Source organism: Cupressus sempervirens, chromosome 10 (assembly GCF_028749045.1).
Source record: "Cupressus sempervirens isolate cs-2001-9-10 chromosome 10, ASM2874904v1, whole genome shotgun sequence".
NCBI lineage: Eukaryota > Viridiplantae > Streptophyta > Pinopsida > Cupressales > Cupressaceae > Cupressus > Cupressus sempervirens.
In genome coordinates, this window is record NC_143127.1 from 345,585,100 (window position 1) to 345,729,278 (window position 144,179).

Genomic DNA, 144,179 nt, shown 5'->3' on the forward strand with positions numbered 1-144,179 from the left:
GCTTAATTTTCTATTCTAGCACTTACTCATATGGACAATAGTTTCGGTTCCTTCTGTTTAGCTCTTAAACTAGTTTTGCATAGTGGCATGAGATGTAAATGGGAACCCTTTAATCCTTCTACATTTTCATGTGTGAGGATAATTCTTAGACTAAGTTGTGATGAAGTGTCAAGCTATCTTTTGAATGGTTTCTAGCGATGCCAATGGTGATAGGATTTAGCTCTGTGAAGTCAGGTGATGAAAAGATGTGTGTGTCCTTTCATGTTTGACTTGATGTATGAGGTTGGAGTGCTAATGTTTTCTGGAAAAAAATCCCTAGGTAGGGTCATTTAAATGACTTGGATGATAGAAATTTCTTTCTTGATCTTAAAGATATTGGTCATTTTCAGAGTTCTTCAGATTTGCAGAATATTAATGGGAGAAAAGGGTATTCGGATATGCTCTCTATTTTGTGACATTCGGCATGGAAGTAGCCACTCTTTTACTAAATTCCTTCAAATGCACTATAGAAATTTTATATGTGCTATTTCATTACTCATATGTGTTATTTCTTTCTATACCAGCTATCTCTCTGTGGTGTGGAAGCATTGTTTTAAATGTAGATGTTCTATTTTAGTGCTCAAATGCATTTTTTTCTTGTTCAAATGTGTTATTTCAGTTGGTAAATATGTTGCTTAAGTTGGTAAATGCATTACAAAAGTGAACAGATGCATTATTTCAGGTTTTAAATGTGTTTTTTCAAGGTATTTGGCAGTGTCTACATCTAATTCAGGGTTAGTTTGCAGTCATGTCTAAATTTGCTTGAAAGTCTTCTAATATTAAGTTCTTTACCTTGCCTTAAAACAAGCACATTCAATCACAACAATAGTAAAAAAATGACATATTCCACGCACAAACCTAGAATGCAAAAAAATGGCTTCTTGACAATGGCTTGCTAAAGTTGGTGACTATGAGGTTTTAGTGTTTATCCAATTATGTTCAAATTTACCTCTCTGTGAATGAGAGCTTCCTACCAATGCGAGGGAGGTTTGGCACAATCTCTTTCGAGACTACTAGAGGAAGGCTATGTTTCGAACACAATCATCTTGCATTCAATTAAGAACACAACTTGGAAGGCTTTTCCTCTCACCGTCCCTACTAAGGCAAATCTTGGGAGGTATGCATTTCTACGGTTGAGTAAACTATCTATGGAAAAGTATGAGAGACAGAAATTGAAAGCAAGTTTGGGAGTTTGATCATTCTAAAAGGGTGAGAGCAAATCCCTACTACTCCAACTTCTCAAACACAACAAGTAAGATGTTTAATTACGAGTTGTTAAACTACGAGAACAAGAGGCTCCTATTTAATCTATGTATTTGTTCATTACTAAATTGGTTCCGACCCTTTTGAAAGGTTTGGCATTCTAATCACCTCAAAGCGGTGAAAGCATAGGCCCAGTTCCAAGTAGGTTAAAGAAATAAATTTCTTACTTAAACTAGGTTGTGAACCTTGAAAAGCCGTAGTTTAATTGATAAAAGTTTTAGGCCTCCCTAATTCGATGCTAGCAAATGTTAGGCATGTTTTTAATTGTCTTCACTCCCTTCCTACAACTTCAATGACTTGGGAGCTCCTGTTTGGTTCAGAAGAGACCTGTAAACATCTAGAAACCAAATCTTCAAGTTAAATATAACAAGTTTTAGGTCTGATCAAACGTATTACAAAAATGCACATATGTGCTACATGATTACTCAGATGTGTTATAGAATCTTATAAAAGTGCTAGAGAATCTTGTAAATGTGCTATCAAATATTGCATATGTGCTAGAAAATCTTTCAAATGTGTTATTAGATTTTTCAAATGCATTACAAAACACTTCAAATGCATAATAAAATTGTTCAAAAGCATTCAAATAGTGTTCAAAAGTGCTAGAACATCGAAAAAACCTCAAATATGATATTTGTGAGTTCGGGAGCATCTTTGAAAGGTTGTTGTGCCTGTTATGAGTCTTCCTAAACATTGTTAAGCCCACAATAAGTTATATCTACACAAGGTTAAGAATAACACATAGATCTACAAAGAGATTCAAAGATTAGAATGAAACATCAAATAAGAATAAGGCTTTAAAACGAACCCCTCTAGTGGGTGCCAATTTGTACACAGTGATTGATTTGCATATTCATGAGACCTTGGTGTAGAGTGCAATCAGAATAACAATGAACTAAGCTACACCCAAGAAATGACTGCTAAATAAAGCCTCTACAAATATCTCATGTTTCCCTAACTACAACTACTAAAATCTCTCTTAGACTAGCATCTTAGTGATAGTTCTAGAATGAGATTATGTTATTAGTACAGATCTATGAAAGTCTATATGATATCTATATGAAGGGGAAATTATATGAAGATAAGCACATGAAAATGCTAAGATATGTGTATGCATGAGACTAAATAATGCTAAATAATTCTAAGTAACACTAAAATTATACTAAAATGATGTTAAAATCTCTATAACAATGATGCTAAATGATCAAAAGGATAGCTCTAATATGCCTATAGTAAGGATGCATAAAACACAAGTCCCTTTGCTCTTGATTCTCTCTTCTATTTATAGGATTTCAGAAGGGGGTTGGAGTAAAGATCTGAGATTTACCATTTGTTGGGGGTAAAGGGGAAATTGAAAATATCTCATAAAACCCCAAGAGGAACAGTCCAACAAACTTGGTTTGTGAGGATAAATAGGAATTTTCAATTTTTTTAAATTCGAAAAAGACTGGATCTCACTTTTGAGAGGATAAATGATTTTAGTTTATTTATTAATTGTTGCATTTCTTTTCAACTTTTTGTCTTTATCATTTTCCTTTTAATTTACATTATTTTTTATTTATGAATTGAATTTCCTCTTTGAAAGTTATTTTGGTCTTTTTGAATTTAAATCAAGGGCTTAGGTAATTAATTAATTAACCACTCAAAATGACTTGACATTGTAATTGATTAGAAATTCTATTATTTTCCTCATTTTTATGATTTTGTCCTTAATTTTTTTTGTTTTATCAAAATTCATGTTTATTTTATGTCTTTGCCAATTTTAGGGTGTCTATGCACCTACACTTAAATAAATCATTACTCTTGTGGGTTAGTAGCAATAAATGGATCAAATAATAACAATAAAACCCAAGAAGAAGCCATTTATTGCTTTCTAGTTAAGGAAAGTATGGTCTTTTTTACTTTTCTCTAAGATTAGCATGCAAGACCAATGACTAGACAACCTTAAGATGAAAGATTCAATAGAGGTGGGATGTCATTATTTCATACTCTACTCAATGATTTTTTCAATTAATATATTCTAAGCTAAAATGATAAGAAAACTAGTTAATATTCTATGAAATAAGTAGAAGTAGATAGAAGTAATGCTGACAATTAGATTTGAAACTAACATATGTGAGAGATGTCAATGCAAAACTACCAAATGATTCTAAGTACAAATAAACATTATTAGTTTACTAAAATGATGTGTATGAAGTGCTAGGGTACATGTGCTTTTATAAAGATTCTCATGGGATTCATGCGTCTAAAATGCAAAGTACATGAAAGTTTCATAATCTCCCCTTGTTGATCCATGTGAGTGCACTTTATAGGTCAAAACAGTTTCTTTGTCTTATTGTAGGTCAAAATGATGTGTATGAAGTGCTAGGGTACATGTGCTTTTATAAAGATTCTCATGGGATTCATGCGTCTAAAATGCAAAGTACATGAAAGTTTCATAATCTTCCCTTGTTGATCCATGTGAGTGCACTTTATAGGTCAAAACAGTTTCTTTTTTTCGTATAAATTTATTTTTAAAATAGAAGTGGGTGCATATGAATGGGTTCTTTGAATTAAAAGTGATGGGAATTTCAATTGAATAACCTAGTTGATATTTGCAAATAAGCTTGATGCTTAGGTTTTGATGCTTGATTATTTCATTCAATGTTTGATTAATTATGTAATTCAAATGATTCATTTACTTGCATAATTGGGCCTAGTGGTATGTTTGCATTAATATTTTTAGATCAAGGGCTCTCAGTTTACTAGACCATTTTTAGGTGATTATATTTGCCCCTATTTTAGTCAACATGTGATCAATGCTTTGATTCAATAAAATTTTGATGTTGAACAATTTCATATGAAGCAATGACCTATTATTTGATTATAAATTTGTTTGAACTTGAATGAACGAGTACTAAATTAGGTTTTGCAATAACCAATTCTAAACTTAAATGAATGCAAACTGTTTATCAACTTCAAGCTTGATTGAATTAATATAAATGTACAGACCTAAATATTCATCTTGATGTAAAGTGATGAAACTAAACATCTATCTAATGAGTTTGATTTTTAATGACCAATTAGTTTAATGAAATATAGTGAAACTAATTATTGTTAAGAGATTAGTCTAAGAAATTAACTCTATATGAGTTCTGGTGAAGGTTGTTGATCTCTAAGCCTAAGTTGTCTATTAGTGTCTAACACTTAGTCATTTTCTAGGTAGCATTGGTCAGTCATCACTATGACCGAGCCATCCAAAGACAGTTGAGCTACAAGGACTTGTTTATATATCACTACATAATGAACAAGTCAAAGGTTGACAAGCACCCCAATATAGATCGAGCCAATATACATGCCGAGTAATACAATGGAGACTGAGAAATGTAAAGATTAACTTATGTTGAGTGAGTCATTTTATGTCAAGCCTATAGAAGCCTAAAGACAACATGAATGTTAGTTATGACTGAGTGACAGAACTTTCAATTACCAAGTAAACCATTTTTGGAATATGTGTTTGTAATGGCACAAACACTTATGTAAACCATTTTAGCTGACTTCTATACATCATTATGCATTTTTTCAAAAGGAATGAATCCCAAGGAAGACAAATTCACCAATCAAAAAATTAAAAGGGATAAATGGAAAAAGGAAAATGTATGGATCATTGACTATAATCTAGAACTTTTCACAATTATCTATTTAAGAAGGGATCTAACCCTAAAATCATTGTAGGAGTGAGATGAAAGCATGAAGGAGTGAACAAACTAAGGATAGAGCAAGGAAGGCTAAGTTTGACAAGGAGATCAAATAGAGAAACCTAGAAAAGAAGGGAAGAACATAGTAGATCAAATAAGATATCACATTAGACATTGAAGAGAGAAGATTCGTAAACAACTTTTAGAGAAAACTGAAGGATTAGCTACTGAGACATTCTAACAAGTGTATCAAGGAAAGTATCTTAATAGAGTGGTTTTAACAAACCTTTTTTAAATCTCCTAAGTGTGCTTACTTTATTGTGACTTTAAATCCTTTAGTCAAGGTAGACTTAATAGTCTTATATTTCTTTTAACTGAGGAGACCCCTCATAGGGTAGATCATCAAAAGTGTGTATACGTGAAAACCTAATATGTCAAGAGCATGCATAAACAAGAAAATTTTAGTAGCATGTGCATATATAAAGATTGAAATCAAAAGAACTACTAACTAACTTGAGTTTCACTATACTAATGTAACCAATAGAAAAGAGTCCCACGCAACCTTAGAGCATATCAACAAGGGCACCCAAATGAGACCTTTTTAGTGTGTTTAAGATTGAGGGATGTGGATGTGCTCTCCTCATACACAACTATGATGAATCCCAAGATGATAAAAATATGAAAATGAGTATGAACCTATGCTAAATGAGTGAAGAACACTTCAAGAAATGGCTATGGAAGCAACCATTTTTGAAAGCATTAAAGGAGAATGGAGATGGATGCAACAAAACAAACTAAGTTACCAATGCAAAGAAATGAATCTAAATCAACTACCAAAGTTATCTCAATGCATGAAAGTCTCTAAAAAGCTCTACCACTATACTAGCATGATAACAATTCAATGGAAGGAGATGAATAATGCTTGAGACAAGGGTTTTATTTATAGACTTGAGGGAGACCTTGAGGAGGTGGAATTTATGTGGCATCCACAATGGTGCCACAAGGGAGACACGTGGGCTAAAGGACAAGCCATGCAAACGTCAAAAAGAGCCTTTATGATTTGAGTGGCTCAAGATTTTCTCACATGTGTGTGAGAAACCTTGGGGAAAGAAGTGGGGGACAAGGATGTAAGAGTCTTTTTGGAGAAATTAATGAAAGGGGGCTCCTTGGACTTTGAGTTTCTCACACATGTGAGCAACCACTTAGGGGCTAAAAGGTGTTTAAGGGGGTATTTAGGATAATAAACTGGGATTAGCTAGTGGATAAGCTTAGGAGGATGAGATTCATGGGTGGTAGGCTAAGTTTTAGGTGGGATTGGACTAAATTAGATGGGGTTTAATTTAATCATAGGATTAGAAAATTTAATAAAGTGGAGGGATTTAAATAAATTGGAATTTATTTAAAAGGAGATTTATGGAGCACTATGCATTAAATAAATTTAACACATTAGAGGGATGTATTTAAATTAAATTTAAATACATTAGGAAAGTGAACCTATTTAATTAAATAAGTAGAAGAATATGATCAATACAATTAATTAATGAATAATCAATTATAGTGTCAAGAGAGTTATTAAAATTAATTAATATAGTTTGGGACAATTTTAAGCATCTACAAAGTGATCAAATTGTAGCCCTAAAAGGCAAACTTTATTGTTGTAGCAATAAAGATCTCTGGGTTTCATCCCCACCCTAGTTTTACCTTCACCTTAAAGGGTTTTTGGGTTAAAAAAATCTTTTTTTTATGTGTTTATATTTTCATGAATGTTATGCTTGGATAGATTTCATTTTCTAGTATTACAGTTTATGATTATATGGAATGAGATCTAAGATATGAGATGGATTAAGAGTGAATGGAGTTAATCTATTATATTGTTTGAGTAGTGAAAAGGTTTATAGATCCTAATTCACTGCCCCCCGCCCCCCTCTAAGTATCTTGTTTTCTAATAAAGCTTCCAACAATTGGTATCAGAGAAGTGTTTTCTTGAAAGAAGTCTAACAACTTGCAAGTTCAGATCTTCGAGATGGAGGCTTACAAATTGGGAAAGATCGATGAGAATCAAATGATTGAAATCATGGTCATACTACATTAACTTGAAGTAGCAAAAGAAGAGTTGAGGAAGTCCTTGAAGAAAAGGAAAGACGTGGCTAATCAACAAAATGACACTCTATATAAGGAAGTTGACACCAAGGAATTGCTTAATAGTGGGAATATCACTGATAGTGATACATAAATAGCAGATCTATTGGAGAAGAACGACATTCTGAATGAAGAAGTCAAAGAACTAAAGAGAGAACATGAAATTTAATGAGGAAGACTATGTGAAGTGATTGAACAAGAGAAGAAAAAATCATGGTTGAAGAAGAAAAAAGACAAATAGCTCCCAAACTTGAAGAAAGGTCATTTTATGTTGAAAATCTTACAAACACTCAATTGGACATGATGAATCAATTGTTACTTACAAATTAGGAGTTGAATAGAAAGGACATGGAGATTACAAATCTAGGATCATAGAGTGACCAGCTAAGGAATGAGTTGAGATCTAGAAAAGAACTTTTGGAAAGAATGAACAAACCAAGTGAAGCTATAAGATACTTTGAAGAAGTAATGGGATCACCAAGGTCATCAAGTGATACTTCTGATCTAGGACATATCAAGCACTCTTCATCTACTTAAAAAGGAGAGTCATCAAAGAGTGGAGAGAAAATAATTGCAAAGCCTAAAGGTAAACCTACATGTCATCATTGTGGCAAAGTAGGACATACAACAAACATTTGCAGAACCAAAAATGGTATGCAAAATCCTAAACTAAGTTTACTAGTAATTGTTTTAGTTTTAAGAAATGGGGACATCAAGCACATGAATGTAGGTCAAAGACAAGTGATGCACCTACCACATCGATATTTGTTGGAAATTATTATATCTATTAGAAATATGGACATAGAGCTCAAGAATGCATATCCAAAGAAAAATCCAACTGGACATCTAAAAGGATAATGCATGTACCCATGCAAGGTAACTCTTACAATCAAAATTACAAGACATGGTATAATTGTTATTTTTGTGGAGAGTATGGACACATTTTAGAAGTAACTACAAGAAATGGTTGAATGGAAACCTAGTTTGTTTTAGTTGTCTCAAGGTTGGACATGTTAGTAAGAACTGTAGGTTCCAAGAACCAACAACAAACAATGAAAGCAATAAAGGAAAAGGAAAGGTTGAGATGAATCAATGCTAGAAAAAGATAGTAGAAGTTTGAGGTAGTGGATCAAGTGGAGTTGAGATCACCCAATTCAATGGATCAGGTGATCACACCACATCCAACTAAGAAAAGAGGTATGTAGGGAACTATACACTTGAATGATATATTATACACTAGTTCCTAACAAGAAATGTGATTAAAAGTCCATATGAACATGAATCAAGATGCACTAGGATAGATTTGAGAGAAGAACTGGGCAATGGAATCAATCACACTATCAAGTGTCGAGCATCAGTCATATTGTTTATATTGATTGAGCATTGCAATATAGAGTAAGAGCTTGCATCGACCAAGCTAATGTATTGGCCAAAGCAAATGGTATTGATCGAGTCAAGTGATAGTGACCTTGAATTTGAATGAAGAGAAGTGCAAACGCAACTTGTTAAGGTTGAGATAGTTGTTATGCACCTACCAAAGTACAACACATTTATTGTAGACCTAAATGAATAGATTAAAGGTATATATCAAATTTTGGTACTCATTTTTATTTTACCAAGTGATTTAGTGCACAGGTGATTCAAAGGCAATTAAGGTGACTTTAGCGATATAACAAGCGAATCATAGCATGCATTTGGCAAAACTTGAGGAATTTAGTAAGTGAAGTTTTTAGTGCCAAGTTAAATTGATTTTGAAGTTTTTGAAGCAATTTTTTAAAACCCTAGCTTTAAAATGTCATCCTCTGCATCCGCATCCAACAAGGAAATATTGAACAAAAATAATGCACAAATTGTAAGGAACGATCATTGTCCTCCAAAAAAATTCAAGGAGTGCCCTAACATTGCGATGATTGGAGACACATCTAGTGACTTGTTGTCAATTTTGCCAAAGGTGTTAATGGTTTATAATGAGCGATCTTGTTAGATGTGTAAGAGTTTAGAAAGTGGAGTATACGAATTGTGAGCAACATATGATAAGTTATGTGATAATGGAGTTTCAAAAGATGAAAACAAGGTTGTTTCCGAGAAAGGGCTTATCTGTATCCTAGTGTTTCCAAAGGTAGTCAAGGTAGAATGGATCAATATTGTGTTAAGTTGAGTCCATGACATGAAAATATGGTTAGAAGGTGGACCAATGAAGATAAACAAGGCAATCATTCACCGAGTTACTGGTTATCCTACCTTGGACAGACCAAAGACAATGAGGTGTGCCACAAAAGATATCATTGAGCAATAGACAAAGGCTAAGTGGAATGGTCATGCTATGTTAATTGATGGGATTGAAGATCTAGTTATTGAGTTTGTAGTGCATAAAATTGCACGCAAATTCTATCAGACAAGCCAACTGAATAATGTTCTCTGCATTGCCGTCAACATAGGTTAAAAGTTAGTGAAGAATGATAATAGTTATGATTTGGCCAAGCTATAATTACAATAATTATCAGAAAATATTGGAGTGATAAGGAAGGAAAATAACCCTTCTTCTAAGTTTGAATCATTACTTGTTTGTATATTTTTCTATCTACAAAATTCATTCCCTATTGTCAACACAGTTGCATGGGATAGGAGTAAACTAGATATTAAGTAGATAAATGATCTTATCAAATAGTTTTGAGAAAATTTTGAGGCTATTATGGATTTTTTTATGAATAATTCAAATATAAGATGAAGAATAGGATGAGAATACCAAAATAAGTGGTAGATCGTAATTTTGATGATATATATTTCATGGTGGACACTGGTTTCACCTATGCTGAGGCAATACTACCAAGGGTTGCATGGTTAAGGCTAATGCAATAAAGATGATACACCATAGGAGACAATAAAAATAGGTATTACATGATATTAAAGACATTTTTGTTGATCCTTTTGAGCTTCATGATGTTAATTAGCAACATCAAATTTTGGATCAACTCGTGTATATAGTTGATAAAGTACAAATAGAGGATATAGAGACTACCGATAAAATGTTTAGATGGTCTGAGAAGAGATTTGAGCACAATTTTTTGGGGAAAGTCTCAACTAAACTTGCAATCAGGAAGGTTGAGCTTTCTACCCTTATCTCTAGTTTGGAAGGAATTTTGAAACTAATTCATTCTTTGTATATGAAAATTTCTGATGTTGATTTCTTCACATTAGAGAATCAACGCTCTATTGAGCTAATATAGGCATATATGAAGGCTTGTACTATTTATTTGAGCAAGAACACAAGTTCAAGCTTACCTTCATACAATAAATTGACATTTGATCAGGGCAGATTAGCCAAATTGATGGCTAGAGATAGTAGCATCAAAAATAAATTAATTTCAATTCAATTCATGCTATATCCCCATTTATAGATAATTTGGAAGGAATTATCTATGGCTCAGAATCTAACAAGGATATATCCACATCTTTCAATAGAAGAGAGCCTAATTGATCTAGCTGCTTCACTTGAAATTAACATTCAAGTCATGGAATCTGTAAGAGATAGATGGCATCAAGAACTTGAAGAGATTTTGGCTAGTCACAAAATATTTTTGGATAAATACCAACTAACCCCTGCAAACCCCAATCCATAAGTGTCAAAAATAAGGGGGAAAGGATATCATGACATTAATTATTAGAAAGGGGAAATCTACTCATGCCAAAATAAGGGAGAAACTATTAACATGATAGTATAAGAAAGGAAAAATAGAGAAGTCAAAAGATCAGATCAGAAATAGAGTTATTAGACGAACCAACATCAGAGTTCATAGAAATGTATATATTGTATAGTAGAGTTAAGTCTTTGAAGATCAAATCAAAGTCTCAGAGGGAGTGCTATTTTTTATATCTATTTTTGATATTTTGTAATTTTGAATGGATTTCTAAGTCATGACAAAGTGTTTTTGCCACGAAGATTTTTGATCTCTAAGCCTAAGTTTCCTATTAGTGTCCAACACTTAGTCATTTTCTAGGTAGCGTTGGTTGGTCATCACTACAATCGAGCCATCTAGAGAAGGTTGAGATACAAAAACTTGTTTATATATCACTACATGTTGAACAATTCAAAGGTTATCGAGCACCCCAATAGAGACTGAGCTAGTATACATATCGAGTAATACAATGAAGACCAAGAAATGTAAAGATTAATTTATGTCAAGTGAGTCAATTTATGCCGAGTCTATAGAAGCCAAGAGACAACATGAATGTTAGTTATGACCAAGTGTCAGAACATTCAATTGCCAAGTAAACTAGTTTTGGCATATGTGTTTGTAATGGCACAAATATTTATGTAAACCATTTTAATCGACTTTTAAATGATATTTAAGGATCGTAGAGACAATCAAGGAGAAAATTATGCATTTTTTCAAAAGGCATGAATCCCAAGGAAGAAAAATTAACCAATCAAAAAATCAAAATGGATAAATAGAAAAGGATGAAATACAAATCGTTGACTAAAATTATGCATTTTTTCAAAAGGCATGAATCCCAAGGAAGAAAAATTAACCAATCAAAAAATCAAAATGGATAAATAGAAAAGGATGAAATAAAAATTGTTGACTATAATCTAGAACTTTCCATGATTATCTATTTAAGAAGGGATCTAACCCTAAAATCATTATGGGAGTGAGATGAAAGTGTGAAGGAGTGAACAAGCTAAGGATAGAGCAAGGAAGGCTAAGTTTGACAAGGATATCAAATAGAGAAACCCAGTAGTGAATGGAAGAATAGAGAAGATAAAATAAGGAGATCAGATTAGACATTGAAGAGAGGAGATCCATAAACAGTTTTTAGAGAAAATTTAAGAATCGGGTATTAAGACATTCTAACAAGTGTATCAAAGAAAATCTCTTAACAGAGTGGTTTTAATAGACCTTTTCTAAATATCGTAATAGAGTGATTACTTTACTGTGAGTTTAAATCCTTTAGTCAAGGTAGACTTAACAACATTATATTTCTTTTAACCAAGTAGGCCCCTCACAGTGTAGATCATCAGAAGTGATCAAATTGTAGCCCTAACAGGCAAACTTTTTTGTTACAACAGTAACAATCTATGGGTTTCATCCCCACCCTAGTTTTCCCTTCATCTTGGAGGGTTTATGGGTCACCAAAATCTTTGTGTTATGTATTTATACTTTCATAGATTTTATGCTTAGATAGATTTCATTTTCAGCATTTTAGTTTATGATTATATGAAATGAGATCTAAGATATGAGATGGATTAAGAGTGAATGCAGTTAATCTACTATATTATTTAAGCAGTGAAATTTTTTATAGATGATTCAACCCCCCCTCTTGGTATCTTGTTTCCCAATAAATCTTCCAATAAAGGAAATTAGTGTATTGAGAAGGCATTACCAAATTGTAGATTGATGTGATGTGATGTAATTGAAATGCCCCTAATTTGAAATAGATTAGATATATGCCTTGAGTAATTTTATCTGAAGTGATGAAATCACTCATGTAGATTGACCAAAGAATCATATCTTTAAATTGGCCCTAATGAATTTGAGATATGCCTAGCGGTGAGGTCTTATTTGCTTTTTGATATTTTAAACTTTGATGATGTAGCATTCTTGCACCCTCGAGATATATAACAAGCATGAATTACATCAAGATGGTTTGGTTCAACTTTGATTGATAGTATATATGATTAAGAATGATTTCAACTAATTAGAAGCTCATTTTGACCAAGTTTCCCCATTTGGTGACTAGATTTTAACCCAATTTATCCTAGTTTAACCCAATTTGACCAAGTGCTACTAGTCATGTTTGGAAGAAATTCAAACTAATTTAATAAAATTTGACTGATTTTACATCAATAAGTGTGATTTTGTTAAAATCCAAGTGCATCTGACTAGATCATTTGGTAAAAAAATTTACCCTAGATTTTGATTTTGATCCCAATAATGGATTCATGATTCTATTATTAGCTAAGGGGGTAAATTTTTCACCAATTAGAGGACTTTGAAAATTAGGACAACCAAGTATAAAAAGGAGTCAAAGGAGTCATTTTTAAATCATTTGAAAATTTGGCTTTAAGATTTTTGAGTCCTTTTAAAGCCAAAAAACTAATTCATGTGCAAAACCAGAATTTTGAGTGTTAGAGGAGGCACAATGGATCATGGAACTATGGTCCACCAGTAAGTATCTGATGACCTTAATATTATTTTTTTAAATTTCATGCTAGCATAGTGCATTTTTCAATATTTTTAGGACTTCCTTCATAGCTTATCGTGAGGTGAAAGTCACCTATCACATGACTTAGTTGATTTTATCGTACGTAAATTGTGTCAACTATTTTATGAAATAATAAATTATAGTAATTCTTTTATCTTGTGCCCTCTATAAGATTATCATTTCATGCCTACCCTTTAATTATATGATTCAGAATGTCTTATCAGTGTAAATTATTATATTGCATGCCTTATAAAGTTTCATCATACAATAATATGGTAAATGTTATTTTATCATGCATGCCAAAACACTTGTTTTCCTAATATTTTGTGATGGATTATAAATGTGGACTTATTTTTAGCAATATTAATTATATTTTTAACACTCTCATATGTCCCATTACTATTTTTTTATGGTCTTGATGGGATGGTAATATGTTATCTCATTTTTTTGATGCAAGAGTGACTAGATGCCCTACGGTTCTAATGTGCCTATCCTCAAGCATTGAGATTGGTCTACTTTTTTCTAATCAAGACCATGAAGTTATTAGTCAGTATAGGCAAGGGAAGCTCCTTACAACTCCTAATATATGTGGGAACTACAAATTTCTAACAACTCTTGTAGAGAGATTTCATAGTGAGTATAACACGTTCCACTTATTGATCAGGGATATCATAGTGACTCCCAAGGATGTCTATAAGATCTTACATCTATCTTTTACTTGTGATCATGTATATTTAATAGTATTGCCAAAATCTGATATAGGGGATAATGACAGTGAGGAAGAAATTCATTGAGGATACTATCTTGTATCAACATATTACTTGGGACTAAAAGGTACATTAGTAAGGGCATGATTATGCCTTGGCATGTGTCCTTTCTAGTTTGCTTGGTTATGTAGTAGCGTCAAATAGGAGATTATAGGGCTTCTCATGTGGATGGAGCCAAATGCTACTTAAAATGATGACTATTCCTAGAATGTTTTCTTAGGGGGCATGGTTTTGTATCACATGTATTAGGAGCTACATGAGGTAGCATACCAAAATGGAAAGAGTATGGTCTCAAAAGTGATTGTTCTAGAAATCTGGATATGGGAGCATATCTTGATAGTGTGTCTAGTAATATATATTTCCAAAGGTTTGGCATGGTATATATTTTTAGATATACAATTTACATTCATTATCCCAATTTGGGAAAGATATCTTATTGGAAGAGATGATTAGGTGATCTCATGGTAGTGGTTTGGAGGCCATACTTATAGCTAGATAGATGGTCAAATTTATAGATGGAGTTGGCATATATATTCACCAATATTTAACTATTAGGCATATATTATCCTATCATGGAGAGATTTTTCATTATCCATGTGTGGATATAGTTTGACCATCTTCTAAACATTAGTATGGAGTTCACATAATATGCTCATGTTTTGGATGAGGAAAGTTTGAAGTGGGTCCCAAGACCATCTTGTGAGTTTCCATAGTAGGGGATGTAAGGATTATAAGGATTATAGTGGGACTAGTTCCTTGATGTGGTATATGTTGGGATCACTCTAGTGCACAGGCGATGCTTGATTACACACCCTTTCTATCAGTTTACAATCCATCAGAGATGGTACCACACCCAGATGAGGATGAGGAGCTTGCACCATGAGAACTAGGTGGGGAATAGGGCATATGATAGAGAGATATTACCTCTAAAGCTTAGGATTGAGGAGATGCAAGTAGTGGTCAAACATTAGTATTTTATCATATGTACAAGTGGGGAGAGATGGGTACCCTAGGTGTCATTAGGGTTGTGGTCGATGAGGAGATGGTAGCCATAGATGTTTTTCCTAAAGAGGAGCAGGAGGAGGAGGAGGAGGAGGAGGAGGAGGTAGATTGATTAGTCTGAAACCTTGTGTATCGAGGACACTTGGTACATAGAGATAGACACATTCATCCTTTAGATGAGGATGATCTTGCAAAGGAGGCATTGATAAAGGAGACACCAGCAAAGGTGGTATCTATGAACCAAGACTAGAGTAACTAGAATAGGGCCCACTAGCACCAAATATGGTGTAGTCTCTTAGAGTATAGATTAAAAATCTATGGGAATAGTTGGTTGATCATGACATATCCATAGTTGATTATGATAGGGAAGTAGTGGAGTGTGATTAGTGTATAGTGTATTTGATAGCAGATAGGGATTAGAGGACCCAAGAATGTGATCGAGCACAACATATCATATCTTATCAATTTTATAGGGTCATATATTATTATTCCCTCTATATTTTGGCAATTTTTACAGATCAAAGAGCACCTACTTATTCAATATTTGTTGCTCATTCACAGGGTTTCATTCCTCCACCAGTTACTAGGGTTGATGATCCACCTTCTTCACCTCTTTTTGAGCATTAGGGTGGGAGTAAGTCTTGACTTATTCTTCTTCCTTCTAATTTTGAGACTCACATAATGTATACACAATGTATTAGGTGTATATGGAATTAAAAATTATGATATATATGTTAAGAAGTAAAATCCACACATAAGTGACATTGGGGATGAATTAATTTTGATGAATTAAAATTCAAACCAAACTTATAAAATTTCAACTCCAACAATTAAAACAAATATGCATTATGATAGAAAACCATACACCATAACACAATGATTTTTTGACTAGGGGAACTCAGGGAACTCTTGACCAGAGAGAAAATCATGATGGGATGGTACCCACAAGATAGTGTTGGAAATATGGCTAGGTAGATGTGGTAGTGTTTTCATTTATGCCAACATACATATTTTGGTATTTCATTATGTAAATCAGTGTTAGAAAATTGTCTAAGTACTAGATAGTTTGCAACAGTATAGAGATACTTTTTGTATGTACAGATGAAAAAGTCTAAGTTAGCTCTTACACAATTGAGGAATGATTGATGAAAGTGTCATGATGACATATGTTAGTACACAAGTCTATATGGACAATACAACATCAGTTATAAAGGAATTACCATTACATGTAATTAACAGAGCATAATAGAGCACGTCAGTAAATTGAATTATACAACTTAAGGAATCATTTTGGTAACAAAACAATTACTTAACCATGATGAGCCGACATCCTAAATGTTAACCTCGAAGTCATTTTATAATTATCCAAGCATGTGGAAGTTTTAAGGCTGATTGATCAAGAGTTTTGTTAGATTGCAGGGCATAAGTAAGATCATATATTGCACAAATAAAGTGATGCGAACTATTGTGAAGAAAGTTTATATGATATGTGAGCTTTGTATGATGCGAGATCTAGTGTATGATCAGAGGATTCATAAAGTACAGCAGTGAGACAATATTTTGTAGAATAATGATTCAACGCCCGCACCCCCCCCCTCCCATCACTATCTATTTCTAATAGATAGTGTACTAATATATATGTTCTATGAAAGGATGTGACCTTGACCCTGTTAAGAGTCAATTATAGTGAAGTTAGTACAATAGTCATTTTTAGAGGATAGATCCATGTTAGGAGACCTTGAACCCTTATTAGAAGGTTTTGACCTTGTTAAAAGGTTGATAAATAAACAAATAGATCCACTACCTACATGCTTCAACAACTACGAAGATCAAAATTTAAGATAACATGTCAAAATCAATGAACTGATTAATCTATAACTTACTTGCCAATATAGTTCCTTTGAAGCTCACCACAATCAACGTACTCAATATATTCTCTACTTTTATCATCTAGCATTCAAGCTAGCATCAATTGACCATATACATTACACATGATGATCTCCAACCAAGGAAAATAACTTTCCTTTATGCCCTCACAAATAAATAATTAGGTCATCTTGTTAAAGCTTCCCCAATATAAAACTAATTACATTGGACCATACTAAGGAATATAATCCTTCATAAGAATCATTACAAATATTGCATTATGATTCACACACATTACAATACAATTATTACATTTTATAATGTTATACAATATGTTTCCTCAACATAGTTGGTTGGTAGTAAAACATATTGCATGTTTCACAACAATAACCATTCCAAAATAATCACAAAGCCTTACTATCATGAGCGTAGTTGCATGAACTAGTCCTCTACCATGACCTAGGCTCTCTAACATTAATTACACTTCACTAATAAGATACATCAAATATACTACCACCTATCTCTGAAATTAATTTTTGTACATAGGTTTGTTGCTAGTCTTTGCCAAACATACTATGACTTATCCAAAATTCTATATAAGATCCAAAGAAAATAGATGTGATATCTATACTCATTATTATACATAAATCTAAGCTCACATATCTTAACCTATCATATGCTAACTTCTTTGTTCCGACAATCACCTTACAATATACATAATATGTGTCTATCATCATCACATAAATAAATATTACTGTTAAAGAAAAAACTTGTCATTAATACAACACATAAATAGTACATCTGAGTGCCAGCCAAACCTCTATTTCTAGCAATCTCTCCCTTTGGCATTAATGGAAACATATGATGAAAAACCATCAAACCAAAAGTAATATGTGTAATATTCTAAATATCCTCAATATGTAAAGCCTTCATTACTATTGTTACTCCTTCCTTTTCATTTTTTATTCACCCTTTTTGTTCTTTTGTTTTTCCATTGAATTTATCCCCCTTTGATATCAATGGCAAAATTTTCCACCATAGGTGTTTTCCCTTATCTTGTTTAAGAAAAAGACAAGAAAACCTATTACTGGACAAACTTGCTAGATTAGATTTTGGATATCTCTACTGCAAATGTATGTATTCATGATGGATCTCCTAGCAACATGGAAGATTTTTATAATCAATATGTTGAATCAAAGATGTGATTCCCAATTAAATATCAATAGAATATAACAAGGGATTCCTTAAATCAACTTCAATATAGATACAGTCATGAGTAATTATCTTTTTATCTATAGTTTGTTGTGAAAAGTCCACGTATTATCCTAACAACAACACAATGGAGAAAAAATTATCATTACTTTGAAATTATTAGAAGACTTGATGAAATATATTTCATAGAGTTAAATCTAGTATACCATGACAAAATAAAAATATCAACTTGAGTATAGAAATAAATTCCACATCAAAATCCTTATTTCAATATGAAATGCATAAAAAAAACACATTTCTTTTACTGACAACCAATATTACCTCTATTTTCACCGTTGATTATATCTTTGATAAGTCCAGAATTCCAAAAAAGTTACTAAAACTCGTATCTCTATGAACTTTCAATTCAACGCATGATTTCTCAAATGATTGATATTCTCTTCCATGTTAGGTTGAATCACAAACACAAGCCTATGTTTATTCCTTTAAAACTCTATTTTCTGAAGAACTTTCAATAAGAGAAGAGATTCTCCTTCACTACATCTCTAAAAGGAAGATTTTGTATCTAATAACCTTTAGGAAAGGAAATTAACAAACCTAAAAAGATAAAATTAAAATTGGAAACAACTCAACACATAAACCCTAATGAAAAATAAGACCCACCACCAATGGCCACCCAAGATTTTAAAAATCAATGCCAAAAATAAGCACCACCATAATCACCTCTATGATACCAACTCACCAAAATCCCAAGTCAAATCCACCTTTAATGCCACCCTCTCACACATGCATGCACAAAAAAGAATACCTCCAATATAATAAACCCCCAAAATTTTCAAAAAATGATTACCAATCACACCAACATTGTGAACAGGCCCATGCAAAACCTAGCCCCAAAGAAAAATTTCCTTATAGAAAAGCATTGTCATTTAAGAAAAAGACAACACAACTAGGGCTTGTAGGATCTAGTTTGCATGGTGCTTCCTCCTACTTTCACTACCATCATCTGGATTATTTATATCTTATTTAAAATTTGTCTTTTTAATACTTAAGAGCATGCAAACAATGATTATCATCTTGAATTTATTTTTTTGATGGGTGAGGGTCTCTTTATTTCTTTGATGGGGCTAAACAAAAGAAATGTATTTCTCGGTGATCCACAGGTTTTCTATCCACACTAATCTCTAACCCTTTCAGAATCCTTCAGCTCAACTTGGCTGCCAATACTCAAGTTCCTCCTATCGAGTTCTTCATTCTGCAAAGGAATTAGGGAATCCACTCATCTCAATAGTAATCACATTCTTGACATAATCATGCATATCCTTCCAATTATATTGCCAAGGTCTACCAAGCAATATGTGACAACTAATCATGTCCACAATATCACACAAAAATTGATCCTTATATTGCCTAGTCTAAATTCAATGAGACATTCCTCCCTCACTTCTAAAGCATGTTCATCTTGCAACCATCCAATCTTATAAGGGCAAGGATGTATTACTCTTCTAAAACCAAGTTTTTGAACCATCTCCTTAGTAACAAGGTTTTCAGTACTACCACTATCCACAATCACATTGCATACTTTACCACCAAACTTATAATGAGTCCTAAACAAATTACTCCTCTGAAAAGATTCTAGTGTCCTCTAATCAACCAGTACTCACCAAGCCACTAAATTCTCTCCTTTCTCAGGTTCGATGATATGGTTTTTAGCCTCATTCAGAACAACAACTCTTCTGTCACCAACCTTAGGACATTCATAAGCTCTATATCCTTCTTCATGACATCAAAAAAAAATGCCCTTAAACTCGCCTCTACCTATCCTTCTATTTTGATCAAAAGGTTTTGGTTCATCTTCTGCACTTAGTTTAGCCTTTGTCAAGTAGTCCTACTTCTCCTTCCCTTGCGAACTACCTTGATTCTTCCTCTTCAACTTGTCTTCTGCCTTCAAGGCATACTTATAAGCATCCTCAACCAAAGAAATATTTAGCATACTTACCTCATCGTAAATATTGAATCTCAAGCCATTAATATATCTAGCCACCTTCTCCTTAGATAGTTCTCTATGTCTAGACCGAATAGTCAACTTGTAGAACTCCTCTGTATAATCTTTCATAGTCATATCTTTTTGCTTCAGATTCTACAACTTCTTAAACAACTCAAGTTCATAATCTCTAGGAATAAATGTAGCCTTTAGTTTAGTTATCATCAATCTCCATCTCATGATCTTCATTTCACCTTTCTCTTCTCTCTCCTGTTGTAATTCCTTCCACCAAAGAGCAGCATGTCCTTTTAGCTTAGTATGTGCCAACCTCACTCTGAGCGGATCCCCAATATCCTCTAGCTCAAAGTAGTCTTCCAATTTACCAATCCAATCAATTGGGTCTTTAGGATTCAAAGTACCTAAAAATTTTAGAAACCTCCATTGTATGCTTTAGCTTTAATAGAGATCTAGGTCTATCAAACTGACCAACCCTGTTTCTCATTAGTCTCTCCACATGATCAGTTATGTCCTCACCACTTGATCCAACAATGTCAAAGTCTTCAACAACTTCCTCATAACCATCTTCAGTACCTACATGTTGAGGTACACCACCTATAGCAATTAAGATCTCAGTGATCATATCACTCTTCATTAGCATCATCTCAGATCTAAATTCTCCTTCAATCTTCTCTAAGATCCTTGCTTCCACAACATCACATAGATCTGCAATCGCCCTAAAGTCCAATTTTCTCAAAGGGATCTTACAAGATCTTCACAAATCCTCCACAACAAATCAACCAGATCCAACCTTTGATCAAATAATCTTCACCCTATAACCTAGTGCAAACTACCTTAGTTTCGATAGTCTATCTACACGCTCAAGAAAACCTTTTCTCTGATGCCATCTGATGCAGTGCAAGGAAGGAGAATCCCCAAAGGAGATGTCCTAAAACTCAAGAAAATGACAACATAGTGGAAAAAACACAAAAAAGTAAGATATGATACCAATTCACAACACTTAATTCGTAAAATAATCGTTTACATGCAATGTGCCTAGCTATAAGGCCTTTTTGGTTTTGGCCAAATACAATAGCAATTACAAAAATAGTTCTTTAAGATCCCTCAAGATCCAACCCAAAACCTAGCTAGTCAAGATCTACACTCTGGTAGAAACCTTCAAGGAAGATCTAAACTTGTGCTCGCAAGCCCACCAAGCAATCTCCTTGTTTCCCAAGCCTCAACAACCAACCCTTCTCAAAGTTCATTCCTCTACGTCATCCTCTTCTCCAAGCTTCTTGATTCTTCCTAAAGACTCCACAAGACCCCTTACTTATACCCAACTAAGCCACATGTCATCCTAGTATATTACAAATTAAATAAACCCTTGCATTAAATACACATTTAAGCCACAAGTTAGCTTATAATAGAAATTAAATACAACCAAATTAATTGCCAAGGTCGGCTCACACTAGAAACTGAACATAGACATGGCCAAGCATCTGAAAGCCACTTCCAAGTATCAAAAACTATTAGGTTCACTTGGCACATGAAGGAACACTCGGTTAACACTACGAACTCAGTTAACACTACTAGTTAATTCTAGACTCAGTTAACATAGCAGGTTAATACTTAGTTAAGATGGCATGTTAATACTCAGTTAACACTGCAACCCAATTAACATGACAGGTTAATACTCGATTAACACTACAACTCATTTAGCATTGCTAGAATGAACAAAAAAGAGCAGGATTATAAGGCAACCCAAGATGCTCCTGCATCAGATACCCTAGGTACGAAAAGATGTTCTCAATAGCTAGAAGAAAATCTTCTGGGATTCACCACACAAATCCCAAACTAGTTCTTCACATACATATTCTCTAAGTCTTCAACTTGCACACTCTTTCGCTTCTTCCACTTTTTCTTCTTCACATTCATCCTCGGTGTTCCATAGGTTTGTTGTCCACACTGATCTCTAATCCTTTAGATCAAGTTGGCTACCAACACTTAGGTTCCTCCTACTGAGTTCTTTATTCTACAAAGGAATTAGGAAATGTTTCATGCCACCCTTCTCAATAGTAATCACATTCTTGACACAATCATGCATAGCCTTGCAATTATATTTCCAAGGTCTACCAAGAATTATGTGACAACTAATCAGTCCATAATATCACACAACACTTGATCCTTATATTGCCCAATCTGAAAATCAACAAGACATTTATCCCTCACTTCTAAAGCATGTTCATCTTGCAACCATCCAATCTTATAAGGACAAAGATGTCTTACAGTTCTCAAACCAAGTTTTTGAATTGTCTCCTTAGCAACAAGGTTGTGACTACTACCACTATCCACAATCACATCATAGACTTTACCACCAAACTTACAATGAGCTGTGAAAAAATTATTCCTTTGACAAGATTTCAGTGTCCTCTAACCAACTAGTACTCATTGAGCCAGTAAATTCTCTCCTTTCTCAATTTCACTGATATGGTTTTTAGCCTCATTCACAATAGTAGCTCCTTCTATCACTAGGCTTAGGACATTCATAAGCTCTATGTCCTTTTTCATGACATCTAAAACAAATACCCTTAAACTAACCTCTACCTGTCCTTCTCTTCTAATCAATAGGTTTTGGTTCATCTTCTGCATGTGGTTTAGCCTTTTTTGAGTAGTCCTACTTCTCCTTCCCTTAGGAACTACCTTGATTCTTCATCTTTAACTTTTTTTCTTCCTTTAGGGAATACTGATAAGCATCCCCAACTAAAACAATGTTCATCATACCAACCTCATCCTGAATATTGATCTCAAACCATTAATATATCTAGCCACCTTCTCCTTAGACAGTTCTCTAGGTCCAGACTGAATAGTCAACTTGTAGAACTCCTCTATATAATATTTCATACTCATATATTTCTGCTTCAAATTCTGCAACTTCTTAAACAACTCAAGTTCATAATCGATAGGAATGAACTTAGCATTTAGTTTAGTTATAATAAATCTCCATCTCGTGATCTTTATTTCACCTTCCTCTTCTCTCTCCCACTATATTTCCTTCCACCAAAGAGCAGCATGTCCCTTCAACTTAGTCTATGGAAACCTCACTCTAAGTAGATCTCCAATATCCTCTAGCTCAAAGTAGTCTTCCAATTTTCCAATCCAATCAATCAGGTCTTCAAGATTTAATATACCTAAAAAAATTAGAAACCTCCATCTTATGCTTCAGCTTTAATAGAGATCCAGGTCTATCAAACTAACTAGCCCTATTTCTCATTAGTCTCTCTACATGATCAATTATGTCCTCACCACTTGATCCACAACCTCAAATTCTTTAGCAAATTCCTCATAACCATCTTTAGTACCTACATGTTGAGGTACACCACCTATAGCATTGATGATCTTAGTGATCATATCACTCTTCATCAGCGTCATCTCAGATCTAAATTTTCCTTTAATCTTCTATGAGATCCTTGCTTCCACAACATCACATAGATCTTCAATCATCCTAGGGTCCAATTTTCTCAAAGGCATCATCCAAGATCTTCACAAATCCTCCACAACAAATCAATCAGATCCAACCTTCAATCAGACAATCTTCACCCCAGAGCCTGGTGCAAACTGCCTCAGCTTCAACAATATGTCTACACACACAAGAAAACATTCTCTATAATACCATCTAATGTAGTCTAAGGTAGGAGAATCCCCAAAGGTGATGTCCTAGACCCTAAAAAATAACCACATAGTGAAAACAACACAACAATGCAAGATATGATACTAATTCACAACACTTGAATCATAAAATAAGCATTTACATGCAATGTACCCAATTGTAAGGCCTTCTGAGTTTTGTCCAAATACAATAGCAATTACAAAAATAGTTTTGCAAGATCCCTCAAGATTCAACCCAAAACCTGGCTAGTCCAGGTCTACACTCTAGTAGAAACCTCCAATGATGATCTAAACTTGTGCTCGCAAGCTCACCATGCAATCTCCTTGTTTCCTAAGCCTTAGCTACTAGCCCTTCTTAAAGTTCACTCCTCTTCTTCATCCTCTTCTCCAAGCTTCATGATTCTTCCTAAAGACTCTACAAGACCCCTTACTTATACCCAATTAAGCCACATGTCGGCCGAGTATGTTACGAATTAAATAAACCCTTGTATCAAATGAACATTTAAACCACAAGTTGGCTTATAACATAAATTAAATATAACCAAAGTAATTTCCAAGGTTGGCTTACACTAGAAACTGAACATAGACAACTCAAGAAAAGCTAGAACCAAGACATGGCCGAGCATCGGAAAACCACTTCCAAGTATCAACAACTATCAAGTTCACTCGACACATGAAGGAATACACGGTTAACACTACGAACTTGGTTGACACTACAAACTCAGTTAACACTGAACTCAGTTAACACGACATGTTAATACTCGGTTAACACTGCAACTTGGTTAGCACGACATGTTAATACTTAGTTAACACTGTAACTCGGTTAACACAATAGGTTAATACTCAGTTAACATTGCCATAATGAACAAAAAGGAGCAAGATTACAAGGAAACCCAAGATGCTCTTGCATCAAGCAATTAGTTTGAGAAAAGGTTTTTTAATATTTTATTAAAATAAAGTTCAAGATATCTTTTTACATTTCAAATATTATGCTTTGTGCAACTAATATTTAGTTTTCAGTTTATATTTGTAAAAGTTAAAGTCTAAAATTTGAATTTTAAAGTTTTGATTTTAAAAATTTGTATCATATATATATATATAAAATTTTGTCTCTTTAAATTTCTAAATCAAAATGATAATAATGCAATCTTTAGGTTTTTTTTGTTTGATGCATTATTTTGAAATCTTTTTTTCCTTAGAACATGGATGAAAATATAATCACTAAAATTATACACCTCTAAACTTAGTTTTCTTGGTTAGATATTGGGGGAGATTATTGAGATTTTTGAGGTTTTTTCATGCAAATTTTGTTAAGAATTGAAGCCTCTGTTGGCACTTTGATAAGTTGTTGAGATGTTGTATTGATGACTAGTTTTGACATTAATGACAACATATGTTTGTATGTTCATGAAAAACATATATTATGTATATTGTAGGTTGATTATTAGTACTGCAGGATTAGTTGGTGACAATATTGTTGGAAACTAAAGTTCACCAAGATGAGAGTGGGGGGGGTTGAACCAATTATTAGATCAATACAACTTTAATCAACCTTATTAAACCTTAAACATGTGATCAATAACAATAGTAACCATAAGAAGATACACATACATAATTACACAAGATATGTTAACTAGGGAAACCCTTGATTAGAGGGAAAACCTTGATGGGGATGGTACCCACAAAATGATGCACTAATGTAGAAGTTCCTTGTAAGATGATGGACTCTATTAGGAACCAGTGAAATGCATTCAGTACATATAAGTCTGATGGGGAGTTTCTCACACTTAAAGATTTTATTGCTCTATCCAAGGCCTTCTCTTAGCCTTCTTAGGGTTCCTTCTAATACCCTAATCTAGAGGATATTTTCATGACCCTCTCCAACCTAGAAAATCACCTTTTAATTTCAAATCACCATCCTAACTCCTCAAACCCCAGCTAAGCACTAAGGTGCTCTCCAAGAAGACAGACACCCTAGAGCTCCCAACTTGGCCAACACATTCTTTTTTCATCCCTTCAATGTTCTTGGTCCTTTACCAACCATTCTACACCAACTTTTCAAGTCCAAGTCTTCAAAATCATAAAATTGCTCTATTTGGCCTTCTAGCCCTAAGAGCCCCAATTAGGCCTCCTAAAAACAAGGAAGTTGCAATAACTTCAAAAACTTCTTAACAAGCCCTATTTATGTCTTCTAGAATTTTTTTCATAATCACCTAGACTCAAGGATTTTCTAGGTTTCTGAATTCCATGGCATTCATACAGTACCTTTGTTGAAAAACTTATTTTTGAGGGTTTATATGACAACGATAGAAAATGCTTCACCATATACTAATTTTTATTTCTCAATCCTCCTCTAGCCTATGGACCCTTGACTCTTCCTACTACATTTCCCCAACTAGCTTTTTCTCATCCCAATCAAGCAAACCCATTAAACGCTCCTTGTAAGCTTCTCGTTTCCTAGCCAAACACTCCAGGCTTGCCTAAGGCTCACTTAAAAAATTAACAAATGAACTCATTCTGACTTATTATTCCATATTTACACTATGTACAATGTTTTATTCTTTATTGCAAATGGCCATCAAGTTCCCATGGCTAGAATTCAAGTTGCAGGCATTTTCACACAAACTGCTATGTACAGGGCAGTGAAACAGTGAGAACTAAACTAATTTCAAAATACCAACAAATGGATTCAAAAATCCAAAATAACCATGCACAAATATTTCACAAGTTACACACTAACTAATCCACTGGTGATAATCAACCTTTAAATCCATTAAATTAAAAAATGAAGGTCAAAAACCCAAAACTGTCATCTTGCATCCAGTCCATACACAAAATGGTCTCTCTTCTAGTTTAGGGGTTGGATGAGCTTTTATATCCTTACTCCATCTATCTTAACCCTAAGTTTGAGCCTCAAACCTAATAAATGCATTTTCCAACTTTTTAGGAAAAGTTGTCATCAACAACTTTGACAGTTTTTGTACAAATGACCTTGTATCATTCCCAATTTGGAGAGTGTGACTCCAACCCATCCAACTTGACGCAAAAACACATAAAAACTACATTTCAATAAGGATCCCTCATTTTTTAGGCATGTATTTTTTGACTTCAACCATAGTTGACCCTATCAGGACCTACTAGGTCTTAACAATTAAAACATGACTCAAACTTGCACTTAACCTTCTAATACCTCCTCCTACAGACCTTGGTACTTCATTATTAGTCCTTATTTGGTCAATGGTTGGCTAATCCATTTACAAGCCAAAAATGACTATTAGGGTTTGTCTTTACCCTAAGGTGCTCCTGCACTATACTCCCCTATAAGGAAACGACTAAGTTACCTGTGGTGAGAGGAGCTCCATGTTGATCCCATACCTCTTGAAGTCACTCTCTGCAATCCATGTTTCTTCAGTTTTAGGGGTATTCTTACACTTGACTAGGTGCTCCTTATAGACCTTGTTCCTAGTACCCTTCTTAACTCTAGAGTCTAATATTCCTTCAACTTGAGGTTGCATCTTTTCTAGTACTTGTAGCTCTGCTACATCCTTGTTTAGCCCTATTTGATATTGTACCTCATTAATATATGGTCCCTTATAGGGTGTCAAGTCCTTAACATTGAAGATTGGTAAAATTGGCATGTCCTTTGGTAGGTCAATTTTGTAGGCATTGGCACCATACTTCTCCAACACCTTACATGGTCCAATCCTCCTCATTTGAAGCTTACTTGGTATGCCCTTCTTCAATCTAGACTTATTAAGAAACACCATGACTAAGTCTCCTATTTGAAACTACAACTCTTTCCTTCCTTCATCTTTCTTCTCTTTGAATTTTTGATTGGCTTCCATTAATGTCTACTTCACCTAGTCATGAATCTCCTTCATTGACTAAGCAAAGTCATCTGCATACCCATTGACCCTATCATATCCTAGTAGCTCTCTAAGTTCCATTATCCCTCTTGGATGTGCACCATATACAACTTGGAATGGACTCAGTCCTGTGGTCCTATTTTTACTGTCATTGTAGGAAAAAATTTCTTGAGGAATGACTTGCTCCCAACCTTGCCCATACTCCTTAGTCAAACATCTCAATAGGTTGCCTAGTACCATATTGATTACCTTTGTTTGCCCATCTATTTGGGGATAATAGGTAGAACTATGAGCTAAATTTTTGTTTAGTCTCTTCCAAAGTGTTTTCCAAAAATGCCCCATGAATTTGACATTTCTGTCTGAAATAATACTTAATGGAAAACATGGATCCTAACTATCTCCTTGAAGAAAAGGCGGGCTATATGACTAGTATCATGTGTAGTTTTGTAGGGTATAAAGTGGCCCATCTTGTTAGATTTGTCCACCACAATAAACACATTTTCCAACCATGTCTTTGTCCTAGGTAGGCCAACTATGAAGTCCATGCTAATACACTCCCAAGGCCTATTAGGAATGGGTAGTGGCTAGTGGAGTTTTGCATTCAATGAAGTGCCTTTAGCCTTTGAGATATGTCACATTGTTCAACATACCTCCTCACATCCCTTTGTATCTTAGGCCAGTAATAGAACCTTTCTACTAGGTCTAGGGTCTTATTAAGGTCAAAATGGCCACTCATACTCTCATTTTATTTTTCTTAAATGAGTTTTTTCCTCATAGACCCTTTTGGCACACACAATTGTTGCTCTTTGAAAAACAAACCATTCTACAAGGTAAACTCAACAAATTGACTATGGAAATGGTTTTAAAAATTACTACATACCTTGTATGCCTCTACAAAGTTAGTGTCTCCACCATACAGATCTTTGAACTCTTCAATCCCTGTGTTCTATAACTTGACCTCTTGGACAGTCAGCAACCTCCTACTTAAGGCATCAACCACCTTGTTATTGAGCCCCTTCTTGTGCTTTATGGTAAAGGTGTAGGATTGCAAGAATTACATCCACTTGATGTGCCTAAGGCTATGGTTCTCTTGTGTGTTGATGAAACTTAATGCACAATAATCAGTGTAAACCACAAACTCTTTGGGTAATAGATAATGCCTCCATTTCTTGAGGGCTTGAACCAATGCATATAGTTCCAAGTCATAAGTCGAATACCTTCTCTTTTCCTCATTGAGCCTCTCACTAAAAAATGCTATAGGCCTTCCATCTTGGCTCAATATTGCTCCAACTGCAATGTTACTTGCATCACACTCCACAATGAGTAATTTCTCAAAGCTTGGCAAAACCAATATTGGTTGAGTGGCTACCTCCTTCTTTAACCTTTCAAAACTCTCATCTATTTCCTTTATCCATACAAACTTGGTCCTCATACCTCCTTTTATGGTATCATTAATAGGATCACAAATTTCACTAAAACTTCTCACAAATTTCACTAAAACTTCTACAAATTTCCTATAGAATAGGGCTAACCCATGAAAAATTCTCACCTTATTAGTAGACCTAGGAGTAGGCCAACTTAGAATTTCCTCCACCTTGCTCTTGTCCATTTTCAAATTATCTTGTGAAACCACAAAGGCCAAATAAACAAGTTCCTCCTTCATGAATTCACTCTTCTCAAGATTGAGAGTCAACTTCTCCTCTTAAAGTCTCCTCAACACAATCTCCAAATGTTTTAGATGCTCTTCTTTTGTGCTCCTAAATATTAGGATGTCATCCAAATATACTACTACAAACACACCTATGTAGTCTTTTAGGACTTTATTCATTACCCTCATAAATGTACTTGGTGAATTGGTAAGACCAAATGTCATTACCAACCACTCATAGAGTCCCTCATTGGTTTTAAAAGTAGATTTCCACTCATCATCCTCTTTCATCCTAATTTGGTAATGTCCACTCTTAAGATCAATTTTTGAGAAATATCTAGCTCCACCAAGACAATCCATTAGGTCCTCTATCCTAGGAATAGGAAATCTATAGCTTATTGTTATCCTATTTATTTTCCTAGAATCAGTACACATTCTCCACTTACCTTCTTTTTAAGGATCCAAGACAACTAGAACAACACAAGAACTTATGCTTTTTTTGATCAATCCTAGGTCAAGAAGCTCATGGACTTGCCTTGTAATCTCCTTATTTTCCTCAAATGTCATCTTGTACACATCTTTATTTGGCAAAGAGGTACCTGGTATGAAGTATATTTGATGACTTATCTTTCTCTTTGTGGTAAATGTAGGTGGTGCTCCATCACATATGATGTCTTCAAACTTATCCAACAATTGTTGTACTTCTATAGGTATAGGTGTTTGCTTTGGTAACTCCTCCCTTGGCTTCACCATGATGGCATAACCAATTCCTTCTCCTTGTTTCAAGTCCTTTAGGAATTCTTTTCTACTCATTAAGAGTGCATTGGCTTCAACCTCTTCCACATTGTCCTCTTCCAATAGAGATTGTATCTTGTAAGTAACTCCATTTTTTTTAAATGAATAATTGTTCTCCTTACCATGATGGACTACCTCCTTTTCATACTACCATGGTCTCCCTAATAGCAGATGACATGCATCCATTGGTAGGACATCATAGAGTATCTTTTCCTGATACTTGCCTATGGTGAACTCAACCCATGCTTTCTCATTAACCAATATATTCTACCCTTTGTTCAAACAAGTGACCTTGTAAGGACACGCATGAGGTATCTTGGTAAGTTTTAGCTTTTGAACTGCCTCTTCTGAAATAACATTATCAATGAACCCTAAGTCAATAATGACTCTACATACCTTTCCTAATATCTTGCATTTGACTCTGAAAAGAGCCCTCCTCTGCTTATGTTCATCCTTGACAAGTTCCTTCATCATCACTCTCCTAAGCATCAAGTTCTCTCCTTTCTCTGAGTCCAAGATTACCTCTATATGTTTGCAGTCCTCCTCTTGAACATAATTGATTTTCTTCTCTCCTTGTGAAGATGATGTCTTGTCAAGACATCTTTAGGCAGGATGCCCCAATTAGCTACAGTTATAACACTTCATGGAAGAAAAATGTGATCTTCTTCCAAACCCTCCTAGTCTACCTCTTCCACCACTTGAAAATCCTCTGCCTCTATTGTAGCCTCCCCTATTATTGGAGTCATGGGATTTCTCAACTAGTTTGGTGTCCCCTTGGCTTCTATTTTCAAAGCCTCTTCCACTAGAACCACCTCTATGTTTGCCTCTTGAATCTCTACCTCTTCCTCTACCCTTGTTATTATCCTCTTGTTTCTTTTTTAGGTTTTCTTCCACCTTGAGGGCCATCTAATAACTACTATGTAATGTCGTAAGATAAAAGAGGTTCAACTCCTCTTGTATGTTCCACCTAAGGCCATTCCGATACCTATCCACCTTGACACTTTCCACTTCTTGTATCTTGGACCTAAGGCTTAATTTTTGAAACTCCCCTATATAGGTAGATACATCTAGGTCTCTTTGTATTAGGTTTTTCTTTTTCTTGTCTAACTGAATATCATAATCTTATGGTAGGTAAGTTTCCTTTATCTTAGCCACCATAGTTTTCCAATTGGTTATGAGCTTCTTGTTTTCCTTCTCCCTTTCTTCTTGCAATAACTTTCACCAAGTTAATTCTTGTCCTCTCAATCTTGATTTTCCTACCTTTACTCTTTGTGTCTCTAAAATATCATCACATTCAAATTTATTTTCTAGCCATCAATCCATTCCGTAACTACTTTAACATCCATTTTTCCAATGAAATAGGTATGTCTTCTAATACTTTACCACTCAATGCCTTCAATGCCTTGAGGAGAGCTTCCTCTGATAATGGAGGATCTGGTGTAGGTTCTACTTCCTCATCTTCATCCACTTTGTCTTTTCCCTTGTCTTTCTCACCCTCTAACTATTCTTTCACCTTATCTGCAGTCTTAGCGACTTACTCTAAATTTTGCTTCATCTCTTCCACAACTTCTTCAAGAAGTCTTCTTTTCTTGTTGCTCATTAAAATCCCTAGCCAACTCTACATTGGTGACCATGATGTTCTCACCTATGGATTCTCCTTCCACTGACATCCACTATTCACTTCCCAAGCCTTTCAATGGCTTTGATACCACTTTGATGGGGAGTTTCTCACACTTAGAGCTTTTCTTTCTCTATCTAAGTCCTTCTCTTAGCCTTCTTAGGGTTCCTTCTGATACCCTAATCTAGAGGATCTTTTCCTGACCCTCTCCAACCTAGAAACTCACCTTTCAATTTCAAATCACCATTCTAACTCCTTAAACCCCAGTTAAGCACTAAGGTACTCTCCAAGAAGACAGACAACCTAGAGCTCCCAACTTGGCCAACACATTATTTTTTCATACCTTAAATGTTCTTGGTCCTTTACCAACCATTGTACACCAAACTTTTAAGTCCAAGTCTTCAAAATCATCAAATTATTCTATTTTGCCTTGTAGCCCTAAGAGCCCCAATTAGGCCTCCTAAAAACAAGGAAGTTGCAAAAACTTCAAAAACTTTTTAACAAGACCTATTGATGTCTTCTTGACTTTGTTTCATAATCACCTAGACTTAAGGATTTTTTAGGTTTCTGACTCCTATGGCATCTTTACAGTACCTTTGTTGAAAACCCTATTTTTGAGGGTTTCTAGAGAACTGATAGTGAATGCTTCACCATATATTGAGTTTTCTTTCTCAAGCCTTCTCCTTTGGCCTATGGACCTGGTGTAGGAGCACCTAATCCTAGAGGTCACTATAATATATATAAGGTTTTTGAGTCATTTAAAGTCAATTATATGATGTATTGATTCATTTTGAATCCATTTGTAAAGGCATTGACAAGAAATGTAAGCATGTGCACAATATTGCTCAAGTTGTTAAATAGGTCATGTTTAGGTTTACATGGTCAAATTTGTGTAAAAGACCCATGGAAGAGTAAAAGAATTATAAAAGGTCTTAAATATTTCATTTTGATATGTATAGAGAGTTTTGACAAAGTTTTGAAGTCATTTTGTCAAAAATGTAAAAGTTGCATAAAAAGTTGTAAAATGCAACATTGAGAAAGTTGTTAACATTACAAAAATGATGTAAAAAGGTAGATGATTGGTTTTGGGGGTAGTTAGGAAGGTTTCTAAATGTAAAATGGATATAAATACCATTGTATGGTCAAACCAAATCAAATTAGAGAAGAGAAAATATTTTGATACATTTTTGGTGCATTCTATTGTTGTTATTTTAATTGCTTTCTTCAATTTTAGTGTTGGTTCCAGGTCTTGTATGGCCATGTATAGCCTGGAAACCATGTAAAATTTGTACATGTGGATATATTAGTGAACAAAATTCCTTTTGGCTTTGGTTTGGATTTATTTCATGTAGAAAATTAAGAAGTTATGCAAGTTTTGGCAAAGCTTGTAAATTACAAATTTGAGGAAATCCCAACTACAGTCAGATTGAAATGTTTAGTACAGACACATTTGGATCGAAAAAGAAACTCTATATATATTTATTGGAAATATATGTGAATTAGCTTTCATTTCCAATTTTTTTGAGTCATTTTCATTCAGATTTGTGTAAGTTATGAAGATTTGAGTGAAAATTGGTTTTTAAATGTTGCCAATGGTGTTGTGGGCAAAGATTTGTGCTTCTACAATGATTTATGTATTGGAAAATTAATGGCTTACATATTTTTAACCTAGACTCACAAATGGATAATTTGGAATTGGTTTGGGGTTATTTGAATTTGTTTTGTGAAAGATATTTGATGCCCTAGGCAGGGTTACATGTTTTACTTCTAGTTTATGACGAAGAAAATGGGTCTTGGTGCATGCAACATAATTTGTAATTGGTATATTATATTGTACTCAGACTTGGATATGTTTTAATAGGTATAATTTGGAACAATTCCACTATAGGGTTTTGCAAGAAGAGTTTTAGAACAGAAGTTATGATTAATGGAATCAGATATAGTAATCAAGATATGCAAATGGAGAAGAGTTGATGTTTTTGTGTTGGAAAATGCTTTGTTTTTCCTTGTGAGATGTCTCTATATAATAAAATTATTTCATAGATTTTGAAGGGATTAGAAAGTATCCCACTGATTGGTTTATTTCTAGGATGCTCTGCATCAAATTGGTATCAGAGCTTAAAGATCTTGAGTGTGTGGGTAGAGCGTTGAAGGAGGAAATACACACTAAGACCTTGGAGATTTGGTATTTATTTTGTTGATGAGTTTTTGCTACAGGTTCTCATCCATCTTGCTGCATGTGAAGGTTGGGTTGTGTGTACTGAAACTAGAAGTCTATCAAGGGCCAAGAGAAGGTCTAGGGCCAAGGAGTGGTCCATTTGATTGTTAAGAGACTAGGGAGAGAGGAAAAGAGGAGGACTCCTAGTTGAGGCACAAGGGTGAGTTGTTGTGGTGAGTTTGAAGCAGCATGGTAAAGGTGGATCTTTGACTGATAAGGCACCGTGGGAGTTACAACCATTAATGCTCCACTGGAGGAGTATTTGAGAAGATAATTTTGAGGACAGTCCTGTGTCCTTTAGGGAAGATATGATGGTCATAAAGGCATGAAGAGGAAAAGGAAAAGGTAGGTAAAGATGAAGATTTTTTTAATAATTTTTTTGCAGGTTATGGCACATCTTTCCAAGAGACTTGGAAAATTTTCAAGGTTAGTAGTATGGTGTAAGAGAACCTAATCCTAGAGATCACTATGAGATATATAAGTTTTTTGAGTCATTTAAAGTCAATTATATGATGTATTGATTCATTTTGAATCCATTTGTAAAGGTGTTGACAAGAAATGTAAGCATGTGCACAATATTGCTCAAGTTGTCAAATAGATCATGTTTAGGTTTACATGGTCAAATTTGTGTAAAAGACCCATGGAAGGGTAAAGAATTATAAAAGGTCTTAAATATACCATTTGGATATATATGGAGAGGTTTGACAAAGTTTTGAAGTCATTTTGTCAAAAATGTAAAAGTTGCATAAAAAGTTGTAAAATGCAACATTGAGAAAGTTGTTAACATTGCAAAAATGATATAAAAAGGTAGATGGTTGGTCTTGGGGGTAGTTAGGAAGGTTTATAACTGTCAAATGGATATAATTACCATTGTATGGTTGAAACAAATTAGATTAGAGAAGAGGAAATATTTTGATACATTTTTGGTGCATTCTATTATTGTTATTTTGATTGGTTTTTCAGTTTTAGTGTTAGTTCTAGGTCTTGTACGACCATGTATAGCCTAAAAACCATGTAAAATTTGTATATGTGGACAGAGTAGTGAAAATTGGCTTTGGTTTTGATTTATTTCATGCAGAAATGAAGAAGTTATGCAAGTTGTGGCAAAGCTTGTAAATTGCAGATTTGAGGATGCCCAACTATAGTCAGATTGCAATGTTTGGTAAAAACACATTTGGATGAAAAAAAGGAACTCTATTTATATTTATTGGAAAGATATGTGAACTAGATTTCATTTCCAATTGGTTTGATTCATTTTCATTTAGATTTGTGTAAGTTATGAAGATTTGAGTGAAAATTGGTTTTTAAATGTTGTCAATGGTGTTGTGGGAAAAGCTTTGTACTTCTACAATGATTAATGTGTTGGAAAAATAGATGGCTTATATATTTTTAAACTAGACTCACAAATGGATAATGTGGAATTGGTTTGGGGTTATCTAAATTTTTTTTGTGAAAGATATTTGATGCCCTAGGCAGGGTTACATGTTTTACTTCTGGCTTATGACAGAGAAAATGGGTCTTGGTGTAGACAACATAATTTGTAATTGGTACATTATATTGTGATCAGACTTGAATATATTTTAATAGGTATAAAATGGAACAATTCCACTAGAGGGTTTTGTAAGAAGAGTTTTAGAATAGAAGTTATGATTAATGGAATCATATATAGTAATCAGGATATGCAAATGGAGAAGGGTTGATGTTTTTGTGTTGGAAAATGTTTTTTTTTGCCTCATGAGATGCCTCTATACAATGAAACTATTTCATAGATTTTGAAGTGATCAAAATGTATCCCACTGATTGGTTTATTTCTAGGATGCTTCGCATAATTTTCTTTAATGGAGCCGATTCTTATTTATGAAAGAGAGTGAAAAATATACCTAGAGATCAATGTGATCTTGCAATGTCACAACACTATCCATCAATACAACAAGACCATTAGAGAAATCATAAAAAGCCAAATCAAAAATTGTTTAGAGAAATGAGATAATTAGAAAGATGACGCTTATAATGGCTCCAAAGGAAACTTATAGAATTCTTTGAAAAAGACCACCATATTTTCTTGTTCCTTGACTTTATATGCCCTCCTAAAGCACCTATGACAACCGTATATGAGCTCCACGAGGAACCCCACTCCTCTGACAGATGTAGAACATGAAAAAATGGCATTGCATGGTTAATAATAGATTTCAACACCATGTAGGATTTTTCAACAATTAATCAATTATCTCAAGGGCCCCAATGACCCTTGTATCCTTGCATAAAAGATAAGAAAACACTGCTCCACTTCATGCTACCTGTTGTCTTCAAATATTGCTTGGTTATAGGCATATGCAAATGCCACATGGAGAGAAATGGAGAACATGTCAACCATGTGAAGTGTTGAGAAAATAAAACTTTCCTAGTCTTGAATTGTCCATCCATATTTTCGGTTGAATATTTCAATAAAGAAATAGAATTGACTACAAAGAAAAATGCTAAGAGCCAATGAAAAAAAAGAAATAAATGTGTTTTTTTTAGTTGAATCAAATAATTTCTCAAGACCACAGGACAAAAGAGTTGTGCATAGTTTCCAAGAGATAAACTAATTGACAAAAGTTAGATGAAAACATAAGTCTATGCCTTAACGTTAGGGACTAAAAAATAAAGAATAGATAATGTAAATGTACATTATATATATATATATATATATATGACATTTTGACTTTCATTTTTTACTTTAAAATTTAGTTACTTGAAATTATGAAAAAGTAAAACCTACTATCTCTATTTTTAAGTCAAAAGGCTTTTTATTGTGGAACACAATGACCATAAAATTGTCAAATAACATAAATGTGTTAGATGCCAGAAATGTGTCTGATATCAAATAGCCAGATGATGACAAAAAAAAACACGTCTCCATTTTATGGAGGAAATTAGTTACCAACCGAGTGGCCATTAAATGGAGCAATGACAATCCATAATAGGTGGGGGCATTTTCTTGAACTCTAATGAATAACAAAAAAATGGTTTATTGAAACAAAAGAAAGCAAAGAGTCCATAACTAAATTCTTTAGGAGGAATTGATAATGTTCTTGAGGAATCTTTTTTCCTAGAGACAAATTCTTGGAGATAAGGACACATTTTTGTTCTGTCTATCAGTATATTATTGGGAAAATTCTGATTTAGACTTTTAACAAGGTTGGAGAAGTTGTGGGTTGGAGCATTGCATAGAAGAGCTTAGAAGGAAAAAATTGAGAATTGTGCCTCAAAAAAAACTTACATCAATATGAATCCCTTAAACCACCGAGTAGGGACTTGCATTTTGGATATTTTTGTGTTTTAAGAAGATTCTCAAATTGGTATTGCATTCAAAAAGTTATTTAAATATACTATATAAGGCTTAATGTGTGGGGCATTATTTCTTTGTGATTTTTTTGACCTTTGAAGCTCGTAAGAATGCTTCTCTTTCAACTATGTAGGGAATTATCTTTCTAGATAACCAAATCTTTCCCTACATGACTGCATTATACATTATGAATTTAACTTTGTTTCGTAAGTCTTGTTACATAGTGGCACTAAAGCTTATTGGACCCCTTGTTTGGGCTATAGATTAATTTGGACAGTTAAAATAAAATGTGAAATTGAGATATTATGGTTACTTCCTGCCAAATTATCACCTTATATATGGTTTGTAGGAAACAATGCAACCACAGTCTAACCGTTCATTCTATGGAACTTATAATAGTTGATAGCTTTATTCTTAGTGAAGAGTCCACCTTCCTTTAAACTTTGAAAAGTTTATTTAAGAAGATTAAAGGACACAAACTTCTTAAATTATTTAAATAATATCCAATTTAATGAATGGGTGGTTTGTAATGACATAGACCGTATTTCAGTCTCTAAGCTAGAACCCAAAAATGAAATTAACTTGTGCATTGTAAGTAAAGCCATTTATTGTGTGATTTAAAAATTGTGGTGAGGCTTAATGTGAAGGTTGTAGTAGTCAAATTCTTGGTATGAGTTGATTTAGCTGAGTTTATCCACATTGTATAATACATGAAAGGGGGATATCTTGGTAGTGGGTGTATTTGAAAAGGATTTCTTAACCAGTGTTTCAAAGAATTGCAGGTTGAAAGAGATGGATGGTGATGTTAGTGGCTCTTTAATCTCCCTCATTGTCCAACCATAAGAATAAGAGCACACCCTTGATTTTCTTTTACAAGTTGCTGCTACTAATTTTGAGTGTTTTCAACCAATTTTAAATTAGGCATTTCTTTGTTGATTTGAAGGTTTTTTTTTTTTGAATTAAAAAATGTGCCAAGAACTGTGAAAACAAATTGGGGGGCTCAAATCTCCAAATTCCAAATTTTCTAAACTGAAAATTAAGTATTGTTCTATGATTAATTATAATTTCTAAGAGTGAAGGGTATGTTTACATAATCATATTGATGTTATGACCTTCAAAAATATAGTAAACTCCCTACTTTATGTTATATATGAGAATCAGGTGATTTTTTACTGCAAATGTTGTGCTCTCAAAGACATTCACAACAATTTTGAAAATGTTCTAAGTGTTAGGATAATTGAGGACATGGATTACATCCACTCTTGGATGAATTGGTGAGTTAAGGATATAGATTACAAATATTTTTAAATTAATTTTGTATCTACATATTGAGATATCTTACAAGCCTCTATTGGCACATCTATAGGATTGATGCTGTTGCAAAACATATGGTGGCACTTAGCACATACGTCAAGGTATTATTATATTGTATTCAATATTTTCTCTTCAATCATATTACTCAAACTTGCATTTCTATAAGATTCTCTATTATGAGATCATTGAATTTCATTATTTTGATGTGGTTTCTTTGACATCAAGAAAATTGATCTTTTAATTAAAATTTATGTTAGGTATGCAAAAATAATGTTGTCATTAGGAAGGAATTATCATGCACAATTTGTGCCTTGAGACAGAGGTTCCTATGAAAGTAATTTTTGCTTCTATGTCGAGGATTTACTTTTGTCTGGGAAAAATCAACAGGTTATTGCTTCTTTGTAGACGTGTAAGCAATTGAATTTTATAATCAACTATTCATACCAAACAACATCAATCAAACAAGTTCAAATTCAAATAGTTTGTCTTTAATCACTACTAACCTGTACAACTAAGTTTGATAGAAGTGAGTTCACTATTTATGAATTACATCAAAGTTTTAGTTGAGAAAAGTATTCACTGAAATGAGACTTATAGAATACTACGTAAATATAGCTTTTTCGTGAGTTTGGATTATATATAAATACTTGGTCTTCCAAAAAATAATATTGTACATGTTGTTATCTATCTTTGATTTTGGGAGTTTTGAGCATTTTATCATATTTATTGTGAAGTCAAGCCCAATAGTTATCCAATTTATGAGAATGGAATAGCCCTGTCAGGGAAAAATACTACTTTGGTGGCTTCTTTGATTTGCATTGAAGTAATAATTTACTTCTCTTAACACCAAATGTGGATGTTTGGTTATTTGAACTACCCCCAATCTTCATCTGTCATTCTCTTGTTTAGAAGACGTCAATAGTTTATTGAGTACTTTTGGTCTATGTTTGGTTGAAGTTTTGAACTAGGTTGCATCTGCAAAGGAATATGGCCTTAAATCTTCAAAATACATTTTCAATAGTTGTATTGGCATGCGATTATAATAATGATTTATTTGAAGCATCATGATATTAAATTTCATATAGTGATTTAGAATAAAACATTACAAGAGAAAATAATTTCTAAAAGTGACAAGAAATAGTAAATAATGTTCACATGGAAGTTTGTAAGAAAATTTTCTCGTTAGTTGCATTTAGAAATGCTTTCAAATTGCAACTCAATTTTTTTTGTTTTTCATTTGCTTAGTTTCGCTAGATGCAATTTATGGATTTGTAGACATTTTTGGCAGTTTCTAGCCTCATGGAAGAATCTTCTAAAGATATTAGTAAGCTAACACAACTTTTTGCAATTCATGGAATTCCTAATAATGTTTTCACAAATTTGTGTCGATTTGACAATGTTTCTACAAAAAATTGGAAGCTTTTTCCACTTTTTAGAAATTCTCATATATGATTCTTGGTGCAAAATTTATGAATGTGACTACTCCAATTACATAATCTACTTCACATTCACATAAAAGTACTTAAATAAAAAGTGTGCATTCTTTAGCAAATGGTTGAAATGGAACTTAGATCATTACAGTAGCAAGTGGAACAACAAAAGATAGTTTTAGCATTAGTATTATCACAAGAAAAAAGATTCAACCTACTCTCTCTTCTTGAGATCTTCAATGCTGTTTCCAAGTGTTTGCTCTACCATGATGGTCTGTGAGTGATTTCTAACTTGATTCTAAATTTTGAAGGCTGAGATATCCCTTTTATACTTTCTAAGTTAAATCTAAAGCATATACCAGTAAATATGGAGGCATTAAGGTACTTTTGTGAACTTTGAATAACGTATAGTATATGCTTCTATTAGCGTATACATTGCACCTTATTGGTGCAAGTGCTAGTATAAGTAAAATTAACATTCAAATAAATCACATCCAACAAAATCATAGATAATCATCTTCATACTAATAACATCTTATTAGTCCCTGCCTTATTTATAAGGCATGGTACTAATGTTTTCTTTTGCGCCCCCCCCCTGCCATTTCATTTTAGACTTCAGGTACGAAAAGACTAAAGTTATAAATCCAAGTATTTTTTAATTCATTTTTCATACACAAAATTCTTAATTGTTATTGGCTAGTCGCTAATTTCTTGGGGAGAAAATAGATTTTTGGAGATTAGAAATAGGTGGAAAAAGGCTGCCAAAACATTAAATGCAATGCAGCGCTGTTGCTCATATAATAAATACAAAGCCCTTCCTTACTGTCACATCAACGTTACACTATTTCCTTGGACCTCACAACATACAAAATTATTAGTTCCTATTAATTTCCCTTGCATACAATTTTGTTGGCAGGCAACTCTCATCGGAAAATAAAATATTTTACTTTTGGGAAGTAAAATATTAGTTTAATTTTTTATTTGGACACTTTTTGAGATTTGGAATATTTAATGGTTAGATCTATTAAAGTGAAGAGATATCAAGAGTATGTTTACTAATTTCAAAAAGTAACTGATTTTACTTTTATCGTTTCTTGTAATATTAATAGTATTTAATTTTGTAATAGTTATTTATGTGTTTTGTTTTTAAATTTTTTAGTAATATTAATAAAAATGATATTATAAAATAAAAATAAGAATATGCATTATCATTTTCATGTTAACAAACAATACGATAATGTAATTATTTTTTAATTTTTTGTTAAAGATAAAATAAAATTGTAACCACATTAAAAAATTTGAAATAGTTTTTAATGAAATTACTAATTTCTCATGTATTAATTTTTTCGTAAATTTTTATGTTTATTTTTAAAATAAAAATTTATAATTTTAATAAAATATAAGGCATTTTACATTGACAATGTTTTTTTTTCTCAATATGCATAACAATTGCTCATGCAATGTGTATTTTTTATTTTGCTCTTTGAATTGAAAAATTTATTTTCCAAAGCCATGTTTAAAGTTACTTATTTGTTTGATCAATTGTACACCGATTATATAGAAATAGCTCCTAGTTTTAAAATATAGAAATATCTTGTATAGACTCTTGTGAAAGCATTTTATTTTCGACTTGTGTGATGCACTCTAGCATAAAATACAACACTAAACATTTCATCAATTGACTCCACCTATACTAAAATCTATTGGAGTTATAAGTCCTCATATTACCCCCTCTAATCATTCCCCACTCTTTACAAGGCAGGGACTCAAGTTCAACTAGAGCTCTTGTTATAAATGACCAATAAATCCTTGTAATAAACTCCTCAATACTCAAACATAAATAACAAAATGCTTTCACATACAAAACTATTAATCATTATAGAATGTAGAAAATAAACATTATATAATCAATAATTGTAAAGTAGAACATAAAAACATTGAACATACAACAATAATTTATAACACAATGATAGAAGATATTTTTAAAGTGATGAACTTTTTAACATATGCTCAAGTTGGACACTTTGAAATAGAAGATGCTATGTAATCCTAACAAACAACCCTAAGATACATTTAAAAAATAAAATAAAGAAAACAACAATTTCGAGATGTTCCAATGCATATCCAAAATTAGTAAACTCAAGCGGACATCAATTGATTATCATATTTCAAATTTACATTGTTTTCTACCTTAAGGAAAAACTAAAAAGTAACTTAAATTAATGGGCCCTATGACCTTTTTAGGTCAAAATCAGTAAACACAAAAAGAAAAATAAAAAAAAAGAACCTCCCTTGCCCCGCATTCCGATGTAGCGCAAGATACTCCGCGGTGAAAGCGACCCAGACGGGCCAATGCCACGTGGCGCCGTCCAAATCCTCTTCAGGGACCGTACGTCTTTTTCCCCCGGAACATTCCTATTAAGCAAACCTTGATGCCGGCGCCGGGAAAAGGCGAATTCGCCGGCCGGCGTGCCGGTTCAGCTTCCCGGTGCCGGAGAGTCTAAAGTTTAAATGCCCCTTCCATGCATTCTACGACATTCGAAAATTGAAAGCATGAAGCGTCGCTCTCTGCGCCTCTGAACATGGAGGAAGAGCATTAAATAATGCAACGTTTATAAAATTAAATATAAATCAGAGCCAAGGTAGCGTTGAACGAATCAAAGATATATGTTGCGGGAGTGTTTTCTGCTAGGGTTTATGTTGTGTTACGGCTGAAATTGGTCGGAAGTTTGAGTCTGCTGAAATGGCGAATCCGAGATGTTACCTGGATATTACGATAGGAGAGGAGTTGGAAGGGAGAATTGTAGTGGAGCTCTACAGTGATGTGGCGCCTAAAACGGCTGAGAATTTCAGGGCGCTTTGCACTGGAGAAAAGGGCATTGGCCCTCACACTGGCGTTCCCCTGCATTTTAAGGTGTTTGTTTGTTCCTTTCTCTGTTTTTTTTGCCAGTTTGTCTTGTTGCTTGTTTTGAGTTCTGGTGTTTTGGTTTATAGTTAGATAAGAAGAAAACGACATCGCTGTCAAAAGCGCGGGTAATGGTGATAAAAGGTGCCGTTGTGGCGGTTGTGATTAGTGTAAGGAACAGATAATGCTGATGCCGCTAATGACATATTTTTTGAGAAGCTTTTCCCTCAAAGCAAATTGAAATGCGGCCTGGAATGTCGAGTTCACCCTTTGGATGAGAGGCTAGATCTTTTGAATGACTTTTCTTTTCACGCTTTGAGGGTCAAATTTTGTTGAATGTTGTATTTGTGACCAATTTATTGAAGTTCTTAATGTAGAATTCTATACGTATTAAAAGAAATAGTGCCGCGCTCTCGCATTCTGGAAGCAGCGTCACCGGCATTTTCTTAGTTGACTCTGTTGAAGCCGCTTCTTTCATTTCTCCGTGTTTTTCATCCCAACATCTGTTTTTCAATTATGAAGTCCTAAAACATATGTGGTCGAGGAAAATTTGTCGAGGGAAATTCGCACACATACTTTGTTGCATGCAACTTACTACGATAAAATATTAAATTTTGCCGGAAGGAACCTGTAAAATTTACAGGTTATGCTCTACCACCTTGTGTAGATTTCTACAGCTGGCTTAATATCATTTAAGCTTTTATAGTAAAAAGCAGGGCCGTGGGTTCAAGTCATATAAGCCAAGGAATTTACAAGTAGGTATCTGTTCATGAACAACGATCACAAAGATTGATTGAAGACATTTATATAGATAACGCTAAACAGCGATTGATTTGTTTATATTAATGAACAAAAAACAGCAGTTAGAATATGCAAAGCAAGCTGCAATTAATATGTATATAGCAGCAATCTTGAAGAAGAATTAACATGATCTCAGGAGTATAAGGGGTGGACTACTTGTTGATATGAGTTTTATGCCACTACAACATGCATAATTGAATACTCTGTATTTCAAATGAGATAACCAATCTCCCACTCTCTTTTGAGCAAGAATGCTCGTATTCTAAATAATATATCTAGACTGTGTTATCAAATGAGGCAACCCCATGGTTCCTTCTTAATGTGGACTTATAATGATGTTGTATGCTTGTTATCGCAAAGGGACCTATGTTGTTCATTCAATGGACATTGACTACTCTTCATCCAACATTATGAACTGCAAAGGATAAGGGTTGAGAAATCTATTCTGCTCCTAAAATGCAAAAAGTTGTGAATGTCTTTGTGACTCTAGTAGACTTAGTTTAGTTATCAACATCAACCAAGCTAGTGCAATCTCCTAAGATAGATGCAAGGTTCAAACTATTATCTCTCCATTAACACCATCCATCGATGTTCAAACTATTATCTCTCCATTAACACCATCCATTGATACATAACAATGCACAAGCAATAATTTAAGTAAAGCTCATATTTATGACATTTAACCACACAAGACGTACTTACAATCAACAAATAGCTCGTGGTTTGGCCTAAGCGAGTTCACTAAAGATCGGTCATAATTACTTCTGTTTTATTAAATACTACTTATCAAACATGAAATAAAATCTACTCTGAGGAAACGTGGAAACCATGCAGTACTTCAAAGCAACTCAAGTAGTCCACCATTAAGACCAACAATGAATTAGCATATTCTTTGATAGCATCATGGCAACAATTTCTCCAAGTCTATCCTCCTACTCTACTGTATCTCTAATCTAATTTTAATGAGTTACAAATGAGAAGGCCTTGGCCTTTTATAGTTGCTCAATTACAATGTAGGGCCCAAATTTCTTTGACAATGCCCTAATCTAACGAATAGTTACAATCATTAAATGCCTATCCAATTACATAAAGGGACCACCTTGTGGGCCAGTGACATGACATTGCTTTTATTGACCAATAAAAAAATTGGTTAGGTAAGAATATTGATTGGACTCCACATTTACACTTGGCATGATTTGATTAAATGTGCTTGGACTCATGCGATTGGAATCTTCTGATTGGTTGAAGATGAGTGGCGCAACGTCAACATGCTTGCCTTATGCCCCTTGGTGACAAGAAAATATCTCTTGATACTCAACATTGCACACCCTTAGCTTGATCATAATGGCATAAAAACTGTTTCATCTTCACAAAGTTTTCATCCTTGTTCTTGGAAATTTTCTCATTTTTGACTTCTTGACCTTGACATTCTTGAAGTGATGAAGTCCATGTACTTGGGCCATAAAAATGAACTCGTTCGAAAATCCAAGATCTCATAATTTTCTTCATTTGTAAATTTGTAAATCTGTCCATCCTCCTTGTTCTTTGTTTTTTGAACTCCATCTTGATCTCACTTTTTTTTGAGTTTGCACCTTCAGTTTGATCTTCGACCTTGAATCATCCTCTTGTGTGAAATCTTGTGCTTGATCTTAGTCATAGTTCCCCCAATTATTAGCATCATCTCACTTAGCAAAACAAGATCAAAATTAAAATATTGTTAAAGATTGATACACCCTTTCTATAATTACATGATTTCAGCACGGTGCCGAATTGAAAGAAACTTTATTCGCAAAGAATCCTAATAGCAACCAAGTATTGACATTAACAACTCTAGATTCAGATTCATTTAATGATTCTCCAAGATTTCAAGCTCTTTTTAGAACATGCACAACAAATGATGATCTACCTTGATTTTTTTCTCAACTTTGATTAAATTCTAATTGATTTACTTGTCATCTAACCCCTCTCAAGGCCAACTTGATCAAGAATATCCATTGACAAATTGATATCAACATTAAATTGAGGCTTATAGGCTGGCTGAAATTTAGGGGTTGTGAGGATAAAATTCCTTGTAGGATGTTGAATTCTCACGGTAGCAATAGGACTATTTTGATTTAGAACTTACATCCAAACTATTTTCAGCCATTTTGCTTGAATTTTATGCTTTTGATCTTGATTGTTGGGCTTACACCCTTGTTCTAGTTTGATTTTCCTTGTTATTTCATCAAAATTCTAATCTCCATTAGGGGGATAATCGTGGATCCCACTTTGGAACTTATCTTCCAATGCCACGATGCCAAAGATGGTAAAATTTGTCCAAATGTTGAGGGCAAATATTTAGGGGTCGTCAGAATTTGGAATCACAATAGGAGCTCATAGTTTGATCTAGTGTCGAGACTTAGAATCCTGACAAGAGGTCAGATTTTGATCCTACGTTATAATGTAGACTCTAGATCTTTGGAGATTCTAATAAAAATTAGACAACCAAATTTGAGGTTTTGACTTATTTCCATCATTGTCCTTTTTAATGTTAGAATTTCATCTCTTGCTTTGCTTCTTCATTTCATCCCTTTTTATGCTTTGACTAATTCATTTCATCGCAAATTGCTTGACTTCAATTCCACATCCTTGACTTGACTAGCTTGGCCCATCTCTCACTTATTTCCTTGACTGAGTTGACTTCCTAGTTAGCCAAAGTTGCTCACACTTCATCTCTTAGATTCAAAGACTTATTGCCACTAAACTAGGAGTGTCTTGAGACAACTACCTTATTGCCAAATGGAAAGAGAGGGTCCCAATTTCAAATGGGGAGATAGTGTGAAAACCTCACAACACTATTTTGATTAAATTTAAAATAGAGTAAAGAATTTTACAAAAGAGCAACAAATTTTGAAAGGTTGTGACTTACGAAAGATTCTATCAGTTTATTGAAAGGTCATCGACTTCCAAAAGGTGCCTCCCGCCTTAACATGGTTATGATTATTTGAAGAGGACCTTGATGGGAGAAGGCACCAAGACAAGACATTGAAAAACATAGGTTATCTCATACCAATGATCAAGATAGGATTAGAATTTGTTATTTATTTGTAGATAGTAACATTCTTGTTTATTTTGATATGCATGAATATATGTTTAAATATGTATGCCTAATTTATGTGGCAATACAATGCACAATTTCTTACATATTAATATAGGATAATATATTTGTTCATCACATCATATATACTAGACATAAGTAATAATGTGGAATTCCAAATAGCAATAATCAATAATGGGGAGGCAAGGAAGGGAATACAAGGCAAATGAAGTGCTATAGGTTTCCTCACCAGGCACACCACCTCATTCGGGTGGTTGAAAGCCATATGAGGCCAAGAGGGATGGTGCATTTTCTCTTGGGCATAGGGTAGAGGATTGCTTTGGGCAATTTGTACAAGGAGGTAGAATTTCTATTAGTTTCCTCACTAGGTACAACACCTCATATGGATGGTGGAAGTTGCACAAAGTCAAGAAGGATCATATATCTACTCTTGGGCCTAGGTTAGAGGATTGCTTTGGGCACCCCATTGTAGTTTCCTCTCCAACCATTGCATTAATCAATTGTTAAGATATATTTGAGTGCGTGTCATTCATAGGAGGGTGAATTAGGGTGGCACGAAGAGGAAGAATTGCTATAGGATTACTCATGAGCTACACCTCATGATAGATGGATGACAAATGGCCATAGAGCCCAAGTGGTATGGTGTATCCCCTCTTGGGCCTAGGGTAGATGATCGCATCAAGCACTCTATCATGTCTCTTTATCCAAGCTTTGTTATGCTTGAAACAAAATGATAAATTAGATGCGTTATTTGATTAAGAACCATGAATATATGTTCTTTAACCCTAGTGATGGTTAATCTTATGAATTGTTTCTTTAATAATGACATATTTGCAAAATCTCAACAAGGATCGATCTTCATTTTACATTCTTCGGGTAAAGCTATATCTCTATTTATTTTATGCCCGGTCTTTTATTAAATTTTTTGTTCTATGACAAGATATAGGGTAATCCTGAAAGTGGACATTAGATGGCACACAATTACGTGTACATAGTTACCTTGAATTTGATTGCAAAGATATGCCCACATGAAACAAATAACCATAAAGCACAAGTAAACTAATCTATTACCCCACTTTAATTGAGGAGAAAGTCAAGGAAAAAGACAAGGGAAGAGAGGAAATGGAAAAGAAAGGGAAAGGAAGATTGAGAAGTGCTCAAAATGTAGTTTGCAAATTGACAACCTAGCTAAAATATAATGTTTACATTCAAAGTGACAAGACTTAGGGAAACTCTCCATCAAGTTGCTTGCATAGGTGAAATCATTTTTTCTAGTATCATGATAATTTGTCACTAGCTACTTTTGAGCTAGAGAAAATCCAACTTCACAAAGACAAGCAACCTACTCTTTAGACGTAGACCCAAGATTCATAATGCAACCTAGCAAAATGCATATAGTAGGTGGCAACATTAATCACTAATTTGCTGAAAATTCTAGTCTAGGTGCTAATTTTGAATTCATGCATTTAATGGCTTGTAGGCTTGAGAAGCATTTGAATCAACTTTTGACATAGATTTGATTTTTAGAAGGACCCATATCACACACAACTTGCATGTATAAATTCAACCATATCGCAATTCTAGATTTCACATGCATATTACATACTTGATAATCTTGGCCATCAAGGTTTTACCTACAATAGGTTGTTTTGATGACTCTTCTAGTGTTCATGCAATCTCAAGGAAATCAAACTTGTACTTGATATCATTGTTTTCAGCCACTTGCAAGTAGAGAAAGGGCAAAGTCAGGTTTTAAGATATTTCTAAAGAAATTTGAATTTTTAGCTCAATAAAATTGCTTTATTTAGCAATGAGTGTTAGATTTTGTAGTTGGCGCTATGTTTGATTTATCCAGTCCATGTTAGTACACAAGATCTTGTTGCATGTCCGTTGGGATTAGGCTTTAGGTTGCTAGGTTATAGGAGGTAACTATATGATTATTGTGTTTGTAACAAGTTGCTAAGTTTTATTACATCTCAGAATGACACGTGGCACCACTAGAGGGGTTACGTGTAGGTGCAGGAATAATGCAAACAAGATGGTCATGCTAACCATGTGGCAAGCTTGAACTCGAATCTATTGCTAACTAACAAATTGTACCATATCATTATCATAGGTGGAGTAAGTGGGCCAATTATTTTCCATTGATATTAGGTCATGCAAGCACAAGAGAAGGATGACTATTGAGCAATTGGTTGCAAGGAATGAGTCAGCACAATGGTGAGCCCAAGATCATGTCCCCATATGTTTGCAATGTTAGCATGAGCTTGTGAAAAAGGTAACATAAAAAATGCACCCTTGGAGAGATAATATAATGTTTGGTTTGCACAACATATAGAGAGGATTTTACATGAAGCTACAGTCAAATTGTGAGAATCATATGTTGGAAGATGATGGCGAGGAGATTGACAACCACCACATGCCCAAAGGATAATAGAGCTCATAAAGATCTCAACATTGTGCCATTGGCTGCAAAGTAGCTAAGTTGGCATGTGGTGGATTAGGGCGAGTTCACTTTAGGGTTATACAATGTGCACAAGATCATGGATGAGAGCCATAGAATCAAATCCATCATGGAAGATCTAAGGGCCCAAGTAACTAGGAAAAAATCAAACAATAGTTGTCAAAATAGGATTGTGTGGGCCATAGTTCACAAACTTAGACTCAGAGAGTACTTGGTAAGCCCAAAATTTGCAACTCAGCAAATACTTAGACCAAAACTCGGTAAAAACTCAGCAACTTAGAGAGTACAAAAAATTAAAATCTCCTGAAAGACATTTTTTTTGTAAAATTAAATTACAAAGTGTATTTTAGATTGAAAAAAATTGACATTTTGAAAGAGAACACATGCTTTTATGGCAAAAGCAACATGTGAAAAATGCATTTTAACTAGTGTTTTAGTTGTATTGACATTTTTACCCACATTTTTTTGTGTCTATAAAAACACGAGAGTTAAAATTGTGAAAACTCACCCACCCAAACAAATATAAAGTACTCGGAGAGTTTGCAATCCATGGTGTGGCTATTATAGGGAATTGAATCCAGTCTTTTGTAGGAATGCAAGGAGATCAACACTGAATATCATTGTGAATGAGTTCATTAGTCTGTATGCAACCATGATTGAGATCATGAGATCAACCTATTGTGGTCCATGGAAGGTTGATGATTGGCTGTTTTAATTTGGGAGGACCAATGAGTGTATAGCAAGAGCTTGCTAAATCACAAGCTTGCAAACGTAGATTGATGTGGCTGCAATGAACACTTGATAGAGCATAATAAGGGATGCAAAAATGAGTAACAACTTAGACAAAGTTTGTGTGTTGAGACAACTTAGTTTGATTGGTTATCAATGTGGCCATGAACTAGAGAATATGGTTATATAGGGCCAAAATATGAGATAAATCATAAAAGCCAAAAAGGCGGGTCTCAAATTCAAGAGGGAATGTGGTGTGTTGCACAAGTAGCAACAATCCTTAATTTCAAATCTTCTTTCAATTTGATTGCTTTGCTTGCTGCTTTATTTGATTTTAATCCTATGTTCCCCGAGGATGCATACTCGGCCTAAAACTAGGAGTTTTGGTAACGGGGATGTCCTGGGGACGGGGGGATGGGCATGGGACATCCCCCAACCGTCCCCAAAAAGGGCAAATTACCAGGGGATGTCCTTGAAACTTGGGGATGGCTGCTGTCCTTGGTATGGAAAGGGGACGCCTAGATGTCCCCCAAACGTACCGGGTACGGACAGCCGTCCCCAATTTTTTTTAATTTTAAATTTTTTTTTAATGCAAAAAAATTAAAAATTGAATATAATTTTTTTTTAAGGATCCTTACTAGGTCGCCAAGGTGGGCCCCACCCCTCCAAATTCGGTAGAGGCAGAATAGGAGCAGCAATCTGCTTTATTTTTCTATGTTATGTTTTTTATGTTGAACATCAACATGATTATGATACATTGATACTTATTACTTATGGCAGCCCTCTAGCCTTTGGGCATATTTAGATTTAGATTTTCAGATTTATCATGTTTATCATTATGATATTGTTTACTGATAATGATATGCATTTTGACAATTGAGTACTAAAATTGGATATTATTTCCTAGATGGCATTCAAATGTTGTATGTTATGGTTCTATAGTGTTTAAATGATATGCTTTGTGCTTAGTTTCATATGAATGACATGTATATTTGCAAATTTCAATGTATATTTTAAAATTTTCCTATATATATATATATATAGTTGTCCCCGTTTGCCGTCCCTCTTGGTCCTCGTTTATTGCCAAAAAAATTTGCCATCTCGAAAATCTGTCACGCCGTCCTGTACCAGAAACTCGGGGGAACATAGTTTTAATCGATGGCTGCATTGGCTTCCAAAATATTAACATTTTTTGCATTTCCTAGATTATATTTTGAGTTTTTAAAGATTTTGACTCCTTTGATGGAGGAGCCTTACCAATGGAAGTTAGTTTGCATGAAATAAATATAGTACTTGAAAAGTTAGCTATAAAAAGATGTAAGGTATAATTATAAGAATTGTAAATAGAACTTTGGCATACTACAAAAAGCTTAAACTAATAAACATAAAAAACATGACAATGATTGCATTGAAATTTAATCATTGACAATGATGGCCAAAATTTTGGAACTCTAGGAGAAAACCAAGAATAAGTATAAGAATTGCAAATAAAACTTTGGCACACTAAGTGAATTTGAAACTAATAAACATAAAAACATCGCAATGATTGCATTAACAATAATAATGGTGGGTGGAGATTTGGGGTCTAGTGGCAAAGCTCTCATTAGGGTCGAGGGATAGCACCACTCACAAGGTTTGAGGGCAACAATTAAATATCCCCTACCTATCACGAGATTTTTATTATTTTTAATCATTACGGATAAATAAATGAATGAATTATACATATAACAATTAAACGAGTTTCATTATTTTGTATTAATATTTAATTAAATAAACACATGAATGAATTAAACACAAATATATAATCTAATAATATATGCAGAATAATAACTACTATTATATTATTGTCTAATATAATATCTAACAATAATATGGTGAACAATCAAGAAAAGAGAATCGTTAAAGAATGCAATCTGTTTACAAGTCGCCTTGTTATGCAATTAGAATAAAGATTCATATTAAATGTGAGCAAGTCATCTCCTATGTGGACTATCTAATCAATAAAGACAAATCATATGAAGGCTCCATAATAGTTTCCAGAATTTATGTATGATGGTGCAATTAAGAAATCAGGGCAATGACTAACGAAGTTAAATCAAGATCAGGTAATTATTATGGAAGGATTGATCAGGGAAATACACAACCCAGCAAACTCAAGGGATGCCAACCGTTGGGTTTTTATGTATAAGAGTGAGTTCACTTCACTAAACTGGGGGCATGAAAAAGGAAAATAAAAGATTTTAGAGCACAATCTGAGATAATCTGGGAGAAAAGATAAACAGCCAGTTATATAAATTAAAAAAATAGCCAGAGCAAGTCAGAATTAAATCACTGGCTGTCACAGGCACCGGGTATTCATCTGGCCCTGTTATTTACAATTAAAATAGATTAATATGTGCATCGAAGGAAAAAAGATGTAGAGTAGTCGAGAACAATCATAACCTTTCTACGCTTAGGTAGAATCCAGAACATTTAAGAGGAATTTGTTGTGGTGCTGATTGGTAAGACTGCAGTTAACAGGCTTTAGCTGACTTTAAAAACCAATAAACTATATTTGTGAGCATAAGAGCACAAATGTATACACATAGCAGATGCTCCATTCAAAAATTTGACTTGTAATAAATATTAAGGTGAGTATTCTCCACACCCTCTATCATCAATATTATATTGGTAAATAACATTATGCTCATTATAATTCTGAATTAGAAGAATAGGGCATTAGTATATGACTGTTTAATCCAATCAATAGGTTATTTTGAGATGGGTAAGGATCAGTCTCCCTATAAGATGGCTCGAGGACTTGACCAAGATGGGATTAAGATGCCTTGAGGACTTGCCCAAGATGGGATTAAGGGCTTGGATCACCAGAAACCTTGAGCAAGGCCATTGATGTTGATTTCACACAACCTACTATATCCCAACATTCTTCCTAATTCAGTACTATAATTGAAGTCATTTAAATTCTCTAATTCACAAATAGATTAATTCTAGATTATTTCTTGTTTAGTTATATAAAGGATTTATTCATAGACGACTCACTAGGGGGCATTGCAATCAAGCACACATTAGTCCTCCAAAACCACACAAACCTTTATTATGAATGTTGTGAGATGTGGCAAAATGACTTTTCACCAAGACTCATTATTACCCTTTGCCAAGTTGATGATAGAAAAGCCCATGAAGCTCCCCAAATAAAAAAAATTAGACTCCAAAAACCTTTGTGCATATAAATCTAGATATGAAGCTCCTCACTTTTGTAATGCTGCAAGAATCATGAAAATTGGAGATACTGGTGAAAAGATATGAGTTCGAAAGCAAAACTAGAAGTTCAAACTCTGAATAAGAATAATGGAAAATTTGGTGCAGAATTTGAAGATGAAACTACCGCCACTAGAAAGTGCTTGGAACAACAATCTTATATGGTACATTTTTCTCTTCAATGACCGCCTTCTAGAGTTACAACAAGGATTGGTACTTATATGAAAGAGGAGAGGGTGAGTACTGATATGTCAATGATACAAAATCTATTCATTCAAAGCGACTTTCATAATGTGATGTGCGCTTATTAAAAAGTTACATTTTTAAGTACAAAAGCATATGTTAATGAAAATGGAGATCGAATATATCAATGTATGATATTCAACATCACGATACAAATTGTTACATTATTAGAGATACATACCATCTTATACTTAAAGTGTTATTGTATAAATATATCCCGTTAGACTGATTTAGAACCTAATTGACCACATGGGAATGATATCTTAAGAGTCACAATGTTATAAATAGGAATCTCCATAAGCATTTGTGAAAGGAGAATTACCTGATTTGCTTTACTTGTTCTTGCATTAGCATATCTTCCATTAGAGGTTCTTAAGAGCAAAGTTGAAAAACTTAGACTCCAAAATACCTCAGCCGACACAAAATTTTTGAAAATTTTCGAATCACAGAAAACTTGACAATAAATTGGCACTTCAAACATTTGAAAATATACAATTTCTTAAAAGTATTTTTAAAAACATACACATACAGACCAAGTTTATAGAACATGTACTGATTTGAGATATCCACCATATATTAATCAAAGTATTGAGTTAAATTCATAGCAATTAAAACTTAGTAGATTAACGTAGAATCATAAACCAAAAACCAAGCATGACATCTGAATAAAATTAATTTCCCTACATATAGAAGTCAAACTCCATGAAACTTTTGAATACATTAGAAGCTCAAGTTTCAGTATCAATGAAAACTAGAAGTAGAAATCATAAATGACATCTACGACTAAAGCTCAAAAAAGATCGCTGCTGCTGTGCGGGTGGTGTTGAAGTAGTTGCAGTATCCTTAACACGTGTCTGAATAGGTGCCTTAGGCTCAACAATCACATGGTGCCACTTTTGCATCTCAGTCATTTGCCTCCATCTAACCTCAGCTAGTTGCCCATTAATCAGTAAAGGATCCACATGCGCATCTACATCATCCCCATCAAGAGGACCAATCCAATCTGCTGAATATGGATCAATCTTATCCAAGTCAAGTGCTTCATATGAAGCTTGCCCTTTCACCTTTTTTTCATGCAACCAAAGGTTGTATCGCACATAAACCAAGTCATTCAAGTGCTTCTGAGTCAACCTATTGTGCTTCTGTGTGTAGGTTCTCAAAAGTACAGCAACTTTGCTTGCATCCATAAGCGCTTAAGGGCTGCAACAATATTCAATGGCAAGCTTTTGTAGATTAGGTGTTGTGACACCATATCTTCCCACCATAGATCTACAAGGATTAAAAAAAGCCATTTGTAATGTGGTGAAAATTCCATCAAACTTAATGAGCGGAATAAATGGTATAATAAAACTAATACATGTTCTTTTTACCTAGCTGTAAGGTGCATCTCCTATGTTTGCAATTAGGTGAAGAAAACAATGGCACCTCTTCCATTTTGTAGCTTTGTAACTTATCAAGTGTGAGGTCTCAGAGGTCCAAAACAGGAACCAATCTCCGCATACATCTGTCTAGGCCAACTTAAACCTCTATGTCTGCTTTAAAATTGTCGAAGAACTAGAACTTGGGGTTCAAGTAGTAGGTAGCTGCATGAATGTGTTGGTGGAGTTGTTGGTTCCACTTACAATTGATATGTTCCATATGGGTCTATATTTGGTCTCATTTGACCTATACAAGTGTTGAATGGCCTCTTTGGCTCTATCTATGGCCTCATATAGATACCCCATGAGGTTCTTGTTCCCATTCACCATTTGTAAAACCCTTACCAATAGTTCTGACATATGGACATAAAAAATGATACAAAATTCAGCGAAATGCAATATTTGAAAATTAAATAATAAATCATCAATCAAGACTTAAAAACTTACGTTGATGATCTCCTGCATTAGCTTGCCAAATCTAACATCAAACATAACCTTCACATCCTTCTCTACTTTAGGCTTCTTGGCATAAGGACTCTCCAATCATTTAACACTCACAAACATCTGCTTCAAGTTGGGCAATGTGGCTAATACACTCTGCAAGGTGAAAAAATTAGCAGTAATGTTCGTAACCCCAGTCATACGAGATCCTTTCCATTAGTGTGTTCTCTCATAAGACTCAGTATCCATGTGTGGTTATAGATGTACTTTGTGATATTCCTTCCTTCAACCACCTTCTGCAACCAAGTTTTCCTAGCTCCTCAAGTAGCAAATCAAGAAAATGAGCAGTACAATGGATCCAAAATAACGTAGGATGCCCGTCTGTCATAAGTCTACCAACTACCACATATGCAATTGCATTATCAGTTACAATTTGGATGACATTACTCACTCCCACTCCCACCACCTCCTCATCCAACATGTTGCACAAAGTCTCTATAGTTTTCACTTGATCAGAGGTATCAAGTGATTTTAGAAATACTAATTGCCCCCTTGAAGCAACTCGAAAGTTGAGTAGCGTCTTATTTCTACCATTAGTCCACCATCGGATATAATAGTGTAGCTTCTATGTTCCCAAACTCTTCTTTGCTCTTCTACAAGTTGATGAATGCTTTGGACCTCATCTTGTAACAACAATCCACTCACCTCATAACGAGTTAAGGGCTTCAACCCCCTACCAGACACGAAAATTGCAATGACCAATTGATCCTGATACAGACTACATAAAGTATTGAAGGGAATTCTTTGTAGTGCCAAAATCTTGCAACTGTCACTCTTGTCTTCACATGCATCTCTTTGTTCCATGCAATGCCTAGCAATTTGGGCTGAGCACTGAGAGTGTTAGATGGAACCCAAAAGTTTGATATATTCTTGCCCACATTTTGCGATTCTCGTATCTGTGGCCCAATGGAAGAGCCTCTGCTCCTATTTGTGACCTTGTAGAACAAAAAACTCCCATTGATAATGCCATGGCCTCTAATGTCCTCTTTTTTGCTGCCTTTGTTTGTTCATATGTTTCAAGGCTTGCTAAAGCCTCCCTTGTAGCCCTTTTCAGACATTTATCACACAGTGCAATATCATTGCATGGATCTTTGCAAGATGATATTTTTAGTCAGCTTATGGCTGCACTCATCTCCTTAAGACAATGGATACATTTGACATCTCATCAATTTGGTCTTGGGGCTCAATGTTTCCATAAAGAGTCCCTTTTTCTGCCACCAACCATTTTTTAAAGAAATAAGTAGACTTAGATAAGCTAGCAAAAAAAAGATAGTTAATAATTAGAAAGCATTATGATAAAATAAATAATACTTCAACACAATTATAAGCCTATAAAATTTAGAATTAAATTTATATTTATTGACCAAATTATGATAAAATAAATAATACTTCGACGCCTATAAAATTTAGAATGAAATTTATATTTATTGACCAATATTCATCAATTGTAAATCTGTTTTATTAATCATTTATTTGTATTCAACTACAACATTAGTTACTTTATGATTTCAAGGCCTACCCAGATGTAATGATTTCAAGATTAAAATAGTAAGTTGTTTCAATCGACTTTGCGAATTCATGTAAAGGAGAATCAAATTATGCAACACTTAGTACTTATCAACATTCTAATATGAACAATTAAAATAAATTGAAGTATTCAATAATTTGATAATGTTGTGCGAAGTAGTAAGTAGCATTGTAACACATTTTTCATCTAAAAATACTTATTATAATATACAACAACGTATAGCATGGCAATAAGATAATAAATAGAGCAATCACCTTTATTGGTGTTGAGATTGAATGGTGCAAGGGCCGAAGGATATTTGTACACAACTAGGTGGAAGTGAGGGCATTCAAAGTTTTCGTTCACAAATGGTTAGTTGTGGTGTCAATGACTTGAAAGTTAAGATTTGTGAGTTGGAGATTGTCCCATGAACTTGACTTATTTCACATGTGCATGTATTCAATATTTTAATAGACATCAAATTAAGGAGTTGAAATAGTTGTCAACGTCTAGAGTTTATACACAGTATTAGCATCTCCTTTTGAGAAAGGCGAAGATTTTATCGCATTTTGAGGCGGGATGCTTTCCTTTTGTTCAAAAAGATTTTGATGCTCATACAACTTTTCTAGACATGGAATGTTGACACACTCACGCTACTCTTCATTCCTGTGCTAAAATTATTAACTCTTGCTTGTGCTGATAATAGATACGACTCTCACAAGAGCAATGTTGTGCAGATTAATCGTGAAAAAAGAAAATGGAATAATGTTGTGTAGAGTTTGTAGACTACAAATGAAATGGAAATGGATAATCGTCTTTGGTGTGAGCTTTCCGCTTCTGGTTCCCACCACCCTCTCTCGACGTCAATGACCTCGTATACATGAAACAAAAGATCGGTGCTTGTATTTTACACGATAATTTTGGGGCCAAATTTCATGTTTTAGCGATATATCGCTGTTGTTTGCAACTATGCTTACAAGTCCCTTGTGGTGGTCTACTAATCTTTTTTGTCTAGTCCTCTTGACCTCACCTAAAATTACCTCTATACAAGTGATTAATTCAAGGGGGAGTTTAAGGCATCTACAATTCAACCTAGTCAACTATCTCTTTGCACTATCTCCTTTATTGATGTGGATTTGACTCTTGTTGCCTTACTATGTTGTCTTACTTGTAAGTTTTTAACCATTACGCACTTCCCTGGCCTAACCTACTTTTCCTTTATTTTATACATTGCCCATCTTGATATGATATATCCTATATATATTCTCGTTATAGTAAGCCTACTTTAAGAGGCCTTTCCCTATTTAATGGTTAATCACTTAATATTATTGGAACCTTTACAATTCATTAGGAAATCTCTTTATTATTTCAACAATATGATACATGCGTCATTGACCAAAACAAAGGACATGCAGAAATATTCGAAGGAGTATCATTTTTGACTCATGGCTTGTTGATACTGTATGGAAGTTGAACACCTTTCTAAAATTAAAATATCTATAATCTATGACTTTCTGCAAAAATGTCAAGAGGCTATATAGGAAACCTCAAAGGAATTTACACTTGAAAAATATATCGAGCATATTATTAAGCTGACAGCTAAGCTTGAGTAAGGTGCAATGGTTCTTTTTCCACATAGATAAGACTATTTTTTAGAAAATTCGGATTGAAAAGGTTTTGCAAGATGTTAATGAATATGATTGCTTCAAAGTTTGGGGATATTTTTATTAATTTGAACTCGATTTATTTATGCATTGAACACACATGACCAGTTGTACTGCCTTTCAGTGTCTGACTTTGTGTTAGAATCGAACAATCTTCTCTGATTGTTCTTGAATGGAAGGAAATTTATAAAGGCTTGATTTAGTTTAGAACTCTGGAAGTATATTTGCAAGGATTGGAGCTTTATGATATTATTTTGTGTTGAGTGATAATAATAGGAGATGAATGGTGTACTACCATTGTCAATTTTGGAGATTGAATTCTATGTAGACTATTTTTCTCAATTACTTTTAAAATTCAAGATCTCAAGAACAAGCAAACATTAAATGTTATTTTTTGTTGCAGGGAGTTCCCTTTCATCGAGTTGTCAAAGGTTTTATGATACAAGGTGGGGACTTCTCTGCTCGTAATGGTACAGGAGGCGAGTCAATCTATGGATTGAAATTTGATGATGAAAACTTTCAGCTGAAGCATGAGCGTAAAGGAATGCTGTCAATGGCAAACTCTGGACCCAACACAAATGGTTCACAATTTTTCATCACAACAACAAGGACTGCTCATCTGGATGGGAAGCATGTAGTCTTTGGGAAAGTGATTAAGGGAATGGGAGTTGTGCGTGCAATTGAGCACACTCCCACAGATAGTACTAATGAGCACCCCACAGTTGATGTTGTAATTGCAGATTGTGGGGAGATTCCAAAGGGGGCAGATGATGGAATCTGTAATTTTTTCAAGGATGAAGATTTATACCCAGATTGGCCAGCTGATCTTGATGAAAAATCAGAAGATATTTCATGGTGGATGACGGCAGTGGATTCTGCTAAAAGTTTTGGAAATGAGAACTATAAGGTGAGACAAGCTAAGTGGAATCCACTGTTTTTTATAACATTCAATTCTAGGGTTTGTTGGAAGTTTTACCTTTATTCAGTTACAGGTATCAATTGCCATCACATTGATTCATCGTAACTCCAGTCAAGCGATAAAGTATCATTCATTCCTGGTGCTTTGTTTGTCTTAGATATGTGTTGTGCAAAAGAGCTTAGTTTGAACAACATAATGATCACATTGTTATGATTTCTGCTATGATACTAATCTCATCTATTTTGGGTCCTTGTTTTGCAGAAAGGGGATTACAAAATGGCTTTAAGAAAGTATAGAAAGGCATTACGCTATTTGGACATTTGCTGGGAGAAAGAGGATATAGACGATGGTATTACTGATTTTCTTTGTTACCTGGTGATGCTTAGATATTTCTATTTGCATAGAAGACTGCAGTTTTCATATTATTAGATTGTAATAATTATTGTTAGTAGAAAATATGCAACCTTCTATATTGTTTCATGTATGTGGTTCTTTAACTGGATGGAAAATATTTGAATAAAATATTCTATATGCTTGCAATCTGTTTGAACAATTTTTTTTCAATTTTACCATTTTCTACTTCAATTTTGTGTACTGTTTGAAGGATCATTTATAGGTAGTATCCAGGATTTTGGGGCAGCTCTAACAATTTAGTGTTATGAATTGACAGAGAGAAGCAATTATCTAAGGAAGACAAAGTCACAAATCTTTACAAACAGTTCTGTAAGTGATATATAAAATCATTTTTACATTATATTATACATTATCATTAATTTTATAGCTTTATATTCGTACGACATTATAAATCGGAATGCTATGCATGCTTTGCTTGATACTTGTGCAAATTGTGAATTTTTAAGATGTCTATAACTTGTTTCAATTAGATACTGGGTAAATATGTTTCAGAGGCTGAACCTAATTTATATTTTTTGTGGGTTCATGGTAATTTTGTGAAGGTAAATCTTGTATTTAATATTTGTATTTGAAAATATCATGAACAGATTCCCAAAAATGTGTTATTTTTTTCATTCTGTAGGCATACACGATGTTATGTTGATCTCACTTGTTTACTTTATAATCTTCCAGTACAGTGCTTGTATAAGCCACAGTGTTACTAGATCCATTTTAAGGTATGATGTGGATATTTTTTGTTAGCAGTGCTTAAGCATTTGTTATCAAATGCTGGTAATTGTATATAGTGGGGTGTAAAACATCATCTGTGACCATTTACAGATTGTTACAATATGCATGTCATTTCTGCTTTTTGGTTTATAGCATGGAATTATGCAAAACCTGTCTAGGTTATATGTCTACTGGCAAAAGTTACCTGATATGCAGAAGTCCTTAAGCTCGAACATTTCTGCATCTGTATTGCAATAAAGGTTCTCACACCATCGCCCCATCGCAAATGGGGACCCCCTCTTTTTGGCTGGTAGGTCTAGGTGGTAGAGTGAATTTGACAACAACTTGAAATTTTGCAAGCCTTCCCAAAATTCGAGATGTCTAAAAATTTGAAAAAATTGTAAAATTTGGCTAAGTATGAGAATTAGAAGCTCAAAGTCAAGCTTGAGCCAATGTATGATTTAGCATTGTGAATTTCTCTAAGTTAAATCACCATAAAGAAAAAAAACAAAGGTCAAAATGCACTTACCTTCTTTAAGCTTGACCGATGAAAAGGTGGAATCCCCTTTCTTAAGTGGCAACTTGCTAGATAAAAAGGTGGAATCCCCTTTCTTAAGTGACAACTTGCTAGATAAAAAGGTGGAATCCACTTCCAGTGGCAACTTGATAGATAGAAAGAAGTGGAATCCACTCTCTTAATTGGCAAGGAGATAGAGTAATGTTCATTGGACAAAGGGAAACAATTCAACTTGGTGAAATCGATTAAGGGAAAAGCAACGCAAGGGGAGGAGATAAGAAGTTTTTGACTAATCACAAGGCCCCTTTTATCAATTTCAAATGGGCCTTGAAAGGCTAAAATTCACTTTAAATGGATGATGATGGTTCCTACTTCAAATTTAAACTTTTTATAATAACACTTTTGTCTTTTTAAAACTTTTTATCAAACAATTGCCTTAATAACTTTAAATGCTGAAATCAACAATTATGCACACGAACATAATGACAAAATAAGTTTACGTGCAAACCCAATGCGGGAGAAAACCACGGCAAATAATTCCTTTTATATTAACTTGTTCTTTTATAATGATTTGTAGGCACCAACCTACTAGATGCTACAACCTCTATGTTTATGAGCACCGACCTCACTGGAAGCTCCAACTTCCACACTTTGCTGGCACTGACCTACTGGAAGCACCAACCCTTACTGTTGTCTTCATGAGCACCAACCAACTGCACACAAACTGCTTTTCCAGCATATCAACGTTGCTTACTCAACTGATGATGGACATTTTGCTTTCACAGATTCTCTTCTTTTAATCTGATACTGATACTTATATATGTAGGATTGTTTTATTTCAGCACATACACACTTCTCTTTTCCCTTTATATTTTTGTCACTGGCTTCCCATATACTTTTTATTTCAACTCCTTTATATAAATATATATATCTTCACAAAAGTCCTCTTTTATTTTATATCTGCATATCTTCATTTTTTTCTCAATTCTTCTATCCTTTCCATATCATTTTTTTAATATATTTCAGATTTAATAAATCTGTGTATATATATACACAAATATATTCTACTCTTTTCTTTTAATTCTTCTTTTATATGCTGGCTTGCACTTCTCTTTTTTTAAAAATAAAATACCTCTCATTTATAGTCTATCCAATGTAGGATGTGACTTTTCAATATGAGAAGTCATATCTCTTTAAAAATAAATAACACCCTCTCTTTGATTATAATCACACTTTTCATTTAAATAATTTCCCTTTATTATAATTGTAACTTTTTAGACATTATTTTCTTAATGTCTTTAATCACTATGATATTGTTTTGACTAAAACAATTGGACATCATTTGCGAATGCCCTTCTAACCTCCACGCACTCATTAACGCTGTTTGTCTCTTATCCTTGCCAATCTGAAAATCATGTTTCCAATTATCACCATCGTTGGTAGTCTTGTTCAGTAGGTAACACAGAAACTTTCAAATATCCATCATGATATGTGTTCATCGGACATAGGAAGTGCCCTTTTTCATATGCTGTGCATATTCATATTTTTATTGTTGCTTTCCAGATTTAAACTGCTTATTCATAATGTTTTATTGAGCCTCCCCAATTTATTGAACTTTGTCTTCACCAGGTTTCTTAATAATGATATGGCAGTCTTCGTCGAGCTTTCATTTACATGCTAAATGCATATTGTGTCTTCAAAGGCGCTTCGTTACTTAAGAAAATTGCTGTCCTTAATTTAATCACTGCTTTAGCAAGCTTCTGTTGTTATTGTCTATTGCCTTTTTATATTTAATGACTTCCTCATGTGCGGGCTCTATAAAATGGTCAATCCTTGAATGTATTTTGCTACCAATGCTGAGTATGTTTGCGGCATATACTAATCACTGCCGGTTTTTGGAGATGAGTTTTTCGGTTGCTCATTCATACTTCTGATCTCCATAATGTTATGGCAATAATATTCCAATAGATATATTTTTGGTATCCTTTTTAATTGACGCAGAATGAAATATGCCCTGTTCTCTTGGATTCATTTCATATTCAGAACGATATATATGTTATCATTTTGGTGCTGGAGTAAGTCTTGGACCGCTATGCCATAATTAGAACAATGTACTCGTGTCCTTTGTCTCGATATTTAATCTGTGTGCTTTCCTGATAAATTTTATAGTATATTTGTCTCTATTTACAAACAAGTTGTTTACAAATGGCTGTCATATTTGACGCTGCTCTGTATATCTTTGTCTATGTCGATTTACTGTAGACATATATAGCTGTCTATATATTGTTGTTGTCTCCTTATTAATAGCCTCTTTATGTCTCTAGGATTATGAGAGCTTTCCATCCATATCCATAATGATAATCATATTTCTGTTCATGTATATAGTAGGGCTACTGTATATAGAATTGTTGTCATCACTTAACATACACTCCTGCAACCTTCAGTATGCAAGTTTCACAAAACTTTAACATCAACTAATTATTCTTGACAAAGCCATTCTTGTCATCAATGACAATACTTCCATCACCCCAAACTTAAAATGTGTAGGCTTAGCATTACAGGGCAGACCTTATTAACATATTGAGTGATGTGGTCCCAAATCTGGACATAAAAGCCAATGACAAGAGGCTCCATAGCCCAAACTTATGGGCTCAAAATTCAAAGAGAAAGGCCCTATGCATGTAACTTGTGAACTTGAAACCATTAGACATGCCTCAACTCAATTAGTGCAACCCTAAATTTGGGTGCAAGGCATGAGGATGAGGTCTTTAAATCCTAAGTGAAATGTGTGGATTGGAATTCAAATAAACTAGGTCCCAGCCGTCAAACATGTGGCCTTATATTTGAATACATTGGCACCAAATTCAAAGGTATGGGCCTGATATGTTACGATCAGGCCCAAATCCAGTAAAAGTTATATTAAATCAGTCTTTTAATCATAACACATGTGCCCTATAATCAAACATATGGCCCTTAGTTTACAAATCAGGCCTAAAATCATTATAGAAGTCCAAATGTGGCCCTAAATCTGGCATGAGCATAATCTAAGGCCTGGCCCAATCAAACTTAGGGCCCTAAAATTAAAAAATACAGCTGAATCCCGAAACACATGGGCTCTAAGTTTGTTGAAAGATTCAAATGTCAATGCATATTCAAATTGCCAGCCTTGGATGGGTGATTGTGGATGTAAACTCAAGGCAAGGCTGCCCCAAAACAATGCAAGAATTTTAAATTTAATACAAGGCCTCATCAAATTCCATAATAAGCATCAAAAGGGTCTTGACAGGCCTCAAATTTAACCATTAGAGTCCCACGTTTAATAAAGGATTACATTTATATGAACATGGAGATAAAGGGGATAAATTCAAATGCAAGGGGATTCAATTTAATGACAAGGCCATGATCCCAATGTAAGAGGGCTAATGATTGATGGCTTAAAGAAGTAGATTCATCAAAACTCAATCAAATTTAGAAGGAAATCATGACAGATCAATAAAAGGATGAAGATTAGAGGTTCAAATTAGAAATGTACATATTCCAAGAAGGGTTGAGAACTCAGAGGATCCTGACTTGGATATGAAATTAAGAATGTTGAGAATAATGCTTGGTTGTTGTTGAGATGGTTTACAAGTAAAGATTCTTTCATCTAAGCATCGTGTTACATTCATGATTTGAAAAGATTGTTTTGTCTTGACAATACTCAATTTTGTCTATGTTCATTTTTTTGCCAATTTAATACAATTATCGCCTTTGTTTCACAAGTTAACAATGAATAAAAAACAACTTAATCAAGACTCACTAAATGGAGCAATTTAGAAGATATGGACATGGATGGTAGTTGTGATATTGCTATTAGGTTTCAACCGCATAGTTTTGTGAGTCAAATTCATTGACCCATGTTGCATGAGTAGTGGTTCGCATGAACCCATCTCTCTTGGGAACAAATGGAACACTTAGTACTTATTGCATCTTAGGTGATACTCTCAGTGGTGAAGCACTAATATTTCCTTGGATGTCACCCATCCCAATTTTACTACAACGCGAGCGTGCTAGGCTACAAAGTTTCCTCTATAGTCAACCCGCTCTGCTTGCAATCCTATTTGCAAAGCCCTTAGCAAGTGTTGTGCCTTATGGATGGTATGCAAACACTTAATCATCATTCTAACGTAAATGGGTGCTATAACATCAAGTTCAAGGATTCAAGGGAGGAAGGATGGCTTGAGAATGCAAGCTAAAAAGAAGATTCTAATCCAAGTTCAAGATCAGATTATTAAAATCGATACCAAAGAACAAGTTCTGCAGAAAAAATGAACAAGCCTACAAGCAAGGAAGAAATATCAGCAACGAGACATCCTTACGGTAATCCAGGTCCAATTGAACCAAATGGAATGATCCATTTACATGAAACTTTTAGAACGTTAAGGTCAAGATACCAAAATGAAAGAAAATGGAAAAAACTTGTGAATAGTATACAAGTTGGGCATCCAAAATCAATCTAAGGTTTGATAATGTTGAATGCCAAGAGATATTTCCTCATCATCAAATGGTATTTATCAAGTCTATAGGACGAGCATGCTGAGGCAGTACTCACTTCTTCAACTAATTAGAATGCGTCAAGTGTCCTAATGGGACATCATCATATTATGTCTAGATTCATTGAATGCGTGAAAAGAGGAAATGTCAAAGAAAATTATCTTCTAAAAGAGATTTGCTGTAAGCTTATGTGGCATTTTATTATTGGCTCATTGATTGGTCGCTTTTATCAGCTTCTACCTAGTCTATTTTCTTATTGGCCCATGAAAGCTATGCAATTTTTCTAATTCACCCATACATTGGTGCTTAATTGTAATTTGGTGGGCATTCAATACTTGTCATAAAGTGAAGTAGGTGAGATTTGGAGAAATTGTTGCTATAATACTACCAAATTGTTCCTTCTTTCATTGTAGGTTTTCGCAATGAATGATTGTGATGTTTGGACAATTGCATGGTTTCTTCACTTCCTCACTTAGATTAGATCTCATCTCATGTTAAGCAGAAGTAGAAGTAGATGAATGGTAGATATTGTTGAATGGTGATTAATGGTGGAACTAGTGTCCACACTTGTTGGTACTTATGTAAGTATCACTCAAAGTTAGTTTGAGCCTAAATTGCAAGTTTTGAACTTCTATTGAAAATTTTCATTAAGATTGTGCCTTCATAGCGTATTTGAATGAGTATTGACAATGTGAAACCATTCTCGCATTCTTAGAAGATAGCACCCTTCTATGCCTAGTTGACACAACGAAGCAAGGATTGGTTAGAGGCTCACCCCATCATCAACATTGTCTTACATTCTTAGATTTAGATTAGCTTTCTAAACCCTTTCACTTGGTAGTTTGTCATTGGAAGAAGTTAAATTCAAGTTGGTATCCATTGAATGAATAGTGTTAAGTCCCTTTGTGATAACCAACATATTACATCATAAAACCAAGTGAGTCTACTATAAAGGGTGACCTTGAGGTTGTCTCATTTTATCACACAATTTGTATACATTGTTTATCATATGAGCATCCTTATATAAGAGAGAGTTGGAAATTTCGCATTTCATCTTGGGATATCAAGTCTTTAGTTCTGCATGTTGTAGGGGAGTGAAACTCACATTAACAGGTTGCAGCATCTTACCCACAACATACTCCGCCTAATTTTGTAGCTACATTTATTAGTGAAAGAACTATATATGAACTCTTAACCAATGACTTTTGTGTTAAATGTTTTTTAGCACATGGTAGTACATCATAGTTGGAAAGCTTTTCTCTATTAAATTGATGGACACTTGCATTTTTTCTTTTAGCCTTTTTATTACACCATCCTTTGTATTGATGTTTAACAAACATTTAACAAACATTGCCAAATCATTGGCTAAGCATGTAAAAATTAGATACCCAAATAAATTGAAATGAACAAGGGAGAGGCAATGCAAGGAATTTATATATGATGGTTGTCATAATTGCACAAGTTTTCACATGTTGATCTTTCATATAAAGTCAAAACTCTTTCTCGTTTGTGTTTTGATATGTCTTAAAGTTCCAATTTTTTTATTAAACGGTTTTTCAAAATATAATTGATATTGTCAATCGACCCTTGGTCTCTTAATCAAGTTGACAAGTTCTTAATGAGCCTACCAAGGATCAAGTCCTGTTGACTACAAGGCTTTGACATTAAAAAAAGGGAAGAGGCTGGATTGTTGCCTGGGTGAATTTGGTAGGATGGATACCCTTGAGTACTCGGTTCTTAGTTGAAGAGGTACAAAGTAAGGTTCGTGCTCCCATATTAGATAGCTGAAACAACTTTGTGGATATTAGACCTTCATTAAAAAAATATGTTATATCAAAATCATTCCTTGTAAGCTATAAGATAATCCCTGGTCTTTATGTAAATTGCTAAAACTTACTTGATATTAAAAGCACTGCAAACTTATTATGGAGTGCTTGTGAAAGTGCTGCAAATTTGCATCTGCTTTCTTGGCATCTTGATATTTTGTTTAATCTTATCCTTTTAATTTGTAAATTGGGTTTAAATTAAGGTTTCCTCTCCTAAAAATAGAAATTACAAAGTATAAGGTTCCTTATCAAATAACCACACTTGCGAAACATATTTGCACAAAAAGATAGTCATTTTAACCAAAAGGTTTATGATCTGTTTAGTTAGCTAGGCAATACTAAATAATAAAATATCCTATTATGATCTCTGCATCTCAGTGTGAAAGATCCTCTTGAGGATATTGTTTAATGGTTTCTAAAGGCAGGAGCTCCCTTAGCTTTTTGATCTTGCCTTTATACTCACGTTTTCTATATAATACCCTTGCTCCAATTGGCTACATGCATAGTAACACGGGGACACATTCCCCCCCCTTTTGCCCCATGTCTCGGAGATGGGGACGCACTTGGGACTTGAGGACTCCATTCCTTCGTTCCCAATGGCACCACTGAATTCCACCACCTTCGCTGAGACTTTTTGCTGATTCGACTATTTTGTTCAATGTTTGATGTTCCAATTCAATGCAATGTTCAAGTATTTACTCTTTTACATCTTTATATCTTATATTGCAATGCATCATTTCATAACTAACATTTTAAGTACCATATGTATAGTATATACAACCCCTCCCGTCCACAAATTAAGGCCCCTCTGTCCCCCCGTCCCGGAAACTTATCCCCCATTCCACTGTCCCCCTATCCCACAGGGCGGTATAGCTATGGCTACACGTCACTTATATATTATATTGTGATAATTGTTCTTGCTTCTCTAGGTGACAATGTTTTTAATGTGAATCTTAGCAATTCCCTTCTCTGTTGTAGTGCTTGTAGTTACTAGCGCCATTTTAAGGCAAAATGTGGACATTTGTCACCATCATTGCTTATGCTTGGTTTTCAAATACTGGTAATAAATTTATTTTGGTTTAAACTATTAAGATTTGCCTCTGGGAATTTACAACCTATTGCAGTACAAACACTATTTCTTTCTTTTGGATAATGGCACAGATGAGTACAAAACCTGTCTAGGCTTATGATATACCTACAGGCTATCATACAAGAAATCTATACTCACAGATATTCATAAAAGCTATCTGATAGACAACAAATAATTTCAAAAATTTCTGTAACTGCATTTTAATGTGATAGCTGTGTCTTAGATTCAGAAAACTTCTTCTAACATTATAGCCATGTCTTATTAGTTAAGAACTCTATCTGAACTCTTAACCAACTGGTAAATCCTGTTTTACTTGCCAATTATGTATTATGCTACATGGAATCACATGACTCTGAAAATTTTTTATCTGCAAAATTAATCAAGGTGATATGCATTTTTGCTTCCGACTTTTATGTCGCACCATCCTGAAATTTTTGTGTTGATGTTTATTGCCAAACTTCCAAACAGTCCATAGTTATTGGTCAATCATATTAGAACTAGATGACATAATTTCATAGTTATTTTTCATCCTATGAAGGGTTTCTGCTTTTTGCTCAGTCATTTGTGGTTCTTTTGCACCAGAAAAAGCTTTGTATTACAGGGTATGGTGGCTTTCTCTGTGTGTTTTTTGATATGGTTCTGTTCCTGACTATGTGGAATATCACATGGTGTTTGTGGGCTGTGATTTTCAGTTTATGTGTGTGTGCACCAGTGCAGCTCTGTGCTCATCCCTGCAAAGAGATTGGTGCCAGAAGTTATTAGGGTAATTTTGAGCACTGCCAGATACATGTAGATTTTGTGTTTGAAATTTGTCTTTCTGGATAATAGCTGTTGCTTCTCATCATGTTGGTATTGATACATTTAGTTTTGAATATAGTAAAACCAAAATAAAATAATTTAAAATATATTAACATTTAAATATTAACAAGTAATAAATTAAATATGATTAAAAATATATTAACAATTATATATTATTAAATTTAACTTCCTATGAGGTTAGTTTCACTTTCCTTGACAAGCCTTTTTGTTTTCCAAGTTCTCTTTTTTATCAATCTCACTTCATGTGAGATTAGTCTTGATTGCAGTTCTGTAATGGATTGCAATGGGTCCAGGCTCTACCCCCTGCTTATCTATCCAAGACAGAGAGCTTTCATAGCTAGCTTCCAAAACTCATTGTGGTATATCAAGTTTACATATTCACAAAGACGCTATTTGCTGACTAACAAAACTCATACTTATATAAGTACTCAACAAAAAATCAAGTAAAGCCACAAAACATGGTTCTGTCCTTGATTAAACAGTTAGTTGAGAGAGCAGATTAATCTAACTGATAACTAGGCACAATTAGTAGGTGCGTAATTTGGTGTAAAGTTAAATCTAGGATCGCTGGATTGTTTCCTGTCTGGTAACTAGAGTATATACATACTGAAGAGGTTCTCCACAACCGCCCTTTGAACTAAGGCACCCTTATGAGCATGGATGTTGTTCCCTGCACTTTACTATATATTATGTATTCGAATTTCAATTGAGAAATATATTTGAGGTTAAAAAAGGGAGAAAAATGTTGTATCCATTTTCCATTTGTTGGTGTATATTGTGGGGTTATTTCGATTTTAGAGCAAATGGGCTGGGCACTTTCCCTTTTTGAGGAAATGGACTTGACTTCTAAATTGCTAATTTTTTAAAGTGCAATTTTTTTTGAATTTTCTTTTTTTCTTTTGGGATTATTGTACAATTGGAAAAAAGAAGTCAGTCAAAGAGGCTGACAATTTTCCAAATAACCTGTCAGTAAATTAAGCATGCCAAAATTAGGTTCCTAAAAATGTTAATCCCATTGGGTGAGAAGGGATAAAAGAAATATGCATATCATGGCTTTTCAAACCGTAGCATCACAAAGTATAGTAGAGAAACGAATTATACATGCAGCTTAAAATGGCTGATTGGGAATAAGAAATAAATTGTAACATACAGCTGAAAATGACTTATTGGTTATGATTCGATTCCCTCAACAAGCAGAAATCAAATGACACAGAAAAATATCATCACGCCCTGATCCATCTATTGAGAAAACAATTAATTACAGCATGCTAAAAATTACATTTGTGTGACATCAAGTTGGATTCCCACAAACATGAACCACTTATTGCCTTGTAGCTGTTGTTTATACTCTCAAATTTATTACTACAGAAATGGGGCAATTGATGTTTTATCCCCATTAGCACAGGCATGGTGTGAGGGAGGTAACACAAACTAAAATCACTTGCATTGTAGCCATTGTCCATGTTATCAAATTCATGACTAGAGAACTTTTATAACATAATATTCAAGTTAAATGAAGTAAAATATATTGGGAAGTTAAAAAGTGTATCAGAATTGCAGTGATCTAAAAGTCTAATATAGATTGAAGAAGTTACAAGTGAATGCACTTTATAGACTAGGATAGGTAGAGTCTGCAGTCACTTTGCTAGGGTTCGGAATGAAAAACTATTAAGCTTAGTTGTCGATTCGTGACACGAATCTGATTCGGGCACGTGAATCGGATCCGTGGATTCGGGATTTTTTTTTTTCCCAATTATGATTCGTGGAGGATTCGTGCATATATATATATATATATACTAAAAAATAAGAGAAATATACATAATTCTAAAACTAAATCATTTCTTAGTATGAATCTAGTATACTTGATCAATGACATTGATAATTAATCTATTTTCACGGTTATAAAGAAAATCAACACATTCACATTGAATTACTGAAAGTGAAAGCTTGTAACATTCAAAATATAGATCATTAAACTTAAAGTTTATAACATGATTTACTCATAAAAGAGTCAAGAGTCAACACTAAAGTTTTTTATTTAATCATCAAATGGACTTTCAAGAAAATCCGCATCAGAGGGGTACTGGTGAGCTGCAAGTGCTGCATCTATATCAGTAGAGGAACCCAAACCACTAGTAGTAGAGGGGATTGTTAACTCATAATCCTCCTCCTCATCATCCACATCAATCAAAGTGGATCTAGCAAGATCTCGGATGGTCATATCTAAATCAGGAGTCTCGGGTGCTACATCCCAAAGCTTTTCGGGCCCCTTCTTGTACTTAGGATCCTTCCGTGACAACAAGCCCAAATTGTTGTGAATGAACACAAGGTCTTCTGATTTTTTTGGAGCCAACCAGTTGCGTTTGATTGAGTGGATAAAGGAGTAAGTACTCCAATTCTGCTCAGTGGCAGAAGAGCTGGCAACCTAAAGAGAAATTAAAAATTATCAATACAACAATCAAGATAAATAAATTAAATAATAAATTCAAGGAATTGAGAATGTTAACCTTAAGCTTAATTTTACAAACTTACTTGGGATAGGACCTTTATGGCAAGAGGTTGGAGGTACGTGAAGGCTTGCCCATGAAGGTACCACCATTTGATGGCACCCATCCTGCTTTGGTTTGCTATGGCAATAGGGTCGAAATCCTCACCTGAGTTGAAAGCAGCAAATTCACTCCTCACAATTGCCCCAATCTATGGATCTTGGAATATCTTAGCTAGTGCCCTCTTATACCCATCTGCAACCTCTGCATCTCTAAATGGTGGCACTCTACCTGGAAGGCGAAGTACATCTACACAATAGTACCTGGGGATAACAAAAGACAATTGAACACTATCAAATATCAATAGCACAAACATTGGATAAAATAAGCACAAACATTTGATAAGAACTACAGTACCTCGGGGATAGAGCATATGCAAGGAGGTGCAAAGGTGTGGTCATCTTGTTCCATCGATGATGAACAATTTTTTCCACCTTCTTGTAAAGGGTGTCCTCAGGATCATTCTCCCTCCTCTGTATGACCTAAGATATGAAATATGAATAATAATTATAATTAGTGAATATGTCAATTTAAACTTTAGAATCTAGATATCTCTCAAATAAAAAATTGTTGTAAAAGAGCGTAAAACTTACCATTTTAATTTTTTCCAGCATACTATCCATGGAATCATAAATATCCCCAAGGCATGGCTCATCACTATCTGCGAAGCGAAGCATTGCCATTATTGGATCGGTGATTTCCAACACATAACTCACAAGACCCCACCGATCCTCATCTACTATCATTCTTCTCACATTTAAAGCCCTTGCTGTATTGGAATTCTTCCAAATGCCCCATTGGGGGCTAATGACCATATGCTTCAATGCTTCTTTTACCTTCACAAGTCGTCTCAAGACGATTGTGTGAGAGGCAAAGCGGGTTTCAGCAACCTAAGAACATGTTAAACTCAAGTTAGTAAAACATTTAAAAATTAAAACATGTTAATGTAAACAACAACAAAAATTAATAATTGTGGAATCCAATAATATTCAATTATATATTAAATATAAAAATTTACCTTCAATAACTCCAAGTCCGAGAAACTCCTAAAAATTGCTTGTGACATGTCGTGATTTGTCACAAACATTTGAATCTCTTCAGCTTCCTCATATATCCTTTTCACCCAATCTATTTCGGTGCCAATTGCTTTCATCACTAAATTGAGAGAGTGGACGGTGCATGGTGTCCAAAAGATATGATCATATCTAGACTCTACAATTATCCTTGCAGCCCTGCAAACTTTTGCATTGTCCGTGACCACTTGAACAACATTATCAGGACCCACTGACTCTATGGCATCAATGAGAATGCGTGAAATAAATTCTGCATCTTTCACTTGCCCTTCACAATCAACTGCCTTCAAGAACATTGCCCCCTTAGGGCATACAACAATAACATTGATCAATGGACGGTTTCTACAATCTTTCCAACCATCCGAAATAATAGACACACCCAATTGAACCCAAAAATCTCTTATTGGTTGAAGTTGAGCCTCTACATTTTTCCTCTCATCATGTAATATGGTAGTGCGCAACTTCTCATAACCAGGCGGTTTGTAACCATGGGGTGCATCATTAATTGCTTCCACCATCTCCCTAAAATAAGGTGATCTAGCAAAATTAGATGAAACACCATTTGCAATTAAACAACGTCCAATTTTGTGATCAGCAATGTCTCTCTTTTCAATTTGGAATGCCCTATCTAGTGGGCCTCTCTTGCGGGTGAGTGGAGATGGGTCTTCATCTTCATCATTTGTAGTTGGCATAGGCAAAAAAGGATGTGTTCTTGTGTTTGTTTGATCAGATGATGGTGTTGGTATATTTGTTTTTTGGGAAGCACCACGTTTTGCTTTTGCAACTGCTCTATCAGCATCATCTTGCTCTTTTGCTAATGCTGCTATTTGTGCAGCTGGTAATCCCTTCTTATCACTACCTTGACACATGTGGATTCCTTCACCCGCAGGGCCCAAAAAATGTAGTTTTACTCGGGAATAGGAGCTTCTATGTTGTATGTTGCAAAAATTACATTTCCATATGTATGCCCCACCCCCAGGACATTGTGCAACTCTTGTTGTGTGTCTCCATAAAGGACACCCCTTATCAATTTTGAAGCTTGGTGATGCAGCCCCACCCCCACCCACTGAGCCTTGACTACTCATTGTTCTATTCTTGCAATCTAGAAAAAGTGAAAGAAAATCATGCTTCACACTTGCACAAAAACTTGAAAATTTGGAAAACTAAAAATAAATCAATAATCTATGAAAGAATTCAAGAATATGGTTGAAATGCATACCTTAAACACTTCTTGCAAGGTATTTGAAGCTCCACAACCGATCTCCTTCGAATCCAAGCACTTTACTTCAAACTAGCAAGTATGAGAGAGCAAAATGAGAGAGCAAAATAGAGAGCAAAATAGTGAGCAAATGAACTTGCATTGTGATTTAGAGGGTCGTTTTTAGGGTTTAGGGCCTTTAGGGCAAAAAAAAAACATTAAAAAATGATAATGGGCCCACGTTTTTGCATGTTCCTCCTATCATTGTTGCGGATTCACGCGGATCCGCGCGTGGATCCTCGAGGATCCGGGCAGGATTCGTAATCCTGCCTGTGGATCCGGCCCGGATCCATACGTGGATCCGGATCCGAATCGGACCCGAGCCCGGATCCGGCCTTTTCCAGGCGAATCCGGTAACATAGCTATTAAGTAGATATGAAAGGTGCTGCTATGTCCTTTTCCAATTTTTGTAGATACTAAAGATACACAAGCATGTTTAAAATAGATTAGAACTTTGAGAAATGTTTAGTAGGCTGCATAGTAGTGGGTACAGTTTAACTGTGACATTGTTGCATGTTTTAGCACCAATAATTTAGAGCATCTATGTAATAACGTGGGAAAATTTCAAATCGCTGGTCAAAGTTGTATTTGTTAAGTTCCACTATGTTTTTGATTTTATTGATGTGCATGACATTGGGTTGAATCATCCTTAAATGGTTAGGGTTGTTTCTGCTTGATATTTTACAGTTTAGTTTGTTTTAAGCTTGATTTGGATGGTTGACTTGTTTCTCTTTTAGGCCTGTTATATATTCTAATTAAGTTTTTGCCATAGCATGCTATAATTAATCATAATTATGTATGATGAAATTGTGCTTGTTCTGCAGGCTTGCAAGTTGAAGCTAGGAGATTCAAAGGGTGCTCTTTTGGATACTGACTTTGCTATGCGTGATGGTGAAGATAATGTGAAAGCCTTATTCCGTCAGGGTCAGGTATCATCTGGATTGATCAAGGCAGTATTTTTTCATTTTCTTTAATATTTGAAGCGGCCATGATGATTAGACTCCTATATGAAAATTTCTTTATATGCTCTCACATGACAGGCATCATTATTTGTTGTTTCTATTAGACACATTTTCTTTTGGTTATTTGGATTATAGCAGATAGTTTATTTTTGTTTTTTTGGTGTTATTTAAAACTGATTTGCTCTATGGCTTGTTGGAAATAGAAACAGAGATACACAGGGACTCATTTCCACCCTCCAAATTTTGCATCCCTATTCTCATCCCTATCCCCATCTCCAGTCTGAAGCCGTTGATGAGAGGGAACTCCCCTTGCTGTCCTGTAGTGCCCCTTAAGTGGTTGAGGAGTGAGGTATTTTTGTTATTTGAGCCCAACGATACTAATCCTCACAAGAGTTTGTAAGCACTGGACAATGATAAATGTCCAATTTTGCAAGATTTCTAAGTGCATGTTCTCATGTGTCTGCTTAGCTTTTGGTTAGCAATGTCTGCTCAACATTTTTAGCAGATATTTGTCGAGCTAGTGGCCCTGGAATATTTACTTTTTAGCTTATTTTTAAGCAGATATCTTAAAAGTTATATTAATAATATTAACATTTTTTTCTGCACTTAAAATATGAGGGGAAAAAAAAAAAATTTATTAAAAAAATTGGAAAATAGTTGTGGCATCACGTGGTGCATGACCGCCTAGTTTGAGCCCCCCTTTTTTCCACGGCTTATCCTCAATTCCTAAGTAGTAGTTGCTATGCTAAAATAGGAAAAGATTCTAAATTAGCCCTTTGTCACAATCGTAAACTTTCATGGGAACACACGAACTGTTAAAAATTAAACAGAAAATGCACTTAAGCAATTGCATGGGAACATGGGGTAAGAGTGAACAATCTTGCAACATGTTTCTAATGTTTACTGAGTCCAATTTTGATTTTTTCTAAGCAAGCTAGATGGGCATGCTTGAAGCTCTGTAATGTTCCTTTCTCCTTAGTTACCGCACAAGAGTTGATTAGCCTATGATAGTTCATATACTAGTCACATCATTAATTTCTATTGGCTGAGAAATAAAAAGGTGGAATATTATATGATGTCAACTATATTTAACACATTACTATGAGATGTTGCTGATTCTTCTATTGCTAAGTTTCTTTTATGCCCATGCCAGACCATTTCATGTTGCAATTTCATCATATTTTAAATGAAGACTCAAAGATGTATTAGCTATTGGTCCTTTATTTGTTCCATGTAGAGAACTAACCTGCACCCCACCCTCCTTGATGTAGAGTATTTCAAGGCAAGTGCGTCGATGGAAGATATGAGGAAAACTTGGATAAGGAATGGATGATCTATCATCATGGATGGGTGGACCAACTTCAAGCATTAATCACTGATCAATATAATTGTTGCAAGTTCAGTTGGCGCTGATTTTCTTAGAGATATTTATTCTTCATAGAAAAGGAAGAATGTAGCCATCTGAATTTACAATTTGAAAGATGACACGAAAGAGGTTTTAGTCTCTAATGTTTGACTAATTCAATTTGTGTGTGCAATTTAGTTGGCTTGATGGTGGAGGGTGATTATTAGCATATTTTTTTGGACCCTATTGTGTTTTCATGTTTCTATCAACACCTTAAAGGACATTGGGAAGTTAGTATGGGTGAATGTAGGGGTGTCAACGGCTAGAGATATGCAAATGTATATTTGCAACCATTGCATTTCACTTGGTTTCCTCAAGACACTTTTGAGGAAGGAATTTCTCAAGCTTATGGACATTAGATATATCAACTACTTCATTTCGTTAGAGGGGATGTTTGAGGTCCAAGAGGCATTGTAATTATGGTGATTAATGTACAATGGAGTAGATAGCAAGAGGCAAGTAATTGGAAGGAAAAAGTGTGAACACAAATTCCTTGATGATAACTAGTAGTCCACGAGAGGTAAGAAAATTGCTTATGTTATCATATAATTTTCAAATGTTAATTTAACTAGCTTATATATACTTATATATATAATATGCTGAGAGTCATCCTTCTTGAGGCACCTATTTTAATTCAAATCCTATGTTTTTTTTGTGCGTGTTATGATTCAAATTAAAACAACTGCCTCGGGAAGGATGACTGTCGGTGTGTGTGTGTGTGTGTGTGTGTGTGTGTGTAGGCTAGTAGCAGTCGCAATGCACCATGGAAGACATTTTTGAATAATTTTGGTTGATAATAATTTTGATTTTTGATTTTTAATTTTTAACTTTTTAATTTTCTAATTTTTTAAAACTATGTTATGGATATGGTTGTAGTTAGGCTTAGGGTTCGGATTGCAATTATTAATTCTATTTTTACAAAGTTAGTATCAAATTATTCTTTTACTTATTTTTTAAATAAAAGTGTATATGTAGTGCTTTACTTGCATAATTTAAAGACATCATTGGTTTTCTTCAATTTAGGATAATGTTAGTAATTTATTTAACTTTGAATTATCATTATGTAACCATTAATTTATATGTTGTATGCTTAGAGTTAAGAACATGGTTATGGATAGGGACATAAGTAAACTTAGGGAAAGGTTACCTAGTTAGAAGTAAGGGTTATAGTTAGATTTAGCATTGTAAACATGGTTACGATTACAGTTAGACTTAGGTTAAGTGATATGGTGCGTGGTTAGAAATAGGGTTAGAGTGAGGTATACAATAAGTTAAATGTTATGATGATGGTTAGATTTATATTCAGGGTGAAGGTTTGACTTAGGGTTAGAAGTAGGGTTATAGTTAGACTTAGGTTTAGCAATAGGGTGCTAGCTTAGAAATAGGGTTAGAGTGAGGTATACAATAAGTTAAATGTTATGATGATGGTTAGATTTATATTCAGGGTGAAGGTTTGACTTAGGGTTAGAAGTAGGGTTATAGTTAGACTTAGGTTTAGCAATAGGGTGCTAGCTTAGAAGCAAGGTTAGAGTGAGGCATACAATAAGGTCAATGTATGATGATAGCTAGATTTGTATTCAGGGTAAGGGTTTGACTTAGGGTTAGAAGTAGGGTTATAGTTAGACTTATGCTAGCAAAAGGTTGCCTCTTTAGAATTAGGGTTATAGTTAGATTTAACATTAGGAATTTGGTTAGGGCAACAGTGAGACATAGGTTTACTGAAAGGGTTCTTGGTTGGAATAAGGGTTATAGTTAGACTTAGCATTAGGAATAAAGCTAGGGTTACAGTTAGACTTAGATCTGGCGAAAGGGTGTTTGGTTAGAATTAGGGTTAGAGTTAGACCTAGCATTACAAATATGGTGAGACTTAGGTTTACCAAAAGAGTGTCTGGTTAGAATTAGGGTTAGAGTTAGATTTAGCATTACGAATATGGTTAGGGTTAGAGTTAGACTTAGGTTTAGTGAAAGGGTGGTTGGTTAGAATTAGGGTTAAGAGTTAGACTTAGCATTATGACTAGCAATCACACCTTAGTGTGCTATGGGTACGCCATAGATGTATGAAAGATCAACTAAGTATTTCTCCCATTTTTAATCTCTTCTTCTCATCCTCCCTATATTTTCTTATCTCTTTACCAATTTATCTCACCATCTATATCTATTTCTATCTCTTCCTCTTTATCTCTCCTTATGTATCTCCCTAGATTTATTTCTATCTTTGTCTTTCATTCTCTCTCTATTTATCCATCAATTCTTCTCATATCCCCAAATTCTATATTCATTTGTATCTATATCTTCCACCTCCCCCTCTATATCCCAAAAATCTCCCTCTCTGTCCATCACCCCCTGTCATATACATTTTAAGCTCTACAACTTTGTATTTCTCGGACCATATGTCCCTCTATCAGTATCTCTATTTTTTATCTCTCCATCCCTCGATATCCCTAATATATCTCCCCAATTTAGTATTATGAATTAATTGGTAAATATTTTCTTAATATTAATAGAGACTGAGAGGTCAATATATACAAAAGAATAAAACGATGTTTCCTTAGGAAACAATTGTAAAGAATATAAACATTCTATTTTGGCTAAAAGAAAGCTAACAAATAACCACAGACTAACTAATATAAGAAACATTCTAATATTTACAATAGATTACAAATAGATAACCATTAACTAGTAATAGAAGCTTATCTTTATTGTAATACCCTCCCTTAATGGTTAATCTGTCCACAACACCAAGCTATCCTTTGAATTTAACAAACTTATCAGGACCGGGAGGCTTGGTGAGAATGTCTGCAGTCTGATCCGTGGTAGGAACATACTGCAAGTCTATTGTCTCGTCTTCAGCCAATTGACGTCTTATGTAGTGACAATGAATATCCACATGCTTGGTTCGTTCATGGAAGAAAGGATTCTGTGCTAATTTGGTAACGCCTTCGTTATCAATAAAGAAAGTGGTCTGTCTAGCTGGTGACATCTGTATATCCCCAAGCATTTGACGAAGCCAAATATTTACAACCTGCCTTGACTGCCCCTTAGTATTTGGCATCTATGGAGGAGAGAGAAATTGCCCGTTGCTTTTTATTTGTCCATGTGACGACACCAGATCCTAAATTGAACACATATCCAGAAGTTGACTTTTTATCATCAATAGAGCCTGCCCAATCTGAATCTGTGAACCAACTAAGTCTAGGATTAGAACTCCGAGAGTAAAGAAGTCAGTAATCTGAAGTGCCCTTCACACAACGAAGCACATGCTTTGCTGGCATCCAATGATCAACCTAGGGAGTTGTCATAAAATGTGAGATGCAGCTGACTGCTAAGTTGATATCAGGCCTAGTAGCAGAGAGGTAGATGAGGTTGCTTACTAGTTGCATGTATGTAGTATCATGCATAGGAGGAGAATCAGACTTGGCTAATAATTTGAGATCTTTCTCCATGGGTGTAGATGCAGGCTTGCAATCCTGCATACGGATTTTGTCTAACAGAGCCCTGAGATATTTGGACCGAGAGATGAATATACCAGAAGATTGTTGCCAAACCTCAACACCTAGGCAATAGTGCATAAGCCCAAGGTCAATCATATCAAAAGATTGGCATAAATGCTGTTTGATTCCTTGAATCAAAGATGTTGAACTATCACGATGATCAAATCATCCACATAAATAACTAGAAGGATGATGCCACTATCAGTAGTCTTGATATACAAATTTGAGTCTGAAGAACTCCTCTGGAAGCCTTGATCATTGAGGTACTTATCAATTTTCATGTACCATGCCCTAGGGGCCTGCTTCAAGCCATAGAGAGCTTTCACTAATTTGAGAATCTGATGTTCTTTGCCGACAACCTTGAAACTAGGAGGTTTCATCATGTAGACGTCTTCGTGGAGATCACCATTCAGGAAAGCACTCTTGACGTCCATTTGATGGACCTTCTAACCAAACTATGTTGTCATGGCTAGAACTGATCTGATTGTGCTCATCTTTGCAGTAGGGTCAAAGGTCTCGTCATAGTCAATACCCTGATGCTGAGAAAAGCCCTTTGCAACTAAACGAGCTTTGTACTTATCCAAAGTACCATCAGATTTGTATTTGATTTTGTAAACCGTTTGCAGCCAATGGGTTTCTTCCCTAGTGGAAGATCAAAAAGGAGCTAGGTGTTATTCTTCAGTAGCCTCTGGTGTTAAGATGTCATGGCCTGTTCCCACTCTGAAGTCCTTTAGCCTCAGAATATGGATGAGGTTCAAACACACAATGAATGTTGGCCATGAGAGCAAAGTTAACAAACTCTGTAGGTTTGCTCTTTTTTCCGAGTAGTTCTCCCATCAACGAGCTCATCATCATGAAGATCAGCAAGTGTCTTAGCCCACCACTTAGGCCGAAGAGGAGAATGACCAACATTAGTATCAGGAGATGCTCTATGATCAAGTTCCTCATTTGAAGAATCTAGATCAAACTTAGGTGAAGCATTAACAAATTTGGGTGATCCTGCAGGAGAAGCTAGAGGTATCTACACATGGATCACTGGTATCTTAGTGTTAATCAAGTGGTAGGCTTTTTGAAGACTGCTGTATCCAACAAGCATGAGCTTTTGACTCTTGGCATCCAACTTGGTGCGGGACGTATCAGGGATCCAGACAAAAGAAAGGGAGCCAAAAACTTTCAATTGATTAATTTTCGGGCTTGCGACCGGACAAGGCCTCTTCCGAAGTATTAACTTTGACCACCACTATGGGTGATTGGTTCAAAAGTGTCATGCCCATAATTCTACAAGGCAAAAACACAACTAATTTTTTTAATTTTTAAACGTTAATGTTATAATTTAGTCGAATGACTTGATGTTAAATTTGAATGGGTTTAAACTCAAATCAGGTTGTGATTATTCTTGAATGGTACACTGTTATAATTGAATGTGTATATGCTGCATTCTAAGGTTACGGGTCACGTTAAGGATTCAGACATTGCCGACTGTTTTGAATTTTTGATTTGATAAGAAATATCCAATCTGTACTTTAACTTGGAGATGTTTAAGCTAGTTGATGGAACGAAGATCATTCCACTCGAAATTTGGAATCAAGTTTTCCGTGTCGGGTTTTGCCTGGTTGTCTATAATGTTTGCAATACTATGTTAAGATGATATTTAATTATTATTAATGTTTACTTGGTTATAATTTAAGGTTATTTATTTGTTACTTAATAAATAAAGGTTCAAAATTAAGTATTGAAAAGTTAATCCTTTATTCATTTATTTATCAATCAGAAGTGTCAACCCTCGATTGCAAGGGTAAAATAATACATTTAATTAATTTTGAATCAATATGATACTTCACAAAAAACATAAATGTTTAAGGCTAGCATCACTAATAATGTTTTTATTTGTTTATTTAATTATATATTTATTACTAATATTATTATGATGTTCTCTTAATTTACTAATTTTCCCAAAAATACTAATTTTATACTCAATGTTCTTACCTTACTTTTTATGACTAAGCTCTGATTTAGTTCTTACCCAAACATTAAAAAATAAAATACTTAATTAGACTATTCTTAAATCTATGCTACAAGGCCACCCCTTAACAATCTTTTTTTTAATTAACACATGTATATAAGAAAATAAAATACATTTACCCTTAACTAATCCAACTACCCAATTTTCATTAACTTCTAAAGCTACTCTTAACTACCCTTATCTAATAAAATAAATATTTAAATTTTTGAATTTATCTTTTCTACTAAAATTTTCTAGCCCTCTAATCCCATACAACCCCTTTTCTATTTTATAGCAATTTAAAAAAAAAAATATGAAAAGAAAAATTAAACTAACTTACTAACTTCTTACCTAACTACCCACTTTTTTTTTTCAATGCCCCCCCCACCCTTCCTTCTCTCTTCCCACGTGGAAAGAGGGAGGGGACGACATGCCTATCTAGGCGCCTACGGCATTAAATGCCTCCCTAAAGTGTTGGCCACCAAGAGGAGTGGGGGGGAAGGGTACGTCCTTTCTTCCCATTTGCATTTTTATTTAAATTTTTTCTTTCAAGACCATTCTAACAGTGATAACGACCAAGCTGCCTCCTAAGGATGGGGTGTAAGTGTGTACTTTTTTTAAAATTTAATATTTTAGTTATTTTATTATAGTTAGCTAACAGAGTACTACCACATAACCATTATTTAATAATTTTTTGTATACTTCATGGATAGCCTTATTAATTATGATAATTGACTTATACATTTTTATATTGCAATTGGATAAATAAGATTATTCTATTTTGACATTAATATTTTATTGACTGTATTTTTTTGAAGAGAGAATTTTTGTAATGCCATACATCTTCTAGAGGCTAAATATGCATCTACAGGCACTTTTTTTTTTTCAAGTTGCTTAATTACTTTGTACTTCCACAATTTACTTATGATTGTTTTATGATTGAGCTGTTACATATTGAACATTCATTTTGTATTCTAATGCTTATTCTATATAATGCATTCTATTGGTTGTTACATAATAACTATACCATCGCTATCAAGATTAAAATTGCAAGATACTAATTTAGGAGGCACAATGAAATCTTTGCATATAATTTTATGAATAGCATGTACTCTAATTTTATTATCGATATCTCCTTCATGACTACGAATTCCCAATGAATTGGAAGTAAAACTCCACATGCAATATGAATCCAGATTGAACACAATTACATCTAAATAATTCGAATGAGATCATAGGAAATAAAATAACAGAAGTTTAATCTCCTATTCTTGACTCTAATTCTTTTTCTTCAATGCAACCCTACCTAAGAGAATGAAACTTTAATAACAACTCTATGAAATTCTTTATCAAAGTCCTTCCATTTCTTCCATACTACATTCTTATCATACATGAAAAATAGGGTGGTGAAGACATTATTTTGAAACATACACAATAGAATTATCTTTTCTCACTACATAGATGACTCACAATCTCTCTATTGACAACCGCAATAGAACAAGGCAACACTACCACAATACAATATGATCACATAACAAGATGGAATTTATTTCTCCATTCCAACACAATACAATAGAGTCATCTCTCTTATGCAATGAGTAGACTACATGAAACTCCAAGCTTCCAAGATCATCAAGTAAGAACTTGTAAAAGAGAGACAAAAATGGGGAACCATGGAGGCTCACCTCCCAACCTAGGCCTCAAGGAGGCCACCCACTGAGCTTGGGGAAACAAGGCACAAATGGTTGTACACTACACATTCACACACCATGCATGATCACAACAATATAACAAACACTACACAATACATTACAAGACAACCCAACCAAAGGCTTGCACAAAGATTCAACAATTGAATTAGATTATAGGGTGAAGGTGGGCTCTCTCCATGAGGAGGATTTCCAAAACTATGATTCACAAATATGCACATATTTTCATTATCAACATGCCCTTCGAGGCTTACAGTGACTTCCCTCTTCACACACCTCCTTATACCTCCCAAAATGCAAGTAAACAAGAAGTCCACATTTCATTGAACACATAAAAATCATCTCCACACATGGGAGAGTTCCTCAACTACATGAGTGAGCCCAACTAACCTCTTTATCCAAGCATCTCTTCCCTCCCAAGGGTGAGTGATGCTTTACACTCATTACACAAACACACAACATGAAACAAAACAAGATTCAAGGAAGAAATCAAATAAACTTCTCACATGCAATACTCAAACAAAAAGATCCTTTTTCACAAACCACATCCACAATACACTAAATTTACCATGGAATGAAGAACACCATATCAACTCTACATGCAAATGAAGAACGCCATGGATCATGGATACCAACCTCACTCCAAGCAATGGCAAATGAAAAGTTGTAGTAGAGGTCCTTATCCTCTTCCTCGAAACCTTAGCTGTCTCTATAGGTAGAGAGTGGCCAAGTGAATTTCTAATTTGGCCATGCTTATATATATAACTCTCATTTTCGGATTCAATATAAAATGCATTCTTTTTTGGGTCTCCTAGGTCTTCTAGGCACCCTAGTGGTCATTATTTGCCCCCCCAATTTAAAGTATTAACATGGGTAGGGTTTATTTTTATCACAAATTTACTTTAGAGCTACTTTATGGCCCTCACAATGCTAGGTAAGTTCAAATTTTAAATTTCCTATGGTGGTAATCTTGTTCTCTTTACTAATTTAAGGGAATAAGTCAAATTTCTCAATTAAGGTATTTAACTCGGGATAAGGTGGCCACATGATCCATCATCAAAGAACATGTCATTTTCACATAACAAGTACAAGTGTCAAGTGACACACAAAATTCACTATACATCATACATGACATGTTTAGAATCTACACATGAAATACACGCTACACACATACATCTCACATTTACAAAATAAACACATCACAACGAGGTTTACGAATCTTATAAAGATTCACTTTGGTAGTGTCATATTAACATGTGTTTATACCTTGTTTCCCCGTTAAGTTTCCATGGTTCCTTTCCTGCACACTAAACTCGAGCATCAGTAGTCCAACGAAAAGTCATATATAAAATACATATGAAAGTAAAGGTACATAATAATTTTGTTATTCCACCATTCACGTATAACACACTCCATAATTAACTTCTTATTCTCTATCATTTACATATAAAGCACTTAATCATTAATCCTCAAAAACAAACTACATGTTACTAACTTTCCTAACAAGATCAAATCAAGCATTTGAATCACATCATTGTTCCATTTCTTATCATAATAGTGAAATACTGAATAAATGTCCATTAATCCATCGACTATGCCAAATAAGTCCTAATACATATTATAATGGGAGACCACAAGGTAAATATCATCGAGTAAGTAGCAAAATTTATTGTCCACCAAGTATCAAAATATATGTCGAGATATCCAGTCCTAAATAACAAAATGGAAATACAGTATCTATGCTAAGATGGGTCAGGGTGAGGTCTCACAAAAAGATAAACTACAATGTTAATTGCTTCTGTTTATAATTTCTTTAGAACATGTCTGTGTTCGAGCATGGAGCGAACCATCTTGGCGATTGTTCTATTTTGATGTTCAACTACACTGTTCTGTTGTCATGTGTAAGGTATGTTTAACTAGGGTTTGATGCCATGAGTATCCAAGAAGCTAGAGAATTCATTAGAACAAAAATCCCCCCATTGTCTGACCTAAGAGTAATAATAGATTTCCTAGACTCTTTTTCAATTAAAGGTTTAAACTTATGAAAGATAGTAAATGCATTTGATTTCTTTTTAGGAAAATATAGCCACATTTTTATATTGAAATCATCAACGAACAACAAAAAATATCTAGACCCAAGAACAAAAGGAGTGGCCATAGGGTTATAGATATTGGCATAAACAAGCTGAAGTACCTGAGAAGCTTGCCATGAATTGCCACTGGTGAAAGGCGTGTGATGTTGCTTCTTAGCTTGGCATGTATCACAAACTCCAAGCTGCTGAATTTGAATCTCTGGCAACCTAAGGACAAGCTCTTCTTGAGTAAGCTGAGAAAGATAATGCACATTTAAGTGCTCATATCGATGATGCCAAATTGTGCTAACAGAAGACTTCCGAGCAGCCATAGCTAGGTCCTGAGAATCACCAAAATCATTAAGTCGAAAAAGACCATGATCCTCAAGACCCACTGCAACAATAGACTAAGTCGCCTTATCAGTGATAGTGCACTAATGTGAACTAAAGGTGACATCCAACTATGGAGAGTGTCACAACAACTGACTAACTGAGAGTAGGTTTTGGTCCATCTCTGGAACGTAGTGCACATCGAGGAAAATGAGATTCCTCTGAGCAGACTGAATTTGAATGTTGCCTTTACCAACAACGGTGTACTCTTCTCTACCACAAAAAATGCCTGGACCCAAGAACAAAAGGAGTGGCCATAGGGTTGCAAATATTGGGATAAACAAGCTGAAGTACCTGAGAAGCTCGCCATGAATCGCCACTGGTGAAAGGTGTGTGATGTTGCTTCCCTGTGTGGCATGCATCACAAACTCCAAGCTGCTAAGTTTGAATCTTTGGCAACCCAAGGACAAGCTCTTCTTGAGCAAGTTGAGAGAGATAATGCACGTTTAAGTGCCCATATTGATGATGCCAAAGTGTGCTAACATAAGACAGCTGAGCAACCATAGCTAAGTTCCGAGAATCAGCAGAATCAGTAAGTTGAAAAAGACCATGATTCCCAAGACCCACTGCAACAATAGACTGAGTCGCCCTATTAGTGATAGTGCATTGATGTGAATTGAAGGTGACATCCAATTGTGGAGTGTCGCAACAACTGACTAATTGTGAGTAGATTTAGTTACATCCTTGAAACGTAGTACACGTCAAGGAAAATGAGATTCCTCCCAACAGACTGAATTTGAATGTTGCCTTTACCGACAATGGTGTACTCTTCTCTGCCACAAAAATAACAGAATATGAATAAGGATGGTAGTCAGTGAACCGGTCTCTGCGGTGGGTGAAGTGATGAGAGGCACTTGAATCAATGTACCAGGCAAACGACTTCACATGATCTGTAGGTCTTTTAGCCATGAAGGCGTAAAAAGCAAATTCTGCCTGCTCAATGTATTCTGCACTATTCGCTTTGTCTTGCGAACCTAATTGCTTAGATTAGGCAGCTTAGCATTTTCGACATTCAACCTTCATGTGACCAAATTTGTGGCAATAGTTGCATTGAATGTTCTTCCGGGAGCCCCTTCTGAATATGGAGTAGAGGATTTCTGCTGAAAAGACTACTGAGACTTGCCTTTATCCTTCTGAAAGGATTTAGCAACAAAGACTTGCTTTGAAGTGGAGTTGGAATTGCTACTGAATTGTTGTTTCCATCGATCTTGTTGAAGCGGAAGTGTGCAGAGATTTGTGACCATTAGATCAACACCCAAAGACGTGATGTTGAGAGTCTCGATAAAATGCTTGCAGGACTTGGTTAAATTCTATAAGAAAACTTGCAAGAAAGAATATAATTGTTTCCAGATAACCCATAATAGATTTGAAATAAATATGGAATAAAAATCCACATGCAAGAGAATAGACAACATACCCACAAAAATGTGACAGAAGATATGCTTTGGGAAACCCTCATTGAGGGAAAAACCCAGCCTCCAAAAGCATCCATCACCATGTATTATTCAGCAAAAATACCATTGCAATACAACTATGGAAGCCTTCAAAGCCATAGCCACTACCAAACAATCCATATGAACAAGCATGAATCCGCACATCTCATGCCATGCTTCCAACCTTTACAAATGCTCCCTTGGCTAACCTGTCAAGCCTTGTCCCGCTCGACTCTTGCCTTTTTGTCTTCTTTTTCTCACACCAACAACTACCCTTGTCACTGCTTATATAGTAGCAAGTCTCACAAAACCACCAAGTGGTATTACATAAACTATGTGCTACCTAATCTCTTGACCCCACATTTAATATTGAAATTTTAATTCTTTTCCCCAATATTAAATAATTACATGAAATATTATCACAATGTTACAATACAACTCATCAAATCTATCCTATGAGAATCTTTACATGTTGCATGTCCATCTAGGTGAAACATTACATAATAAAATAAAATAATACAATATAACAATATTATGCAATGTGTGCAACACTCATTATCTCAACAATTTTCCACTTATTGTATACATTGCATAGGGTCAATTTGTAGCCACATAAATGAACGAGGAAAATCTCCCTCCTAGCACATCTACCATCATGGATCAAAGTACACCATGTGCTCCATCTTGGTACTCGTAACAAAAATCAAAGTATCGAGCATCTCAAACATGAATGAAGCCACCTCCTATTATGCATAGAAGCCATCCAAAGAGAAAGCCACCGAACTTGTTGCATTAGAAGATCATAAAATCCTGTATCTACTAAAATGCCAAGCACAAAAAACCTGATTCAAAGGTTATCGCATGTATCTTAGCTGAAATAGCTCCCACAACAAATGCCAAACCCATCCAACTATCCATACCTCCAAAGGTATACCAAGTGAATCTCACATCATGAACATATCCAATCTGTAATCTGCAATCACAAGCCTCAAGAGCAATACCTGCCACATATATACCAAGAAACTCCCATTACAAAAGATAATGTCAAATCCATAACCAATCCACTCACAACATCTCAAAGAAGTGAATCCATGTAGTCTCAAGGACATCCACAATACATAAATCAATAACCTGCAAGAACAACTCTAATAACAAGTCTCCAACACTCTCCCAAGTTCTCCATAACCAACAAAGGAAAGAGATAAAGGAATAACCATGTCATCTCTCACATGACATACATAAGCACAAACCAGTGATCATAATCTCTAACCAATCTCAAATCGAATGTAAGTGGAACCGAACATCCAGGAAGATAAATAAGACCAAAGAGAAACCATGCAAATCATAACCTGTGTCATATCCTTCTAAACACACCTCTAGATGTAAACTGTGCAAGTATGATCTCCTCCATAAAAGCCCAACCAAGAAGCCTTAACAACACCCAAACCATACCATATAACTAATCATGGATGTAAGCCTCTCACAAGAAGATCAAACTCATAAACCATTCCTAATCCGAGGAATATGCCCAATATAAAATCATCTCCCAAACTCAACTAGCATAACAAAAACATATGCACCTGGAGATAACAAATGCTAAACCATCTTTCAAATGAACCCTCCAGAACTAACTCATGTACTATAGCTCAAGATCCATATTTATGAAAGACAATCGTAAATATAATGCACCTAAGAGAAACAATGGGCTATAGTGGGGAATGAGAATGCTCATCAAGATATCCAAGTCTCCAACCGAGACTCAACTAAGAACAATCTCCTCCCAAGTTCATATTAGGTGAATGCCCTTCAGACTCTTCTGTTGAAACTATCAACTGTCCCTACAAATACTTCTCTAATCCAAGAGAAATCAGAATCACCACCGTCTTTAAGTATCCATGAGCACTTATAACCAATCAATCCATGCCAAATCCAAATGCAACATAGCAATATCATGAAGTATCTAGCTTATGCAATATACTCAACACCAAGAAACTAAACCAAGGGCAATGTCAAAGTTCCAACCATGGCTTGAGGAACATAAACATGACAACATGATCTAACCATTTCAACCAAAGAGATAACATGCTCCATATGAGCATACTAAAAAATGTCAAAAAACTCAAAACGCGTATCAAGAGTATACCATGACATAAAAATGAAATCATCCTAACACCAAGGATAACATGTCGAATGAAAACATAAACCACACTTTACCAAGAACCCTATGAGTCTTCAAGATGCAACCATCTCCACACACCATGAAGAAAATCATCTCCACATACCATGAAGAACCATCTTCACACACCATGAAGATAACCAAGAACCCCATGAGTCCTCAAGCTCTATCTTGACACACCATGAAGATAACAAGTGCACCATGCAAATATCAAAGACGCTTCTGCAGCAACAGGATGTAAGACAAACCTCCAACATTTGCAAACACTCAATAAATATATCAATGTCAAGAACTCCCACTCGACCATGGTACAGAGTCATCCATGGCATCATATAAATCCATCTCCTACATGAAGGTCCTGTAGGTCTACACTCACACAACCAAAGTGTCAGCATCAAGTGAAACCAAGATCTCCAAACCAAGAAGATATAAACCAAATCAGGACTTAATCCTACACTGTCACCCCATCACTGCCTCAAGCTCCCCACTAAACCGTGCATCCAAGCTATCCATGACATCATGATGAAAAAAAACCATTCCCTATATATCCAATCATGTCATGCCAAAATCCATGGCACCATAATCACATCCATGAAGTGAGCAACTAACTCTCAATTTGTCCAACTTGTTAGCATAAAATAGTCAACCACAATCCTCCACCATGATTGTACTTGGTAACAACGTCTCATCCCTTCTACATGAAGAAAAAATTAGTAAATCATGTGACTTAGGGCATATACAACCCAAACACAAGTCACCAATTTGAATATGCATCAATAATGAAATATTAATGGGCAAAGAGAACCCATAACCAAGCCATAAATGCAACCTGTAAGTATGGACTGCTTACAATACTGCACAACTTGTAGACCCAACAAGTCATCATACATATCCAAATAAAACACTGATAACCATATCATTGTGAGACCAATTTGAAATATGAATTGAGTATACAATGACATCAAATCTTAAGTCTCCAAACATACAATGTCATAAACTCACAATGTTACCATGGTCAATATATATCATAAAATGTTTAGATTAATATATCAACACATAAAGCATGCCAAACCTGCACTAAATTTGAACCAATGTGTAGAGCTCTCCAAGAGTTTTCCATTAACTACTCGAAGTCCAAAATTTGACTGTATGTCCAAGTTATGCCCTAATCTGTGCTCAAAATAAACATCATCTAACTTTTAGGCTCTTAAAACCTAACAAAATGTTAAAATTACAGAACCAAACCTGCACCAAGTTGTAGTGCTCTGAATTAGCTTTCCAATGCCTGTAAGAAGTCTGAAATCCAATATCCTGAGAGAAAGTTGTGGTCATTTTACTAAGACAGTCTTTTTACCATTTTTACTGCGATTTTTTAATTTTTTATTTTGAGACGAAAATTTCGACAAGATTAAAGTTGACTGCTATCATGAGTTGAAACTAAAAAGCTCTTTTATTTCCTCTGAACATGGTATAGACCTGTAAGTATAGACCGCTTACAATATTGCACAACTTGTAGACCCAACAAGTCATCATACATATCCAAATAAAACATTGATAACCATATCATTGTGAGAGCAATCTGAAATATGAATTGAGTATACAATGACATCAAATCTTAAATCTCCAAACATACAATGTCATAAACTCACAATGTTACCATAGTCAATATATACCATAAAATGTTTAGATTAATATATCAACAAATAAAGCATGCCAAATCTGCACCAAATTTGAACCAATGTGTAGAGCTCTTCAAGAGTTTTCCATTGACTACTCGAAGTCTAAAATCTGACTCTGTATGCCCAAGTTTTGCCCTAATCTGTATTCAAAATAAACAACATCTAACTTTTAGGCTCTTCAAACCTGACAAAATGTCAAAATCACAGAACCAAACCTACACTAAGTTGTAGTGCTCTGAATTAGTTTTCCAACGCATATAAGAAGTCTGAAATCCAATATCCTGAGAGAAAGTTGTGGTCATTTTACTAAGACAGTCTTTTTACCATTTTCACTGCAATTTTTTTATTTTTTATTTTGAGACGAAAATTTCGATGAAATTAAATTTGACGGTCATCATGGGCTGAAACTAAAAAACTCTTTTATTTCCTCCAAACATGGCCAAACTAGGGCATATTATATATCAAAATTTATGGAAACATCGACTCGGATCCAATGGCAAGGTCTGTTTTTGCCCAGGAGGTCATTTCTGCAAGCTACTCCCTAAAACTTTTATTTAAATGAAACATCCAAAAAAATCATTTTGTCCAACAATTTCACATGCCCAAAAATGTACCAATATCCCATCATAACAGCAAATCCAAAAACCCTCAAATCTGAAATAAAAATTCATATATCTTGCCTTTTCTTTTATCCTCTCATGCATTCCCATGGATTCAATCTAGGGTTAGAATAATAAAACCTGACTCTGATACCACTTGTAAGAAAACTTGCAAATAAGAATATAACTTTTTCCACATAACTCATAATAGATTTGAAATAAATATGGAATAAAAATCTATATGCAAGAGAATAGACAACGTACCCACAAAAATGTGACACAAGATATATCCTGGGAAACCCTCATTGAGGGAAAAACCAAACCTCTAAAAGCATAGATCACCATGTTTTATTCAGCAAAGATACCATTGCAATACAACCATGGAAGCCTTCAAAGCCATAGTCACTACCAAACAATCCATGTGAACAAGCATGAATCTACACATCCCATGCCATGCTTCCAACTTTCATAAATGTTTCCTTGGCTAACCTGTAATGTTCCGCTTGACTCTTGCCTTTTTGCCTCCTTCTCACACCAACAATTACCCTCGTCGTTGCTTATATAGTAGCAAGTCCCACAAAACCACCAAGTGGTATTACATAAAGCATGTGCTAGCTAACCCCTTGACCCCACATTTAATATTGAAATTTTAGTTCTTTTCCCCAATATTAAATAATTACATGAAATATTATCACAATGTTACAATACAACTCATTAAGTCTATCCCATGGGAATCTTTACATGTTGCACGTCTATCTAGGTGAAACATTAAATAATAAAATAGAATAATACAATATAACAATATTATGCAATGTGTGCAACACCCATTATCTCAACAAATTCCGGAGAGTGATAACCACAATGTTCTCTTCCTCCCTCTTGCGACCAAAGGCAAGCAACTAATCATGAATTTTCTAAATCCTATTGAGGTGATCTTGGAGCGATGTTTGCTCATTCATATTGATAGAAAGCATAGTGTTCTTAAAAAAGAAAGCTTTGCTTCTATTAGAAGTCTCATCAGGATTCTTGAGATATGCCCATATCTTGGCAGCTATCTTGCCGGATGGAATCTGGGAGAGCTGATCATTAACTACAGATAATTTGAGAAGCATCACCGCCTCCCGAGTATTCAGATCCCATGTATCTTGATCAGTACTAGGGGTAGTTGGATGTTGTGTAACACCTAGAACAATCTGATATTCAAAAATTGCTATTATTCGTTGTTTCCAAGTGTCATAATTTCGACCACTAAAATTTGAATTGCTCGAGTAGAATATTAGTCAAAGATTCCATAGCACATTTTTCAATGAAAAAGCTTGAAAATCTGTGAAGGCACATACTTCAAGGCAAAAAATGGAAGACCCAACAAATTTGAAGGGATACCTAGACGAGAGATCGAAAAACTCAAAATGAACAAGTTGGTTTCTGGATTTGCTGGCTTGAAAATTAAGGCATCAAAAAAAAAAAAGACAACCTAGTTGAGATCTCGAAAAACCCATCAAAAATCTGTAAATTTATTTTCGATTTGGTACTGAAAATTAGGGTTTTGAACAAAAACAACCCTGCTGCAAAAAAAATCACAAAAAATGGCGGAAATGTGCAAAAAAAATAGACAACAGTTGCAGAAAAATGGCTGTAAGAAGCAGATATCACAAAAAATAATTTCGAAAAAATATTGCTCTGATAGTTTCAAACAAGAAATTATAATATTTTTTGAAAAAATTCAAAGAATTTGCTTTGATACCATATTACGAAGTAATTGGTAAATATTTGCCTAATATTAATAGAGATCGAAAGGTCAATATATACAAAAGAATAAAACAATGTTTCCTTAGGAAACGATTGTAAAGAATAGAAACATTCTATTTTGGCTAAAAGAAAGCTAAAGAAAGCTATAACAGATAACCGCAAACTAACTTTTATTAGAAACATTTATATATTTACAATAGATAACCATTAACTAATTATAGAAGCTTATCTATTACCGTAATATTTAGACGATTATATATCTTCCTCTTTCTCTTTCTTTTTCACACAAATTTTTCCCTTTTCCCCTCCATCCATCTATCTCCTATTTTTTTTCCCCCACTCTTTATTTCTCCTCATCTTCATAATTATTTGTATGTGTACTTATCTATGTTTGATGTCTCTCTATTTATCTATTTATCTCTACCTCTCTCCTCTCCTTATACATCTCCATATCTTTTTATGTCTCTATTAATCCATCTCACCATCTATATATCTCTATTTATTTTCTTCTTTCTTAGCATTTGATATTTTATTCTATATCTCATTCTCCCCCCCCACACACTTCTCCCTCTCCATCTCAGTAGTTCTCTTTATCTCTTCTTGTATCAATCTATCTTCTCCCTCTTTCTCCCTCCCCTTTTATTTCATGTTTCTATCTCTAAACACATATCCCTCTCTACATTCATCCATCTATCTCTATCATTATCTCCCCATCTCTTTACTCACTTTGTATATCTACATTTATATTTCTATCCCATCCCATAGTAAATGATCTTTTTTTTAATCAAAAACGTGTATAAATGTATATCATTTTAGATTAGAACACTACATAATAAAAAATGTCCAACAATTTTCAGCAAGACTTAATTTTAAAACCAAATATATCACAAAATTTTATTTACGAATGATATATAAATTAAAATTTTGAATATGACCAAAAATGTTACTTAACATTAGATAGGGGGCTTGACTAATTGGCCATGAGTTTGACTTGAAAGCCACACACATGATTCTTGATAGCAATATCACAATTTGAATTGCTATAGAAAATATCTTCTAATTATTAATTAATTTGTATTTAATACATAGTATATTTTTATTTGAAAGTTGATAAAAATATACAAACTAAAATAATTATATAAACTTGAAAGTGTTGTAATTTATGAAAGAGAATTAATTCAATTAAAAATTTAAAAGTTAAATCTAAGTAAAAATTTAAGCAGAAAATTAAGTACAAAGTTTTTATATTAATTGTAAAAATGATACAACAAGATGCAAGAATGATGGAGTTTAGGGTTTAACGACTCGAAGGATGGAGGTTTAAGAGCTAATGGAAGAAAGAATATGTGACAAAGAAGATTCGAGCCCTTTTGAAGGAATGACGGTTTAACTTGTTGGGGCCATAGGAATGGGAGATGGCAGACGGGTGGAAGACAAAGTCAACAGAGAATTCATTGGAGAAAAGTTGGCAATATTGAAGAAGGGGATAGGCAAGATGGGACTGGGAGGGTCAGAAACTTTGGTAACAATGGTCACCCAGTGCAATGTTTTACCTCTTATAACTTGGGGCGAAAAGTGGATTTTGGAAAGACTGCTCAACGAATGTGGAAACCACAAGTAGTGGAAAACTAGGAAAAATAGAGGATTGAGGATCCGTAGCAGGAGAGATGCACAGTAGATAAGGTTATAACAGAGCAAAGCTCATGGAAGGAGAATTTAAGCTTTCTAGAGAGTAATGCCTTCTTTCTAAAATGGGGGGGGGGGGGGCATGGCCTACTGTAGGAAAGCTTAAAAAATGGTGATGAAAAATGGGGGAGGATAAAAGACTTTAAAACTTTGGAAAATGGTTTTTGCATGGTAATGATGGACATAGCCTAGGATAGGGATTGGATCTTGAATGGAGGACCGTATGTTATGGAAGGCTTTGGTTTTTATATGAAAGCATGGGTTCCAAACTTTGAACCCTCCCGCAGGAATATTGGAATGATTATTGTTATCAGTTGATAGGAAATAAGTTGGGAGCCTTTGTGAAAGCTGTGGAAATGGTGGATAAGGAAACCTTTCAAATGCTTCCTAGGATCTGCATTATATGGAATGATTGTCACCCTTTACCAGAAATGATTGCGCTATATCCAGATATGGGGGTATGGAGACAACCTCTGTCAATAGAGGAAGGGTTAATGGTGTGTGAACATTTCCTAAGTGAAGACCATGATTCTGAAAAATGTGGGCAAGAGGGGTGCCTAAAGGGAAGGGAAGAGGAAACTCTATTAAATAGGGCGATTGATATGTCTGGCGAATGGAAGGTGGTGCAAAAGATAAAGGAGAAAGACTCTTAGCTGTGCAAAACTAAATGAATACGTGTGTGTTTGCTGTGCTGAGTCTTTCAGAGGTATGGTCCGCACTCAAGAAGTTATTTATAGATCATATTAATAAGTCAGATGATGAAGATTGTTCCTTAGCACAATTATTACCACATATTTCTTTAGACTCATCCTATTCTCTAGCTTCAGTAATGATTGCAGCTCTATAAGGTGCCCATAATAGAAGATACTTCAATCATTCTAGTGGTGTAGAACAGATACTGTTAATTGGATCTCTAGTTTTTTATGTATCGGAAAACTCTGATTCGAGATCACCTGAAGACCATATACATTGAACTAAGGTTATTTAAAGTGTCTGTTTCATGTTCTGATTTTTATTTTTAGATCCCTAATTTCAGTCTGTGCATTTCAATCAATCTCCTTGGGTGTTATCTTTACTCATCATTTAGGTGAATGGGGATTTAAATTGCACTCTTCTGGGGTTTGAGTTTTGCAATGGAAGACAGATGGGACCTGGTGTAATAGAGCCTAGAGGTGATAGAGTATGTCAAAATATTCCTCGGTGGCCCCAAATAATTGAAAAGTCAAGGAAAAATCAAAATAGAATAAGCCTTGTTTTAATGCTATGATGGCTGGCACATCTTCATTTTTTTTGTCTCGATGGATTTGTTATGCTAGTGCTCGTGGCAGTTGTTGTCCTTGCAGCAGGCAATGCTGCGTGAAAATCATGTAACGCTGGTTGTTGGTCAAAGCTCACATAACACTTAGTCCTTGGCCCATCATAGGGCATTGAAAATGAATAAATGTTGTGATCCAATTTTCTACAAGGCAGAGATGGCGATTCATTTAACAAACAATGGGAGATAATGAGAGTGACTGCCCTTGATTCTGAAGAGAGTGGTACATGTTGTTATTCTTGTTGCCTCGATGGATTTGGGTTTAAGGGATATTGGTGCTAGCTTTGTTCCTTAACCTTACAGTCTAGGTTATTGGCTAAAGCTTTCATGCTCATATGGTACCTAGTTCACGCTCCTTAGTCCATCATAGATCATAGCTGAAAATATATTATCCAATTATTTCTTCAAAGCTGGTTGATTATTTAACTAATAATGGGAATCAATGAAAACTCGTGGTGTACACACTCCTTTACTTTCACCAACTTGCTCCCTATCCAATTAGATGGCTTTATATATAAATTAATATCAATAATATCTCTGTGATTTTTTTAAAATTTATTTTTAAGGTTCATGATTTTTCTTGATTTCATCCTGATAAATTGAAAAAATCTGTTATCTTGATAATTTAACAAATAATGGGAATCAATGAAAACTCGTGGTATACACACTCCTTTACTTTCACCGACTCGCTCCTAATTCAATTAGATGGCTTTATATATAAATTAACATCAATAATTTCTCTGTGATTTTTTAAAAATTTGTTAAGGTTCATGATTTTTCTTGATCTTATACTTCTGGTAAATTGAAAAAATCTATTATCTTGATTATTTAACAAATAATTGGAATCAATGAAAATTCGTGGTGTACACACTCCTTTAGTTTCACTGACTTGCTCCCTATCCAATTAGATGGCTTTATATATAAATTAATATCAATAATTTCTCTGTGATTTTTTAAAATTTGTTTTCAAGGTTCATGGTTTTTCTTGATTTTATCCAGATAAATTTAAAAAATGTATTATCTTTTTGGTGTGCTCTAAACTTTTCGAGAAAGAATTCTGCCTCTATGATTGTGACCAATTGAGACCATTGTCTCTGCCACTATAAATTGAGGACATAAACTTGCTGGCAGCAAATACTTGTACTTTCATCAAGATTTTGTTGATTTCATTTATCTGAGACAACAGGAGCTGTAAAATTAAATTTTCATGAGATAGTTTCATGAAGGAGGTGTCTGTTGGTGCCCCTACTTACCAATTTGTGGCATAGCTGGCTAAGAAGCTAAAATGGTAGGGAATGGAATACTTGTCCCTTTGTTAAAGATTCTACCCATTTTGATTTCATTAAAACAAGGATAATTCTACCCATTTTGATTTCATTAAAACAAGGATAATTCTACCCATTTTGATTTCATTAAAACAAGGAGAATGAAATTGAAATTCTCATTAGTTTCAGTTTGGTGTTGTCATATGCCATGTTTTTGATTGGGGAGTTTATTGAGTTGGTAAGAAGTCACATTGACTTTGAGACTGCTGGAATTGCTGTATTATACCTGAAATTAACTTTTTTTTGTTATTTTGGGGAGTACTCGTTGAGGAACTGGAAGGGGTTGTATCAAGGTTAACTCTAACCTTGGTGGTGGTTGATATGTTCATGTTTTTTTGCTAGAACCTAGGTGGTGGGAATGATACTATTTGAGAATTTTGGATGCGACAAAGGATTAATAAGCATAGAACCCTTTATTGATGCTTTTCCAACAACACTAATCAACACTTTCATTCTACAAACATTCTTCTTTTTATTTTGTGAGCCAAGTGGGATATTTTAATTTATGGTGACTTGCAAATTTCTTGTAATCGAAAGAAATGCCCATGAATTTTAATTTTTCTTACCTGTCAATTCATATGGTAGACTAAATGTTGCCTCAGTTCATTTCCTTTTACCCTTTCTATTGATTTTTCTTCTTCATATTCTTTTGAAAAGCCAGGCCCTTAACTAAAGACACAAGAGCACTATTAGGGCTGTACTGATGTGAGGTTGATGCCACTGCAACATGCAGAATCAAATACCTAGCAATCCAAATGAAACACCATATCTCAAACTCTATCTTGAACAAGGATGCTCATATGCTGACCTATGTATATGAACTGATTGGTCAAATGAGACAACCCCAAATTTCTTTCATATGATGGCTTTCATTTATTTGTAATAATGTGATAAGTTAGGTTCATTCAGTAGACATCAACTACTTCAACTTATCTAACCAAACAAACTGCAAAGGATTAGGGTTGAGAGAGCTATTATGCTCCTAGAATGCAAGAAACTGTGAATGTTTGACTCTACTAGACTTAGTTTAGCCATTAAGATGAACAAAGCTAGTGTGATCTCCTAATGTATATTTAAGATGTTCAAACTACTACCATTTCATTAACGCCATCTATTGAGGCATATCATTATGCAAGCAATAATTGAAGTAAAGCTCATAAATATGTCAATTGACTATGTAAGGCGGACTTACAATCAACAAGCTGCTAGTGGTATGGTCTATGTGAGTTCAACAAAGATGCATCCACATTATCTTCCATTAAATTAACCACTATTTTTAATCAACATCAAAATAATGCTAAATTAAGTGAGGAACTGTAGAAATCATGCAAAATTCCAAAATGATACAAGTAATCCACTGTAAAGACCAACAATGAATTATGAACAATCATGGCAATATTATAGAAACAATTTCAACAGTCTCTCGTCCTTACAAATGACAAGGTTTTGCCTTTTATAGTAGTTCCTAGTGAAATGAATGACTGAGGATTTGTTTCAAAGGGCCAAGATTAATCCAACACAACTCTAGTAAGCATTAAATGCTTGACCAAATACATGTGGTCACCACCTTGTGGGCCAAAAAGAAAATTACAATGCTCTTACAGACCAATGAGAAAATAAGCTAGGTAGAAGTTTATAGAAGGCTTCAATCAATGGGTCAATAATAAAATGCAATGTGGGCTTTACAAGTCTTCCTTTAGAAGATAATTTCTTTTGACTTTTCCTTTTTGGAAAATTCAATAAATTTGGATGTAATGTTGTTGAGATCTTCTATGGAGATACTTGGCATGATCTGACTAGTTGAAGCTGAATGGGTGCCACCTTAGTAGGTTTAGCTTATAGTCATGATAACTATGTCTTGATGATGAGAAAACATTCTCAAGCCTTCAATTGTGATGGCTCATATTCTCAACTTGCCTCTTCTTCATGCATTCTTTCCTATCCTTCAATACCCTTCACATTGAAATTCCCCTATGTTATCCCAAGTTTCCAGAATGGGGGGACAGGGAAACATGTTTCGGGACATATTTTTGCCCTGGATTAGAGGACAGCAATGGGGACAGCTACATAAAAAATACAGATTTTCTTTAAAAAAATAGGGAAATTTTTAAATATTCATATGAAAACATGGATAAAGCATGCTTACATATATTATAGAACCTTAACATATAACGTTTGTGTTTAACAATTTAAATTGAGAGTTCACATGCGAGTGGAACCATGTCCTCAGGTAACATTGAATTTTCCTCATTGACATGTTCATGAACTTGCACTTGCAATCTTGATGTATTGATCTCGGGCTTGGGCTTGTAGAAATGTTTCATGTAGTTGGACTATCCCATTGAATTTGGATATGGGAGGAAATTCAAGTAGGAATTTATTCACTCGCTTGGTGAACAACTTGTGGTTTGATGGTGCTCAAGATCTCCTTTTGGTTAGTAACAGAAAATCAGACTCATGATGATAACATCTCTCATGACATGTCCCATTGAGTTCGAATTGCCATATTGACTTCAATTCCTTGCATTTTGAACAAAATGGAACACACATCAAACATCAACTCATTAGAACTACAAATGTGAGTTGCAATATTGAATATCAATTTCGAGTTGAATCTCAATGATAAAGTGGCATTAAAGTTCAGAGTCACACAATTTCTTCATTTGATTTTCTTTCGAAATCCTCATCAAACCATGCATCTACAGACCTCAATGCATCATGAAAACGTTGTAAAAATGATTCACCTTCCTGAAGATGGTAAGATTCTGAGCGTAAAAACTACAGGCCTTATTTTTGGTTGGATATGATCTTGGCTACTTCATATTATCCAAATTGAGTAGTAGTTTGAATTAGCCTCCAAGTGTAGCTGTTGTCTCCAATATTCGAATGATTTATGAGGTTTAAATTTGGCTGCTGATAGAGGAGTTCGATCTGCACTTAAGAAATTGTTTTGAATTGGATTCAACACCTAATTTATATGCCTTGGAGAAACAAAACTTAAGTCAAAATACACATCCTCTCACTAAAATTGTGGCTTATTGTCATGATCCCTCTTGGAATGGAACCCAACTATTGTAAATGATTAAAGTATTAAATATTGAGTAAATATGATAATAATACGATGTTATATATTATTAATATGTTAATATGATTGCCATAATTAACAGTATGTGATCAAATGTTATTTGTACTCTATTTATCTCATATACATATATGAGAAATAATTACTTATACCAATCTAATATATTGTGGTAAACATCGAAACCCTAATCAAGAATAAAATGATCCTTGCATGAAATTGAGTCAATAAACTTACAAAGAGCCATCAATTATAAATGACCAGACAATAGTGAACAACCGTCATAATGACAACACCTTGGCCCTAATGATGCTACGAAACTATTACATTCTCAAGTCATCTTTGATGATAGGAGAAAGGAGTCAACATTGAGTGATCACAACAATATCATTGACACATATGACTCTAAATTCATAATCCATTTAATATGTTAATAGCATTAAGTATTTAATTATTCAATCCAATTATTAATTCATATTTTATTCAATTCAATAATAATATTCTCCAATTACATATATTACTCAACATTTATAATGTTAATACTCTCTAATTAACCAATCCTAATGTAATTTCAATTATTCTAAACATATTCCAACGAATGGTGTGTCATCCCTTTGGGTCTGGGGTCCCACATTGAAAGACATCCACCCATTAAATGGCTTTAAAGGTGGCATCGATGGAGAATAGAGGTGAAAAGGGGAAGACAACAAATAAAAAAAGATATTTAATGAAAATGTTGTGATTCTTGGGCACACATGTTGGAAGGGATAACAACAAATAAGGAGGAAAGAAAGTTATTGACAACCAAATCATATTGTAAAGTAAAAACATTGATGGATGTTAAGAAGTAAAGAGAAGGAAAATAAATGATGTCCTCATATATCGGGCATTACTAATATCAAACCAAGCTTAGAAATCTATATTACCACTATCAAAGGGGGGAAAGGATAAGGGAATTAGGGAAAGTGAGATTAGATAATAATAAGGGGAACCAAGTATGAGTAACTGATAAATATAAGGATATAAAACATGAAGAGTGGTCGATAAAAGACATAATGAATAAGAAAAACATTGAGGAAGTTACTAGTAAGTGAAATAAAGTAAGGGAGAAACAATAGTGGACAAAATAAGTACGTCAATTTAGTCATCTTATTTTTATTATGGGACGTATGTAATATTAAATATACTTTTTTGCAAATGAAATTATTATCTTCCATACATATAACTTTCAAAGATTTTGTATATTTTGGATACACTTTGTATATCTTCAATAGTAAAATACAATTGAAGTTCTTATAAGTTATTTACAATATTCAAAATAAGATATATTCCAAACCCTAAGTTGGAAGTTCTCAGAAGTTATATAATAGTAAAATGCTTTTTTGCAAATGAAATTATTATCTTCCATACATATATCTTTCAAAGATTCTATATATTTTGGATACACTTTGTATATCTTCAATAGAAAAATACAATTGAAGTTCTCATAAGTTATTTACAATGTTCAAAATAAGATATATTCAAGATCCTGGGTTGGAAGTTTGAAGCAAATTGAGGGTGAATCCCAAGAGGGGACATTACAAGTGGTATCAAATCATCTTTCCTGCCATCCTATGAAAGGTAGTTAATGCAAACTAGTGAAAGGACTCAAAGAGCATTAGAACGAGAAAGGAGGAAACTTACCACTACCATGAGTGATCAATTGAGAAATGAATTGAGAATAGAGAAAATGAGAGAAATGCCCAAGCTATCATTGAGCAAAGTGAGATAGATCGACTCCTCCTTGAAGTCATTCATAATATGAGTGAGAATAGAAGATTTATAAACTCTAATCAATCCGAAGATAATAACCAATCAAGAATAATGGACCCAAGGCCAACAAGACCCCCCTTCCTACTTGAGGAGGAACATGAGGAAGAAGATGGAATAAATGGTGATTACATGAATGATATTGATAACATTATAAATGCATATTCTAGAATCAACCCTGAACATAGCAAGGAAATATCTTTTAAAGACTATTGTGATGCAAAGATGAAATCTTCCCAAAATTGAAGGATTGGGGAAAATTACAACACATTTATGGGTACAAATGTTGGACACCTATCTTTCATTAAGCCCCCATGATGAAGGGAAGCACCATCAAGTTTATAGTACTCCATTTAATTGGGACAGCCCAAGAATGGTGGCAACATGGTCTTATCACCAAAGGTCATAACCAAATAAAAAGTTATGTTGAATTCACACCAAAGCTCATAAAACAATTTGATTGAATAAACTTGCAATGGTACTTCAAGAGATTAACTAAACTCAAACAAGAAGGATCAGGGAGGAATTTGCTATTGAGTTTGAGAGATTGGCAGCCATGGTAGCAGAAGTCTCTCATGTAAGACTCACCTACTTATTTGTAGATGGATTAAAGGAATCAATCAAGAGCATAGGAGGTGCCCTAGAACCTGTAAACTGAAAAGGGGCAATCCAACAGGTATTAAACTTTGACACACACCCAACAAAAGACAGATCCAAGAACTTTGCTTCAAGCAGACATTTGAAGCATTCTCATAAAGAGGAAAATAATAGTAGAGAAAGGAGCTATGTCGCCAAAGCAATGGACCTTGAACATGACCTATTGGAACTTATTGTCTAAGACTAAGCTCTAATGTTGAACAAGCACATATTGATATATCATATGAATTTTGAAATATCTTCAATTTTGATAAAGGATGAAGTACCATAGTCATACTATCAAATGATTTGTCTTTGTATATTTCTTGCATTTCTTTGCATATACATACATACATACATACATACATACATACATATATATACATACATTTTTTTTCTTAAAATATATATACACACACACACACACACACACGCTTCTGCCGCATTTGCATCCAAAAAAATTATTTTCCCTTGCATCCCAGATCTGCTTCCGGAATCTGCTCCCGAATCGGTAACTTAGTTTGGGACTGATTTCTTGTTAATGATGTATCCCAACCATAAATGCAAAAGAGAAATCAAGAGTAAACATGATGAATTGAAGAGAAAGAACTTATGCTTCATATGCATATAACAATGGGAACCAAGACATAAATGTGGAAGAAGGAACCAGGCTCACTGATTGGAAATTATCTAGGCTGACAAGGAGATAAAAGAATATTTGGGCAAGAAAATAAAACATGTCCATAGTGACATTATAGTGAAGGATGGAAGAACAAAAGCCCAAAGGGATTTTGAGGAGCTATAGCGCTAGCAATGACAAACAATTACCAAAATCATTTAAAAAATAAAATAAAAATATATCTATATTATATGCACATCATTGTTAGTGTAAGAAACATGAAATTAATGAAGAATATATAGATAAGGAATAAGCTCACCATCTAAGTAGCATGCCACCTTGATGGATGCCTAACACTTGCCATCAAGGCCAAGAGTGTTAAAGTCTCGCTCTTGGACTTACGTTGGATATACCAAGAACCCTATTGTACTGCATACATGATTCCTACTAAATGAATATAAGAGGAATGCCATCTAAGTTGACCACCTTGATGTTTAGCACATGCCATCAAGGCCAAGAGGGCCAAAGTCTTGATCTTGGGCTTAGATTGGACAAGTTAAAGACAACATCATCTAAGTAGAGTCGAAGTCATGCCCTTGGGCTTATATTGGACAAACTAAAGAAGGATATGACAACTATGTAAGTAGAGCACCTTGGTGGATGCCTAAAACCCATGCCACCAAGGCCAAGAGGGCCAAAGTCCTACTCTTGAGTTGGGATTGGTTAATTTGAGAACCCTACTATGATTCACCATTTCCGCCATTTAGGATGAGGCATGAATTGGGAAGTAAAACAAGTGTCCCGCTAAGTAGGCCACATCCAATGGATGGCTAATACCTACCACCAAGGCCAAGGGGGCCAAAGTTTCACTCTTGGGCTTAGTAGGGAATTGGCTTGGATTAATTTATTGCGACACACTTTATATATATATATATATATATATATATATATATATATATATATATATGTTATATCTATAGTTTTATATAGTTATATATATATAGTGTGTTTGTGTGTGTGTGTGTGTGTACTAATTATTGCCTTGTGGTTGTAGGGTTCACAATTATAAAGTATAACGTGGAAGTAAAATTTTGTAAATCCCTTCTCTAACCCTAAAAATGTAAATTGTAGGGTTTAATCAAGGAATTGAAAAATGTGTACTATGTGTTTACATCTTGTATGTTTCATGTCTTCGTGGATTCATTGTGTATGCTTGGTCTCCTCATGCATTAGTATGTATACTTCATGGATGCTTTGTGTGTCTTGCATCACGACATATATTGACTTCATATGGTAAGATCTATATAAGTTGTCATTGCTCGAGGACAGGTAATTTCGAGGGCGGACTGTCATGACCCCTCTTGGAATGGAACCCAACTATTATAAATGATTCAAGTATTAAATATTGAGTAATTATATAATAATAATAATATGATGTGATATATTATTAATATTTTAATATGACTAAGTCATAATTAACAGTATATGAGCGATGATTACTAATTCCAATCTTATATATCGTGGTTAAAATCAAAACCCTAATCAAGTTTAAAGTGATCCTTGAAGAACACCGAGTCTATAAACTTCCAAGGAGCCATCAATTATAAATAGCCTAGCAGTAGTGAATAACCCTCGTAATGACCCCAGTGAAGCGACATAACCATTACATTCTCAAGTCATCTTTAATAACAGGAGAAAGGAGTCAACATTGAGTGATCACAACAATATCTTCGACAAATATGAGTAAAAATTCATAATATATTTAATACATTAATAGCATTAAGTATTTAATTGTTCAATCAAAATTATTATTTCATATTTTATTCAATAACAATATTCTCCAATTACATATATCACTCAACAATAATAGTGTTAATAATTTCTAATTAAACGATCCTAATATAATTTCTATTATTTTGATCATATTCCAACAAATAGTGTGTCATCCCTTTGGGTTGGGAGTCCCACATCGAAAGACATCCGCCCATTGAGCGGCTAAAGGTAGCATTGATGAGAGGATAGAAGTGAAGAGGGGAAGACAACAAAACATAAATAAAGATATTTAATGAAAAGGTGGTAATACTCGGCCACCCTTAATGGAAGGGATACCAACAAATAAGGAGGAAAGAAAGTCATCGGCAACCAAATCATATTGGTAAGTAAAAACATTGATGGAAGTTAAGAAGTGAAGACAAGGAAAATAAAACAATGTCCATACATATTGGGCATTACTTATGTTAAACTAAGTTTAGAAATCTAATATCACCATCAAAGGGGGGAAAGGATAAGGGGATTAGGGAAAGTGGGATTAGGTAATAATAAGGGGAACCAAGTACGAGTAACCAATAAATATATAAGGATATAAAACATGAAGAGTAGTCGATAAAGGACATAATGAATAAGAGGAACATTGAGGAAGTTATTAATCATTGAAATAAAGTAAAGGAGAAACAGTAGTGGACAAAGTAAGTACATCAACTTAGGTCATCTTATTACTATTGCGGGAGGTATATAATTATTATCTTCCAGACATATATCTTTCAAAGAATTTGTATATTTTGGATGAACATATTGTGTGGGGTTACACATTGTATATATTCAATAGCAAAATACAATTGAAGTTATCATAAGTTATTCACAATATTCAAAATAAGATATATTCCAAACCCTAAGTTGGAAGTTTGAAGCAAATTGAGGGTCAATCCCAAGAGAGGACATTACACTAGTGGGCATTCAATTCGTGGCCCTTGAAGTTTATTAGCAATTAATCAAATTGATCTTCATGAAATGTTTGATTGCCAATAATAAATGTATTTTTAGTGGTCAATGATTCTAACTCTTCCAAGGTCGACTTCGTAAACATTTCCATCAAAATTTTCAAGTGTATAGACAATACATATTTTATGGTCTCATTAGGCAACACTTAGGCATTTTTAGAATTTAATGCTTCACGTGGCAAATACTTAATGGTAAATTTTGGAATTCTTCCCTATATGTGTCAAGTCGGGTTGGAGGCTTGATGTGACACCTAAATTTTTTGGAATTTAGAGCTTGATGTACCAAGTAAACATTGGAATCCATACCTTGATGAGTCAAGTCAGAGTTTTAGCCTACATGTGGCAAGTGCTAGTGAGAAATTAGGCCATGAGTCAATCAAAAATTTGAAATCTCACCCTTATGAAGTAAATTGGGTTTCCAGCCTTTGAAGTCCTTATGAGTGAAATTGGGCCTCCATGAGGCAAGAGGAAATCGGAATTGAGAGCTTCATGGCACTTATAGAATTTAGGAGGCTATATTGCAATGGATAATTGAGAAATCAAACCCGATGTATCAGTTCAGAAATGGGTGGGTCAAGTGGCTGGGCAGAACCTTATAATATAACATTTAACTTTTTAAGTATAAGATTTTTCCTTTCTTATACTATAAGATATATTTGTAGCCTAACATTATAAAATAATTAAGTAGTTCATTGTGCTGACACCAAAACTATGTTATCTGTATGAGGTGCACAAATCTGTACTGGAAGTAGCAGATCATGCCATCACTTTTTGTTTCCCTCTCCAGAAAATACATGCCATTGGGGGAGATGGAGATGGAGATGGAGGATATAGTATTACAAGATTCAAGAAGAGTTGGCAGATTAACGGATTTCCGGATGATTCATTGATTAACAGAGGAACAAATGTGTTCCTTATAAAGAATTACAAGGACGCTGTTTCTAAAAGAAACAACGTAGACTGAAGACGGAATTAGAAACAAAACTAGAGACAGGATAGGAAACATTCCTATTTGGACTAAAGAAAAAAGAGACGGGATAGGAAACATTCCTATCTAGACTGAAAGACGGACTACAGACAAGTAGTTGATTATTATAGAAAGTATAAGATATTATCTTAATACCCTCCCTTAATGGTCAACGTACGAATGTCGGAACATTCTGGGATAATTGAGACCCGTCTTGGATCTACAGAATGTTGAAACCAAGAAGCTTTGCTAGAAGATTGCTATGACTCAAAATAAGTTGCAATTACAAAACTTTGTTTTTGTGGAAAAAACAGTAAAACCCAGAATCTCACGCAACCTTGCGTATTACAAACAACTTGAAATGATTTTTGAGGAGAAAATCAACAAACCTAGAATCTAACACAACCTTGCGTATTATAGACAACTTGAAATGATTTTTGAGGAGAAAATCAACAAACCCAGAATCTCACACAACCTTGCGTATTACAGACAACTTGAAATGTTTTTTGAGGAGAAAATCAACAAACCCAGAAAAACAGAAACAGATTTAGAAGGCGAAAAATGCAGCTTCGCCTTGATTAGGACCCGGAGAAGTCGGACGCTGCGTAACACCCAGAACAAGTTGATCGGTGTTTCGGTATTCGAAGATTGCGATGATGCGCTGCTTCTAGGTTCCATAATTGCGACCATTGAATTTGGAATTATGTTTGAGCAGAATATTTGTCAGAGATGCCATGGCACGTTTTTCAATGAAAAATTGTGAAAATCTGTGAAGGCACGTTCTTTGAGGCAAAAATACGAAAGACCCAGAAGAATCAGAGAATGACCCAGAAGAGAGCTCGAAAAACTCAAAAGGAATCCGCTGTCGTTTTCTGGATCTGTTGGCTCAAAAATTGAGGCACACAAATCGAGGCACCCAGAAAAAACGGACGACAACCCAGTTGAGCTCTCAAAAAACCAAGAATCTGCAAACAAAATATTTTTTCGACCCCAAAAATTAGGGTTTCGAAAAAAAAGGGCCCTAGCTGAAAAAAGCTTGAAAAAACTTCAGATTTCTTGATAAAAAATGGCAGATTTTTCTTCAAGGATCGATGTGCATGGACGAATGGGGCTAGAGTGTGCTGAACAAACACAGGCAGACCTGAGTTCGGGAATTTCTCTAGGCCGAAAACCCTAAGCGGGTTTTAGAGAAATTCAACAGAAAAATTTTTGAAAAAATTTAAACAAATAATTTCACGAAGAAATTATAAATTTTTTCGAAAAAATTTATGTAATAGCTCTGATACCATATTACAAGATTCAAGAAGAGTTGGCAGATTAACGGATTTCCGGATGATTCATTGATTAACAGAGGAACAAATGTGTTCCTTATAAAGAATTACAAGGACGTTGTTTCTAAAAGAAACAACGTAGACTGAAGACGGAATTAGAAACAAAACTAGAGACAGGATAGGAAACATTCCTATTTGGACCGAAGAAAAAAGAGACGGGATAGGAAACATTCCTATCTAGATTGAAAGACGGACTACAGACAAGTAGTTGACTATTATAGAAAGTATAAGATATTATCTTAATATATAGAAGTATGATTCCACTCCAAAATCTCTTTATTCTCCAACTACTGTGATTCAGAGGATTGAAACAAGATGATAATAGTTGGCATCATGTGGATTGCCTCTACCTATTTCCCCTCTCTCACTTAGATTGCCCATTTTATATTGATCCTTGTATTTGTTCGACTAACTCAATTTAGTCTTGGAAAGAATACAAACAATTTAGTCTTGGAAAGAATACAAACACATTGTAAGTGCAAAGAATACAGTAATTTGTAGATTCACAAAGAAATAAGATCTTTTCAATATACAAATGAAAAAAAACAATTTCTTCATTACCCATTACACATGCGAGTGAAAAGCATCTTTAAAATATCATTTCCTATGTTACCCCAAGTTTCTGGTACGGGGATAGTGGGGGACGACAGGATAGGTTTCCGGGACGACAAATTTTTTTGGCGAATTTTTTTAATTTTTAGTGGGGGGGGGGGGGGGTGGGAACGGCTATATATATGGGAAAATTTTAAAATATACATTGATATTTGCAAATATACATGTCATTCATATGAAACTAAGCACAAAGCATGTCATTTAAACATTATAGAACCATAATAGACAACATTTGAATGCCATCTAGGAAATAATATCTGATTTCAGTACTCAATTGTCAAAATGCATATCAATATTAGTGAACTATATCATAATGATAAATCTGAAAATCTAAATCTACATATGCCTAAAGCTATTCGCCCGAAGGCTCGAGGGCTGCCATAAAGTAATAAGTATCAATGTATCATAATCATGTTCACATTCAACGTAAAATAAAAAAACATAACATAGAAAAAATGAAGCAGACTGCTGCACCTATTCTGCATCTACCGCATTTGGAGGGGTGGGGCTCACCTCGGCGACTAAGGAGCCATAAAATTATTTTTTAATACTCATTTTAAAATTTTTTTGCATTAAATAATAAATAAAATTATTTAAAAAAAACATTTGGGGATGGCTGGCTGTACCTAGTACGGTTAGGGGACATCTAGGCATCCCCTTTCCGTACTGGGGACGGCCAGCCATCCCCCTCTTTTCGCAGCCGTCCCCGAGTTTCGGGGACATCCCCTGGTAATTTGCCTTTTTTGGGGATGGCTGGGGGACGTCCCATACCTGTCCCCGGGACGTCTCCGTTTCCGAAACTCCTGTTTTTAGGCTGGGTATGCGTCCTGGGAACGTAGCTCATTTCACGTGAGAAGAAAAAAGAAAAACAATAATTATTAGCAGGCTTATTGCTAGGAAATATATGACTGGTTTAATCACAACATGTTTCTGTTCAATGCAAACGAGTGGATGAGGTAAAATGCTGATGGCTGACTGGAAAATCCTCTTCCTCTGTTTTCCTCTTTTCTTGTTGTCGCAAATGCAAAATGACATGGGTTTAGGGTTTACAAGTCTTAGTCCCTAATTTTGTATGGTAGGTTTTGTTATGTTTCCATTTTAATATAAACTGTTCTATTTCTTTTTGAAAGTGTAAATGACAGTCCTTAGGCTTCTCCAAGTTAGGCACATCCTCCCTTTTTCCCACTTCTGATGAAGAAAAGGGACTTCTTTCTTCCTTGGGTTTGGGTTGTCTTAGATGGCATCCAAAATGGCTATGTCCTTGTGGAAGACTGAGAAATATGGTGGTATCTGGGGGATTGCTATTACAATCTTTCTTATGGTCACAACTGATGATTTTGAATACATATTTTGTGTTAGAATTGTATTGTGTTTGTGTCTGTTGATTAGCTTACTTGTTTTAAATTGCTCTGAGACACTTTTTCTTCTAAATTTCGTTCCTAGAAGAGGATTAGTATTTTTAGCTCTTTAAAAACATCATATTTTGATTCATCTCTAAATTTTGATAGATATTGCTTCAGTGTCAATAGTTGGCTGTTTAGATTTTATGATTTGTCATTAACAAAATGGGTACCCTTTCTTGGCAGTTTTGGGTTACTTATGCTTTAATTGTTGTATGCACATTTATGCATAGATTATGTGAATGTGCCCACTGCAGTCACAGCTTAAATTCTATGCCCACAATATTTTACCTTGAAAATCCCAAATATTGCAAAATTTTGTGATGACAGTGTGAAAAGATGGATTTATTATACACACTTTTAATCAAATCCCATTGGCAATTAATATTCATATAGACAAACATTGCTTCTTATGTTTGTAAACCTTCATTTTGTATTTTTGCTCTTATCCAATTAAGAACATCTTCTGTGCTCTATTTGGTGCAACTTGTAAGTCATTGCTTTTCAAGAGTCTGTCATTTCTTAAACATCATAGATAGTGATAAGTAGGAGATGGGTGACCTCTTGGGAAGTCCCGGTGCTTCATCTGTGTGAGCATCACCTAGATCTAATGAGTACTAATTGTTTCATTCATTCTCATGAGAGATGAGTTCATGGGAACCACTCCTCATGAAACATGGGTTAATGAGTTTGACTCAAAAACTACACAGTTAAATCCTGATAGCAATATCACAATCATGGATACTGATGTATGGACTAGGATTGGGATACTCTCTGTTCTACTTACGTTTTGTTCTAATGCAACCATGCCTGTTGTGCTCTATTTGATGCTAGTTATTGTGGAAGAAATTTATCTGTAATGCCATACGTACTGTTGGAGTTATGGGCAAGAGGATGCTGATACAGTTTTATTGTAGGCATTCTGCAGGAGATAGCTCTCTTCTTTGACCAGCTTTTTGAAATCCCAAATTACATCCCTTGTTCTGATGCTTGATATTTGAAATCTTACTGTATGATATTCTTTTATGAGACTTCTCTGTTTGGAAAGTTTGATTTTCACTTCTACCCAGCATGTATATTCTTATCTGATTTTGGCTATTGTTGAATACAATTTTATAATGCTTGTTATGGGAGCAGCTTATATTCTTGGAAAACATATTTTGATTTAATTGCATTAAATGGAAAGAAATTTGTTTGTTTTTGGCAGGCACACATGGCTTTAAATGATGTAGATGCGGCTGTTGTAAGCTTTCAGAAAGCTTTGATATTAGAACCCAATGATGGTAAGTTACATTATATTTCTTGTGATCATTGAAGCTCATAATTCAACATACAGTTTTGTTTCATATGCTTTATCTCTAATTTGTCAACTATCTCACAAGAACTGTGTTTATCCTCTGCAGCGGGGATTAAGAAAGAACTTGCCATTGTCAGGAAGAAGGTAATTACTAAATGGCTTTTTTGGAATGAAGGAAAGTAGGAATCACAAATATTTTAGTGAATTGATTCTCTCTATCACAAGAAGAATATATATATTCTAATCCAATAAAAGAAATATTTTGCAGATATTTGATAGGCAACAGCAAGAACGAAAAGCGTATGCAAAGATGTTCCAATGATTGAATTTTATAGACTTGTGCTTTAGGTAGGTTTTATAGTCTTTATTTTGTCAATTCTCTATGTGAATACAATCCTTGTTGGTTAAGTACACCGCTAGAATTGCAATAGTAATCTGACATCGATAGGAATTGCACGTTTGGAAATAGACTTACCTCCCTTACTTTACTGCCGAGGAATTTGATAATCTGGATTTAAATATGGTTGACAACAACTATTCTTTTTTCCCTTTTACAAGATTGATATTTTGTTGATTTTTCCGTAGACCTATTGTACTTATTCTGATTGCTACATGTTGCTTGGTTTCACACACAGGTAGACCAGGCCAGGAAAAGTCCAGGTCCAGAACAGCCATGTGCAACAATTTATAATCTCAACAATTTTGTTCGGATTCTGCAAAGAGATGCTGAATAAGTTGGAAACCAAGACAGACAATAAAAACAATGAGAAATTGACCATATAATGTCAATCTGTAATTATTACTAATATCCTTTTTTGACAATGATTTGCAAGATCACCAGAGGGATGATGTACATGGCTCTGAAAGAGAGCACTGATAATTTTTCTTTGATTGGTTGAACATGGGCAATGTTTTTGGATTTAATTTTCTTTTTGACGGGAACGGGATCTCTTTAGATTTTATATGGTCTGGCATATTCTGAACAAAAACTCTGGCACAACCTGAACAAGACTTATCAGCTTGATTGAAATTTCCTTGCTTGCTAGCTTTTGCTAATTTTTTTCACTGGACTTGGATTCAAGCCAGGGAGCAAATGGTGATTATGGTCTGGTTACAAAACTCGGACCAGTTCAGAACTGTAAGAGGCATGAACATCCATTCCAGAAACTCATAAACACAAGCGGAACATTCTTTTTAATCAAAATATTCGATACTGATAGTCCTTGCAATCTGATAGTTAAGAAGGATTTTTGAAGTTTTTGGTTCAATTTTTCCAGTTATAGAGTATATTTTTTGGTTTGTGTATTTAAAAGAAAAATATATGTTGGCGGAGAAGATAGAACAGATATTTTGTAAGATGGGATGTACATTTTTTAAATGCAGGGCCTTTTTGTGTTAGGTAGTTTTTCCTTTGCATGTAGACAAGAACCTGTATATGTAATAATTAATTTTAAATTTGGGGCTTTCAGTAATTCCAATACTGGCTCTTGCCATAATTCTAACCATAACCTCTGACCCCAACCTCAACCTTAAATTTTAATTATAAAATTTATCTTAATTTTCCCTCTAACTCTAACCATATCTGTGTTTTGAACCCAAATAAACTATAATCTAAATACTAACTCTAATCCTAACTCCTAATCATAATTATAACCTAACCCTTAATTTCTCCCTACCCCAAGTTTGAACTCTAATTGTAACCATCATTACTCATAGCTTTAAACTGTTAATTCTAACTGAAATCATAACCCTACCATTGATCCTTGGTGAAATGCTAACGTTAACTATGATACTAATCCTAATCCTAATACAAACCTTAATTGTAATATTAACACTAACTTTAACAGCACTAATCGTAATACTGATACTAACCCTAACACTAACCCTTACCCGTAGATATAAAAAATTAAAATTCATGTAATATCCTAACCTTGCCCCTAATATCAACCTTAACCTTAATCCTATCACCAACATTAACCATAATTGTAACACTAACCATAGAAGTAACCCTTACAACCATATGCTTAAATATTTAAAATCATAAAATGTTTGTCATATATATATATATATATATATATATATATATATATATATATATATATAGGCTCATTTTTCCATCAAAATGCAAGTTGCAATAGGCACCTTATTTGCTGAAGCCAAGATTAATTATTATTATGTTTTGTTATTAATAATAATGATTATTAAATAAGTTGGAGTAGATTCGAATCCAAGACCTCATAGATAAGAGGCTCACAATTTACTGTTATGTTATTTTTCTACTCTTTGCATAACAATTAAGGGATTGTGCACGTACACACACTCTAATTTATCATTGGCAATTATTATCAAGTTGTGTAGGTTAAATTAAGTTGTTTGAATTATACATATAGTTTCATTTATTTTTCTTAGTGTTAGAGATTAATGTAGATCACAATTTTATTATCAAGTTAGCATGTTTTTTGGGTTAAATGTAGTACTTTTTCATGAATGAAGTTGTAAATTAAATAAGGTGTTGTGTAGTTGTTAAATGTGCTTACATATATAAATTATGTCATTCTATGTGGAAACAATGATTAGAATTAGAAAATTTATAGTGAGTATTTGGTTTGTTATAGATGAGATTGTTTTCTTGATGTTATAAGATGCATCTAAAGCTTTACTTTGTATTCAACTTAATTTAGTAGTCAAATTGAGATTATTTGTCTCCTTATGAATAATGTCATAAGTTTGTCTTACGAACTTAAAAGTACAATTAGTATTTGTATTTCTTTCTTTATTAGTTAGAAATCTATAAACATGAATTATATTGTGATATTGCTATTAGGATTTAATTGTGTGATTTTTGAGTCAAACTCATTGACCCATGTTTTATGAGTAGTGATTCAACATGAATCCATCTCTCATGAGAATAAATGGAACACTTAGCACTCATTGAATCTAGGTGATGCTCACAAGGGTGAAGCATCGAGACTTCTTGGGAGGTCACCCATCCCAGTACTACTCCAGCTTGAGCGCGCTTAACTACGGAGTTTCCTCCATGGTTAAACCCAAAGTTTGCAACCCCATTTGCAAAACCTTCACCAAGTGTTGTGCCTTATGAACCATTCATTAGAAAGCCCCTTAAGCTCATCAATTGATAAGTAGGAGATAATTTCCGCAGCAAGTCAAATTGTGATATTGTTATCATGATTTAACTGTGTGATTTTTGAGTCAAACTCATTGACCCATGTTTCATGAGTAGTGATTCAACATGAATCCATCTCTCATGAGAATAAATGGAACACTTAGCACTCATTGGATCTAGGTGATGCTCATAGGGGTGAAGCACCGGGACTTCTCGGGAGGTCACCCATCTCAGTGCTACTCCAGCCTGAGCTTAAGGGACTTGTTGTGGAAATTATCTCCTACTTATCAATTGATGAACTTAAGAGGCTTTCTAATGAATGGTTCATAAGGCACAACACTTGGTGAAGATTTTACAAATGGGGTTGCAAGCTTTGGGTTTAACCATGGAGGAAACTCCATAGTTAAACACGCTCAGGCTGGAGTAGTATTGGGATGGGTGACCTCCTGGGAAGTCCTGGTGCTTCACCCCTGTGAGCATCACCTAGATCCAATGAGTGCTAAGTGTTCCATTTATTCTCATAAGAGATCGATTTATGTTGAATCACTACTCATGAAACATGGGTCAATGAGTTTGACTCAAAAATTACACAGTTAAATCCTGATAGCAATATCACAATTTGACTTGCTGTGGAAATTATCTCCTACTTATCAATTGATGAGCTTAAGGGGCTTTTTAATGAATGGTTCATAAGGCACAACACTTGGTGAAGGTTTTGCAAATGGGGTTGCAAGCTTTGGGTTTAACCATGGAGGAAACTCCGTAGTTAAGCGCGCTCAGGCTAGAGTAGTACTGGGATGGGTGACCTCCCGAGAAGCCCTGGTGCTTCACCCATGTGAGCATCACCTAGATCCAATGAGTGCTAAGTGTTCCATTTATTCTCATGAGAGATGTATTCATGTTGAATCACTACTCATGAAACATGGGTCAATGAGTTTGACTCAAAAATCTCATAGTTAAATCTTGATAGCAATATCACAATTTGACTTGTTGTCGAAATTATCTTCTACTTATCAAATAAATTATATTTCTTATAATTATTTGTTTAAAAAGTGTCTTGGCATAACTTATAAGAAGGTTTTTATTTATTGCAGCATGCAATTAAAATAGTATTTAAATGTGGCTTTATATGTTAATTAAGTTATCATTAATTTGGGCTTTCATCATGGTTAAATGATTAATATTAATCTACGTTGAATATGTGCAAGTTTGAGTTTAAGTTGTAACTAATTGACTTTGTTTTCCTCATGTAGTCATGAATTCATTCTTTATTTTGTGAAATGTAGATTTCAGTTAGGTGTATTGGGCTTACCTTTTTTAATACTTGAGGTTGGGGTTTGGTTGGATATTTTAATTTCATCTTGTTGCTTGCATTTAAATATTTTCATATTCCGATGTGATTGCATTATCATGTATTATTGTAACATGCTGATATGAGGTCCAACTCTGTAGTGAGGTCACATAATGGTCGTTTTTGATCTTGGATATTTAATGGTTGGAATTTGTTAAAAGTCAATTAGATGATGATTATTACATGGTATTGATGGAATTGGTCCATATATGACAAATGCATGAATAATGTTGTATTTGGTTTATTGTTAATATTTTAGAATATAGAGAAGTTCCTATGAGATTCCCAACATGAGGCATATATGATTTTTGTTATAATATCCTTTTTTAACAATGGAATATATGGATCCTATTAATGAATTTCAGTTTTTATGCTCTAAACTATGCTTTTGTGATCTTCAGATATGAGAATTTTGTGAGGATTCTTTTGTGATTCTTTGTTTTTCTTGCTCTTTTGGTTTTTAGTTTGGGACATAGGAGTGGTTTTCTAGGAGAATGGTTAGGGGAGTGACTCACAATGGGGCCAGAGCCCTAAATGGCCACTACAGTAACCTATTGCAGGTACATTATGCAGTGACATTTTTTTTTAATAAATGAGGTTTATGAGAATTTTATGAGGATTCTTTTGTGATTATTTGTTTTGCTCACTCTTTTGGTTTTTAGTTTGGAACATAGGAGTGGTTTTCTAGGAGAAACAATGGGGGTAAGAGCCCTAAATGACCACTACAGTAACCTATTGCAGGTACATAATGCAATGATTTTTTTTTTTAAAATAAATGGAATACAACACTAAACAAGATCATTATATTACCTCCCCCATGAATAGGTTGTCAATTCCACAAGTGTCTTCACATGGGGGCTGGGGTCTAGAGAGAGACTGCTAGTAAAACTCAAGATAGTTGAGGGCTATGCGATGGAACTATCATACATGTGTCTAAAGATTCCATCCTTCTAACCTTGTGGGTCGCCTCTAGTATCTCTATTCTATACACCTTATAATTTTCTTAATTATTCCTTGTTTTTGTTGTTATCTTTCTTGCTTCCTTGCTTGTGCCTACTTTTGTGGTGCGGGGCCTTGTGTTTCTCCTAGCCTAGAGGACTGGGCCTTAAGATTGCACCTAGTTTGATTGAGAATATTTTTCCCATTGAATTTTCAAAGTTATTCATGATCTTCTTGGATGGACTTGCTTCTTCTCTGCATTTTCATGTTTCGTGTGATCGTTTGATTATTATTATTATAATATTATGATTATGTCTTCATGTGTTGTATCGATGTAATATTGTAATATCCTTGAGGAGATGATTGTAATTTATTGATGTAAACATGTATGAATGATTATTTGTAATGAACAAACAAAAGTGGATAAATGATGATTAACTTTGGATATATTTATTATATGACTATATGTTATCTTTGGTTTTAAACCTTAACAAATTCAATTTTATCTTGTTTATGTAATCGTAGGTGTCTTATTGATGTAAACTTTTGTTATACGTTGCTAGTAGTGACATTGAGGAACCTAAGAGGACTTTTGTGATTAATGTTTTGCACTTAGTGCAATTGTTGAGTAAATGTAATATGTAGTTCTGATTTTAATGTTAGTTTCTTTATCTATTCAAAAAATAAAATTATTTCTATAAGGCAGGGACCGACATATTCTATACGTAACATGCTTAATGGCATCAACCCACCCTGCTAGAATAAGGAATTTAGATTTTTCTTTCTTATTCAGTTGTCCTCTTGAGCTCCTTGGTGGAAACGTTACAAAGAATCAATTACAAAACTCTTGATTTATTTTAATCTTGTACCATCTTAAAATGGAAGCACCCATCATTTAAGATCTTGCTTCTTCTCTTTAGTAATTTTACGAACCAAGGATGCATTTGTGCTCAATCAATGCTTTCTCCCACTTAGGTCATTTTTTAGTTTTTCTAGTGCAATTTTTAAGACCTCGGAGTTGCCCCTTCTCATGATAACCCTAGTATAGGTTGACTCAATCAACTTGTATAGGTATAAGTCAACCCAATCAACCTATAATGGTAGAGGTTGTTAGATTAAATGGTTCTTTTCCATTTCACTTTTATATTAAGTTTACTTAGGTGAGCTCATAAATTAGAAGGAATTATATATTCTTGGATATTATTATTAGGAGTATACTGTGAGTCATCCTTTTGACTCCAACTACTCCTAAGATATCACATGTGGTTAATTCCAATTTGGACACCACCCTTTAGATTGTAGGTGGATGGTAGGTGGTTGATTCCATCACGACTCTACTTCCTCCAAGTTGAGACACTTGTCTCAATCTTGTCCAAGTGTCCTTTTAGCTTTTGCCTATTTAAACAAGCTAGCTCTTATGTATTATACATTAGGAAATATTGATGCTATTATGCCTTTGAGTATTTATATCAGAGATTGTTCTTGTAATGTTATTTTGATAAATTTATTTCCTCTTGATTAATCTATCTTTCATTAGATTTTATTTTTTATTTGTTTTATACAAATTCTAAAATGGCATTAGAGCAATTATTGAAAGATTAGGTTATTTTAAGAGGTCTTGGAAAATCTTGTATGCTTTTCTCTTGCATTTCTATATGATCTGAAGAATCAGAAAGGATTTATGAAGACCCATTAATCTCTTTTGCATATATATTATTTTTATTGATATGGTGATTGCAACGCTTTGAAGGATTCCGATCTTGAAGACAATGTGCAAAAGAACATTTTTCTATCAGTACGACCCACCATCCTGTGGGGCCCACCTACCTACGAGGCCCACACCAATCAGGGTCCAGCTCTAGTGACTCCCACTTCTAGCGAGGCCCACACCAAGTGGGGTCCACATCTAGCAGGGCCCACCTACCTGCAGTGTCCCACATCACGTGGGGCCCACCTCCAACTAGCCCATATTAAGTGGGGCCCACCTCAAGCAATTCCCATCTTCTTGTGGGGCCCACCTCTCGTGGGGTTCTCTTGTAGTTCTAGATGACAATCCTTGTACAATCCTAAATTTTGCAACTTCTGAGGCATCATTCGAGCTCATAAGGACACTTTTTAAGGTGCTATTTTTGTTAAAGTGCATAATTTTTTTCTACTTCACAACTTTGGTATCAATTTTGAGATATTATGAGTAGACATAGTACTTTAAGAATTTCGTCAAAATGGGCCTAATTTGGGACTTGTACTCTATTAGATCCTTTAGTGATATAGTGTCCTAATTGTATGAGTATCTTATTGCTTCATATTTGGAGTTGTATTATCAAAATTATAAGTCCACTTTGGTCCATTTTGGCAAGTAGCAATTGTACATGCACTGAATTATAAAGTGCCAAAATCATTGCATCTTGGGGGTGATTTTTGATCTAGTAAAAATGGGGGTAGTCTCTTGGGTACTCTCTTGTACTCTCATTACTCTCTTGTGTAAACCTTTTTTCTCTTTCATTCTGCACAACAATCTTTATTTCTACACTAAAATGGATCAATCAACAATACCATTACTCACACCCTATAACTACTATGAGTGGAAGTCTAAAATGACAATCTATATTAAGAAGTTAGGGTTATATAGAGTAACAATAAGTTTCAAAATTGAACCAACATTAATTGTAGAAAAGCTTAAATGACACAACAAATGTGATGAAGCATATGGTACCTTGTGCATGGCTATACCTCCAGATCTTCTCTTTCATGTGAAATCATCTACAACTAATAATGTATGGACACCATTAGAAAGATTAATTGGAAAGAAAGATGAATTGAGAGGGCATCAATTATAGAATGAATTGATATGATTAAATCCATGTAACTTTGATACTTTTCAAGACTACTTCACTGAAAGCTTTAAGATTGCAATCAAAAGAATGTGAAATTGAGAATAAAGGTTCACAACTAATTCCAAGTATTCTTTCTAATCTTGGTCCTACATATTTTGTGTTTGTCTCTACCTTCTATGCTACTAAAAGTTCCTTACGCAATAATTACACAATGTCTTCTCTTGATGAGTTTGCAAATGAACTAACAAAGGAGTAGGATAAGTTGATCTATATGGGCATGATCAATCCATCTAAGTCTCATGCCTTGACTCTGAATTAGGGCATAAGAGAACAAAGAGGGATTTCTAAGCAAGAAAAGAAACAAAAGTACAAAGCATAAAAAATCAAGAAAATAAGTTTTCTACTCCAAGAGTAGTAAATGATGTATCTTCTTCAAAAAGCAGTAAGCCCAAGAAGGAGAGAACAACATGTTCCTATTATAAGAAACTTGGTCATGATGAACATAAATGTCTGAAGTAGCAAATTGATCACTTGTCCCATCTTCTTGAAAGGAACAATATCAAAGTGCCTAATTCTGTCAAGTCAAATTCATCTCAAGAATCTTCTAAGAAATCAAGTGAAGGAAAAGGAAAGGGCAAGGCCCTAATAGTTGTTGCCTCACAAACAAATTTATGGATTATTGATTCAGGTGCTTCACACCACATGGCTTCATCAAAAGAATTTTTTTCCTCATTGGAGTCATGTTCTATGCCATCCAATCTTCTAGGTGATAGCACTCCTACTGAAGTGCATGGGAGAGGGTCTATTGATGTGAGCAAAGGGACATTTCATGATGTTCTTTGTGTTCCATCTTTGTCAACTAATCTGTTGTCTATTTATCAGACCACTCAAATGGGCTCTAGCAAGCGAGTTGAGTTTATGCTAGCTACAATGGTTATTAGTGAGATGAGCAATGGGTCTGCAATTACAGTGGGAAAGGCTAGACATCAATCAAGATTGTATCACTTCTCTCTCTTTGTTCCTGATTCACCTTCACTTGCATTACTCACTCACTCAGATGAAGTGAGTCATTTGTGGCATCAACGACTTGGCCACTTGAACAACCGCTACTTACAACAACTTAGTCAATATGATATGGTTACAGTGTTGCCTTCTATTCAATTTTCTAATGGAGTTTGTCAAGGATGCATTCTTGGCAAGAATCCTAAAGAATTTTTTGATAAAGACAACATGGAGAGCCACATAACTTTTGGAGCTAGTACATAGTGATTTGGTAGGACCATTTCCACATCCTTCTTTCAAAAAACCCAAATATGTTTTAACATTCATTGATGATCTTTCCTGAGACACATTTGTATATTTTCTCAAACAAGAGTTTGAAGTCTTTGAGTATTTCAAAGAGTTCAAATATTTTGTAGAGAAACAAATTGGGAAATTCATCAAGGTCTTGTGCATAGATAATGTGGGGGTGGGGGGGGGGGGGGGAGAATATGTCAACCAAGGGTTTGAGCAATTTTGTATCTTAGAAGGAATTAATCTTCAGCACATAGTTCCCTACAGTCTACAATAGAATGGAGTTGTAGAAAGGAAGAATAGGTCCTTAAAGGAAATGGCCAATAGTATGATCCATTCCAAATCATTGGCACCTCAGTATTAGGCAGAGGCCACCAACTATGCATGTTACATTTAGAAAAGGGTTCCTTATCAAGCTGTAAAGAGGGTAACTCCTTTTAAAGCTTGGACCGATCAAAAACCTAAAATCAAACACTTTCAAGTATGTTGGGTCTCTTGCATGGGCCTATATTCTAGTGGAGAAACACAAGGAAATGGATCCACAAAGTCAACCTTGTATGTTTGTTGGGTATCTAGATGGCGTCAAAGGCTATAGGCTTCTCCATCCCACCAAACAAGAGATTTTCATTAAGAGGAGTGTTCTCTTTGAGGAAGATACCTTGAGTTCTTCTTCTATCACTTCTCCATCATTCATTCCCATGGAGACATTGCAATTGCATGATGATAGTTTTTTTGAAGTTCTTGATCCTTCTGACCATGATGAGGAGTCTTCTTCTACTTCAAATGATTATGATGGGGATCCATCCTCCTCTAGTCATCATTTAGAGAATGATTATCCTCTAGATTCTCCACATGCTCTAGATATTGGGCCTCGTTGGGCTTGATCGACATTAGAATCAACAGGTTATTAGGTTGGCAATCCTTCGGATGAGAGAAGAACAAGGTCTCAGTTTAAACAAGCTCCACATCTCTTTATTGCTACAACCTTTGATCCACAAACATTTTGAGAAGTTTCTAGTGTTCTTGAGTGGGATATTGCTATGCAAGAAGAGTTTAGTTCCTTAGAGATGAATCATACTTGGGATTTAGTCCCTCTTCCTAAGGGAATAAAACTTGTTCAGTGCAAGTGGATATATCAAAAAAAATTTGCAATAGATGTGTTAGTTGATAAGTATAAGGCTCACCTAGTTGCCAAAGGATTCTCTCAGGTTCTTAGAATTGACTTCTCTAAAACCTTTGCACTGATTGCAAAGATGAATTCTATCTGACTTGTCCTTGTCATTGTTGTATCCCATCATTAGGAAGTTCATAAGATGGATGTGAAGAGTGCATTTCTTCATGGTGACCTTCAGGAAGAGATCTATATGGAGTAACCAAAAGGGTTCATTGAGGATCTTACACTTGTCTGCTGCCTCCAAAAGTCCCTCTATGGCCTTAAACAAGATCTGCGAGCTTGGTATGCAAAGATGGACTCCTTCCTTCTATTAGTTGGGTTCACTTAGTGCCATTCTGATCCAAGCATCTTGTAGTAGGATGACATTCTCACCTTCCTTGTCCTCTATGTTGATGACTTGTTGATCACAGGGAGTCACTCATCTCACATCATGACTACCAAATCTTCCCTTCATGATCAGTTCTTAATGTCTGACTTAGGCCTTCTTCATTACTTCTTAGGGATTGAGATCTCTTAGTCACCTTCTGGTATATTTATTGGCCAGCCAAAGTATGCTCTTGATATACTCTCTATATTTCACATGACTGACTACAAGTTTGCACCAACTCCATTTTTGCTAGGGGTCAAACTTGAGACTTCTTGTTCTTCACCATTGGTTGATGCTACCTTGTATCATCAATTGGTTGGTATCCTCATACACTTGACTAACATGAGGCTTGATATTTCATATGCTGTGGGCATGGTCTCTCAGTTTATGAAGAAACCACATGCGATGCATTCGAAAGAAGCTAAGAGGATTCTTCATTACATCCAAGCTACTCACAATTATGGGATTCATTATGCAACGGGTGTGAAGATTGACTTGGTGGGCTATACAAATTCATATTGGGCTGGTGATTCTTTGGATTGTAAGTCTACTTTTGGGTGTTTCTTCTCTCTTGGTTCTGGTCTAGTTTCTTGGTGAAGAAAGGAGTAATTAATGCATTGAATGAGGTTATTTGGCTTCAACACATCCTTAACGAGTTTGGCATTCCTTTCCAAAAGACAAAAACCAAGTCCTCTTCTGTGACAATCAAAGTGCTATTCAAATTTCTTGCAATCCAGTCCAATATCAAAGGACCAAGCACATTGAGATTCACATGCACTATATCCAGAAGCTGGTTCATGAGAAGGTCCTTGACCTTCAATACTTCCAGACATCCAATTAGACTGTAGACATCTTCACCAAACCCTTCACTATGAGCAAGTTCATTCACTTACATGCCTTGCTTGTGGTGCCACAGGTGTCTCCTTCTAGAGCTTTTTAGCTTCATTTCTACTTTCATTTGGAGAGGATTTTTGTCCCGCTGGGTTTTCTCCTTTTTCTTTAGTTATGATAGGATGTTTTTGAGTTGTACATGGGTACCTAACATGACTTTTTTTGCCAGGACCCATTATCTATATATTGCATTATAGTACTCCCTAAGTTGCACTTAAGGGGGTGTTAGAGTAAATGGTTCTTTTCCATTTCACTCTTATATTAAGTTTACTTAGGTGAGCTCATAAATTAGAAGGAATTATATATTCTTGAATATTATTATTAGGAGGATATTGTGAGTCATGTTTTTGACTCCAACTACTCTTAATATATCACATGTGGTTAAATTCCAATTTGGATACCACCCTTCTAGATTGTAGGTGGATGGTACGTGGTTGACTCCATAAGGACTCTACTTCCTCCAAGTTGAGACACTTGTTTCAATCCTGTCCAAGTATCCTCCCATCTCTTGCCTATTTAAACAAGTTAGCTCTTATGTATTATACATTAGGAAATATTGATGCTATTATGCCTTTGAGCATTTACATTAGAGATTGTTCTTGTATTTTAATTCTGACAATTTTATTTCCTCTTGATTAATCTATGTCTTTCATTAGATTCTAGTTTTTATATGTTTTATACAAATTCTAGTAGAGATCAACTCAATTGACCTGTACCCTAGACATTTTTGGTCTTGAGGCCACTTTTGTCTCGAGGATTCTAATTCAAAAATCATGCCACCTCATAAACTTGCATTTTTTGCATGAAAGAAGTTTTTATTGTGTACTTCCTCAATATAACTTAGGTTTAGTGTTGGCATCCCTTCATCCTTTTGGGTTTTTTTTTTCTATTCTAACTTGAATTATATTGAGAGTTATGTTTGGAAGCCCCTCTTTCTCTTGTATTGAATGACTTAGTGTGAAAGTGCATTGTTAATGAATTTATCTCATCTAGTTTATATTATTAAATTCAATACTTCCATTTTTTACCTAAACATTTTGGTGAACCTGACTTGTGTCCCTTTCTCTTTGGAGTTATATAACTTCTTCACATTGGGAATTCATCTTCTTTTGGTGAATTTACTGTGCTACACTTCTTTGTTATATATTGGAGTTAGATTTTGCTTCACTGTTGTACTTAGATCTACTATTTATGCTCTTTGTTGTTTTAATACTCGTTAGATCTTATTAGAGTATTTTGTGATCCCTTTTATGATCTTTATCACATTAAGTTCAACCTATATCATTCCTATCAGAAGAAGTCATAGACTCGTGGGCTCTTTTGATCATGATTCCTCTTTCCTTCCTAGGACGCATGATGATACCAACATTTTTCCTCATGGTGTCAATCCTATCATGGAGAATAACTCTTCTCACTCTTCCCATGTTGAAGGTGAAGCCTCAACAATTCCTCCTTCCCTAGTTGACAATCTTTCTCATGAATTTGATAAGTTGGAAAATTGGCTTGTGCAAGAGAATCAAAATCCTAATAGTGTTGTCACTATTGAGGCTATTAAGAAGCTTATCAATCATGTCAACAATAGCATTTCCATTTTGTGTGGTATACCTCATATTATTAGTACTCATGCTAAGCCTTTGATGGAATGTGATCAAGAGTTAAGATACACTCCTTCCACAATCGTTGAACCTATCATTCCTATTTTAACCTCCATTCTTAGTATTCCCACTTATACACCACCCCTCATGACATCTTCTACAAAAGTCTCTAAGCCTTTACATGTTGGACTTCCTAACCCCATACTTCTCATGAGTATTCCTCCTACTTACACACCTTCATTTCCTTAATAGAGTGTTGTTCCCTTTACATATTCCCATCTTCTTCCCACTTCTTTCAGTATTTCTCCAACATCTTTGAAAATTCTCTTTGCTTCCTACAATAACATTTCTAACACATATAAAGTGACTATGCCTGCTATTGCATCTTCTAATCCCACCATTAGTAGCTTGGTTCAAACAATCACCACTTTGCAACAATAAGTGGCTCAATTCACTCAATCTCAGTTTAACATCCTTACATGTGACATTTCTAATACCCTCTCTTTAGACATCCTTCATGTTTTTATCCCACAACATTTTGAGATGCCACATCTTGAGACTTATCATGGTAAGGGTGATCATGCTATTCAAGTAAGGACTTTTCGAGCTATATGTAGTGACTTTTCAAATGACTATAGGCTCATGGCCAAGTTATTCAGACACACTTTTAGGGATAAAGCTCTGTAAAGGTATTTCTCTTTACCCCCGTATTATTTCAATTCATTTCAAAAAATTTCCAAGGTTTTCATTCAACAATTTGAAGACAACATTGGTACTCAAATCTATTTTATTGATTTAATGCATCATAAAAAAATGTTAAAGAAAAAGTTAGTGACTTTATTGGTGAATTTAAACATGTGTATGCTCAAATATCTTATCATATGCCTAATAATGATATTCAACACATTTTCATTTTAAATTGAAAAAGACACTAGAGATAATATTCTCCTTATTGAGTATATTTCTTTCTCACATCTTTGTGTAGTGCCTCACCATTATAAATTACAAGTGAGTCAACTTGAGAGCACCACTCCATTGGCTTCTATTATTGTTGATAAAGCTGACATCATCGTTCATTGAAACAAGTTATTTGAACCTAACAACTACATCAAAATCAACAAGACAACAAAAATTGTAGATGATCAAGTTGTTATGGCATCTAAAGATATGGATATTGTTTCCTTTCTCATCGCAAGTACAATGCTTTATCTAAACCTTTGCATGTAGTGATGTCAAATTTAATTAGTGATAATATTATTATACTTCCCCAAGTTAATGAATGATAATGTTATTAAGCTTCCTCCTATCTGTCCTATTTACACTAGAAAACCAATGCCTAAATCATTCGATCAAAATAGTTTTTGTCAATATCATTGTTAGCCTGACCACGATACACAAAGGTGTTATTCTTTGAAAATTTTTCTTCAAGACCTTATTGATTCTAATGCTATATCTATTGATTATTAGATTAATAGTACAAATAAATTTGTTGTACCTCGTAATCAGTACTTGCAAATTTACACTAATCATTTACCTTCACATTCAACAAGTTTCATTAATCAACATTCATTGTTTGTTACTAATATCACTTATGATGACAAGGTGGAAGAAGCTAATCATTTTGTTAGTCATGTTTAATCCCGATCTCAACCTTCAATTTTGCTTCCACTTGAACCTAAATCTTTTGTTTCTATCACCTTGGATAATTCTAAGATGCTTTAAGTGTATGATGGTCATCTTTATATTACTTCTAGGGTTTCTCATATCCCTTAATGTGGTGTTTTGATTGATCTCTCTTTCACAATTAATGTTATTATTAAAGAGCATATTTTTAACAAATGATTACATAAGAATACCCATGACACATTTAAAGTATGGATTTAGGCTTATAATGGTTTCCACTATCACCCTCAGGGTTCTATAACTCTTTGTATGCACTGTTATGGTAAAGTTGTGGATACTATCTTTATTTTCATCCCTACTTCCGATCAATTTCAAGCCAAGCTTGTTAATCCATGGCTTTGTCCATGTAAGCTCTATAACTTCTCCTATCCATAAATAAATTAATTTCCCACAACTGGGAAATTATTACTATTAATGACTCTCTTAATCACCTCATTCTCCCTTGAGATTATGTTGAAACAAACTTCTTTTAGTCCTCTCTCCCTCAAATACCACCTACTCATCATGATCATCTTTATCGATCCCATCAATGATATGAAGTAGATAAACTTGGCCTTCCTAAGGTTGATCCTTTTGTAGCTCTCTTTCTTACTCCACCTATTCCTCCTTTGCATAAATTCTCTCAACCCGTAGTTGTTCTCTCTTTAGAACCTATGCCAGTTGATCCTAATCCTATAAATTTTTCTTGTAAGACTATTCATAATAAACATTTTCATCAGTGTTGTAAGAACTATCAATCTATGGCCAAGGTTTGCACTTTTGCTTCTCTAATTGCATCCTCTTTTGAACCTTTTCTTTCCTTCAATTACCCTGTTCTTGAGTCATTGGAGGAATTTACTCATATTAGTAACATGCACATGTATAAGAATGATTATTCTATTTGTGTCTTAGATTCTATTGTGATTAATCTTGATCAAAAAGATACTCTTGATGATGATGTTATTAATGTGCATGTTAGAGATGATGAATGTGAGAGCATTGATATGAATCATGATTTTCTTAACATGATTTCTAAATAGTTAACACTTACTCCTAGTTACAATCACAATGAATCCCACTGGGGTTCTTTCTTGGATTTGGATGATGTTTCTACCATGTTGGATGTTCCTCTTGTGAGTTTACACACTTCCCCTGATGATATAGAATGAGATAAGGGGGAACACAATATGCTTGAAGTAGAATTCTGTACATTGTAGTCTTGTGTGTTTGTGGTGTGTATCACTTGCATTGTGTTCCTTGTTATATGTTTTGTTTAGACTATTTTTGATGATCCTTGTTGCTATGTTAATGCAAAGTAATAAAGTAATCAAATACGTTATACACATTCTTTTTTTAATATTATATCTCTTCTTTCATATATCATTGCATGTAATGTTGCATATGTGTCATTGTTCATGCATACACATTTTGTCGTCTACTTGGATGCTTGCAACATGGTAGCAGTGAATATTTTTGATCTTTGTGTTTCTATCCCAAATAGACTCCTATTTGTATCTCTTATGTATTTTTTCCTTCATTATTTTGTAGTTCTACTTCCTTTGGGGAATGATGAAATTTCACACTTGATATAATATTACATATTATCAAATGATCATATTCACCTCGAAAATAGTAGATCCCTTTTGTGCTCTCGTATTCGTCATGTGTTTATTTCCCTTGAAGCATTCTCCCTTGGCAGCATTTTTTAGTGAAGATTTTTAGAGTGGATGGTTTTTAACATTTATCTTGTTGAGGTGTTCATAATCACTTTAACATGGGTGCATACACTCGACTCACTTGTGCACACATACACTTTGATGGTTGGTTCTTTTTAGCTTCTTTGATCCATCTATTGAACTATTAACAATTTAGGGGTCTTGATCAATGTAGCACTTCTTGGATCCCTATATCAAACTATCAATAGTTCAAGGGGCATGCTCCTTGCATTTATTTTTGAATCCCTCTTTGGATTACTAATAGTTTGAGAGGAGGCCTAATCACTTTTGATCCCTCTTTCAATTATTAACACTCTTGGAGGCCTAATTATTTCTTTTAGTCCTTATTTGGACTGCAAATAGTCTGGGAAACCTTATCTTGTTTTTGATCCCTCAACAACACACACATCCTTAGCCCAAGGTCATTTTAAAATTTAGTTTGTGGTGACTGATCAGAGAAGTATTGAACATACTTCATAATTCTTTGGGGTTTGGGATTGTCAAAATTTCCACTCCTATTTTATCGCACCTTATTTAGATAGGCATATTGTAAACCTAAAGTAGGAATATATTATATAAGATAGCTTAGGGTTAGGGATTGTCAATGTATAATGAGATAGGTTGTTCTTGTAGTGGTATTGAGCTATAAGGGTTTGTACTATAATCACTAGATAATAAGAAAGGTTGGACGATTGTGTAGGTGGACATAGCCCAAGTTTTGGGTGAACCACATTAAATCTGTGTTATCTGTTTTCTTATGGTTTTCTTCTTTTATTTTTATATTTAACTATTTATTTGTATATTGTTATGGATCTGTCGAATCCTAACACTTTTTGGATATGGAGTTCCCTTAAGGATGAATAACTTCAATGGATTGACTATCATTCCATACACACTTGCTAGAATATTCAATTCATCTTCTATGGGTTGACTAAGATTCCATACACACTTGCTAGACTAATTAATGTCATCATCTTTTGTAGTGCACCATTTTGTGTAGTTCACAATAAGGAACACAAACCTTATTGTTCAAGTTGACTACACTTTTTCTCTTGTCAATGACATCTCTCTTGTTATGATTTTGGATATGATGAAGACTCAAGTATTTTGGAGGCTTGGTAGTTTATTTGTCTCCTTAGTCACGATGATATTATCTCTTGTTGTTGATCTACTTTACTGCGAGTATGAGGTAGCTCATGCTCCCTCTAAAGTGAAGGCTAAATACTTATAATGGAATCACCCACCATTTAAGACCTTTTATCTCTCACCCTTTAGTGATTTTATGGACCATGGATGCATTTGTGCTCAATCATCTCTTTTTCCCACTCAGTTCCTTCTCCTACTTATCAATTGATGAGCTTAAGGGGATTTCTAAAGAATGGTTCATAAGGCACAACACTTGGTGAAGGCTTTTCAAATGGGGTTTCAAGCTTTGGGTTTAACCATGGAGGAAACTCCATAGTTAAGTACGCTCAAGCTGGAGTAGTACTAGGATGAGTGACCTCCTGGGAAGTCTTAATGCTTCACCCCTGTGAGCATCACCTAGATCCAATGAGTGATAAGTGTTCCATTTATTCTCATGAGAGATGGATTCATGTTTAATAACTACTCGTGAAACATGGGTCAATGAGTTTGACTCAAAAATCACACAGTTGAATCTCAATAGCAATATCCCAATTTGACTTGTTGTGGAAATTATCTCTTATTTATCAATTGATAAGCTTAAGGGGATTTCTAATTAATGGTTCATAAGTCACAACACTTGGTGAAGGTTTTTCAAATGGGGTTGCAAGCTTTGGGTTTAACCATGGAGGAAACTCCATAGTTAAGCACGCTTAGGCTGGAGTAGTACTAGGATGGGTGACCTCCCAGGAAGTCCCAGTGCTTCACCCCAGTGAGCATCACCTAGATCCAATGAGTGCTAAGTGTTCCATTTATTCTCATAAGAGATTGATTCATGTTGAATCACTACTCATGAAACATGGGTCAATGAGTTTGACTCAAAAATTACACAATTAAATCCTGATAGCAATATCACAATTTGACTTGCTGTGGAAATTATCTCCTACTTATCAATTGATGAGATTAAGGAGATTTCTAATGAATGATTCATAAGGAACAACACTTGGTGAAGGTTTTGCAAATGGGGTTGCAAGCTTTGGGTTTAACCATGGAGGAAACTCCATAATTAAGCAAGCTCAGGCCGAAGTAGTACTGGGATGGGTGACTTGCCAAGAAGTCTTGGTGCTTCACTCCTATGAGAATCACCTAGATTCAATGAGTGTTGAGTGTTCCATTTATTCTCATGAGAGATGGATTCATATTGAATCATTAGTCATGAAACATGGTTCAATAAGTTTGACTCAAAAATCATACAGTTAAATCCTGATAGCAATATCACAATTTCACTTGCAGTGGAAATTATCTCCTACTTATCAATTCATATGTGTATTTTATAAGACCTTGATGTTACCCCTTCTTGGGATAACCCTAGTATATGTTGAATCAGTTGACCTATACAATTATATGTTCACCCATTTTACCTATACTAGCATATATCAACCAGGTCGACCTATACCTCAAGTATTTTTGGTCTTAGGGGTAGTTTTTCCTTGAGGATTCAAATTGGAAAATCATGTGACCCCATCAACTTGCTTTATTTTTTTACTAAAAAACTAGTATAAAAAGGAAGCCAAGACACCTCAGTTTTAAAAACAAAGGAAATACATTAGAAATCAAAAGAAATATATTGTGCACATAAGGACATTTAGAATACCATAATTCAAGAATTTTTCAAGCACTCATCATGCATTCAAGGTATTTTCAAAGATTCAAGGTTCCTTTGTGAACATTCCCTCTTGAAGATTTAATGTTTTGTTGGCCATCAAGGGAGGAGATCTAAATTTTTGCATTCATCATCTTATTCTTCTTCAGTTGTACACATATACATCTATTGCTCCATTATTTGGTATTGGTAAGATTCATTACATTTGTGGAGATTTCCTACATCCTTCATTGAAGATTCAACATATAGAACATTCAAGCATTGCAAGATTCTTATTGCCAAGGGTTTCAATCAAGAAAAAGGTGAATATTTATACTTTTCTTGACTCCTTGCATGCTTTACATTTCATTTCCTTTCATGGCTAATTCCTAAATAAGGGCTTAACGAAGGAAACCCCCCTGCCCCCATAAAATAAAAATAGAAAAAAATTATCTGCTGGAACAAGGTAGGAAAACTATGGTTTTAGATCTAGAAAGTATTAGTTACAAGCTTTCAAAAAAAAACTGGGTCAACTTTTCTTTGATGCTCTAGGAACATGTGTTTTATTCAGTAAACTTACCACTAAATATTTTTGAAAAAATCTTGATTGACTTTGTTCTGATGCTTTGGGGACATTTCCATCATCCTGTAAACCTATTAGTAGATGTCACCCAAATTGACTTGTACCTAGAGATATGAGATTTGTATGGTTCTCTATTTTGATCATATATCTACAATCAAATTCTTTGCCATAGTTTTAAATCTAGGTTTTTCAAAGAACAAAATATTTTCCTTTTCATATATCAAGGTCAATATTCCAACCTTCTTTATATTGCTCATCTTAGAACTGTTTTCATATTTTAATTGGGCTAGTTGCACACATAGAGCTCCTAGATATGTTTTACTCTTGTCCTTTAATCAATTGATCTAATTTAATTCAGTTTGCATATCTAAAGTTAATTAACATTGTATGAAAGAGGTATTTCTTGCATACTTCCTTAGTATAATTTGGGTTTAGTATTGACATCACATCATCCTATCTAGGTTTTACTAATCTAACTTGAGTTATATTGAGAGTTATATTTGAAAGCCCCCCTTTCTGTAATATTGAATGACTTAGTGTGAAAGTGTGTTGTTTCAGATTAATGCAAAAATAGGTTTTGAAGGGACCCGAAACCCTTTACAAAAGGTAAAGATAAATAGGATGCATTACTAGGTTTTACAAGGACTTGAAACTTGAAGTTCACCACAAAACATCAAAAAAACAAGACCTAAAACCAATAGAGCAAGCCAACAACAGAAAACCTAGGTTTTACAAGGACCTGGAACCTAGAGTTTAAAACAAAAAGATGGAAAAAACAAAAAATAGAACCAACAAACCAGCATTGACTAGAAACCATCATGCCAGTGAACTCAACCAACTCCTAAAGAAGCTCTTTAATGATCTTTGCTACCTCCTTGCTTGCCTCCACAATATTCTGGATGATATCTACCATAGCAGACCCATGAACCTTAGGAGCCTTAGTAACCCTTTTCTTCATACTTTTCCTCATTCTCTTACTTGAACCACCTAGACTCTTAACCCCAACATTATTTGGAGACATAATCTCCTCATTGCTTTTATTTCCTAAACTAGCTGTAGCAACACATAAGCTGGAAGTAACAAGCTCCATCTTCTGCCCACTATCCTTGATCAATTGTCAGAGTTCCAGTTCATACTCCATAAGTTTGTCAGGAATATTTCCAACTTGTCTTTCCAGATGGGCTCTTAGAATTATTTCATGAAAGTTTGTGTGAAAGTGTGTTGTTAATGAATTTGTATCTTCTAGTTTATATTATTAAATTCATTGCTTCCATTTTTACCCAAATGAATCTAATCAAGAGTTAGTTGTATCTAATTATTGTGAAGATTGGTGAGGAAGATAAATAAAATTATATTATGAACAATCTTGGGATATTTTAATTTTTGCAAGCAATATTTCTTTTAACATGATTTTAAGTTGTATGCCTGTGTTCCCATTTTAATTTTGGAGGAAATGGGGACTTTAGAGGGGGCTATAGATGCATTGCATGTATGAGTTAAATGTTTGGAGAAAGGTAAGGACAAATAAATGCAGGAATGACAAGTCTATGTGAAGGTTTAAAAAACCTACTAAGAATACATTGATGTGTTAGAACTATGATATTTGAGGTAGCTTATAGATAAATGTAAGGATAATAAGAAAACAATTATGTTTTGTCCACAAATAAAGATCCTTCAAAATGAAGTTGTTGATGCTTTCATTATTTTTGCTAATATGACTTATGATAACTCTTGCTCAATAAGTCCAGGTGCATCCTATAATGTGACTCCTCAAAGAATAGTTTTCAACATATTCAAATCATGATGGTGGGGAAATTATCCTTGGGTATAAAACACTTGTTAAGAAACATGTAGATATAAATTGTTAGGTAGAGAAAATTTGGTATACCCAACAAAAAAATGAATATGAATTTAATAGATAGATATAAAACTATGTCAAGTAGAAAAAAGCTAGAATTAGTTCACATTATGTGCTATTTGGTTAACAAGTTGCCTACTTCTATTTGTGTTGATAAAAATACCTATAAGGTATGGAAAGACAAATGATCATGAGTTTCTCATTTTAGAGTTTTTAGTCATGGGTTATATATTCATGTTCCTAAAACAAAATATTCTAATCCCAAATTCAAAGAAGTGTATTTTTATGGGTCATGATGAAAACATTAAGTGTTATAAGCTTTGGGATTTTGAAGCAATAAATGCTATATTCTAAGATATTCTTTTTTAGAGAGCTATAGGAATTTAAAAATGATGAACAAATTCATGTTAAACCTTTAAAAATAGTCATTTTTAGAAAAATACACATGTAAAACAATTGCAAGAAGATGCAAATGTGGAACAACACGATCAAGATGAAGATGAATAAGAAGGATTATGATAAATTTTGGAGAGGAACAACTAGAAAATCATGTTACAAATAAAAGAAGATCCAATAGAAAATGTAAAAATATTGATAGCTATTGGTGTAGTCCATTTAATTTTTGTTGTGTTTTTTCCTTTATCTTGTATTGTCAACATACCTAGATTTGTAAAAGAGGCCTTATCTTTTGATGAGAATGAGCCTTGGTTAGAAAAAATTAAAAATGAAATAAAGGCTTTGGACAAATGTGGAAAACTAGTTGAGCTACCTAATGAAATGAAAACCATTGGAGTGGGTATTAAAAAGAAGTACAACAAATGATAATTTGGAATAGTACAAGGCTCATTTAGTAGAAAAGGGTTGCTCCCAAGTTGGACTAGATTTTGGTGAGATTTTTTTCTTCCATGGCTAAACTAATTTTTATTGGATTCCTTTATGTATTGTGATATTTTATTAATAAGTAGAGAAAATGGTTAATGAAAAAATTCTTACATGTAGATTTTGATGAGAATTAATTTATTAGATCACTTGATAATTTGATTGTGAAGGAATAAGAACACTTGGTTTGCAAGTTAGAGATATTTTTTTATGCTTTGAAGTAATCATCATGAACATGGTATAATTTTTTTGATGATTTTGCATAGAATCTTGACTTTACTAGAAGTGAAGAAGATCAATGCACCTTTTAAAATTAATTAATGATCAATTATTAATTAATGTTCTATATGTTGATGATATATTATTTATTGGAAATGATAAGGGGATTGTTAGAAAATTTAAGAATTATTTATCTATTTCATTTGATATGAAATATATCGGGGTCACATAATACATTTTGGGAATGTAAAATATCTTTGTATGGAAATTTTGTGGTCACATTGGAATGATCTTGTGTTCTTTCTTCTTCTATGATCATGAGGACCCTCATCTGTCTGAGCTTATGGAAGTATTATGTTCTAATTCATGTGTGGGTTCTACCAGTATGTGTTAGGTGGATGTTATAAGGTTTCAAGAGCCATTGGTGGCTCCTGGGAGGTTCTCCCCTTTTTAGAGTCTGGCTCCATTTTTTAGTTTCTATTTAGAGGACTTTGAACTTTTCTTTGTTTATTCCCTTGGGGGTTTCTATTGAGGTGAAAGTCATCCTTAGGCTTACTAGCCCCTTCAAGAGGTTCTCTAGTTTAGGGTTTTTTGTTTTTATTGTCTCTTCAACCCTTATTCATTATAGGGGAGGAGGAATCATCTATCAAGGTGGTGATTTTATGTACAAGTGAAGCTGATAGTGGTAGGACAAGTCCTCTGCTTGTTCCTTATTGGGATAGTGGGAAGATTCATAAGTGGTTTTTACCACAAATTCTCTTCCTTCTCATCTTCTTTCTGAGCTAGAATCCCTTTCTTTTTTGGTGGAAGTAAATCTTGTTGGAAGGATGGTTGTGGAGTATTTTTTTCTCCTTTGTGGATTTAATTGGTTCAAGAATATGGATGAGTGCGGAGAAGATTTTTCTCCCTTACAATATCAGCTCATCCAAATATTTGTACTCTTAGGAGGTTGGTCATATCATACTTAATAATTCTTATTTTGTTACGGGATTAGGGTGTAGTCCCTTCTTTTTCGCTTGATCTGAAGGATCTTGTTGGGTCCTAGTTTGCCCTTTTGGGCCTTTGTTTACAATTGATGCTTCTTAGTTCCCATCTTCTAGCTTTTGTCTCTTCATTGGCCCCTGGATGGATTTTTCCTACTATCTTTTGTTGAATATCTTTCTACAAAGTTTGATCTATGTTGGGTTTTAGATCCCTTAAAATATCTGGTTGTAATGGGTTTCAGGGCCCCATTAAAACCCGTTTTACTTAATAAAAAAAGGATCAAACTAACACAAAATTATGGTTAATTCAATAGAAGTATATTAACATGATTTTAAAGTTTTTTTTCATGCATTATTGTAAACTAATTAGTATAATTAGCATTACCTTTACAGATACAAGATTGTATATTTCTCAAGTAGTGGAAGTTCTTAATAGATTTATGGTAATCCTAGTAAAGAAAAATGAACGCATGTGAAAAGGGTTTTCAAATATTTAAGTGGGACTTCTATAATTTCATTCTTTATCATGGATCTTCTAACATGATTTAGTGGGATTTGATAATTCACATTTTGTTGATTTAATTTAGAAGGTCTACAAATGGTTTCCTTTACATTTTTTACAAGGGTAGTTAGTTGTATGAGCCAAAGAGAGATATCTAAGATTGCATTGTCCACTATTGAAGCATCTTACATGGATGTAACATATAATTTTAAGGGAATAGTGTGATAAGAGATATTAGGATCAAGTGTTTACTAAGTTTAAACAAGTAAGAGTTAAATGTGATAGTTAGTTCCATTTGTTTTGGATGAGAACCAAATATTTCATGCCCACACAAAGCACATAGATTTTATCTATAAATTTTTTTGGGAAATGATCAAGGGTGATAAAGTCATGTTATTGAAAGTGCATTATTTATAGAATATTGAAAATTCTCTGACTAAGATAGTAAAGACATAAAAGATTAATTGCACAAAGATGTCATGGACCTTACTTATAAATATTGATCTATTAAGTTTCCCTTTATGCTTTTTGCAAGGCATTTAACAAGTGGCAGAATGTAAGAATCCTTTTTGGTTGAAACTTTGCATTCTTAACAATTCATACTATGATAGAGGTTGAGAATGGCACCTGCAACTACAACTTTGCTTGCACAAGTGACTACTCCTGGTTCAGCTTCCACCTCTGTGCCAGCTTCCAAGGGCATGTTTGAAGCTGGGTTTGGCTTGGTGTCTCCCATGAATGCATCCTTTTCCTCAGATTCCATCCTCTATGGTGATGCCCTTGATAGGATTCAAACTCTATCCTCTCTCACCCTTGCTTTTTGGGCTGGTTTTGGCAGCTCCTTTCTAGTTGTTCTTGCTGGGATGACTATTGCTCTACCTCATGGTGTTGTAGGTCAATATGCCATCCCCTACATTGATGTAGCTACTTATGAGGCTGACATTGGTGGTTAGTTTGTGTGCTCGGGGCTCCATGATGCTATGCCTATTGTTATAACCTAATTATGATTAATTTAGAGTCTGATATTGTTGATGAGATCTCCACTTATGTGGAGAAATTCTCTTCCATCGCTACTATTTTTTATTTTAAGGTTTTTTGGCCCTCTTTGTCCAATCTACACACTTGGATCATCTAAGTTTGGGAGCCCCTCATTTCAGAAAGAGCCCATATTTAACCTGTGGCAAAGGGTTTTTTTATTGTGAAATTTGCTAATACTGAAGATAGAAATGCCATCCTACACCATGGTTTCTCATGGGGGGATAATTTCCCCTTGATGGAAAAACCTTGGTATAAGGATTTTGACCTGTCGAAGGAATCCTTTAATAAAATCCCACTATGGGTTAGGTTGCTGAATCTCCCTCTTCACCTATGGTTGGAGTCAGTCCTGGAGGTAGTGGGGGAGGCCCTTAGGGACTTTTTGCTAGTTGATATTGCATTTTCTAATGTGTTTTAGATGACGTATGCTCACATTCTTGTGGAGATCGATGTCTAGAAGGGACTCCCTAAAAAGATTAAGTTGGCCTTCCCTCTTGGATCTTGGATTCATCTTCTTGATTATGAGGGTATCCCCTTCCAATGCAGGAAATGCTACAAGACTAGCCACCTTGCTATCTACTGCTCATCTAAAATATCTAGATCGAAGAAGTCATCTTCTTGGTGGAAGGGGGTTTTAGATGATCACTACACAATTCAAAAAGGCTCCTCTATTGAGGATAGTGACTCTTCTCAAGACACATTGGTGGTGGATTCAGTTGTTGTCTCTAAAGGTACAAATGTTTCCCTAATGGTGGTGACCTCTTCTATTCTCCCTCCTTCAAGTTTTGCCACTAGTGATTCGATTGTAGCCCCTCTTGTGGCTCCATCTCTGGATGTTGTTGTTGTCCCTTCTTTTGTTGAGGTTCAAATTTCTTCCTAGGCTGCGAGGGTTTGGGGGGCTGGTTGTGGTGTTGCTAACTTTGCATGGCAGAAGGCTGCTAGTATTGTGGGGGATGGATGGACAACAATAAAAGGAAAGAAGGTCAAGCCCTCCACTCCATCTTTTGATATGGAATTACATTCTCAAAATATGGGACTAAAAGGGAAATCTTGAGTCCCTATCCCATTTTGGCTCTACTGGCTTTTTTGGCCTCTTGTCCTTTGTAGTTTGACATGGTTAGGGACTTATTTTCTATCTCTTTTTTAACCATGGGGTTTTAGGTTCTCGTTCAAAACCTATTTTTGTGGTTGAGGAGTACTGTGTTATTTGTGTTGCCACCTTGGTCACCTTGTTCTAGTTGGTGACCTGTTCCACCTTTGGGTTGTAGTATTATTTGGTTTGGGCTTCATTGAACTTTTTTTGATTTGTAAAATTGTATTTGATTTTTATTTCGTAATTTGTAATTATCTTTTAGTTGTCATGAAAGTTGCTAAATGTAACTATGCAAACTTTTAAGGTGTTTTCTAGTTGTCAAAATAAAAAGAGCATGAAAAGGGGAAGTCAAATGAAAGCTTAGAGAAGATACAAAAGATATTTTAAAATATGGAAGAAAAAATTACAAGTTGAAAGATTTTTTTATTTTTGTTATTTATACCTAAATGAGTTTACAAGCCATTTGTGATTTGTGTTTTTCTTTTAATCCTATTTATTTATTGCTTTAGTTAAAGGAAAAATTAGTTTTTAATGCTATTGAAGTAATGGATGTTTTGAAATTTTAAAAAAAAGTTATATTAATGTAACTCATTTGAAGGGTTAATATTAGTTTTAGATTTCCTTGGGCGTAGAGAACACAGCACAAAACTAGTGGGGTGAATTATTGTTGGAAAATACTTAAAAAAATTTAGTCACAAACTCTTATTAATTAATTTAGTCAACTTAGCCTCAAATAAGGATTAAAAATAAACAAAATACACTTGAATACTATATTTTAATGTGGGAATAAGAAATTGGTAAAACATAGTGAGAACAACCTCACTATATGAATACCTAAATAAAATAGTTTTAGGCTCAAGGCCAAGGTAACTCGCTACTCTTGATTTGACTTGTAGGATAAGGTGCACAACCTTAAGGAAAGATACAATAGATTAAGGGACATGTTCCCAAGGAAAGATACAATAAGGACTTACAAGATGAAGCTAACTTCTTGAAGATAATATACAAATCAAAACAAGTTTCCAAAAGGACAAAATGTCTTCTGGTAGGCATAAGAATACTATAAATTAAAATAGAAAACTCTCCTAGGATGAAACTATTCTTGATTTACTGTCTTAGGAAATTAGCTCCATAACGAATACATCACACACAAACACACACATGTTTCCTCAAATTCTAATGTCAAACTATGTCAATCTAAATGGTATGCCAAAGGAAGTGTCTTACAAACTAAACTTCACACTTCTTCTTCACCTCATAAACTTTTACATTATTTCACATCCAATTGATGCATCAATATGATGAAAATATATTCAATACAAGTCAACTTAATCTTCAAACACCTCAATTAGGTAGGCCACAAATAAGATACATATAATTTGAATCAATTCGACCATCAAACCCAATTGCAATATATGTAGTCCACTTAAGGAGTTAAAGGAGATCTAAATACATTGCAACACATCTTACCAAGTCATTACACATGAGCTAACCATGAAAACACATCGTCCAAAGTTGGTATAAGATGTAATGTGTAGATAATTAATGTAACACATAGTTATTTAGTCTAAAGACATCTCTTGGTCTCTTTGACTGTGGATTTTGTTTTCCTACAAGGGCTTCTTTGCATAATTATTCTATTACAGCTTGCATTTAATTTATTATTTATTTTCATATATGATTTTTTAATTTATAAGTAACAAGTTTTTTGTATTGATTATAAAAAGCTAATGTTTACTATAAAAATTTATCGTATTTTTCAACACTGGGTATCAAAGCCAATTTCGTTTGATTAGAGAAGGGGACATCTTCACAAGACTGTTTGGTTTTATTTTTTCTATAGTGGGAGTGTTTTTTTTTCCCTCACAATTTTTTAAGATCATGGCTAGCTCATCTTGTCTGAATAGTAAAAATTTCCATGATACTAGATAAATGCTTTGGAAGTTAAAAATGGAGGATCTCTTGAAAGGAAGATATCAACATTGTTACAAATACAAGAAACAAGACAATGTTCTAGATGAAGACCATAATAAACCAAATAAGAAAGGATCATAACACTATTCATCTATGTTTTTATGATCCTATATGATTAAATTTTTTAATGAGACTATTGCATATTAATTATGCAATGGAATATGAGAGATTTTCCAAGCAAAGAGTCTTCACAACAACTTATGTATGAAAAGAAAATTCTATTCTCTTAAATGAATGATGAATGCTCAATTAAGAAACCCTTTAATTCATTTAATCTAAGCCAAATTTAGTTACCTTTCAATTAACGTAAAGATGACTAGGTTAAATGTATTCTATTATTATTTTCATAGAATCTTGGAATAATCTGATTCTTTCAAGCATTGCTTATATTTTAAATGATTTGAAGCTGGATGTCCTTTTAACATATATTTTTAGAGGAAATGGAAATTTAGAGGGGTCTAAAGATGCATTGCACATAAAAGGTGGATCTAAAGAGAAGGGTAAGTGCAAAAATAGGAGAGGACAAATCTAAGGGAAGATTTAATATACCTAGCGATAGTAGATTGAGTTGTTCAAACTATGACAAGTGAGGGAATCATTAAAAGAATATTATAATAAAAATAATAATGATGATTTTGTATTGTCAGATATAATTTATGTTCACTAGTGTTTTCTTTATGGTTTTATGTTATCTACATACGATATCTTTGTTTTTATATTCACAAGTACATTATTTAAGTTATTTTTGTAGCTTTCTTCATCTTGCCCTCAATAACATGCAAGTCTTCTTTAAACTTTGATTGTTTTCAGCATTTACATTGCTAATACTTTGGCATCCAATCTTTTATATGCATGTTGAATATTATTAGCTAAGTAATAAAATGAGGATTATGGCACTTCAAAAATAAATAACTTGAGGATAGAATAAATGAGCCTAAACTACCCAAAGACAACAAAATAGAAAGGATTTTTGAAACAAGAACAATACTTTTAGAAAGCTACTAACTAAAAATATAGTTGTAAAATATTATCAACAGAAAACTTAGTGGTCACACACCCTTAGTTTGGGAATTTGATGTAGATATATATTCTTGAATAACATAATCAACCCTTGTTGTTCATATGTATTGAATTTGGACATGTGATGTAGATACATGTTTTGGAATGTCTTTCTTCACCTTTGAACAACAACCCAAGAAAAATCATCATCCGCATATATTGAGTTGGGAAATGAAAGTGGATAAAATATCTTTGAGGATCCAACTAGACATGAATTTTGAGGAAAGGAATAGCTAACAAATAAAATTCAACACTAATAGGAAGTGGAAATAAATAGGCAGAGATGTATTGATACTACTTGCCCAAATAGGAAAAGCCAAAAATATTTATTTTGGTAGAATATGTTGAGTAGGGACTACCATCCCACTACTCGCCCAAATAGGAAAAGCCAAAAAAATATATTTTTATAGAATATATTGAGTAGAGACTACCATCCCATTAAAATCTTATGGGTCAAGGGAATTTTAATATAATCATCATCAATCACATCACTTGTAATATGTTCATGAAAGTAACTCTTCTTCCAAGTGAAAAATTGAGACACGTTAGGCCATGAGAAATAAAACAACAAATATCTTATAGAAAAACATTACTTGCAGTGAAAATGGATTCATTCATTATCCAATGGCTAACTTAATAAAGGATCAAACACTTCCAAGAAAACCTCTATTGGAAGAGGTTTGTACAAATTTTATACTACCAAAATATAATAAACTGTCACATGAGAAAGATTTTGAATAATGTCGTCCACCTTGATGAAATAGACCACAAAATTATTGATACCTTGTTGCATGGTTTGCATTAAAAATGAAGAGGTAGAATGAGCATGCAAATCCAAGATAGAAGCACCTTAATTATTTCAATGATGGGATTGAAGGATCTAATGACTTTACAAGAGGATTTGATGGCCCCAAAACCATGAACAACCATTTAAAAAAAATTATACTTTGTGTTGGTGTAAATAAGTATTTACTTATTACACTTACCTAAGTTTACTTAGGTTAATGCATTATTTAATTATTTTGCATTATTTTATTATTTATTTAGGTGAGACACTTAGGAGTTTGAGTACTCTCATGAGTTACACAACTCTAATTATGCACATGGTGTCTATAAGATATGAGTTTGCATCATTCATTGAGTTGTCATGTTGACAACATAGTTATTCACACTCCTAATTTAGCACATGTTGTCTACACCATTGATTTGCATGCTACACCATTGTAGGCTTATCCTCACATCATCGCACTTAATTCTGTGCTTAATGGAGGATAACCCATATCTGGTGGACATGTGCCTAGTTGTATGACTTATCATGATGCTAACTTATGTGTATTCTAGAAGCTCTCCTAAGGCCTTTATATACAAGCACTCCTAGTGTACTTGCATATGGTATATGACATATCGAATGAATATATCATCATTTTGATCATACTTTC

The 144,179-nt window shown here is 34.4% G+C and overlaps 2 protein-coding genes across 2 annotated transcripts; one reads left to right on the top strand and one right to left on the bottom strand.

Moving 5' to 3' along the window:
- The first annotated feature begins 42,572 nt into the window (after positions 1 to 42,572).
- On the top strand, positions 42,573 to 114,075 carry LOC149534000 (peptidyl-prolyl cis-trans isomerase CYP40-like). The gene is made up of 9 exons (XM_089802990.1): positions 42,573 to 42,950; positions 59,027 to 59,530; positions 59,804 to 59,891; positions 60,213 to 60,265; positions 75,151 to 75,255; positions 112,757 to 112,832; positions 112,953 to 112,990; positions 113,115 to 113,194; positions 113,482 to 114,075. Exons 1-8 carry the CDS (start codon positions 42,780 to 42,782, stop codon positions 113,166 to 113,168), a joined length of 1,089 nt encoding a protein of 362 aa, XP_089659116.1. The 5' UTR covers positions 42,573 to 42,779; the 3' UTR covers positions 113,169 to 113,194; positions 113,482 to 114,075.
- LOC149534001 (uncharacterized) lies at positions 72,264 to 73,444 on the bottom strand. The gene is made up of 2 exons (XM_089804527.1): positions 72,589 to 73,444; positions 72,264 to 72,477 (listed from the first exon to the last, which is right to left on the bottom strand). Exons 1-2 carry the CDS (start codon positions 72,808 to 72,810, stop codon positions 72,289 to 72,291), a joined length of 411 nt encoding a protein of 136 aa, XP_089660653.1. The 5' UTR covers positions 72,811 to 73,444; the 3' UTR covers positions 72,264 to 72,288.
- Positions 114,076 to 144,179: the final 30,104 nt, after the last annotated feature.

Coding starts and splice junctions, on each gene's coding strand:
- LOC149534000 (XM_089802990.1), top strand. CDS start 42,780: ATGGCGAATCCGAGATGTTACCTGGATATTACGATAGGAGAGGAGTTG. Junction 59,531..59,803: donor TTGGAAATGAGAACTATAAG/GTGAGACAAGCT, acceptor CTTGTTTTGCAG/AAAGGGGATTACAAAATGGC. Junction 112,991..113,114: donor TTGCCATTGTCAGGAAGAAG/GTAATTACTAAA, acceptor AATATTTTGCAG/ATATTTGATAGGCAACAGCA.
- LOC149534001 (XM_089804527.1), bottom strand. CDS start 72,810: ATGGTCATTAGCCCCCAATGGGGCATTTGGAAGAATTCCAATACAGCA. Junction 72,478..72,588: donor TGCTGGAAAAAATTAAAATG/GTAAGTTTTACG, acceptor TTCATATCTTAG/GTCATACAGAGGAGGGAGAA.